The sequence below is a fragment of the Sphaerodactylus townsendi genome, linkage group LG05 (assembly GCF_021028975.2).
Source record: "Sphaerodactylus townsendi isolate TG3544 linkage group LG05, MPM_Stown_v2.3, whole genome shotgun sequence".
Taxonomy (NCBI): Eukaryota; Metazoa; Chordata; class Lepidosauria; order Squamata; family Sphaerodactylidae; genus Sphaerodactylus; species Sphaerodactylus townsendi.
In genome coordinates this window covers 96,708,937-96,830,832 of record NC_059429.1, presented here as the reverse complement: position 1 = coordinate 96,830,832, position 121,896 = coordinate 96,708,937, and the positions used below count along the sequence as shown (strand labels likewise).

The following is a 121,896-nucleotide window of genomic DNA, read 5'->3' as shown; positions in this document are numbered from 1 at the left end:
GCTGTAAAGTTGCTTCTGACTCATGGCAGCCCTATGCATCGGTATCCTCCAAAGTGTCCTATTGTTAACCGCCTTTCTCAGGTCTTACAAACTGAAGCCCATTACTTCCTTTATAGAGTTAATCCATCTCTCTTTTCCTGCTCTTCTACCTCCTTTTTTCAACCCACTTATAGACAGCAGATCCAGGGAGATCCTGAGGACAAATTAACGTGCTGTTGCAAATAGGAGCAGAATCCTAAATATGGGCCTTTCCTATACACAGTGTTGTGAAGGATTACAGCCTAAAGCTAATTCCCTAGATTTGGAGCCCATAGTGGAGGTCGTAAGCAATCAAATTATACTAAACAATTGTGCTGGGTGCAAGCTATTTCCTGCGATAGAGGAAGTAAAATAAGACCGCATCCTTCACAGCTCCCTTGTAGGATCTCATGAACATCCAATATGAGTGTCTTGACCCCTCGTCAAGGGTCTGCTGCCACACTCTAGCTGTCTCAGCTCCCGTTTCATCTGTCGCAGTTCCTTGGTATACCAAGGAGCTGGTCTGGTGTGGGTGCAGAAAGGGCGCCTTGGAGCGACGGCCTTGATAGCTTCAGAGAGCCTGGTATCCCAGCTCTCAAAACCAGCATTACACTATGCCCACTGGCCAAGATCCAAAACGATTAAGTAAAAAATGCAAAATGCAGTGCCAACATAGAAGAACAATACAGAGAGCAGAACCAAACAAGCACTTGAGGAACAATCCTCTATTGCGAAGAACAATACCTAATATTACTTAATTCCTATATAGTTGTATACTGTCCATTTGAAGTTCCAAGTATCAAGGTAGAGGATAAATAAGGTAAGCTCACAGTCCAAGTTTATAGCTTCCTCAAAACAGTCTCTTTTCTTGGCAGTCAATGCCTCTGTGATGATTTTCAATTGTCCTGTGATAAGATTTATGACTTGGGATCTCTCCGAAACTCTCATTTAATTGGCAACTGGATCAACAGGAGGTGTTCCACAACTTATATACACATTACACAGAGTCTTCATCAGCCAACAATATCTACGGTGGCTTGGCTCAATTTAGGAAGGTCTAATTATACAAACAATAAATCACAGTAAAACACAATTCAGAATATACATAGAAAGATATTTTAAAAGTTCCAAAGCTAGTCATACTTACAAATATCAAGGAGTTAACCTGTATAACATCCCTTCTGACTCACCACCTAACATTACTGAGCAAAGTATATATTATACAATCAGGAGCAATATAAGCAGTAGCATTTAATTGGAAACAGATGTGCAGCCACATTGAAAAATCTTTGTTTGTTTTTTACATTCTATTTACTTAACAATAACATTTTTACATTAAATTCAATACAACATTGCATACATTTTGTTAATTTTTGAGTATAAAAATTAAAGAATATGGAGGAAGAAATAGAGAAAACAATTTATAGCTTAAAAAGTAATAAAGCTCCAGGTCCTGATAGTCTAATGGATGTCTATTATAAAAAGATGATCAAAATGATATTACCTAGACTAGAAAAAATATTCCAAAATGTATATATGGGAGGAAGGATGCCTGAAGAAGCCAGAATTTAACGGATTCCAAAACAAAAGTCAGAAACACCAGATATAGGGAATTTTAGGCCAATTTCACTTTTAAACATTGATAATAAAATATTCACAAGCATTTTAGGAAATAGAATTAAATAATACTTTAAGAACTTTACAGGAAAGGATCAAGAAAACTTTTTACCCAGATGACAAATGAAAAATATCGTAAAAATGGTGATTGATATTCTAGAACTTTTGAGAAACAGAAAAAGAACAAAAGCAGCAATGATCTTCATAGACACAGAAAAAAACTTTGATAATGTCAACTGGTTATTCATCAAATCCATGTTAAAAAATCTTAAAGGTAAAAATGCAAATTAGTTGGTCATTAATGCTTAACATTGTTTTTCTTTTTGAGGTACAATCCAAAAGATATAGCTTCAAGTAATGAAATGATTTAGAACAAAACAGCAAAAGTACATTAAAATGTATTTTTAAGGAAACAAGGAAAATCTCCCTTTCTGCCTCTTGCACCCACCCTGATGCAGGAGATTCTCCATGGAGATGCCCCATATAGGTTTCCTCTGCTTGCAGCTCATCTGTTCACTATTCCACTGTCAAAAGCAGATGAATAAAGTTTGTTTAGCCTAGCGATCCCAAGCATGTGTCGTTTTCCTTTTTGTTTATTTGTTTGTAGGGGGTATCTGAGAAGCTACAGCAACACGACTTGAGAAGCTGCAATATGTGCTTATTTGTGTTGCTGTAGCTTTGGAGCCAGCCCCTTTAAAACAAAAAAAGGGGAAACAACATGTGCGTTGGATTGCTAGACTAAACAAACTTTATTCATTTATTTTTCATAGAGAAATAGCAAATGGATGAGCTGCAAGCAGATGAAACCTCCGTGGAAATTCTCCATGAAGAATTTTCTGCAGCATGCAACATGGCAGGTGCAACTGTGAAACTGGCAAGAACTCTGTGCAGCAGACGGGAAGAAAGATCCATTTTGGCTGACAATGCTTGTGTTCTCCTGTGCTATGAGAGCATAAAATCCCCAAACAGATCTTTTTATAACATCCTAAAGATGTTATATTTGTGCTGTGCAAAATCCACCGATGTAAGACAAGGTTTTCAAAGGCAGATATGTTGCTGCACCTGTTAATGGTGGTTTGTGGGTTTCCAGCCTTAGCAGCTCTTGGCTGTCTTGATACTTCAGTGTACCACAAAACAATTTGCAGCAATTAAATATTGGCCAGAAAGAGAGCTTTGGTTTTTTTCAAGCCTTGTTAACACCAAAGGTTCTATTCCCCCAAAGTGTGGGCATGTCTAGGTTCTGTATTTTGCAGATGGTTTGTACTTTCTAATACCTACCATCTCATGAGAAACAGTCGATCTCTCTGCACTGGTTGCTGCTCACTTTAATGAACTAGTGGGATCAGTTCATTTGGAGCTGTAAATAGAGTGCATAAACAACCAGCATACCAGCAATCTCTTCTCTTAATACTTCTTTGACAAGGTACATTCTCCTTTTCAATTGCCAGTTAAGTGCTATATTGTCTGTTACAGGGCCCAGAAGTCAGCCCTATCCACACATGGAAGTGGCCGGCTGCAGTGCCACAGACATACCACTCCAATAAGCCCCACCATTCCAAAAGGGCTTCCTGGTGGCACAGGGAGGCTGCACAAGTGTGATAGTGTCCCCACCTATAAGAAGCCCCCACTGGGCTTCTTAGACTTATGCTACCCAAAAGGGTAGCATAAATCCCAATCCTGAAACACTTAAGAAGTCAGGAAAGTGGGCTCCCTCCTGGCCACACCCCTGGCCCACCTCTGCTATGCCAGCAGTGGGGCCAGGGGCACTGGGTCACTGGAGCCTCATTTGACACCACATCCCAGCACTGTGGGTCATGGCAGCTACTTGCCGCTGGATTCTCCCCTCTGCCAGGGCAAGTGTCTGGGGAGAGCAAATCTGCTGTCACAGCTGGCACCCTGCTCCCAGAGCAGACTTGGGCACCCTTTTGGATGAGGCATTAAGTGTAACACTGTAGAGTAATTAATGCTAGCACATATCCTGTGAGTGAACACATCTGGCAGACAGGATGCCATCTTTGCTCTAATTACGGACTATATTTGCAGCAAAAATAAACAGGAATCTCATTGCATCTTAAGGACTGACTTCATTCCAGCTTAAGCTTGCATGAAATAAAATTTAGATAGCACAACATTCTTCTTCATTTCATCCTTGGGCTGGTATAAGATGCAATAAGCACCCTTGCTTTGCTGAAGATGGGTCAGGAAAACAAGGCCAAGGGCAGGAGGTGGGCAATTTAAATAAATTGCCAAATGCATGCCTCTCATGTCATGCGTCTACACACACTGCTACTGTGAAGCCACCAGCTCCCTTCTACAGGCCTGCTACATAGGTTGGAGCTGCTATTTTATTTATTTATTTATTTGTTTGTTGGGTTTATAAACCGCCCTCCCCTGAAGGGCTCAGTATTAACTCAGAACAATACAAAGTTTGTTAGTCAAATTTACATAAGGTTTATTGGCCATAGTTTCTTTTTGCATTGGCTTAGGTCTCTAAGTATCCCTCTGTAAATTCCCACCCCTTGCCCTTTCCACCCCAGAATTCATTCTAATATGCACAGCACTGTAGTTTTATGTTTGCTATTCAGGCACACATACTAACTCGGCCATGCTGATCTAGGGTCGTTTCCCCACTTACCATGACCACCCTTTGCTGCATGCTACTCTCAGCGCGCGTCATTTCTGGCCCACTCCCAGGCTTCCCCATGACCCCGCGCTCTGCGCTCTGCGCGGGGTCATCAAAAGGTGCCATTTTGAGGAGCGCCAGGAATGACGCACGCTGAGGGGGGGGCGAGAGCGGCAGCGTCGGGGCGGCTGCATTGTCGCCACCCCTGTAGTGGGGAGTGCCGGGGGACCCCATGCTACTTGGGGAGAGTAGCGTGCAGCAGATGGTAAGTGGGAAAACGAGCTAGGTTGGACTGCCCTTGAAGACAACCTGGAAGCCACATCTGGTTCAGAATGCAACAGTTTGATTATTGTCAGAGGCTACCTGACAGGAATATATTTCATCTGTCTTAAAACAGTTGCATTGTTTCCCAGTTTGTTGCAGAGTTCATTTCAAAGGGTCCCTATGTCCCCATGGGCCAACTACAGTCCTTAGGCTGCCCCCTACTGACTGTTGTACTCTCAATATAGGCTGCTGGGCATCAGCTTCCACTGTGGCTCCTACTTTGTGGAATGGGGTTTCTGAGGAGATACTGCCTCTAGAAATTTTCAGGAGGTCCTGCAAACCCATTTTGTCTGCTAGAATTAAAAACAGCTAATCTTATCCTGCACATTTCATTCAGAGACTTCATTCTTTTTATATTAAATTGAAGATTATACATCTGGAAAGTGTACAAAAACAGTCCTAAATAACAGAATTCCAAAATGAAAAAAAATGCCAAAAGGATTTAAGTTTCCTGTTTTAAATTCCAGGTGTATTTATTATTGGACTTCTATGAACTGTGGTTAAGAAACTTCTTCAAGCCATATTTAGAAGAAGTCTCCCAAGGCCAGGTCCTGGCAGACTGGAGGGTGTGGGCAGGGCCATGGAACAAGGCTGGGTTTGCAATAATGAGACAGGGCAACACCCAGTTCCTAAGCTGGAATGCTGGCATGAATGCCAAGAAAGCAATAAATTTTGTTCTCCCAGGAATATGGCCTTGCTGCAAAGCCATGGCCCCTTGGAGAGGTCTAGAAAGCACCCACATAAAGCTCATTTTGTTTCTGGAACAGGCCTAGTAGACACCATAGATAACAAACTTGGTGGGGCAGAGACACAATTGCCCTAAGAGCTGCGGTGAGGATTTATTTCCCCTCCCAAACTTAGGTCTGTATAGACAAGCATTACACATCTCAATTGTAACCTGCTTCCTCTTGCCTTGTTGAGTGTGTGCTGAATCAAGGTAAAGGAACTCACGTGGCAGCCACTGGGGAATCTTCTGATGCAACTCTGTTCCTATTTCAGAGGATTGGCATTAGGCTTAATTAGATGTTTGTGAAGTGGCCAGATGAAAAGGCAATGCATTCCCACCAAGCCGAGCAGTTTGGTCTACGAGATCAAAGATGGGAAAGAGAACAGGGAGTTGCACTTCAAGCGGGATCTGGCTCACACAGGGGCAGCATTGCACAGATAGAAGAAACAAAAGCATGCAGGTTGGGTGGAGGATTCATTAGAAAGAATGGGGCTATACTAGAGACCGATTAGTAGCTCCCTAGTTCTTGAATACAGTGAGCTTTACTTCTGAACATTTATGTTTAGACTTGAGAGCCTAAAGAGGCAAGCTCTAATCTGGAGAACTGGGTACAATTCCCTACTTCACCACTTGAAGTCTGCTGGGTGCCTGTGGGCTAATCACAGTTCCCTATGAACTTTATCAGTCCCACTTACCTCACAAAGTGTTTGTTGTGAGGAGGAGGGGAGATGGAAAGTGATTGAAAGTTGCTTTGAAACTCCTTATGGTAGAGAAAAGCAGGGTATAAAACCAGATCTTCTTCTTGATCTGCAAATATCTTGAAAATCCTCTCCATCACAACAGCAGTTACTTACTACACCCACAACACAAACTCCCTTGGCATTGTTGTCCTCGCATACTCTCCAGCGTAGCATGTGTGTGTGTTTTCTATCAAGGAACCCCAACTAGAAGAAAAATCAAGCTAACAGGGCAGGTTAACTCAAAGCCCTACAATAGATCTATTCAGTTTTTTGGTCAAAAAGCAGGATATCAATAAACTAAACAAGTAACCAGTCTTGTGTTTTTTTCTATTAGCATTTCCTAACTTTATAGTGATTGTGAGAATGCTAATCATCCTCCAAATGACCGATTCCATTCAACAGCAGCAACACAGATCAGCCTCGTCCTCTTCCAAGTATTGCCAAAAGCTTAGATTTTCTGTTTACCAGATTTTCTTTAATTAAAAATAATTAATCAATTTTCTCCCAGTACAAAACATTTACCAGGCCTGAAACCTCAGATGCTTCTGCTATTCAGTATACACTTCTACACTGCAGGCACTTTATGGACCTTAGTGATGGTGGCGATGCATAATTAATAAAATAAGTTCCTGGCAGAACTTTTCTCATTTCTCATTTCTGCACAAGGAATATATAGTTGTGTCAGTTATGAATGTATCCAGTTTCTGCTACTTCTCTTCCCACTCAAAATAACCGGGTACAAGTGAACAATAGTATCTTAAGGGATAGGAGGACAGTTCTTCAAGGACAGCACTGCTTATAAATCAAGGCATTTCCAGTTTAGCTGGTGTCAACACAGGATCATATGTTGAATTATATCAAATAATTTTAGAGTGCTGTTCCTGAAAATGACTCCATCTCCTCCACCCCACCTTGCTCATTAATGTGTGTCTTTTCAGCTGTCACGTTTGTGAAGAACTCTGGTTCTTCACTGTTCATTCACTTTTTATTTTTAATTTTTTTTCAGCTGCCATGGCTGAATTTTTCATAATTGTAACAGGTAGAAATTAACAAAACTAAACAAAAAGAAAACTAAACTAAACAAAAAGAAAACTAAACCAAAAACTAAACAAAAGAAAAAATGGAATCAAATCTTAGTTATAGTTAGTTCCAGAGACAAAGAGATGAGGCCAAATTCTACATATAACATAATTCTACATATAACATTATATATATATAATGCCATTAACTATATATATAGTTAACTATATATATAACTATATATATAATTAACTATATATATGTGTGTATATATATATGTGTATATATATGTGTATATATATGTTTCCCTTTAAACCCCTTTTCAGTCTAATATATAATATATATTATTATTCATTCATGTTGAAGCCAGGATCTGCACCTGTCACTGTGCTTTAACCAGGTTAGATATATTATTTCCTCCATGTATTCCCTTCTTAGATCTTTCCAGTGAGATAAGAGACAAGTGAAGTAACAGAATGGCATGTTTCCACCTGCAGTTTCCATGATGGGGTAACACATGGCACCTTTCCAGTCAATGAGACCAATAAAGGAACATCAGTGGAAAGGCGACAGGGCGAGGTGGGTGAAAGAGAGATTAGGTTTGGTGTGATGAGACAGCCACGGGAGGGGTTCCATCTAGTCCTTCCCTCATGGCCAAATTGGAGGCACCAGCCTGTCAACATGAAAGTGAAGCAAGTAAAAAGGAAGCAGTTTGAGGGGGATCGTAGAATGTAGGCAAAATTGTCTTGTGGAAATAGACTGATGATTAAGTTGCAAGGGTTTTGGGAAAGGTATTGCTATGGAAATGCAGTCAGAAGCCGGAGGACCCTGCAATCACAGAATGCAACTAACCACAGAATGTATTTTACAAGGAATTGTTTGCATATGATTGTTATTTACTACATGAATGCAATATTGTTTTGACACATACCAGATAATCACTTTGGAAATCTTTATAATTAGACCACACAGTGAACATTGCACATTTACATATTGTTGGTGTTTACAGAGTAGCCCTTACAGAATCACTTCTTGTTGTTTCAAATTGGAGGCAGAGCTAAAGCAGAGCCTTCATCTTCAGAGCTGAAAGTTCAGAAGGGCATGTAAAAATTCTGCCAGAGTGAAACTGCACTTCTGACATAGGGCATGAAGCAAATTTGTAATAATCAGAACCAGCTTTTTATTAATAGTTGTTTCTGGTTTAGATGGTCATTTTGGGTTGCTCTGTCATGTTACTAGTCAAGGTAAAATAGAAGAATTGTCATTAAATTAAATGAATTAACAAGCAAAAAATTTTACTAAGGATTTTTTTTCTTTTGCCTTGAGAAAAGTAGTACATTTGTCAAATAGCCACATCAGTCTCATTCATGGTAGCTGTTGCTTTAGGAGGCTGGGGCATAGTACTAAAAGCCATTTGGATTAGTCATACCACGCCCAAATCACAACTCACAGTTTCACACATGCACAGTAGATATAAGTAAATATGAGAAGGGATAAGATTCTCCTGATACACCAGAGCTAGAGTTCCATATCAGTTAGAGTGTAGACTATTCCTGGGAACACCTGGGTAAATCCCTGGTCTCAGATGGAGTTCCCTGGGTGATTTTGAGCTAGCCACTCTCTCCCTCTCATCCTAATTTACCTCATAAAGTTGTTGTGAAGATAAAATGGGAGAAGGGACCATGGGTTCTCGCTCTTGGAGAAAAGGCAGGATTTTAAAAATTCAAATAATAAATAAAATAACCAATACCACACTGCTGAAAAACCACTTCAGAGCTGTTTCATATCTTTAGTATCTAAAATGGCAGGGAATGTATCTTCATGTCTGGGCCTGTGTATACCTAAGATGTTTATGAAGACTATCAATTACAAGAATCATACAAATGCTCACTGCTTGTAATACTTACCCTTACAACTAGAGCTCCATATTAATGATGAGATGTATCTGAAGCTGACACTTTTGCAGCTGTACAGGTGGCATTCATCAGACCAGGCAGATAATAACTGTCATTGTCACATGTGCACAACCAGTTTGCTTCAAGCTCTCCATCTCAATGAGAAACTGCCTTCCTTCTTGATTGCTGAAACTGACTTGTTAAAAAATTGAACTGCACTTTACAGTACAGTGGCTCATTGCAGTCTGAAGTTGAGCAATCCATCATCTCCATGAAAGATCAGGACAGTCACATATGCACCAAGGGCATGGCATGCCTCATCGCTGTGGCCTTTACAGAAAATAAATGAATGCAGGTTGCATTGGGGGGTGGGGGTGGGTGGGTGGGTGGAAGAGAGAGGCTTTCTGTGCAGTCGTTTTTTGGGGAAGGGACACTTTTCTCTTCAACAAGTCAGCTATGTTCCAGCATCCAACCTGGGACTAGATAAGCATGACATGTTACATACATTGAAGTAAAAGGGAGCATTGTGCCATAGCTTAGGTAATGTCTTGCTGCCAGTTATGCATTACAAAGCTCAAGTGACTTTGCCTAAATATTATAATCCAACTAAGAATGCTTTTAAAAAGCCATTTTAAAAACTTATTTTGCAGAGAAGGATTGTACATTTATCTGTTTATTAAAGGGTTTATCCTGGCTTTCCTCATGGGTCATCAGCTTACAAATCACAATTTAAAATGCCACAATTTAAAAGGTGCATAATAAAACCCCAAATAATTCCACCTCCCCAAATAAGTGTCTGTATTTTATAAACTTTTTAAAGACCCGGCAAATAAAATGACTGTGAAATGCCTCCTGAAAATTTCTAAAGATGGTTCCCACCTCCTTCAAGGAGCCCATTCCACAATGCTGGAGCTACAATGGAAAAGGCATGTGGGCTCTCGTTAATGCCAGTGGGCTATCTTGAGTGGGAAAATAACCAGAGGTAGCAGCATTAAGACTATGGTTGGCACACAGGGATGTATGAGGGGAGATGATCCTTTACACACAAGCACATGAAATATGATTTAAGAGGATTAACCCATTACTATGTATGCATTAAGGACTCTAGACATGAAATGCCACAAATTATGACGCAGCAGAAGTATATGTAAATTGACCTTGAGTTAGAGTTACCAACTCTGGGTTAGGGAATTCCTGGAGATTTGGGCTGGACCCTGGAGAGGGCAGAGTTTGGGGAAGGAAGAGTAAGGTATAATGCCATAAACTCCACCAAAAGTGCAGGGTATAATGCCATACACTCCACCATTTTCAGAGGCATAGATCACTGTAGCCTGACATCAGTTGTAATTCTGGGAGATATCCATGCATGACCTGGAAGTTGGCATCCTTACCTTGGGAATTCCCACTGCTTCTGCAAACTCTCTTATTATGTTTAACCTTTGCTTTTTTTGCTAAACCTACATAATTAATAAAGAAGTAAGACTCCATGGGAACAAAAGACTCGAAAGAGAATGGAAATTCCCTTATGATTTTTTTTCTGATGCAGCAATAACACATTTCTCAAAGATTTTTTTTTCACAGCAAATTTATTGAAGTCAGTTTTGGCATTCCCAATGATGTAATACAAAAAACCATTTGGATGTTTCACCAGTAATACAAAAACTGAACATGGATGTTTCAACTCTCTCAGATTTACCAGAGAGCAGTTCTATGTCTGGATTTGTGTGTATAATGCTTTTGATGAAAGCTTTTAATTTATTTATGCACTTTACTCCTTTTTCTCATAAAAAATAAATAAATAGCAGGAAGCAACCACTTCCCTGCTTCATCAGCTTTTTACATGACAGATACAAAATCAAGACCTCAGAGGCTTCATCACCACTGCAGCGTCTGGCCTTGGCAAAGAACTGTTATCTATTGCTTTGTAGGAAAAGTCCCTCTAGTGGAAAACTTGGGGATTCACCTCAGGTAGTTATTTGCCATGCAATCTGAAACATGAGGATCTGTAACATTAACTCATCTAAATATAAGTTCTGTGGACTCCATTTTATTGTTCTGCTGGTGAACATTAGTTGCTGAAATGCCTCAACCTGGTTGCCTCATGAAAACCTGAAGAGGCATAGCGAATTGCGAAGAAGCATTGATGTGCACGCACAAAGCCTCTCTAAGTGAGACCATAGATCTGTGATATACGGTGCATATTTTGTCTGTCCCAAGTTCAGTCTTTTGTATCTCCAGTTAAAGCCTTCTTGTGCTGCTAGTCTCTTACCATGTAATATCTTGAGTTGCTGAAGCACAAAAGAAATCCTTTGGAAACAACAGTGTCTTGCAAGCCAGTGAGCAAGATTCTGAGACCTTAATGAATTCCCCCTCTTTTCTCCATGATCCAATCCTACTGTTTAGCAGCTCATTCATCTCTGAAGTTCTACAGTGGTGCCCATGGATTCTCATCATATCATACATATTTTTGGGTTACCCATCACTCATGCAGTGTGACTTCACTCGACTGTCCTATCTGAGATTAAATCCATTAAAACCACCACAACCATGCCTGGAAGACTGGCAAGAATTTAGGGGCGCAGACAGGAGGGGGGGCTATAGCTCATAGGCAGAACACATGTATCAGGCAAGGTTCCAGGTTCAGTCCCTTGCTTTCCAGATGCTGGTGTAGTTAGGACATCCTGAGACCTGCAGAACTCTTAAGTAGGGTCTGTCTCATACGTTCATCCTATTTAAAGAGATTTTAAACCAAATATTTTTTAAAAAGAACACAGCCATCTTTTTTGGCAGGCATCCATAGAAAATACATACAGCCTATAATTTGTCTTGAAGATGAACCTCATTTTAGAAGTCATTAGGATGTAGTGCCCTGTTCAGTAAGTGCAAAGATAAATGCTTAAAAATCAGAAAAGCCCACCCTTCCTTTAAAATTTCACTTCTGTTATAAAATTAGTCTCAGTTAAGAATTTGCCCCCAATGCTGCACATATAGCATAGGTAATATTCTCTCAAAGATTTGTTGTTAAATCAATATTTCATTTAAGCGAGATTAATTATTACATTTTCATCACCTTTTGTGGCATTCAAGGCATCCCTTTTGTGGCATTCAAGGTATCCCAGAAGGCCTTCCATCCAAATGTCAAGGCGCAAGCCTCCTTTACAAGGTTGCTGTGACTTTGCATCAAATCATGGGGTAAGGTATGACCCAACCAAAGCTTGAGACAACTTCTGTAAGATGGTATTCAAGATCAAAATCACTTAGTCTGCACCCCAGTACACATATAAATTGAACAGCCCAAGATAACTTATATGGGAAGGGGCAAAACTTTTCACATCCAAATTGTGCTAGGTCAGCTTCAGGTTTCTTTTCACACAGCACCTTTCTGTTTAAACATATACTGCAGTCCTGTGCATATGCATCAACCATTCTTCCATACTGCAAAATCATCTTCACCATCACGACCTCCATCTCCCCATGTGAGATGAGACCAGCATTCAGTTCTTGAATGGCCCATTGAGTAGAAATGCATGCATTGTTTTTTTTTCTTTTAAAGGCTTCCCTTTTACTAACAATTGTAAAAAAAGGTGGGGCTACTTTGATCACACTCACAGCACCAAGTAGAGTCTTAAGGATGTTTTTCCACAATGAATATGCATCTTTCAGTTACCACGTGGGTCCAGTAGGAAGCATTATCATACAGCTGGCCATGCAAATCTGGCACAGAGGAATCCATATTAAAGAGCAGATGCTTACCATAGGAGAAAGACAGAAAAAAGGCAAGATCACTGGGATGTCAAGATGACATGATTAAAAATGCAAACAGGAAAGGGATTATACATTTATTATTTAGTGCTTGTTAAGATGTAATCTACTAATTTAACAAAGATTCTCACCACTCAGTTGAATTAAAACATCTCAGGCAAATACTATGGGTTGGATCCTAAGTTCCCTTCCTGCTTGCAGGGGTCACTTCTGCGCATGGAAGTGGGAGAGGCCTGATTGTTCTGCTTTCTCTGAAACCCTCTGCTTTGAAACTACAGTGTACCTGGGGTATCTGACCCACATCATCACAAATTCAGAACTACAATCAGACAGTGAAAGTGGGAATGCTAGCATGCAGCACCTAGGACCCAATCCAGTATGCAAGGGGATCTACTACTTTATTACTTTACTGTGCTACTTTAAAGTCTATTCCATGCATTATTCTCTAGTAGAAATTCTCAAGATCTTATAGCCCCATCCAAGAGCTGTACCCCCAATGAGGTATATAAAAACTAACAAATAAAAATAAATAAATAAATTGCCAGAGGGGAGTCACTAAAGGTGGCTCTTCCCTGGCCATGCCTCCAACCCACCCCCACGATGCTGGTGGCAGCCGCAGGGATGCTGGGGCGTGGTGCTGCATCCAGTGCCATGTCCCAGTGCTGTGTGTGTGTGTGTGTGTGTGTGTGTGTGTGTGTGTGTAGCCACATGCCAGCAGAATCATCCATCCGCCAGAGTATGTGCCCTGTGATGGCTAATCTGCTGGTGCAGCCACATGCCTCTTCCACTGGTGGATTCTGCTCCTTTTTGATTTCATCCATGTACTCTATCCATGTACAGATTGCATTAGAAACTTTGTGTGGCCTGTAACATTCACTTAATGTGCTTTCTGTTGGGGGAAAAACTTTCCTTCATAGTTGTCAGTTTACATTAAAATATTTCCTTTTCTTTCTTTAAAAAAAATTGTATGATTTTTGTCTCACTCTCCCAATTATTTTCTTGACTGAAACCCCCCCAAAACCCAACTTAATCTACTTTGTCTTCTACATTACTTGGTGGCTGAACCCAGATAACTATTATTTTGTATTTTCTAAAGGCATCATGATAAGATAAAACCCTAGATCTTCACCCAAGGTCCTCTTGCCTCACAAGTGATTCCACTGTGGGATTGTTGACCTAGCAAAGAGAGATCAGCAAATGGAGCTCATACTACTGTATAGTATGGAGTAGTACCATGTCAATAGGGATCAAGTTCCAACTAGTATCAAGTGCTGACCACAACTGTAAACCATGCCAGATCTCACCTACCCATCGGTCTTTACCTTTTATAGTGACGGTGGCTCTGCTGACTGCTTGACCTAGAGCATTGCTGGCAACCACTTTGAATTCTCCTTCATCAGATGGGGTGACTCCTGGGATCACAAGGGAGCAGACCCCGAAATCATTCTTGGTGACAAAGGAAGGATCCTGGGAGAGGTTCTTGCCATCCTTGTACCAAGTTACTTGTGGTACTGGATATCCAGTCACTGCACAGCTCATGTGACAATCAAATCCTAAAGTCACAATGTGCGGTTTCAGTTGGACAAGAAATCGTGGAGGCTGGCTTTGGTTGACCCCCTTGTATCTTGGAAGCCTGACTTCAAATTTACCTGTAAGTGGCAGAAAAATAAGATGAGGTTTCAAAGGATTACGTTAATAGCTGAGTAAATTCTCTTCAGATATTTTGCGAATATACTTGGATCCCTTCTGCCTAGCAACCAAATTTCATAGGAACACAATCATGTCATGTCCTTCTAGGAGCATACCATCCATAATGAGAATGACCAGTTGCATAATATTTAATTAACAACAAAGATGGTCAGCAAACCAGCACTGGTTAGCCTTCATAATTTATTTACCCTTTGCTTTGTTAACGCTCCAAGGCTGTACTGTTTCGGAAGGGTCACTGATTCCCATGAAGTTTTTTGCCAGAACTCTGAAGTAATATTCTCGCCCTGGGATAAAATTGGAAACAGTGCACTTGTTTGTATAAATCAGATCAGATACCAGTTCCCACGATCCCTTGCTGGTATCACGTTTCATGACCATGTAATAGAGGTTGTGTCCTCTTTTCTCTGTTGGTGAATGCTCCCAAATCAGAGTCACTGTATCAGGGACCTTCTCAACAAGCTGAATAGGACCAGGGGATTCTGGGATATCTGCAAAATGAAAACAAAAAATCAGGTGCTATTGCAATAATTTTGCACCACCTGTGTACCATTTCTAGTCCTCTCAGAATCTTCTCCTATGGGAGCCCTCTGTGGTTTGTTTGATCACCACCTGGGCTCACTCTCCAGAATGGATTTCCAGAAGAACTGAGGAGGGCTCCCACTTTAGTCCAGTTCCTCTGGCAATGCAAAACTGGACTGTTCAGGCAACATACTGATGGATATTAGGCCAGGTAATGAATCATGTCTCCTGCTGTTATTTTAAGTTCTGTGAAGCAAATGGTTTTGTCATTTTGTAGCTAGCTTGGATGGCTTTACAAGCTGCCTTTAGTCACTGTTTTTGGAAAGAAAGGCAGGATGAAAATATTTGAATTGGAGAATTCAATATTTGAATTGAATTGTTTTAAAATGAGGACTATATAATAATATGTAGGCCACAAAAGATGCAAGTATACTGAAAAGTAAATTTCATGTTCATAGACTACAGCAACAATTACTAGTATGAAAAATGAGTAGTGGTGGATATAATAAACTAAAAAATGTGTCTTTGGAAGCAGAGCATAAATTAGGAAAGACACTGAAACCCCCTTGACTGAATCTTTAGCACATTAAGCCTTAAAAAAAATATCTATGGGAGGCCCCAGTTTGGACTGGGGTTGTGGTATGTTTGAAATATTCCCTACCACCACCACCCACACCTGGTGCTGTCTTTCCAGCATCAAATCTCCCTTGCAAAACCAATATTTGCCTGTGTGTTGGTAAACTGAATGTTTTCCTCACTGGTACCTGAGGATGTAAAAATGGAACAAGATGGCAAATGTCATCCTTTCTATTTGTGGTCCAAATCTGATCTTGCGAATCTGCAAGAAAAATATGCCAGAAACCAGATCATGACTCTCCAGCATCTTGTCTTGCTTGGCCCTGATTTTGAGAATTTTCTGTTATTTTCCTGACAAATTTCTAACTACCGGTAGTCACAGGAATGTACTTGGTAGCTTAATTTGTTTATTGTTTACTTTCTTAAAAACAAGGTAGCCCGCTGACTCCCAGGGTTTGTAGTTTGCTTGCATCCTATCCTATGGTGCAAGGCTGAGGCAGGGTAAATGATCAATGATTAATTTTAAAGGAGAAGACTTTAGCTCAAAGCTTGCCTATGGAAAGAAGCCAGTTTTCACCATTTTTGTCTTCCAGATAGAAATCTCTGTTGACAGTTGGTACAACTGCTTTTTGTAAAGTGTAAATTATGAGGCTGACAATCTGCAATATTTGGGGGTGGGTTTCCTATTCTAGTTCTGGCAGATGTCCATAAAGGCTTGCTGCAGCATTTGCTCCATGGTCCCTTTTTTGATAGTGCTAAATGTGTTTACTTGCTACCTCTAATTGTGTCACAAGCTTTATCCCTTTTATGAACAATGGGAAAATTTGCATAGTTCCTACTTGCCTAGCCCAAGCAAATTAATTTGGAATATGCTATTGAGCCCATTGTGTTTTGCAAATTGTACATGTCCTGCTACAAAATCTATGTTTGCTTGTTACCTATGACTTGGACTAGAAAGCTGAAAGTCTCTTTCTTCCCACTCTCAGTTTGGAGGGTGATGGTATAAAGGCCACTGTCCGAATATTCTGCTCCTGGTATTATGACTTGGGTCAGGCCTTCTCTGGTAGCAATTGTGGCTTTGTAGGGCAGAGAAAGCCCATCCCTCAGCCAAATTACTTCAGGAGTTGGAGAAGCCTATTGAAAAAAAAATAGACAATCAACCCACACTGTGTTTAACCGACACATACCATGATTCAGGACTAGAAATGTATTTTACCACACAAACCAATCCTCTCACAGACAGCAACACTGGTACCATCCAGATCCCAGTAACAGCACAAATTTATTTAGTTGAATCCTGTCTTTCTACCAAATAAATAGTATCAAAATACCTACAATGATTTTTTTAAAAAATCATTAATATTGCGCAATTTACAGCCCAATATGGGGGTGGGGGGCACGGACCTACCTTTGGAGCCAGTGCAGACTTGTGTGGGTGTGGGTGCCTATTTTGCCAACTAAAGGGGCAAATGCTCTGCCAAAGGGTCCAATATGCAAGTGGCCAGGTGCCCCTCAGCCCCACCACTGCAAAAGCTGGTAGTCCCAGTCACAAATCACAAGTTCCAGTGACTTAAAATTGGATGCCCTTCCAAATAAGTATGCTTAGGATCACATTTTTAATGTGCTTCAAAGCACTAGAGCTTGGGTGGGGATCATTTGCAAGTATAGAAGGTATTTTCAGTGACATCACTATGGGGAATATGAAGTGATATATAAAAGGTTTGCAAAATGTAACCACTGTCTTTTCAACAAAGTCAAGAAAGCAATTTGTGGGGCTGCAGTTTGAGAATACATGGAAATTCTCAGTAATGACTATACTTACCTCAAAAGGTACACGCACACGAATGGTATCCCCAGCTTTGACAATCATGAAGCTTTTCATAGTGTCATTTATTAAGAGCTTAGGGTAGACTGAAATGAAAACAACCAATAAACAAATTTCAGATTTTGAAAATATAGCGAATGCCCAGAGTTACCATCCATTGCAAATGCTTCTACAACAATACAGTATTCACAGCTACTTAGTCATAATCTGACAATTGATCACCTTAAGCTTTTGATTTATATAGGAGAGAGAAGGAATTGGGAGATCAAGAGAGCAACTGAAGAACAGGACTTTCCTCCCTTTTCCCTTCCTACTCCATCCCATCGAGCCTTACAAAGGTCTACTCTTCAGGGTTAGGAAACATTCACAAGCTATATGGAAAAGGACATAGGGGCCACAATGGGGTGGAAGTCTTCCCTTTAGAATTCAACCTCCTACACATTTTGAAATTATTCCCCAGTCAGGGGCGGAGTAAGGGGAAACTGTGCCTGGGGTACACGTGCAACCCTCCTCTCCTGCTGTGGTGGCGCCCACCCCTGCCCCACCTGGGAACACTCACTCAACACCCTGGCCACACCCCTGCCACAGCACACGCTTGGGGCATCGTGCCCCCCGCCTCATTGGCGCTAAGCCACTGCCCAGAGGTCAGTGAATCCCAAGGACCAGTGTGTGTGTGTGTGTGGGGGGGGGGGATAGTGGGATTCTGCAGAGGAAGAACAGTCACCAAAAATTCCTTCTCCCCTTCTTCAGCAGAAGAAATGCCTTCCTCAAGTGGAAAATGACAGCCTTAAAATTTGAAGTTTAAACAAAACTGCTGTTCAGAATCCACCATGATCTTTCTAAAAGTACTATGGTATCTTTTATAGACTAAGAGCTTTGGATCCAAAATAGGGTTTTTCCAGGCACAAGGATATCTGTCCACAGAGGATGATTATCCTGCTTCCCTGCTCCTGAAGCAGACCCAAATGCTCCTCCAATCCTTTTCCTGGATGTGGGTGGGGTGTGTGTGTGTGTGTAATTTGGACTGATACAGAAAATAGGAAAATCTAGGTCCATGGGCAGAATATCCTTGTGCCCATAGAAAAGCTGTTCTGGATCCAAGCCATAATTCCCAAGGGATAAAGCTGCCTGATTTAACTCACCAGAGGGAGGTACAGCTTGGATGTAAGTGTCTAGCTCAACAGGGTCACTAGAACCTCCATCATTGACAGCTTTCACACGCAGGAAATACATTTCCTTGGGTTTTAGCTTTCTCACAGTATAACTAGTCGTTGTTATTGGGAGAGCGTTGCATTGGGTCCATTTTAGAATGTCAGAGTGTCGCATTTCTATAATATACCCCTTTGCATGACTTTCTTCCTCTGATTCTGGTTTCTTCCATGACAAAGAAATGCTGGTATAATCAGTACTGACCACTTTGAGCTCCCTCACTGGACCTGGAGGTTCTGGAAAAGAGATAATTAATTGGCATTTCTACATTTCACAGTCTTCTTAAGTTCAGCCTCCCACTGTTTATTGCTCCATTGCTCTTTGTATTGTTTATGAACATAGCATACTAGACATGATACAGCATAGTATGTTAGACTGATACAGACTGCTGGTACAATGCAGAAAAAATGATTTTACATCATTAGAAAACTATGTGGCAACTACAGGGCAATATGTCTAGCAAACTGGCATGTGTTATGCAGAGGATAGTCCACATACCTTTCCCTTTATAAAATGCCTTCCTGAACCATTCTATTATAGTTCTATTGCCTCATAGAAAAACCTTCCTGAACAATTCTGTTTTCCTAGGCATGAAAGGAAAGATCTATATCCCCAGTTCTTCTTATAGCACTTGTTCCTTACTCTTTATAACATTATAAACCTTACTCTTTATAACATTATAAACATTATAAACTTTATAACATTATAAATTGTCCATGTCACTCTTCATAATTCACTGAAACCCCATACTGTCTCCCCCTCCAACAGTGTTATGATATATTGTATTACAATATCTCTTATGTACTTGAAACCCATAATGTAATAAACTGACAAGCAGAAATGTTACTGCCATATTTTCCCCTTGTGCATTTTCTCACGGCCAGTTCCGTGGTCACTGGCTAGAGAGTATTTTTATTATTTTGGCTTTCCTTCATCCAAGGAGCAGATTCAACAGTACTGAGGTGGTTGTATGTCACCTCTCGCTATGTATATGGCAGTTTACACACAAATCCATGATAGTGATCAGGTGTGTTTATGAGCATATTTAAAATGTTTCATGGGAATGAAATTTCTACCCACTATCTGTGCTGCTTCCAGAACTGAGTCCAGTAGGAGAGATTGTCCAAACCACTTACTCATGGGTTCCCGAGCAAAAACGGCTTCTGATGGTACACTGGCTTCACCTGCCCCTGCAGCATTTATAGCAGCCACTCGGAATTCATACTGCAGACCCTCCTTCAGATCAGTCACTGTGTACTTTTTGTCTATGGAAAGCAATAATCAAATGTGACATCATGAAAAATTTTTTGCAGGTTATATTACTGGTATCATCCCTTAGAAAATAAAACTCCATACAATGTATGGTTGAGTTGGCACAAGAGCATGGAAATATTATAATGATGGAACAGGGGAATTCATACTGGAAGAGTATATATTATCACACCTCAAACATGGATCTGTGGGAACACAATTTAAAAATGATGTATAGGACGTACATAATGCCAAAGAAACTGTATAAAATAAATAAAAACAACTCAGAAAGATGCTGGAAATGTTTGCGAGAAATTGGCACATTCAAACACATGTGTTGGGATTGTAGTATGGTGGAAAATTATTGGCAGGGAATACATGTGCAGGTAATACGAATTGTTGGTCAGCAATTTACTTTCCAAAGTATTTTATATTTGGTAAGTCCAACTTTGTCTGGGAATGAGCTGCCGAAAAAATATCATCATCTGTTTTTTCATCTAGCAGCAGCGGCAAGAATTGTGCTTGCAAGAGTATGGAAAACTGATAAGAGACCAACTCTGGAGGACTGGAAGGAAAAGGTCCAATATTTTTCCAGTATGGATTGGGCACCTCATAGATAGGATAAGAAAAATACAAAGAAAGATGGGAACCTTGGTTTGTCTACTTTAAGGAAACAAATGATATCAAACATCACTACATTACATACTGAACTTTATATCAAGTATAAAAACAAATACAGGAAGAAATGGGTGAATGAATGGCCCCAATTGTTCTCTTAGTGATAAATAGCTAAAAATGATTTTCTGGATGACCAGTGTTACAGGAGGAAACAAGGGGGGGGGGATATTACTCATTTAATATAATAAAGGGGACATTGAACTTGTCTTAGTCTGCTGATAGTTGTCTTGCTGGTGTATTACAGAAGGTTTACGAATCGTTACAGATAGTGAAAAGTAGTGGATATAGTAAATAGGAAATTTTTGTAAATATTTGTGCAATTAATAACAATATGTAAAGTTTTAATATTATAATATAATAATCTATATTTTTTAAAAAAGAAAATAAATCTCCATGGTTTTCTGAAAAACCTAGATTGAAAAATTTCTTTCAGAATGAAACCCCCAATTAACCAGAATAGGACACCGCTTATCTAACACCATTCTCATCTCTTCCTTGAGCAAAGGTAGTAACCTATAGTGTAATCCAATGCAAAGGTACTTCAGTCAAAGCACACAGAAATAAGATGACTCAGACTTCTAACTTCTCCTTTTAGTTTTTCTGCTCACTGGAATCTTGTCAGTGGTTACCTGGTGTTGAGCTGCTTACCTGTGATGGGCAGGTTACTGACAGGGGTCCAAGTGTTGCTGCCCTTTTTGCATTTTTCAACAATGTAGCCTGAGATTCGGGAGTTGCCTGCTTTATGTGGTGGCCCCCAGGAAAGTGTGATGGCATCCTTGTTGGCACTGACAATTTTGGGAGGAGCAGGAGGGCCTGGAAAAACTAAGGGGGGGGGGGATGACATTCAATACTTTTTCAACAATTCTGCTAGGATACAAGGATAATTCACATGTGAGCCTTCCAGGCAGTGATTGGAGGCCATGGAAACAATCTGAATTGCTTTTGCGCCTTCACACGGGGACATTTTTCTTTTTTAATTTCCTGTAACACATGCGTAGTTGCGTAGCGTAGGCATACAGAAATGAACCCATGCAACCATGCTGATAATCCCACATTATGATTGGCTGCACTTGTGTGGCTGTGCATGTGCAACACACAAATTTTTTTAAAAAAGAAAAAAAAAGACCTCCCTGCAACAGCAGGGCAATGATGAATGTGTTGCTGTAGACTGGTCATTCTTTTGCTGCCAGGGAGAGAAAACCTGCTTGGGGGACTTTGTATCCTGTGGAGCCTTCAGAGAATCTGCCCACAACCTGCTGGGCGACCTGCATAGAAAGGCAGGTGGACGGATTCTCCCTGATGGTGGACAGCACAGAACTTACATTGAATGGGTGGAAGGGAGGAAAATAAAGCATCTCCTGCCTGGCCATTCATACAGGAGAGGCTCCAACCCAGGATTTTGCAAAAGGATAGCTGGTTTAGCAATTTTTGAAAATCCCAGGTTGAGGGAAATAAAATGGGGCAAACTTGTTTTAGGGACAGGACCTGTGAGAAGTCCCCCCACCCCCAAATTGTTTGTATTGCACTTTACACATGTTACATTTTGCCCTGTGTGGAATCCACCATTCATATTGAGCAATTTTTCAAAAATTAGATTGCCAGTTAGGGTAATTAAGGCAGAGGCATAGCTAGGCCAGAGTGCGCCCAGTGCACACTCTGGCTTTTTTGCCCCCCTGCAGCCCCCCCCTGCAGCCCCAGCCCCCCTCCCCACAGTGCCCCCCGCGGAAGCTCCCCTCACAGCATTTCATTCTACTTACTTTTAGGAAAGGAGCAGGCCAAAGAAGCCTGCCTGTGTTGCCTGGCCCTGGTGGGAACTACATTTCCCAAGAGCCCCTGGGAAATGTAGTTCCCACCAGGCCCAGGCAATGCAGGCAGGCTTCTTCTCTGGGATGTTCCATTCCTAAAAGTAAGTGGGGGAGTGCGCTGTGGGGAGACGGGGGGGCGCCGCAGAAGGAAGAGCGGGGGGGCACCACGGGGGGAGCACGGGGGGGGGGTTCACATCCCCTGTCTCCTGGTGGCTTCGCCACTGAGTTAAGGTTGTTATGGTGATATAAGATGTTTAGTTATTCCTAGTAGGTAATGCTCTACGCACATTTTATTTTCTTCCAGTTAGTATGTTGTTGAGTGCTGCTGTGGTGGCTAAAAATATAGTAAGCTTCAGCTGTGCTAATCTATAAAACAAATAGCTAAGAACAGTGGTAATAGAGGGTTAAATTATAAGTTCTCTCTTAGCAACCATATAATTTCTAAACACAAACAAAATCGCGATGATGATGAAAGAATGGAAAAGAAAGTTGCAGCCAAATAATGATACTTAATTACTCTCCTCCCTTGGTTTCCTGGTCCACAATCCAGCTCTAACTCTTCCTTGACCTTCCACTTCATTCTTCTCTGTGGTGTATAGCCCCACGCTATCAGCTTTTGCCCCATCATATTTCCCACTGACTCCTCCTCTACCCAAAACCACTTTCCATCACCTATTATTGCCTCACTCTGACCTGGGTAGCCTCTGTGATCTGATAAGATCAGGCTAAGCAGGATTAGCCCTGTTAATATTTGGATGGGAGATCACCAGGTAATGCCAGGATTGCTGTGCAGAGGCAGGCAATGGCAAACCACATCTGTTAGTCTCTTGCCCTAAAACCTGCACATGATTGCAATAAGTCAGCTGTGAGTTGACGGAACTTGACACACATATACATTTTGCCTCAGAACCCTATATTTCAGCCTACTGCCTACCACATGTCACTCACTCCCTTTTGCTAGCCTCATTCTTATTCAGACTTTTTAACACCCAAACATCTTCCTGTCCATATTTTCATGTCCCCTCTCTCTTTAACATCTTCTTGGCTTGGTTTCCTATCTCCTCTTTCTTTGTGCTCAAGTCTCCTACACCAGTTCCTAAGTTTCTGCTTTCTCAATCCACTGTCTATTCTTTAGTCTTTTGTCAGCTGCATTGTCTCTGTGCTCCTATTTTCTAGTGTCTCTTTCCCATCTTTACATACCCTACAATGATACTGCTGCACATATGAACCAGATTTTAGTACAGGTGAAACTTACCCTTCCATTCCAGAAAATGGACTGCAAAACACATCCGGCTGGCCACCACTAGGGCCAGGGCCTTTTCAGTCCTGGCTCGTCTCTGGTGGAACAGGCTCCCTAGAGAAACCAGGGCCCTGTGGGACTTGTCAAGGTTCTGCAGGGCCTGCAAAACGGACCTGTTCCACCAGGCATTCAGCCAGCCGGGCTGAAAATGGTTACATCGTCCTGGCCTCCAGTGGGCTTGGGGAGGATGGGGGATGTTTTTATCGCCATCTGAATTGTTTAGTTTTCTACTTGGTTTTTGTGTATATTGTGGTTGGTTTTAGGTAATATTATTATGTAATCTACTGATGTTATGTTTTATGGTTGTAAGCCGCCCTGAGCCCTTCAGGGGAGGGCGGCCAATAAATTGAAAGAATAAATAAATAGAATAAATAAAATATTTTGAAAGTGTTCTTCAAGAAGTTGGAAACATTTGCAAACATTCCATGGCATTACATCAGATCAGCCAATCTGCACCAGGGGCTTTACTGCCAAAAGTGAAAGACAATGCAGATTTTGTACTATCCATTTCAGGACAGTTAGATCCTGTTAACAATAAAATCATACTACTTTCAGAAGTAAATTATATGCGTATGAGTGATAATTCTAATTTTTCCCAGTGGCATTGCTAGTACCGATTCAGTTTCTGAAAGCAAATGGGAAAAGTGTGATCGTCATCCAGCTTCATTTTCTTTTATTGCCATTTAGGTGGCTAAAAGTATTATTTGAAGGACAGTGCAACAAAAGGAGCAAACTATATAATAGGCAGATACAAAAGGAGACATGAAAAAATCAAGTATATAGAAATGCAATTTAATGTAGTGAACTGAAGGCTAGTACAGAATAGTAGCGAATAGTCTGATGCTTCTGATTCAGATTTCTCCATGAATTCATAAAGGGGTCTTAACCACTTTCTTTCTGTCTTACCAGAAATAATTGAATTAATAATTCAATTAATTTGCCTTACAGAGTTTTTGAAAGAGTGATTCACAAATAGTTAGTAGTATTATGAGATGGAATCAGAACTTTCAAATCCAACTGAACCTGTTCTGTGTTCAGTTATGTGACAATTCTGTGTTTGTTTGATGGGGTGTTAGACGTTTCCCAATTATCTGAAAAACACACTGAGGTCCTCTGTTACCTTTGGTAGCTGCCATCACTTCCTCTGATTCCAGCGCCTCACTGGTTCCCTCAGCATTCACTGCTTTCACTTTGAAGTAGTAGCTTTTATCATGCTCCACTTTGCTGGTGGTGAAAATAGTGCTGTTGCCATTGGTTTCGCCCAGTGTCAGCCAAGTCTTTCTACCAACCTGCTGCCTCTCAATAATATACCTCTGCACGGGCTTACCCCCATCATCTTTTGGGGGCTTCCACTGGATAGTGATGCCACTTGTGGATGTATCAACAACTTCTATTGGACCCACAGGTGGTTGTGGCTTATCTGAATGAAGGAAAAAAACAAAGGATATGGAAAAGGTTGCTACTGGAATAGGTAGTTGGCAAGATTCCCATCCAAAGATTTAGGCTGAAAACAGACATGAGAAGCATCTGTCTGTCTGTCTGTCTGTCTGTCTGTCTGTCTGTCTGTCTGTCTGTCTGTCTGTCTGTCTGTCTGTCTGAACACTGGGACAGCTTTGTCAGCTGTCTTTATATTAATGTCAGTTTCTAGCATACCAGTGAATCAAATAGCTGATATGTTCATCTTCTTCCTGCTTGCTCCCCTGTCTGGTCATTTTTCCAACCTTGGAAACACCAGCAGTTCATTGAAGGGTACCTGAACTAGATGGGAAACAGTCTTCTGCTATCTCAGGCTCCAGATGATGATGATGAAGTGTTTGGAATAATACCCTGCCATTTTTCCTGTAAGGAGACTCAAGGTGGCTTATAAACTCCTTTCCCTTCCTCTCCCAACATACATCTTGTGAAGTAGGTGGGGCTGAGAGAGTTCTAAACAAACTGTGACTAGCCCAAGGTCACCCAGCAGGAATATAGGAGTGGGGAAACAAATCTTGTTCACCAGATAAGAGTCTGCTGCTCATGTTGGAAGAGTGGAGAATCAAACCCAGTTCTCAAAATTAGAGAACTTAACCACTATACCATGCTGGCTCTGGATGAGGAGTGCTTTGTTTTGTTTTTTTCTGAAGGAAAAGATAATGTGATTTGGGTCCAGTAGCACCTCATCATCTCACTGTTATACTACATGACTACTCGCTGAAATACAACACGCCTACTCTCTGAAACTGTCTTCATGGAAAACAGTAGTAGTAACTGGGCAGGAGTAGAGGGGAAAGACCAACATATCAGTGTTCCATTTGCTGGTATGTGTCAGACATATATTAATGTAAAAGGGCATCTGACAATGCAGCCACTCCTTTTTAAATATGCATGTGTATTTAGCCATTTTGCAAAGTACTGCATAGTCTACTTTGCAACTTATAAACCAGTTTGATATGAAAAATAGTAAAGATATTCATTATTTTCCAAACTCATTTATTCTATTTTTCAACCAAAACCTAGCTCCAAAAACAAATTACAGCAATGAAAACCTTAAGAAATATAATCTATTTTTGTGAAGCCTAGGCTGAGATAAGATACAAAGCTGTGGCCTCTATTCCCACTATGGTTGCCAGACATAACCTCATAACTGGCAGGAGTTGGAGGAAGTGGATACTTATTGTGTGTCAAAAGGTTTTGATCTTTGTCAGTGCACAATAACATCACTTCCAGCATGACCCAGAAGTGCCAGAACTGCACTGGTATCATGCTGCAGCACTCAGCCCAAAACTCTATGAAATTCCTGGACAAGTGGTAGGGTGTCGCCCTGGTGTGAAGCTGATGCTTTTGGGTCACATCAGAAGTGATATCACTGCTTGGTGATGATCAACACCATCACTTCTGTTTTGCTGGCCTGCTTCCAACCACTGTTTAGATGAGTATCATTAGATAATGGCAACAATTACCAGGAGTTTGCTCACTGTTAGCGGGCTTCCTACAGAAGTCCTTCCTGATAGCTGTATGTTTCTAACCTAGAAGCCATCTACAAAGAAGTTTCTTCATTTCAAAAAAATGGTTGTATGAATACTAGAGGACATCTCACCAAGTACTACCAACTTAAGAGTAGCTTCCAGGCTTCCACTGTCATTCTTTAGCTTCACTTTGTAATCCCCACAGTCCTTACGATTGGTGCTGGATATGGAAAGGCGGGTGAAGTTATCTGAATGGTCAGTGTGGATCCTGGCATCATCCAAAAGTTCACCATCATCTTTTAGCCAAGAAGCTCTGATTGGCTTCTTGCCCTCAAATGGTATCTTGACCATGGCATTCTTTCCAGCTTTAACCACTACAGGCTCCTTCTGCAGTTTTTCCAGGACAGAAGCATCAACATTTGGGGGTTCTGACCACACAGAAGCAAAAACTACAGTGAATTAACCCAAGGAAAAGAACTGATTATGAATATTTGTAAATAACCCACAACCTCAACAGGAAATGGAAAATCTCAACATCCTGGTCAAGAACTTCACAGAATCTAGAAAAAGTATTTTGAAACTTTTGCACTGACAGCCTCCAATACAAAATTCATTATCTGATTCTCCAGTGCCCTGATATTGTTTGACTGGTATTAATGTGATATGAAATATATTAAAACAAAGAGATAACACAGCCCTAGCCCAGAGGATGTACATGCAATAAATATTAGACAAGGACAGGAATGGGGAAAAGAGCCAGAAGTTAAGAGGATGTGATAAGAGAAAGAGATAGCAGCGGAGTAGCAAGAGAAGATGCTTTTGAAAGGTTTTGCCAAGGAAATTGAGGCTCATTCCGCACATGCAGAATAATGCACTTTCAAACTGCTTTCAGTGCTTTTTGAAGCTGTGCAGAATAGCAAAATCCACTTGCAAACAGTTGTGAAAGTGGTTTGAAAACGCATTATTTTGTGTGTGCGGAAGGGGCCAAAGTTTGAGGAAGGGACTGAAACAAATTAGTTTAGCAACCTAATATAATGATTACAAACACGGAGGATAGCATGGCAGAAGGCAAAGAATTAGTAAAAAGAAAGAAGAAAAATGGGGAATCAATCTGGAGATGGAACAAGCTTGTTTTCTGTTGCTTCAGAGACTAGGACAAGGAGTAATGGGTTCAAGGCACAAGAAAGGAGATTCTACTTAAACATTAGGAAGAACTTCCTGATGGTAAGGGCTGGAAGGTTCTGTCTTGGGGGAGACACTGTGAAAATACTGCATTAGTGACATGATTCCATCTGCTGCATTTGAACACCATTACACTTAATAGACGAAACAGCTTGACCACACTTGCCTTCAACAAAAAGAGATGCCTCTGTGTGGATGCCTTCAGTTTCAAACTTATATTTTCCAGCATGGTTGTCTTGTACTTCATCTATTATCAGCTTATGGATTGCACCATTCTTTTCAACAGAGATGCCTTCTAGTCCTGTTACCTTATGAGGAAAGGAGCAGAAGACAGAGTAATAAACTTCCTCAGAAATTACATGCGTTGATAAAACAGGTGCAAGTAGCAAGCGAAGCCATGCCAGCTAACAGTCATGAATACAGACAGCCCCAAAGTCAGCCAGTTTCCCTGTACTGGTTTTCACACTGATCCTCTGCACATCCTGATCCTGTAGTTTCAAATACTGCTAAGACATCCTGCAAAGAGGAGGGGTAAAAAGACCAAGTAGCCAAAATAACTTTTCCACCTGACCACCTATTTTCATGAACTGATTCTGGTGGATTTTTGCCCGCATCTATGGCTGGCATCTTCAGAGGTGTATCACAGAGGGAAGTCTGTTACACACAATGTAATATTATTACTTGAGCTTGTCCTCCCAAGAGCTTCTGAGATTCCTCTAAATTGTAGATTATTACTTCTGTACTTCACTTCCAAGATTTCAAGCTTTTGTTCCATATTTTCTTCCCTTTCTAGGTGCAATTCAGTTTCCTTCTTTTCTTTAATTTTCTTGTATACTTCTTTTGATTTCTGATAGTCCTATTGATATCTTCTACCTTACTTTTTGCACTTTCTTTTTTATCTTCTCTTGTGTGTTTACTTCAGCTTGTCTTATTTTTTCTTGAAATACTCTACTAATTACTTAATTTTGTATTGTCGAAGGCTTTCACGGCCGGGATCACTTGGGTGCTGTGTGGTTTCCGGGCTGTATGGCCGTGTTCTAGCAGCATTCTCTCCTGACGTTTTGCCTGCATCTGTGGCTGGCATCTTCAGAGGATCTCTGAAGATGCCAGCCACAGATGCAGGCGAAACGTCAGGAGAGAATGCTGCTAGAACACGGCCACACAGCACCCAAATACTTAATTTTGGTTTTTATACCCTATTTTGGTTTTTATACCCTATTTTTCTCTAATTTTAAGGAGTCCCAAAACAGCTTACAATCACCTTGCTTTCCTCTCCTCACAACCGATACATGGGGTTCTGAGAGAGTTCTGAGAAAACTGACTAGCCAAAGGTCACCCAGCAGGTTTCATGCAGAAGAGCAGGGAAGTTAACCCAGTTCACCAGTTTAGAATCCGCCACTCAATCTGGTTCTCCAGATTAGAGTCTGGTGCATATAACCAATACACCATCCTGGCTCTCAGCATGACGTACCTCGAAGCCATCTTTCAACCAGGTTCCCTCCAGCTGGTCATTGTTGAGGCTGCATGATAAGACAGCTGATTTTCCTTTCTCAGCATGGATATCAAATAAACCTTCTGTGAAACGGCAGTGTGGTTCTAAACAAGCAATGCAGACACAAGAGTTCATTTTGTAAAGACATTTGTTTTGCATCAGATGTTACAGGTATACATTAAAATATTTTAACAAAAGATTTATGTACACACCTCTCATATCCTCTTCAAGTAGACTTCCTCCTCTTCCTTTCCTGTCTCTGGTTCTTGAGATATCAGCAGAAATAAGTCCACTGGCATCAGTGTCAGACAGCTGTCTTCTTCTGTCACCAGCTTGGACTCCAGACAGCTGATTGTAATTCTGGAAGTCTTCACCAGGTACACCTGAGAGTGACCAGTCAATGCCGCTAACTCCTGCACCAATACCACCTAGTCTACCCTCCATACCATAGGGGTCACCTATCACTCCTTCACCAAATCCAACAATACCAGCTCCAGCAGGCCTACCATCTTTGCCATGAAGACCACTAATATTACCAGCACCATCAAAGCCTGCTGAACTTTGCATACCATTCTTGGTATATAATCCTTGCATATCCCCAGCACCACTGTCTCCAAAATGATCTGTACCAGGTAACATACCATCTTTACAATGAAGTCCACCTGCAATTCCAGCATCTCCAGGTCCACCAACACCTATTCCACCTGGCATACCATCTTTGCCATACAACCCAGCTACACCTCCAGCTCTTCCAGGTCCACCAGCACCTGGTCCAATTAGCGTGCCATCTTTGCCATACAGCCCAGCTACGCCTCCAGCTCCTCCAGCTCCACCAGAACCTACTCCACCTAGTGCACCATCTTTGCCATACAGCCCAGCTACACCTCCAGCTCCTCCAGGTCCACCAGCACCTGCTCCACCTACCATACCATCTTTGCCATACAACCCAGCTCTGCCTCCAGCTCCGCCAGGTCCACCAGCACCTACTTCACCTAGCGTACCATCTTTGCCATACAGCCCAGCTACTCCTCCAGCACCTCCAGGTCCACCAGCACCTGCTCCAATTAGCATGCCATCTTTGCCATACAGCCCAGCTACACCTCCAGCTCCTCCAGGTCCACCAGCACCTGCTCCACCTAGCATACCATCTTTGCCATATAGCCCAGCCATACCTCCAGCTCCTCCAGTTCCACCAGCACCTTCTCCATCTAGCATACCATCTTTGCCAGACAGCCCAGCTCTGCCTCCAGCTCCGCCAGGTCCACCAGCACCTACTCCACCTAGTGTACCATCTTTGCCATACAGCCCAACTCCACCACCAGCTCCTCCAGGTCCACCAGCACCTGCTCCACCTAGCAGACCATCTTTGCCATATAGCCCAGCTATACCTCCAGCTCCTCCAGGTCCACCAGCACCTACTCCACCTAGTGTACCATCTTTGCCATACAGCCCAACTCCGCCACCAGCTCCTCCAGCACCTGCTCCACCTAGCATACCATCTTTGCCATATAGCCCAGCTATGCCTCCAGCTCCTCCAGGTCCACCAGCACCTGCTCCACCTAGCATACCATCTTTACCATACAGCCCAGCTTCTCCTCCAGCTCCTCCAGGTCCACCAGCACCTGCTCCATTTAGTGTGCCATCTTTGCCATACAGCCCAGCTATTCCTCCAGCTCCTCCAGGTCCACCAGCACCTGCTCCAATTAGCATGCCATCTTTGCCATACAGCCCAGCTACGCCTCCAGCTCCTCCAGGTCCACCAGCACCTGCTCCACCTAGCATACCCTCTTTGCCATACAGCCCAGCTACTCCCCCAGCTCCTCCAGGTCCACCAGCACCTACTCCACTTAGCGTACCATCTTTGCCATACAGCCCAGCTACTCCTCCAGCACCTCCAGGTCCACCAGCACCTGCTCCAATTAGCATGCCATCTTTGCCATACAGTCCAGCTACTCCTCCAGCACCTCCAGGTCCACCAGCACCTGCTCCAATTAGCATGCCATCTTTGCCATACAGCCCAGCTACACCTCCAGCTCCTCCAGCTCCACCAGCACCTGCTCCACCTAGCATACCATCTTTGCCATACAGCCCAGCTACTCCTCCTGCACCTCCAGCTCCACCAGCACCTGCTCCATTTAGCATACCATCTATGCCATACAGCCCAGCTACTCCTACAGCGCCTCCAGGTCCACCAGCACCTGCTCCAATTAGCGTGCCATCTTTGCCATACAGCCCAGAGACACCTCCAGCTCCACCAGGACCAACAGCACCGGCTCCACCTAGCATGCCATTTTGGCCATACAGCCCAGATACGCCTCCAGCTCCAACAGTACCTACTCCACTTAGCACACCATCTTTGTCATACAGCCCAGCTACTCCTCTAGCACCTCCAGGTCCACCAGCACCTGCTCCAATTAGTGTGCCATCTTTGCCATACAGCCCAGATATGCCTCCAGCTCCTCCAGGTCCACCAGCACCTGCTCCACCTAGTATACCATCTATGCCATACAGCCCAGCTATTCCTCCAGCCCCTCCAGGTTCACCAGCACCTGCTCCAATTAGCATGCCATCTTTGCCATACAGCCCAGATACGCCTCCAGCTCCACCAGGACGAACAGCACCTGCTCCACCTAGCATACCATCTTTGCCATATAGCCCAGCTATGCCTCCAGCTCCTCCAGGTCCACCAGCACCTGCTCCACCTAGCACCCCATCTTTGCCATACAGCCCAGCTACACCTCCAGGTCCACCAGCACCTGCTCCAATTAGCATCCCATCTTTGCCATACAGCCCAGCTACCCCTCCAGTACCTCCAGGTCCACCAACACCTTGTCCACCTAGCACACCATCTTTGCCATACAGCCCAGCTATGCCTCCAGCTCCACCAGGACCAACAGCCATTGCTCCACCTAGCATGCCATTTTGGCCATACAGCCCAGCTATGCCTTCAATTCCACCAGCACCTACTCCACCTAGCATACCATCTTTGCCATATAGCCCAGCTGCACATCCTGCTCCTCCAGGTCCACCAGCACCTGCTCCACCTAGCATACCATCTTTGCCATACAGCCCAGCTATGCCTCCAGGTCCACCAGGTCCACCAGCACCTGCTCCATGTAGCAAGCCAGTTTGGCCATGCAGCCCAGCTATGCCTTCAATTCCACCACCTCCTACTCCACTTAGCACACCATCTTTGCCATACAGCCCAGCTGCAACATCCTTATCATGAAGACCTCCAACATCACCAAGCATCACACCAGGCCCATGTAGTACTCCCTTATTGTAATTAAACCCTTCTAGATCTGTTCCACCTGCCGAACCACCAATACTGGCTCCATTCAGCATGGAACCTTGTCCCTGTACAGCATGCAGTCCACCTACAGTTCCAAACACAGTATCCGAAGGTATACCACCGAGCATATTATCCTTACCAGTCAATGCTCCCATGCTAACCAAACCACCAGGACCGCCACTAACACCACTTCCATGTAACATAGAGTTCTGATCAAATCCCATGACTCCACTACTGTCCCCTGCAAATCCAGAAAACTGATTCCCCTCTGCCATATTTCCTCTTATTCCAGAAAACTGTCCCATCTTCCCTTCTCTTTCCAGAGATCCATCTTTTCCCAAAAAACCATGAAATTCTCCACTGCCATCTTGGCCATCTCTATACTGGCCATCTTTGCCCATGCTGAAGTCTGAATGAGAATCTTGGTCTTCGTGTCCTTCTCCTTGACGAAGTTTTTTAGCACCATCTTCTAGCAGCTTGTTCTTCCATCCAGCTTTGTCACTGTCACTTTCAGCCTGTTTTCTCTTTCCTTTGGCAGCTGTGTTAAAATATATGTTTCTGATCAATGGAAAACATCGAGAGGGGCAAAATGGATTTTAATGCAAGACAATTACTTTGGAATAAGAATGAATAAAGTAAACCTTAAAACAGGAAGTCTGATTCAGTTCTAGAGAGTGCATAAATTGTGGTTTCCATCTGCTATGGCTAAAAGTCATGCTGGATAAAATTGAAAAAGTAATTTGGAGGAAGGAAACTGTCTTCTGATTAAAGAACACCCCCCATGGCATTACTTCACAATTTTAAAGCACAAGCTTGAGTTTTGGGGGGGGGGGGAGGAACTGACACAGGGAACTGACCATCTTTTACACTGGTACAACTCAAAGACATCCTGGCAGAGCAACCCATCAGCACTGTGTGAAGGTTGGATGCAAATGTTGCAATGCAGTGGATCCCCACAGGGCACCATGGGTACAGCCCACTGCCCCAAAGGGAAAGGAGCAGGCCATGAAGCATAGCAGTTGTTAGCTCGTTAAGGTGCTCCACCCTGGGAACAACCAGAACTATACCTGCAAAAAACTTCTGCATAGCCCATAGGTGCCCAATGAGTCCAGGAAAAGCAAAGCGTGACATACCAGGAAGCTGAGGGACAGTGTAGCTGACACCTGTTGGCCCCTAGTCAAACCCTCACCCCCTGTGCTGAGGCCAATATAAACCGCAGGCTATGAATGAGCAAGCCAAATGCTAAGTCATGTAGCATGGCGCTATGTGAGCTGGCTGTGTGACTATGGGACTTATCATCTTGCTTAACAGTGGCAGCCCAAACTCACATGGGTAATGGGTACACAACCCACTGGCTCACTGGTTCCAACCCTGTTCTTGGGCCAGGCTTCTAGGGATAGTTGAGGCCTGATGCAGGAAAGATATGTACAGTTTACATGCTCCCAGGGAACAATGTCCTGACCTGATGGCTGTGGATGGACTGTACATTCATGCTGTAGAAGCAGTGGTGGCTGCAGTAAACATACAGTTCATCCCCATAGACTAAGAGTGCTATCTGGGGGCAATCCATAGCCCCCTCAACATTTGGGAATCTGCAAAGGCAATGAATCCAGAATCAATGAGACCAGCTCAGTCTCCTCTGTGAGGAAGTGCTCATAGTCATGCAGCATGGTTGCCAGCTGGATGGATAAGGATGGAGGTAAGGTGCCCATAGGAGCAGGGCCTGGCAGTAGGCCCATGTACTGTATGACCAAGTTATACTAACAAATGTGCTGTTCTGTGTTGCTACCACCAGATGTTCTGATCATCTCCACCAGTATTAAGGAGCATCTTCACACCTTCACCACATGGAGATGAGCATTGATTGATCATCTTCTGGACCTTGAGCATGGGGATTTCCTGGGTCCGGCTGAGCTGTGCAGCAAGCTGCATGCCACATCCTTAGATGGGATGGCTAGTGTATATCTGCTGCCTCCTGGTCTGGCCTTTGATGAGGTGGCTGGTGTGGTCCCTGGGAAGACTGGGGACTCAGAAACAATGCATGGCCCACAGCTCATGAAAGGAGCGGCTGGAGATCAGGCATGAGTGGAGGGATGCTGTATTCCAGATACAGCAGTGCCTGGATGGCTTTGCAGAGGTTCAGGGGATGGCTACTGATCACCTTGACTGACTGGTGGTTGTCACTGAGGGCATGGGCAGGCAGCAGGCATGCACTGAGGGCTACTGACAGACATGCTGGCTGTGCTCCTTGGCTGCATGGAGGCTCCTGACCCTGTGGCCACCATTCCCACTCCATGAGTGAGTGGAATCCCCAGGAGCTGCCCCGGGGATGGGCTCACCAACATGGCCAATGAGCTTGTGCCTGTGGCTGGCCCTATGTTTTGGGGACATCACATGGTAGTCTGGGCCCAGACAAACCCAGGGGTGCAGGCATGCTTTTGATGATGGTGTGCTAGGTGGTGAGGGTCCCTCTTTATGTTGCTGCCTCTCTTCTGCTTGGCAGAATCTGACATATTTAAAGGGGTGGGGAAGGGATCACAGGTTTTGGCTGGCACTACATGAGTCTACCTCTATGTTCTCTCTTCATGTGTCTTTGGGGAAAACTCCCTATGGTTGGTTCCCTCTGTGATACACCTCTGAAGATGCCAGCCACAGAGGCAGGCGAAACGTTAGGAACAAGATCCACCAGACCACGGCCACACAGTCCTGAAAACCCACCAGAACCAGTTGAATCCAGCCATGAAATCCTTCCCTATAGTTCGTTTGTTCCACTGGACCCTTGGGAGATCTGCTGGGTATGATGGTGCCATTGCTGGGAACAAAGGCCTGGTTGCTGTAGGAGTATTTGCATGGTCCCTGACCTCTGAAATATCCCCTTAGGAAATGGTCCGGGAGCACTACTGTTGCCCCAGTGGATGGCTGCCTCCACCACAGCCTCAGGACCAGGCCATTACAAAGGTAAGGCTTGTGACCTGGAGAAATAGCAAGGGAGGCCAAAAACCTGTGTTGTATGCAAACATTTTGTGAGCATCCTTTTCAAGCCCTTGCACATGTCTATCTAAGTGTTCAATAGTGGCACTCATAAAACAGAAGAGGATTTGGATTAACCATAGAGGCTTTCACCGATCGTTTGCTCTTTGGAGGGCAAAGAGTTACACTAGTAGATTACATTGCATTCCATTGCATTGCAAGATTAAGACTAGATTGCCACTCACATTCAATCTCAAGCCAGGCACTTGAAGAGCGGCTTCCTACGTCAATAGTGTAAGTCCCTTTGTCAGAGAGCTCTGTGTTTTTGATGAGCAGACGGTGAGTCAGGCCATCATCTGAGACAGAGATATCATATTTGTCACTTGGCTGCAGGCGGCAATTTTTGTGTAACCACACAGCATCAAAGCAGGCATCATAGAGGGTGCATTGAAAGACTGCATTTCCTTGCTCATGGCATCTCACGTCACCAAGAGGATTGCGGAAACTCATTGGAATGGCTGGAATACAAAAATCAGAGGTAAATAGTCACATAACAGATTTTGACCTGGGAGGCTGCTCTAATCTTTTGGAGGAAATACACCTAGATGGAACATAGACATGTTCCTTTCTATGGTGTGGATACTATCTACTTTTCAAAATTACAGTAAGTATATATGACATCCCTATGTCCTTGATACATGTACTATATGCAATTGAAAGTATGTATTCATTGTCTGCACACATTACTTGTTTTAAGTAAATTAAAAAGTACAACTTTATATGGCATTTAATGATGATTTAATGAAGTACAACTTTATATGATATTTAACGATGCACAGATTACTTGTTTTAAGTAAATTAAAAAGTACAACTTTATATGACATTTAACGATGCAATTTCATCCCCCCCAAACACCCATTTTAATTTTGCTTCCACCTTGTGCAAACTGAGAACATAATTCTTTCTTTGCAAGTTATAACCCTGGTCATGAGGCCTGACACCTTACTTTCTTCTTCTAGCTCAGTTGAGAAGATATCAACATCCTCCACTTTGATCTGATACACGCCAGCATCTTCTGGCTGCACATTGTTGATGATGAAATTGTACTTCCTGCCAACCTTCCTGAGGCAATGCTTCGCATTGTCACTGTCAAATCCAAAATGGATCATCTGGCCATCCTGAAAGAGGGAAGAAGCTTACTGGAAGGTGAATAGATAATTGTACAGTCAAGCAATTTAGAACAACTCAGGACCAAAAATTATCCTTGTAAACATTTGCATCTGTGATGTTTCACCAACAATATCTTTTAGCACTGGTTCTGGAAACTTTGATTGTACTATAACCAAACTCTACCCTCAATTACTGAAAAGAGGGTTGAGTAAGATATCTACTGCATGGACCTTGAAAGTAATTCAGTACCTGCTTGTTGCTGTGAAAAGAAATAGTATCACTTGCTAAATTCAACGCAGATTTCTTTAGTCTTTCAATTATTTCTTCCCTTTTTTGTATCAAATAAAACCTCAGACTTTTACCTCTTACCAGTCAGCATATCTACATTTTTTTTTGGAAAAACTGAAACCATGGGGAAAGAAGAAAAGAGGAAAACAAGAAACAGAAAGTGGAGGAGGATACTGGAATACACAAACTTTCTTACAGAGAGAGCATTCCACAGAGGGCACCACTGCAGGCTACCACCTACTGCAGTTCCGTAGATGGAGGTACCCAGAGAAGTACTTCAGATTAAGATTTTACCTGGCAAGCAGGACTGACATATCCTGCCATATCTGGTTGTATATGAAGCATGCCTTATACTAACTTAATTTATAGGTCCATATACCTTAATATGGTCTATTCTGGCTTAAAGCAGATCTCCAGGATTAAAGCAGATAAAAGTTTTTCCCAACATGTGCTGCATTATATCCTTCAATGAGTGATGCCAGTGGCTAGACCTGGGACCTTCTGCATGCAAGTTCTCTACCACTAAGCCCTAACCATTTCCCAGTTCACTTTTTCCTTCTTTACCTTGTACAGGTAAATTCTGCTTTCTGGATTTTTCAGTTCCATCTCTAGATCAAATGAAGCATTTCCTTTTTCCTCATTGACTCTGACATGCTTCAGGTTTGTGATACTGGAGATATACTGTAAAGAACAAGGAGAAGATCCAAGACATTAAGGGCCTCTCAAAGAAAGAAGTTCTGCTACATGGACTGAGGCCATTTTGAAGCACCAACAAACCTCTACAGCAGGAGCAACAAGCAGGATCAGTAGTTTTCACAGTCTTTGGACATGTTTACCACTTTCCTTTTCACAGCTTACTTTTCTTCTGTGGCACTGATGTGGTGCCAGATGGAGATCTCTAGAGTCCCGTGCAAATGTTCACTCCATGCCTGTTCATAATTTTGACACAGACATGGAAACCGCCTTTGGATTGGTTTACCTCTGCACTGGTGCAGCAGCAATGGCCTTACCTGGGCTTGTTTGTCTTCTCTCTCCTTCTTCATCTCCTGAAGCTTCCTCAGCATCCCACGGAAATCAACAATGCCATATTTCAAGCAAATTCTCTCATAATCTTTCTTATCCGCATGAAGCAACAATTGCCAGACTTGTTCCGAGTCAAGTTCCTTCTTTGGAAGAACCGAAGGTGCTCTGTGGGGATAGCCATAAAAAGAGAAGCCCAGATTGAATAGGGGTGGCAAGAGGCCTCTTTTCCTAATCTCAGCTTCTTTGTGGAATTTGACTTAAACCCATATTTTTTTAAAATTAAACTTCATACTTATTTTAAAATATGGCATCTCATCATCGTCCAGAGCATTCTCCACAAAAACACACTGCACATCAAATTTAGTCACAGCTGCACTTGGCAAAGTTGCAATCAGTTGGTGGAAATTTTCAATTATTATACTTTTGCTTCCAGAAATAATATAACTCAGCACCAGAACTCCTCATGCAGAAAGGAAATTGGGCTTTTCTGCTGTTTGGATCATTAAATAATGACTAAACATTTATCCAAAGAAATATTTTAAATCTACCTGAGTATACAATATTCTAGACAGTATTCCAGAATATAATATTCTATTCTAGTTTAAGAAATCTAAACAATCACATTATTCTCTGCTGTGTACAAGTTGTCATTGAGTACAAGAGTTTACATTTAGAAGGGTGAGGATATAAGAACCTGCAAAGCAAAATTGCCAAGGAATCATACTGCTGAGAATATTAATAGCAAGCTCCCTCAGGCTGATCCTGGGGCTTCTGGAAGTACAAGTTTATTGTAAATGGCTGCTTACGTACAAGGTGTTGCTGCATGGTGGAGATGAATGTCTGCTGCAGCAAGATTTTTTGTATAGATGGATTTCCTCTAGCCCCACTTTCACTTTCCACTCCTTCTGAAGCAAGCAAATCCACTTATAGCATGATTTAAATTTTGCTTCACTGCCAGAGCAGGAAAGATTTGCAGTGGGCACAGCTTTGCCCCGGACCTCTTCCCTCTGCCCACAGCTAGCCTGCCTAGCCTTATCCTCCCACTCCCTCATTCTGCTTTGCACTCTTTGCACTCCTTCCTGTTACCAACTACTTCTCGTTTCTTGTCCTGCCATATCATTTCTATTGCCCATATTCTCCCCGCTTCTGCATATCTTTGGATCTTTAAACTTTTTAAAATTAAATAACCATATTGATATCCATATTGATGGACAAATCAATACTAACATTTAAACAATGTAAAAGTAATAAGACTAATTAATCAGATCAAACACCTGATTTGCCCCTTCATTTGATCAACAAACTGGGACGTCTGTGGTCTCGAAGTTTTATACACAAGCAATTAGTGATTCCAGACCACACTGGGAAAACCCTGTCAGTCTTGACACTTGGGAGTCAAGTGTCCCTTGACATAGGGAGACAAATGATTGTGAACCTGAGGAGCTTGGCAAGCGACAGTTCACATTGTTCTTCTGCAGTTTTGCAGTTTGCATGCTGCCGTTACTCCCCCCTCATTTCCCACCACAAAAGACAATCACTGTTTGGGCAAAGTGTACAGATGCTGTATTCCATACTTTTTTAATCGTTCTTTTTTTATGTTGATATATTGATCTATCAGTGAATTGATTGATTGATATATCAATCTACTGATGAGATAAAAGATAAAAATTAAAGATTATATCAAAAATTAAAATATGCACGTGCAACAGAAAACCTGTGAAGCATCATTCCCCCCCACCCTGATGCAAACAAAAAGCCAGCTGATGGGTAATGCCTGCCCCACTGCAAACAAGGCAGTGGGTAATAATGTCGAACATGCCCTGAAACAAAGACTCCCCCGCCAATTCTCTTTGAAGTCACGGGAGCCTCGCCATGTGTAATCGGCCAATGAGTAGCAGATAAATTCTCTGTATAACTTTATTCTCTACAATGAAAAGAAATGGGGAGAATCATAACTTCTGCCCTGAAATTGAGCAAGAGAGCTAAATAGAAAATTGCCCTTGAAAGTGCTGCTTTTGCTTGCTTTCTTTATTGCCAGCACAAAAGATAAATGTCTTTTCTATCAATCCATTCTTGGAACCACTCACCGTTTCTTTAGTGTTTTTCTGAAATCCTGAATCTCTTTCTTCAGGTCTGCAAGAGATTTCAAAAATTGGTATGCAGTTATAGCAGGAGTGACCACGCTTGGAGTACAAGAGCTTTAGGAAAGTCAGCATATTGCCAAGTGACTTCCCAAGTTCTGGTTTATGGGCCTCTAGGCTAAAATCACATAAGTCTATTTGGCTGTGTATTTACCTCCCTGACGTGCAGAAGATGCCTCCTTTGTTTTCTTCTTAAATCCAACTGATGGGTTGTGAGTGAAGAAAGAAAGAAGGTAGGGGTGAGAGAGAGAGCTTTAATTAGCAACAAAGCTGTAGAATTACCTTTCCTAAGAACTGACATATGCTCCAATCTAGAAGTTAAGCATACTCAAACCTCACAGAATCCAGAGGAATTAAGTGTACAGTTTGCGCATATGCAGATTTTAGCCAGAGAAGCATTCTTCCTTTTGTGCTGGATCATCTGGGATCTCATCTATGTTTTCAATCAAAAGTAAATTGAAAGCATAACATTACAATGGGGTAATACAAACTTAACTGTCTCATGGAAATTCCTTTGTTGGCCAACAAATGTGGGTCTTGGCTGGGGACATTATTTTCAGGACAAAAATGTTACAATAGTAACTTAATAGGGCATGTTTTTCCAGATGTTTACATGTTAGCAGATCATGGTCTCCATGACAAAAATTATCACAAAATCTGACCAGTGAATGAATAAGGTTGCCTATTCAGAATAAACTAAAGTAATTTGCCCTTGAGTTTACATTCAGTTAAAGAATTCAATGGGTCTCAATCAAGTCCAGCATTAAAAAAAAAAGATAAACGTATCCTGGGGCTGAGAAAAAGGTGTTGTAAGGAGCTTCACTTCACTCTCTTCCCTATTTCTTCTGGTGGTCTGTCTCCTAGACTTAACTGTCTCTGTCAATTGGGCTTTTATACCCCTGCCTTTACAATGACGGCAAAGTTCACCCCACCCCCATCCTCTGATCACAGTCCTAGAACACTCCCAAATGATGATTTTTCTGGCAAACTTCTATCAAAACATCTAGGCCCTGGAGCACATGGATAAAGGTTTTATTTATCTATATATTCATTGCCATCAAGTCATAGCTTACTTATGGCAACCCAGTAAGGTTTTCAAGGCAAAAGAGGCACTTTAACCACTACACAACACTACGGATACAGATTATTATTTACTATATTAGACTCTAAGGTAAAAAAAAGGAAAAACCTTGACATAAGAATTAGTAGCATATAGGAAAAGTTGGACTATACAGTGGACTCTATTCAGGATCAGTTAGTACAGGGGTCGGCAACCTTTACCACCCAAAGAGCCATTTGGACCTGTTTTCCACAGCCCCAAAGATCTACTGAGCCGGAGATGTGGCTCTGCACAGAACCGCCTCTGGTTTGGCCCCTCCACTCACCTTTCCTTCCAGCACTGGAAGGCGGAGGCATCGGGCAGGGAAACCCCTCAGCCGCCTCCTCCATGGGGCAGAAGGGTGGTGGTGGTTGCAGCCTGCCCGGTGCTGCTGCCTCTTGCGCTGCGGGAGGCAGCGGCGCCAGGCAGAGAAACCCCGTCTGCCTGACAGAGCAGGCAGCCGCCTGCTCCATGGGGCAGAGGGGGGGTTGGCGGCCGCGGCCTGCCCAGTGCTGCAGGGATGGCAGAGGGGGATGGCGGCTGCTCTGAAGGGACAGAGGGGGTTGGGGAGGGACACAGGGGCTGAGAGGGGATGGCGGCCGCTGCAGGGTGCAGAGGGGGGATGGCAGCTGCTCTGTAGGGACACGCCCATGCTACCCTCTGACCTCCAGGGGTTGGAGGGCAGCATGGGCATGTCCCTCCAGCCCTCCAGAGAAGCACTGGAAGGAGAGGTGAGTGGAGGGGATGCAAAAAGTGGCACCCTCATGCACGGAGCCACCTCTGAGTCAGCCCCTCAACTCACCTTTCCTTCCAGCGCTGTTCTGGAGGGCTGGAGGGACACGCCCATGCTACCCTCTGACCTCCAGGCCACACGGAGCTGCAGTATAAGGCTGAAAGAGCCACATGTGGCTCCAGAGCCGCAGGTTGCAGACCCCTGAGTTAGTACAATGAAATTTTATTGAACAGGAATAGTAGAAATGCTATTAACTGAACAGAGTATGGCAAATGTTCTAGGTTGCACTACAGTGAATCCATATTTAACAACTTTTACGAGTGAAAAGAAACTATCAATTGATGTTTGGAAAAACTTAACCCAGTTAAGCATGCCATGGAAATTCCTCAGTCATGGTTGTCCTGACAATGTTTCCTGCCTCTCTAAATGGTGTCTGTTATTTTTTTTTTAACCAGAAGCCAGCCAGGCTTCTGTGGCCCTTTCCGGAGAAGTCATTGAAAACATTTCCCGACTGCTGCCCTCTTGCCTCAGTTTGTTTTAGGGGTCGTGTCTTTGAAGCTATGGAGACACAACCACCCAACATAAAATTAAAAAACTGGAAAAAATACAGCACAAGACAGCCAGTGCAAGCTTGGAAAATGGAGCCAATGTGGAAGTCCAAGAGGCATAGCAAACATCTTAAAAACCTACACACAGCAAGTGAAAATGTTTTCAGAAAAAGAATTGCTAAGGAGTAGGTTGCAAATAAAATGTTTTGAGGTTGGAAATAAACCGTTTTGGCCTAAACCTATGCAGAATTCTCAAGAGGAAACATTTTATTTCCTGCCTCAAAATGTTTTATTTTGGTTGTGCAGAAAGGGCCAATGAGGCTCAAGTTCATCACAGCATGCTAGATTTTTAAACATACCCTGTATAATCTTGAGGCCGGCAGTGCACGTGGCTTCCCCATACTCATTCACAGCAGTGCAACGGTATAAATCAGCATCATCTGCAGTGATTTTGTTTATCTTTAAAAAGAAAATAGGGCACAGAGCAGGTCTCACTTTAGGGTCTTCCATTGCTTAACTTAAGGAGAAATGAGCACACATCTCCTACAAACTATGTAACATCATCAGCTGGCTGATTCAGCTGAAGCACTGATTTGTTTTCTATGTAGTACTTTAACGATATGCCTATGTTCTGTGTGGTTGCTTTCCATTCTGCAACAATTGACAGTACTGTACTTCTGTGAGGCCCTAACTAGATGAAACACTGAGAGATATATGACTGATCTATTCAGTGTTTTAGAAATAGAAATTGCAGCCATTCGGGTCCTTTGATTCAGGCCAATTATACATGGATGCTCTGCTCTGCACTGAAGGGAGATTCTCTTCAGGGCAGAGCTTCTGTTACAGACGCCTTTTCCTCCTCTCATATTCACTGTAGGGCACATCGCATAATTTCTGCTGTTTGTGAGAGTTAGCAAAGAGTGACCTTTCCCTTTGCTTTGCAGGGAAGATTAAACAAATGGACCTGGATTATTCTTTGCTTTGGGCTTTTTTTGCTCCATCCCCCTCCCCCACCCTACTTCTACCCTCCCCAATGATTGGAAGGACTTTTTAAAACTGTACTTATATTACCCTTCCTTTATGATCTCGCTTTGCAATAATCTGAAAGAGGCATTTTTATAGTGATAGACAAAACCACAGCGAATTTAAGTGCAATATTAATAAACTAGATGTGGAGCATTTTGTTAAAAACAAAAAACAACTGCTACAATACCTCACCTAGCCAAGTCAGAGAAAGCCTACAATATTACTTTTTAAGGCACAAGATATTTGTCCCCAATATTTTACTGTGCTAATTATTGGAAGAGCTAGGGAATACAGTGATTGTTATTTATTATTAATGCAGTATGTTTTTATCTCATCCTCCTTTCACGTAGCTCAATGTGCTGTACATGTTCTTCTCACTTCTAGTTTATGGGGTGTTTGGCTGAGAGAGAGTAGTTCAAGATCACCCTGTGAACTATTCAGTGCTTTAAAATACAGGCTCAGGTTGTTCCTTGCCTGTCTGTTGCAAGCAATACATTGTTTGACTTCCTGCCTATTTGATAGGGCACTAGCGTATAGCATGGCCTACCACAGAGCACACTGTGCTTCTTCCACACAGACTTTTACCAAGGAAGGTATGAGGGATTAGGAGTACTGCCACCATTCGATAGGCAAGGCTCTGCCTGTAGATAGTCCCAGCAGCCCAGCTTGCCTGCTGAATCCATCCATCACAAAGTTGCAGAATCCTAAATGACTTTCATGACAAGTGGATATTTGAATACGGATCTCTCAGATTGCACCAATACTCCAATTATGACCCCCCAAACTGATTGTCATGGTAGTTAATCCTCACCTGTAAGATGAACTCGTTCGATGCAGGACTGAATGTTATCTGGTATTTTTGAGGATCATCAATGCTCGTATTATTGCGCTTCCACACCACCTCTGGTTTTGGTTCCCCCTTGACCACTGCTCGGAAAATGGCATTTTTACCTTGCCAAAGAAACAAGAAGGGAAACTTAAATAATAAATGTAGAAACTCAAATAATAAAAAAATGAACTGAACAACAGACTTTCCCTTCATAAAATTTGCCCACCTCTACTATTTTATAAGAAATAAAATAAAATTAGAAAAAATACATCATATTGCAGCAGGCTATACTTCTGTGAATAGAAGTGTTTGTTGATGTAAGCACAATCCTACTGAGTAATTCTGCATCAATTCACATGTTATGTTAATACTTAAGCTTTGTTTCAGCTCCATTTTCAGATTGCTGCTTGTTTTCTGGTTTCTTTTGCTTTGAAAGCTTTATTTACTTTGCACATATAGACAACATATATAAGAAAAGTCCAAATCTGGTCTCCCCTCCCCCCATACAATAATAATTTTAAAAACAACAACACATCCCTACACATATAAAGAGAGACTTCCAGCTACCTCACAATTGATCCAAACACAAACCTAGTTTAAGGTGACCAGATTTTCACCTTTTTAAAGTGGGACATACGCGCGCGCACGCGGCCACAGGAGCGCACTGCCTTCTGGGGTGCTCCCCGGTTTCTGGAGCGCCCCAGAAGGCAGTGCGGCAGCCTTCCAAAAATCGGGACATTTAAAAAACCCCGCGGGACGTGGGACAAATTGGTTAAAAGCGGGACTGTCCCGCCAAAAGCAGGACATCTGGTCACACTAACCTAGGTCCATGCTTCTGGTTAATATCTACATTTTCCCACTTTTAGTCCTTATAAAAATACTTTAGTCCAATGCACTGCTTTCATTTAAGTCTTGTATCCTACTGTTATTTCTCTATTTGTATATGTTTTCAATAAGTTGTCTGCAAAGGATTTCCAATTCCAATTGTCCATATTCTTTTCTCTTACAAACGCTGTCAGCCTTTCCATCTCTGTGACTTTCAAAATCCAATCTTGTTTTGTTGGAATTTTATTGTCCCTCTATTTGTATGCATATAAAATCCTTGCTGCAGTTTTCATATACATAAAAAGTGTTCTGTGTTGATCAGGAATACCCTTCCCCATCTATCCCAACAAAAATGCCTCAGGTTTTTTTCAATTATTATTTTCTTTTGCATTTCTTTTAAAATCATATCCCAAAACAATTTTGCCCATTTACATGTCCACTGCATATGAAAAAAGAACCATCCTGCTGCTGACATCTCCAGCATTTGTTTGATAATCCCTTATACATTTTAGACAATGTTTTCGGTGTTAAATACCATCTATACATCAACTTATAGTAGTTTTCTTTCAAGTTATAGCCTTATTGCTTTTTTATTGGATGTCCTATGTTGTTGACTGTATTTGACTTACATTGAATATATCAGTGAGAAAGGTAGACTATAAATAATGCAAATAATGCAACTAGATGCAGGGGTAGGGAACCTGCGGCTCTCCAGATGTTCAGGAACTAGAATTCCCATCAGCCTCTGTCAGCATGGATGGGAATTGTAGTTCCTGAACATCTGGAGAGCCGCAGGTTCCCTACCCCTGGATAAATAAAAGCAGCAGCAGGGTTTTTTTCCACTAGGTCAGGGGTAGGGAACCTGCGGCTCTCCAGATGTTCAGGAACTACAATTCCCATCAGCCCCTACCAACATGGCCAATTGGCCATACTGACAGAGGCTGATGGGAATTGTAGTTCCTGAACATCTGGAGAGCCGCAGGTTCCCTACCCCTGCACTAGGTTATAAAGGTGACCCCCACCAATTTGCTGTTAGGCACACGGTATTGGCAGTAGCACAGATGGGCTCAGAATGACTGTATGCCATTGCCCCAGAGATGATGGAATGTATTATTTGCTGGGACTTTTCAAATCAAATTTGTTAAAAGATGTACTACTGTCTCAGAGCTGAAACAAATCATAGGGTCACACTGATTTCTCAGGATTCTTACCTTCCTGTAATGTTAAGGTAATTGGCTTCCGTTCAAAGTCAGGAGTGCTACACCCTTTAGGAATATCCTCCACAAACTGTGTGATTGTTACCCCAGGAACAGAAGACTTCTTCACAGATTGAACTGGAGGGGAATAAATATTGATCAAGAAAAAGAAAATTTATTCAGAAGTTAATGACAGCTCAAATCTCATTTTTGCAAAGCTGCCCATTTCTCAAGTTCTTAGGTTTTAAAAACAAAAGCAGCTGCAGAATTGTTGTGCTCTGAATTTCCACATAATTCTGTGCACTGAATTTTCTAACATGATCCTTATAAGAAAAATGTAAACAATTATCTGCATTTGGGAAACAAATATGCATTAAAATCTGTCAAGGGTGCCTTGATTTATATTCCTACATAGCAGGGAGTTGGACTTGATGGCCATTGTGATCTCTTCCAATTCTTTGATTCTATAAAAATAGAGGTTTTACTAATAATATAATAATATTATGAAATATGAAAAAAACCTGTAGGAGATTTTTTTGCCGTCCCCAGGGCGCTGTATAAGGCCCGTGCGGAAAGGGCCTATGAAACAAAGATTCCCAATCTGTGCATAAGTCTCTCAGTGATCTCAAATTTCATACTACATGTCAATATAATGCATAAAAATAAATATACCAAAAATATACCAAAAGCTCTGTTACTTTACAGTAGCAAATGAGTTCTGTTATTTTGCAATAAACAACAAATAGCTTTCCATAGTTCACATAATTGCTATGAAGTGATTCTTTACATGTAATCCAGTATTACCATGTACACAATGAATCCACAAATTTTCTATAAAATCCATGCAGGAGAGGCGCATGACTGCACCAGTGGATTTGCCCTCCCCAGGGGACTTACCCTGGTGGAAAATCAACGTCGCTGGAATGAGGCACCAGTGTCCAAGTGGGGAGAGGACAGGGGGCATGACCAGGGAAGAGTCTGTGAAGCCCTATGGGGGCTTCTCGGTGACAGGGAGGCTTTTATGCTTGCAAAGCCCTTTTGAGAGCAGCAGGACGGCATGACCATGGCTGCCTCCTGAAGCCTTGGATGGAAATGTTTCATATAAATGAGCATTGAGCCTTCTGAGGTGCAGGGTACCCCAGCAGAGCCATTCCTTATCAATCTAGCCACATCTGCAATGCCATTTACAGCATTGTTATGGGATCTTTGTCCCTGCATATTGCATTGTTTTGAATCAATGGGTGAAAGTCAAATCTACCCCTTTCTGCAGCAATATCAGTATAGTCTCTCTGATTCCTTACCTCCCCAAGCAATCTGCATCTATACTTCCCTTACCTTCCTCATACCACCCCCTCAACCAGCACACATCTCCCTCCACCTCTAAGTCTTGCTTTAAATTTTTCTTTGAGTGAAACCAGCCTTCATCTGGCCACATTGCAGCAGCTCTGATTGTTAGCACTATGCATCAGTCCTACAAACACTGGTAATGCCTATGAAAATTCCATGGCATCAAGAGATCCACTAGTAGTTAGAGGTGTAGCTTACTTTTCACCTATTTTGGGGGAGGGGGTACATATTATGCAGCATGCCTGTCAGGAACACATAGGGCAGAGGAAATGTTCTCACCCTCACTGACCCTTCTAGGAAGAATTGTTTCCAGCCATGATTCACATTACATTCTCCATCTTCTCCATGGATCTTACATGGAGAAGATTTGGTATTTGAACATGGAGAAGATTTGGTATTTGAACAGCTTATCTTGGGAGAAGCTTTATAAAGTGGCAGGTAATTGTTTGAAATATCAGAAACCAGTCATGAACTACAAGGAGTTTCCAGTAAAACCAAGACATAGTATGAGTGTCCAGTTCAATTTCTTGACTTCCTTACATTACAGTTCTACAGTGAACACTTACTGGGAGAAACTCCTTTTGAATCAATGATACATTAAATATGCATTTGACAGAGCTGTAACTCTTAGGCATAGATGGACTTGGATCCATATCTCTAGTGTGACTTCAAATTTTAAACTTCAGCAATTATAAGTATAAGATTCACCAGAAAACTGGTGGCAACAACAGATAAAATATAGCTTCTGTCATTTAAAGAACAGAAACAGAGGCTCATAAGAAAAAAACATATTAGATACTGCTCAACAAAAACCACAGAATCTGTAGCATTAACATTGGTTAGTGCCTCTCACCTCTTCTCTGACCTGCCATGATTCCTCTGTAGAAAAATTGAGCTCAGAAACACAATCTGATATATCCACCTGCAAATAAAGAACAATGGCTCATTAGTGTCTATGAAGAAATCCTAACTGTTGAAATTTGGGAGGCTTTGTTTTTAAAATACCCTATAGTACAGTGATGGCGAACCTTTTTGAGACCGAGTGCCCAAACTGCAACCCAAAACCCACTTATTTATTGTAAAGTGCCAACACGGCGATTTAACCTGAATACTGGGGTTTTAGTTTAGGGAAAATGGTTGAACTCCGGGGCGTGCGTTACTCAGGAGTAAGCTTGACGGTAGTCGGTGGCTTTGCTTTGAAGCAACTGTGCATCTCTTCCAACGGGTGAATCACGAGCCTAGGAGGGTTTACTCAGAAGCAAGCCCCATTGCCAGCAGCCGAGCTTACTCCCAGGTAAAGGATTGTGCTTTCGTTCTTTGCATGAAAATCAGTGGGGTTTACAGCATTTAACAGGGTTACCTACACTGCTTCCCCAAAACTTGGTCTTAGGGTTAATGCTGATAATCGAGCCCAGCGGCCCAGGTCAGTCTAGATGTGGGGGGGCACTCTGTTTGCGTGTGCCCACAGAGAGGGCTCTGAGTGCCACCTCTGGCACCCGTGCCATAGGTTCACCACCACTGCTATAGTATTTGAGTATGGGCATTCACCAGTAAGTGGTGAGATTATTAGCCTTTAGGACAGTGATTCTCAACCTTCCTAATGCCGCAACCTTTTAATACAGTTCCTCATGTTGTGGTGACCCCCAACCCTAACATTTATCCATTTTACAGATGGAGAACACTGATGCATATAGTCTTAGGCGACCCCTATGAAAGGGTCATTAGACCCCCAAAGGGGTCCCAACCCCCAGGTTGAGAACCACTGCTTTAGGAGATTTTTGCCCACCCTGCACAGACAGAAATTATCAAAGACCCTAAAGCTCCAGTCCAAAACTCACTTGCATGGAGAAAAGAACCACTGAAACCTGCTTCCAAATAAATGTTTTTGAGATTACAATGAAGAAAGTAAATTTATACCAAATTTTAGATTAATAGTTGATTTTAAAGCACATGATGATTAGTTGGATCCAAAGTACAAAGATGATGAAATTCACTAACTGGGACTTTCTTGGATTAGATTGATGGGCTGTTATGTCTGAATGTAGTTTATTTGTTGGTACCAAACAAGGATTTCAAACTAGGGCTTGCAGCTGGTTTGCTAATTACAGCTTGTACTAGAGATGCTCGAACATCAAAGGGTTTTGCCCTCTGTGCAATGTGTCTGGAGTCCAAGTGAGAAAGGCAGACCATAAATGAATGAATGGGTGGGTGGGTGGATGGATGGATGGATGAATGAATGAACTAACAAGCTGTTGAATGTAGCAATGTCTAATGTGCAAAGGAACTGAGAAGAAGACTTAGCAGGGGGTGGACAAATGGCCAGCTAGAGAGGGTTGTAATGTTGATGACCCCTTCATCTTTTTGTGTCATCTCTTGTCTGTCCTTAGGCTGATAATCTTATGTCTAGTATCCAGCTTCTGCTCAGAAGTTAGTTGCAGAGACCCCTCCTTGCTGGCAAGATAGCAGCATGCTATCTTTCCTTCTTTCCTATCCTAAATGTAGTTCCCTACCCTTTTACCCTTTTAATCAGTACGTTAGTCATTTCTCTGTGCAGTAAACTCCAACACAAGCAAACAAATAAGTTAGGCTTACAACCTGATTGTCAGAGATAAACAGAGCATTTGGGGATTGGGGAGTCTATCAGTTTAGTTGTTTGTAAGCAATTACAACCTGTTTGTCATGTTCTTTTTAACTAAGGTTCCTATCCTCCCTTGGCATTACCCACAAATGTGTAGATCCTACTGGTCCCCATCTTCCACCAGTGGCCAGGGGTACCTGGCAGCCCTACATATTGAACATGTTCTACCCAAATTTCTGGAATCCCTGGTACCCCCATCATGGCCAAAAAGGAGAGTGCATGCTTGTCTTTCTGGAGAATTCATTAAGAAAGAATAAGATTCAAAACTTTCCTCATTCATAACTCACCCTCATTACCTCCATACTACACCAGTTCTCCATATTCTCCATGCTAAGCTTGTTAATCCAACTTAGTTCCCATCAGAAGATCATATGCAGTTAAGTAATTTAGCAACTGGGTTAATGTTGTTGGGGCCAGTTCCAGGTTTTGAGGCCCAACCCCAAGAGGCAGTTCCTAGGGCTTCCTCCCATCCTTTGTCCACTACCAGGCCCCCTGCTTTTGGGCTCCTTCCCTCCCTCCCTCCCTCCCACCCACCCACCCACCTGAATGCTTCCTACAAGCTTTGCCTTCTTCTGTTGCCTACTCAGTAGCTCTCCCACTGCTCATGCTCACAGCTGCTTGCAGTCCTTTTCTCAGTGACGCTGGCCTTGCAGAAGAAAGCATGGGTAGAGGAGCACTAGCAGGTAAGTGTGCAGGGGACGTCAGCAACAGTGCTTCCTGCTAGAGACTCTGCCTCTGGCAGCTACCCCACCACAGTGTATGGCATATGCTGATGCTGGCCCTGATTGGTGTGCATCCTACCCATCCATGCATAGAGCACAGAGATTTTCCTCTGTTCCTTCCTTTTTCCACAGCTTCTTCCAACCCCTAGAAAGATCATTTATAGGGCCATTAAGGAATAGTTGTGCAGGGTGTGTGTGTGTGTGTGTGTGCAGAAGCCTGGTGTAAGGAAGGACAAGAGGTTGTAACTGTCTCTCTTTCCCCCCCGTAAGTGCAGTTCCATTGAAGAAAGTAATTGTTTTCATTCCCTCATCCTCCTCAATTGGGGCAGAGACTCATTGAATATTCTGCCCTTAGTTCCAGCCGTTTTTTAAGTAGAAGGCATGGCTGATGTACTTAGGGGATAAAACCACTAGATGGTACTAGACCAGCAAGTCTACATGAGATGGTTATGACTGTTTCAGTTTATTCTTGATTTCAAACCTGGTTGACATCGTGGTTTTTTTTAAAAAAATCCAGTTTTTGTTCCTTAGTTGCCTATCTTTCTTTCAAACCATTTCTTTCAAACCATTTTCATGCCTTTTATGCAGAACTGACCCAAAAATTACATTGGAAAATGGTGTTATGTTGTGCAAAGCCAGCATGGTGTATACGTTAGAGAGTCAGATGAAAGTCTCAGATCTGAACCTCTGCTCTGCCATGAAAGCTCACTGGATGATCAGTCACTCTCCCAGCCTACCTTCATTCATGGGGTTGTTGTTGTTGTGGGGATAGAGTAGAACAGAGAAGAACAATGATGCAATCTACTTCAGGTCCTCAATGGAAAGAAAAGTTGGGTATAATTTAAAAATATTTTGGGGTTTTTTTGTGAATGGATCAGTATCACATGCTCAGGGTATTTTTCCTGCATTTCTAGTCCACCTGAAATAGATGGACTGTGTGCTGCTAAACTAGCCTTGTAAATACAGGACTGCTGTCCTGGAGAATCAAGTGTTCTGTCTGTCTAGTTTAAGCTGCAAATGACTCTTCAGTTTGTTAAATATCTGGAATTTGTGTTCACATTATTGACAAGCATTAATAAGGACATTGGTGAAGTGAAAATGTGACCATGAAATGGGCACTTACCTGAGAACCCATTCTGTATTTACATGGACATGTTCTACATGCTTATGATGCTTATATTGGCACATGCTTATGCCCTTCTTTGATATGGTGCATTGTATTGGGATATGGTTTGTTAATTTTGTTATATACTAGCAATTCTTCAATTTATGCCTTCTTTATTAAATTTATAACTTTTTCATATTGTAAGTATTGGTATTATTTGCAGTCAGAGTGTGGCATTTTTATCATTACTCATACACTTCTCTAGAACAAGAACATTGTATCAAATCCCGTACACTAAAAACCAGAGCATGGCTATACAAGCAGTTGAATTACTCTAACTCCCCCCTATCAAAATCTTTCATGGATGTATTTAGATTTCTACATCTGTAGTCAAAGGACATAGTTTTTTTTTCACAATTCCTGTCAATGAAGACATTGCAGTGACTATAGCACTAAACTTTAATTTATTGTCCAGTACGTCATCTTCACTTCTAATTGCAGCTACTCAAAAACTCTCCAATAAGCACTATGAAGATTTCTGAATAGTGTATGTAGTGGCTGTTCCAGAGATTTTTGTCAAAATGGAACTGTAAAGCTTTGTTTGGACCAGAAACATGGTAAGCTGAAAAAGATGACCAAACAGTCTCCAGAGAAGCTTTCCCAAGGTATCTTCATAATTTATATCAACAGTACAAGCAGCAAGATTTTATCAGATATCAGGTACATGTGTGTGTAGAAAAATGTTGGGAAATTATCACCTTTATTAGCTAACTATTATCCCAGAAAGCACTTACACTGAAGAAGAAGAGGAAGAAGAGGAAGAGGAAGAGGAAGAGGAAGAGGAAGAGGAAGAAGAAGAAGAAGAAGAAGAAGAAGAAGAAGAAGAAGAAGAAGAGATGTTAACAACCAGTAGTGAAATCTCCAAAGGCAGTTCCTGGAAAGCAATAGCTATCCCAATTCACTAGAACTGTTTTACTTTGCCCAGTGTTACTGGCACTCGTTGTGTGGTGGCAAGATGTGTAATAGAAGACGGTCATGACTCCCTATATTCTCCTTCCTTGCTTTTTCAAGGTTTCCCTATCTAAGAGGCCACATAACATTTGCTGTGAGCAAATTAGCTTATTTCATCTTTAAAAACATGTTTAAATACAATGTTGTGTGGCTTTTTTTGATTATGTGGAGATGAGGCTATTGGCTGGTAGCATCAGTAGCATTGCTGATCTTAGAAGATTTGCCATGCAGAAAAGTCCTTACAACCATTCTTTTCACAGTGAGATGCTCGCAAAAAGGATTGTTCTACTGCCCTCCCCTCTCCCATTTCAGCCCTGAGGCAAAAATTGGAACCAGAATCTCCTACAGATGTCCTGCTAACTTTAAATCATCTGTGAGAGAGCCAAAGTCTTGGGAGAGTTTGACCTTCTTCCATTTCAGAGCTCGCCGTGCCCCTCCCACCGACTTGCCATTAACTCTTGCATGCCACCGTAAAGCAGTGAACTATCAGGACAGTGCCATGATAATTTAGCAGTGGTGGTGGATTTCAGCATATTTTTTTCATGTGACCAGGCAACCCTCTTGCCACAGCCAGTGAAAAAGGATCGGAGAGAATGCCATAGGGAGCACCATGTCTTCCTCCTTCATCAGCGGATTATATTTAATAGTTCCCTTGGAGAAGGGGTAAGATTTTTGTCTCTCTCCATTACTGCTAACTCCTAGACTGCAAGAATCAAATGTGGAACTCATCATTGTCCTATGGCACATGGGTAGCAAGAAATAAACAGGAATATTTCTACATTGAATACCAAGTGAAAGTCTTGTATGACTCTTTCCTCATGCCACTATTTCTCTAAGGGTCTTTCTCTAAGGAACATGAAACCACAGTCAAGTCCCAGCTTTCAATCAGCTAGCTTTTGACTGCATGGCCCATGACATGTGCTCTGATAGCTGTGACAAAGAGGACCATGATTCCAGGTAGATCTTTTGTGGCAAAAGAGGATTTGGGCTGCGCACAAACCATTTAGAAATTGATCTTTTAAAACATTCACAAAGAGAAGATTAACAGCACTTCACATTTTTAAACTTTATTGTAAGCTTTGCACTGCCTTCCAACAAAATCTACATATTATTTTTAACTGTGGTAATTGTGTGAGTAAAGTGCCATCAAGTTGCAGGCAACTTATGATGATCCCATGGGGTTTTCACAACAAGTGATTAAGCAGAGGTGATTTGCCATTGCCATCCTCTGCAAAGTATGCCATGGTGGTCTCCCATCCATGTACTTACCTGGCTTAGCTTCTGAGATCTGATGAGATCATGCTATCCAGTACCATTCCACATCCCAAATATAGCACACTATAATTACCATGGGTGGCAGATTCAAATGTGCAAAGATTTATGGCAACTGGCCATTGTCCTGATGCTTATATATTAATACTGAGGATACTACCACTTATAACTGGCTACCTCCCACTAGCTCACACAAATATGGCAGTCACCGGTGTTCTTAGAAAGAACCATTCATAGATCAATAAAACACTGGCTAAGCCCATTCCTACCTGTGTGCTGCAAGTCAATTCACTTAACATTCTGTATGGTCATAACCTCCACATATATTAGATGCCAGTGTTTACCCCACTACGGACTTTTCTGAGTATTAGGTTCTAAGAAAAGAATGCTTAATTTTAATGAAGCTAGTTGGTTGCAGTCCTTGACTCTTTCTGAGTTACTTATAAAAAACTGAGAAGTTCTCCCGGGAGCCGAGTTGTCTTAAAATACAAATGTGGTTTGAGAAAAGTAAGACCTTTTCCCAGATGGAAGATCCATGAAACAGGTCTTCTGAAATATATTACTTTACCTTGCTGACATACCTTGCTGACATTACCATCTCATTCCTCTTAAATGAATGTCTGAAAAACACATATGCCTCCATCCCCACACACACATATTTAAAGTAATACAGAAAGTGAAAGCCATAATTATTATCTGTTCTGTGAATCATAGTATGATTGGATTAAGAAATCATTGAGCCCTATCTAGTGACATTTTTACTCAGATGTAAACCCTAATGATTTCAATAAGATATACTCCCAAGAAAGTGTTTAAATGATTTTTGCATTACAATGAAATCTTAAAACAGTGAAATTTTATGGTGAAATAAGCCTACTTAGGTCTATTCAATGAAGCTTACTCCCAAGAAATTTTTCCTAGGATTCCACTGTCATTCAAGAAATTTTGAGTTTTAATGTGTTATAATGCTACTAAATCTGCAAATGAAGTAAAAACAATAAAATAACACAAAACATATATTTTGATTATGCATATGATCACAGCAGATACTTACAAAAGCCCTACTCTGCTGTGTAAGGTGGATGACATATAACACATTTTCAGTTTTCACGTGAGAGCTGGTCCGTATAAAAGTGGTATGAAATGGAGCAATCCCTGTGCGTTAACCTGACCATCATAGAAATAGACATGTCAGTCAACCATGACTGTTCAGAGCATAGACACAGGAAAGTCATTTGCAACTGATGCCTGGGGAGGGGGTCCTGCTCTTTGTCTAGTTTGGCAGCAATAGGTCCTTGAAGAATGGGCTTTTGAGATGCCCCCTTAGGTCCAGTTTGATTGCAAGACCAATGGATAAAACTTGCAGATGGGAGCCTGTAGGCCACAACTGACAAATGTTTATGCTTTCACTGCCTTTGTATTTATTTTCGATTCAAGAGTAACAACATACTTTTGACACTGATTCCTGAAGCAATACTACTGAAGAACAGATGGCCAAATTATAAATTATAGGCCATATACTAACTGAAGTATGGCTAAAATTCTAAAATAAGAGTTTGGATTTATACCCTCACTTTTCTCTCCCGTGAGGAGTATCAAAGTGGCTTACAAACTCTTTTTGCCTTCCACACCCCACAACAGACACCTTGTGAGATAGGTAGGGCTGAGAAGAAGAAGAAGAAGAAGAAGAAGAAGAAGAAGAAGAAGAAGAAGAAGAAGAAGAAGAAGAAGAAGAAGAAGAAGAAGAAGAAGAAGAAGAAGAAGAAGAAGAAGACTTTATTTACAGTCAATGACCAAATAATGGTGGGGCTGAGAGAATTCTGAGAGAATTGTGACTAACCCAAGGTAACTCAGCAGACTTAATGCGGAGATTCAAGGAAACAAATTCAGTTCACTAGATAAGAGTCTGTTACTCATGCGGAGAAGTGGGGAATCAAACTCGGTTCTCCAGATTAGAGTCCATCACTCCTAACCACCATACTATGCTGGCTTTCTAGCATATCTCCTGTACTCTGGGTTATTTTTCTCAGCAATGGTTCTCATTCTGACATCCTCAGCAGAAGGTTGTGTGTCTGCCTAGTGGGTGGGGATTAAAATGCAACACTGCAAGTACACAATGTAGCTTCCAGGCTATAAATTAGCTCCTTCATTCTCTGTGATGCACAGAACCTCAGCTATTGCCCCATTTAAAAATGATTTAAATGATTGACTGGTGTTTGTCAACTTAATAAATGATTTAGATAGGAGCACACTTTGCTTCTAAATCTGATACTCACACCTCTCCCCTGCACTCCCTGCCCTCAGGACTTCCACTCTCTACTTGGTCCTTCCATAGTCAGGAATCATATTCTGCAGTCCATTCTACAGAAATAATGGAGGTACAGCAGAAGGAGCGTGTGGTCCACCATCCCACCATTGAGGCAGGTACTTAGAAAGCCTACTAGAGGCGCCCACTTTTCTCCTTTTTCTAGAGAAACACATCTTAATATTCCCTGAATCGTAATAGGCACAGAAAGTATGGTCTGAGACACTCACTCCGTATAACCATATATGGTTACTGCGCCTCATCAAACAGCTTCTCCGTCTTGCTAAATTTAACAGCGATTTCAAAATATTAAGTATACCACACTGTGTGGTGCACATGGGATTAACAATACAAGAACATCTTTAAAAATGTAAATATAGCAGAACGTTTTTGATCTTGAGCACATTTTTTCTCATATTCGCTGAATCGGAGAGGGAAAATAGTCAGTCATCTAGACTGAAAATCTGCTCATCGTTTTCTGTGTTTTGAGCACCACTGATTTCATTTGGGAGTCAAATACACTGAATCACGTACACTATTACAGCCACAGAATTTTTTAAAATTCAGTTTGCCAGACAGCCAATCTCCATTTTATAGCATTCCACCCCTTTTTCGTAAGGTATCTATGCCTGGAATAACATTCTGATGCAACTCAATCTAGAGGAAAGTGCCTTATTTTACTTTGAATTTTGAGTTAAAGGTAAATTTCAGTCTCACATCCTCATCTTGGCCAATATTTGATAGCAATGAATAATCAGAGAATTGATGAATCTAGCTGCCTGACATTTGCAGTCTGCTTCTTGGCAGTCCAATCTTGCCAAAGGAAAATCTTATCTAACCAGGAGTCCAAGAAAGAAATATAGGGCCTCCTACACAAAGTCACAGGGCTATCCATAATGCTGATCAGAAAAATGTTAGAAATAACAGCAAAGACCTCCCTCATCCATTATGCCTTCGTTACCCCATTCCATATCACACCCACTCCCAACACACAAACACACACCCACTGGACTATTCAACAGGCTATTTTGGAATCCATATGTTTTTCCTCTCTAGTGCTTTCAGGAGAAGTATCACTGCTTGCTGGTGACCCAGCTGTCAAATAAAGATTACTATGACCAATCCAGTTAAAAGACACCCTTGTCATATCACAGCCATCTACAATGAGTTAATAACTTCAGACCTTTGTGACTCACCTGTTTGTTTGGGACTCCTGCCTCCGCCCGCTCACTCAACTGCTTCTCACCAGGATCTGCGTTATAGTCAATATCAGCTACTACACAGCTAACTGAGAAATAGGTCATCGAGAGCCTCCAGCTCTTCTCCTCTCAGTCCGTCTCACTTTCTCCCTCTTGCTGTCTTAATCTCTCTCTCTCTCTCTCTCCCCCTCTCCCTTTCATAGGTGAAAGTCTGCCACAGAGCTGTTAGCCTGTAATAAATCCAAATGATTTTTTAAAATTGGAAACTTGTGGCATCTGCCTCTTAGCCACTAATATTTCCAGTCCATGCCAGAGACGGTGCTGCACAAATTTGAGATTAACTTTAATTCTTTGACATTTCATAAATCATTTTGAAGTGTTAATTTTCTGCAGATCAGATTTCCTCTGTGAACTGTAGCCATCAAAGCCTTCTCCTCATAAAATCTTTAAGTATATCCTCAGTGAACAACTATATAGTTTTTACACACAAAAAACTTTCAGATGCAATAAGTTTTGGTTTCAAGGCGGTATTGAGCACACAGTTCTACTTTAAGTGCATAACCTAATGAAAAATTAAAAACGCACACATTATTGTGTTGGTAGCAAAAGCTGTGAGGTAAAATTTATATTCTGATTTTTAAACTAATTTTCCACACCATGTTTTATCTATACTGTGAAAGGGGATAGACAGTTTATGACAGTTTATAAAGGAAACTGGATAAGAAAGGGAAGCATGGGTGGAGTAAATGTTTGCCTGCTGTTTAGAGGTCACTGATTGAAAGTATAAGTCCAGAAAATATTACCACATCTACTTTCAGGCAGAAGCAAATCTTTTTCTCAGTAAAAGACAGAGAGATATTGGTGTAGACAGACTGGGACCATTTGCAAATTTTGCATTAGGACTAATTTTGTTGTAATTTCTGGAATCTTGTTTGAAAGTTTGCACTGCGGGGATATAAAATAAATAAATAAATAAATAAATTACATTATTTACTTTGCATTTGCTGCAGTTTTTGCTTTGATCTTTCTATGCCAATGTTTATAGCATATGTAAGTCCATGGATGCATGTCTTTCCCATGCATTTCAACTTCAATTCACAAAGCAGAGCTCAGATGGATTAGGTCCTCCCACTGAAACAAACAGAACAGCTTGCAGGTGCAAGAAATGTAAAATAGTATTTGCTCCAGGTATGGTTGTTTTCTACAATCATCTTGTACACAAGCCCAGGAATTGTCAAAAGTGCGGTGAACCCTGGAATGCCCTTATGAAATGCAAAGAGATAGAAAAATTTCCTGAATGCCTGAAAATAGATATTTATTTCAGCTATCTTAACATCTGTTCCAAAAGTTTAACCATTATGCCTTGTAACCACATGTAACCACACCCTGTCTGCATTCTTTCTTTATGCATTGGAGGTGAGAAGTGTAAATGAAGGCAAAATTCAGTCAAATGAAATTGCCTGCCCCAGAGCCCAGTCCTGGGGCCTTTCCTTTGGAAGGGTCATGACTCAGTCGTAGAACATAATTTTGCATTCAGAAAGCCTTAGGTTCAATATGGGGCATATCCTGTTGTAGGCATAGATGCTGGGAAACAACTTTCTCATATGAGACACTGGACAACCACTGCTAGCTGTAGTGGGCAATATTGAGTGGGGGTGTGTCTTCTGGAATTCTTGAGCTGAAAATATATATGAAAGTTGCTACTTTGGGTTTACTGTGATTTTCTGGATTGGTCACACAAATCCAGGATTCTTAGGCATTGTGAAAAACACCACTTTGAAAAATCTATGTCATTTTTCATGTTCAGGTGCTTACCATCAGGCACCTTATTTTTCTTTGATTCTCCAAATTTCCTAGGCAGTGATTAGGGGAAGGCGGCTCCTGTATGGTGTGAACCAAGCACAGGGATCAGTGGAACTGCCGTTCTAAATTACCCTTTCCCCCCTATTTTACTCTGCAAGAGAATGCCTAGGGCACCTTGTTTGGGGACTCACAGAATTGGACAATTTGGTTTTAACTGCTTTAGACTTGGGTATACTTTCATGCGATTTTTGTGTCATTTGATAGGAAAAAACAGCCTCCTCCTCCCCCAATAAGTCCCCTATAAGCAATTCCACAATTTATAAAAGAAAGCAAGTAATGGACTCCAAGAAAGGATCGCAAATACAGAGTTTTCAGTGGGAAAAATATTTTCTATTGTCAATAGAAAGCAGGAAAGAGCAGGAAAAAATAAATGCAGACATTTGTTGTTGTTCTTTAATACTGTTGGCTAGCACCCTCCCCGAAAGAAATCAGTAGAGAGAATTATGCCTGAATCAAAAGGCACCTATTGTGTGTGATAATTGCTGCCAAGTCACTTCTGACTCATGGTGACCTGATGAAGCCATGTTTTCCAAAATGTTCGATCATTAACAGCCTTGCTCAGGTCTTGTAAACTGAGGGCCATGGCTTCCTTTATTGAATCAGTCCATCTCATGTTGGGTACTCCTCTTTTCCTGTTGTCTTTAACTTCTCCTAGTATTATTATTTTTTCCAGGGAGTCTTGTCTTCTCGTAATGTGACCAGAGTATGATAGCCTCAGTTTAGTCATTTTAGCTACAAGGAAAAAGTTTAGGCTTGATTTGATCCAGAACCCACTTCTTTGTTTTCCAGGAATCCATTAGACTCCCTTCCAATACAACATTTCAAATGAATTTATTTAGGGGGTCTGTAAAGTCAACACCCTTTTGTTCAAACTAGTTAAAACTTAAGGTGACTTTAGATTAGCTACCCAAATTTGGTGCCATTACCCTAAAAAACAGCTGCCTATGACTTTTGAGTTGGTTCTCACTGAAAAAAACTGGCCCCAAAATTCCAGAACTCAAAAAAACCCACATGGATTCAAATCTCAAATTGGTAATGTCATGCCAGAAAATTAGCAATCCCAGTAACTACTTCCCCCCAAATTCCAGGTGCAAAATTATAATGAAATATTGAGCAAGATGGACTATTGGGATAAGGAAGTTTTATATCTTTACATATGCATATGTTAAAATATTCTTGGAGTAAGCACTTAGCATTAGTATTGGTGGCTGTGCTTTTCACAAATTAAAGAAGCGTTGTGTGCAGATGTAGCTGCTGAACAAAATGTACAACTAAGTGATCTACACTTTATACATCGAAGCTCAAATTGACATTATGGTGTTTTCCCAACATACACCATTTCCCCATGTGGTACTGTTTACCTCAGTGTGCCTAAACCATTTACAACGGTTGGAGAACACCAGGCAATTGCAACCAGGGCTGCTCAATCACATAATGATTCAGTTCACAGTCCATTTTGTGGCTCCCAGTTGAATTCCAGATAATCTTCAAGGTGTGGGTGCTAACCTTTAAGGCCTTATGCAGCCTGGGACCTTCGTACCTTTGGGACCGCATTACCTCATATGTCCCTATTCCGCCTCTGCATTCGGCAGAGGCCAATTTACTGGTGGTCTCTGGCCTCTCTATGATGTGGCTGGCCTCCACTCGGGCCAGGACCTTTACGGCCCTGCCCCCTGCCTGGTGGAACACTCTCCCTCCAGCTGTCTGGACCCTGCGGGATTTGGGTGAGTTCTGCAGGGCCTGTAAGACTGGGTTGTTCCACTGGGCTTTTGGAGTGTCTGGCCACTGATGTGCCCCCTCCCCCTCCCGGTTTTTCCGGGGGTCCCTTTAACATCAGTGGGACTCGCCATTACCCCTTTTTTTCCTTTGGGAGGGTTTTAATGGGGGTTTTATTGCTGGGTGCCTTTTGTATATTGCTCACTGTTTTAATGGGGTTTAGTTTTGCATTTATTGGAGCCTGTTTAATTTTATTTTATTTACTCCCTGATTATAGTTTCTGTGTTATGAAATAATGTTGTACACCACCCAGAGCCCTACGGGGGTGGAGCGGTTAATAAATCTAAATAATAAATAAAATAAATAAATAAAATTCTCAAGTTGGAAACTCCACTGCTGCTGAATGCCTGACAAACTAAATGATTCATATATATCCTATCAAGTGCATACGTGTTGTACAGATGCATTCTCACAGCAAATCTGCTGCTGCCACCACTTCCTTTTGCCATCTGCTGTTTCCCCCATTCTTTAAGTACTTATAACATTAATATTTCTCAGATAGTGATTTACAACTGTGTGGTATTCCTTCTGTTCCTTAGACGAGCTACCTGACAGTGTTTGTTAATGGAAAAGGCAGGTGAACTATGTGGTTCTGAAACAATCTGTACAGGCACATTCTTGTATTACCTCAAGGGAGCTGTTCTTATTTTGGAATGTTTGCTAGGCAATCTCCTGGCTCTCATTTTGTGCCACGGCTAAGATTTTCTGTGAGTGGATGTGCCTTGCTTTCTAAAGCCCAACCTACTAGTGGCTCTGAAGCACATGAAACACCTTATGCAGGAAAGCCTATATAAGTGTCTGCCAGAGCAACTGCCAATCTGAACGCCACAGACTGCTCATGTAAGGTTGATGACCTTGGTGTCCTAGTGGAGCTTTGAACGAAACAACCAGGAGTTTGACTTTTGTGCAGATGAGCTGTTCAGTCATGGTAAGCTGGAATGTTGATTGGTTTTCTCTTAATTTCTTACGTACTGCAACTTAAAAGACTTTGGATTAATGTAATGTGGCTGCTACACAATGTATTCCCAATCTGGTCATTTGGGGGTCTTCTGGTGATAACTTCTCTACTTCTTTAAAAAGTTGAGTTAGCAATAATCCAAAAATAAAGAAGTCACAATGCCACCCTAAGCAGAGTTACTTGCTTCTAACTCAACTGAAGTCAATGGGATTAGAAAGGAGCAACTCGCTTAGGATGGCATTGTAAATGGCATTCACTTTTTGTGTCCTTTTGCCTTGGCACAAAACAAAACTGCCTCAATTCAGAACTCACATCTTTAAGGAGGATAACAGCACATTTCCTTGTGTAGCCTTCTCTTAGCCAAAAATTTCCAGTAAAATAAAATGTTGAGTGGAAAGCAGAATCTTATCAACAATTATTATATACTGTAGTGAGCTCACTTGGTCTTCAAATGGAAGAACTTTTTCGCACCTACTTTAATTTTGTCACCTTCTCTGGTCAGCTATAAATAGGAGAGCCAAGGCCACATGAGACCACCCCCCCTTGCGCCACCATCCTCTGGGCTGCTCAGCTGCAAAGGCTCCCTCAGTACTCACATGGCCAAATGCAGGTATCACAGAAACTCTTAGGCTCAACTATACACCACATGAATCTCACCTACCCCAATGCTTTCGTTTTTGTTTGTTTGTTTGTTTGTTACATTTTTGCCCCATCAAATCTCCTAGAAGACTCAGGACAGCTTACAATAAAAAACATAAAATACAATATAATACAATAAATAATACAAAATATGTACATTAAAAGACTTTAAAAACAAGTTACAATAAATAAGAACCTGTGTGGGGACATAAAAATATAAAAACAGATGTGCACATTGCATCCAGACGGGGACATGAATGACACTAGGAAAAGGGATGCCCAGCTAGCCCGGCAGAAAAGGCCCCGAGGAAATGGGACAGACTCCACAGGGCCCGGATGTCATCAGGGAGAGTGTTCCACCAGGCTGGGGCCAGGTCATAAAAGCCCTGGCCCGTGTTGTCACCAGTCGACAGCTGCCCAGGCTAAAATATCCAAGAGTCAGGCAGGGAAGGGTGGTACATCTTAGCTCAAATGAAACCAGTAACCAGATCTTTTCTCCATTGGAGGGGGTATTTAGAGGTGGAAAACTGTCGGATGCCTGATGCCTCAGATGTGGTCTCCTATTGGCCTTGTCAGCAATAAAGAGGTTAGCCAAGGCCACATTTATCTCATTTATACTCTGCCTTTCTCACCTATGGGTATCCAAAGTGGCTTTCATGGCTCTCCTCTCCCCATTTAATCCTCACAACAACCCTGTAAGGTAGGTTAGATTTAGAGTGTGAGACTGGCCCAAAGTCACTCAATTCTAGTCCAACAATCTAACCATTGTATCACACTGGTTAACCACCTGACATTATTACTACATGCCCCACCATCCCCTGCGCTACTGACCTGCAAAGTCTATTCCCGTTGGAGGAAGTCTGCAAGCAGGGCATCAATTTCAGACAAAGGAAACAGGGTGAGGTAGGAGGGCTATGCATGACTCAAGTCATATGTAGTAACATGAGAATGGCTTCTAGGGTGTGTCCAAGTTAGTGTTTGATTTCATGCCATATGGCACAGAAAATTGTATGAATGGTCAGTATAGTCCATGCATCATCTAATCTGTTATCACTTGGCACTCCATTTGTGAGATTTCTTATGCTTCATTAAAAAAACCTTAATCTTAAAAAAAAAAGACCTAGAACAAAACCTAAACTGCAATTTCAGGAGTTAGACACACATCTCTAATGTAGTTAAAGAGGGAGAGTGTGAGAGCAACAGCAAAAATCCTACTGATGTGAAGAGATGCCTGCAGCATGTGTACTCTCAAGAGAAGCTTGCTGGGTCAGATGTTCAATTCTGGTTTCCTCATCCACAATTCACACCTTCTTTTCTGACGTCTGCAGGGTTTTTTTGCCAACATTTCCCCCCAGGTATATAAGTTTTCCTATCTTCTCTACAGTAGCATCTGTAGTAAAACAATTATAGGCTGAAAAGGATTCCTTTCCAAGGAAACAATTCCTCAAAGAGTGAGAGATGGTACACTCTCTCCTCCTTTCCCATTATAGGCCCAAGTATTACCTGTCATTCTTCTACCTAAGCAGCGTCACCTCCAGCTTGTTATTCCATCCACTGTTTCCATCTCATTTTATTTTCCTCACTCCACAAGACTTAATGACATTTTGATTTTTTAAAAATATCTTAATCGTCAACATGAATACAATCTGTTGCTTTCAACAAACTTTTAGACTTTTGCCAAGAAAAATACAAAAAAAAAATAATGGCCAAGATTTTCCATAGCCACAAAAGCTCCAGTATTTATGGCAAACATATATTAAGAGGACATAATTTTTATTTATTTATGTTATTTATAGTCCACATTTCTCTCTTGGATTGAAGGCAGATTACACAGACTGAGTCAATACAATGAAAGGATAGGACCGTCAATAAACAATACAATAAGATTAGGATTGTAGAACTAACCAGAAGTCTAAAAACAGAACTAAAGCAAAGCATAAGTACCAATGTGGCACATTAAATGATGCAAAGTTCCTAAGTAGGAGCCATAAAAATGTATAGTTACTCAGTGGTAATTCAATTCAATCTAAAGGTGTTAACAATGGAGTAATAATGGCATTTAGGTTTAGAAAGGTATGCAACATGTTGCTCTAGGGATCCTTTCCTGACACATGCTAAGTGTTTTTAGAAAGTGGGGTGGGCCAGGTGGGGATTTTGCCCAGCAGATTTTCAGAATGGTTGCTGAAGATATGATTGTCAGTGCAGATTTTTCAAAATGTTGCCTTGGGAACAGCTGTCACTACAGCACCAGGGATCTTTACTATCTAATTGAAGGTAAGCTACCACAACCATTTTGTGGCTGCGCCCACCACACTACGTCACAACTTCAAAGGTGCCTGCAGGGTCAAAAAGATTGTGGACCTTGCTTAAAGGGTCACTAATTGGTTATGGTAACCACATGAAAATCACAAAATATATTTTAATCTTTCCCTTCTTTGATGGAGTTTAACACTATAACCTCTAAGTTCCTCTCTACAAACAAAATATGAGGTAGATTACATTGAAAGAATGTGAGTGACCAAAGGTCACCCAAAGAGCTTTAAGGCTGAAAAAATGTATGAACTCTGGTACAACCTAGCACAACCTGCTAACCAGCTGGCAATACTAGGCTGGCAATGCAGCCTTAATGAAATTCTTCTCCTGCCTAATTTAAGGCTCTTGTCAAGATGTCTTCACAAATCCTTGAAGAAAAGCTTTGTGCCTTCATCTTCTTTCAGTTGCCAGCTGAAGCATGCCTTTTCAGCTGCTTTGCTGACCAGCTTACAGACCAGAACTGGTATGGCTCCATAACTCAAGGAGACTATATTTACATCAGATTGCAACTTCAAGGACACTCCTTCAGTAGTATCATGGGGAAGCACAGATGTAAGCACTGGTGTTAGATCTCACCACAGTGTTCGACATGGTAGATCACAGCCTTTTGGTCCACTGCCTTGCTGAAGTCAGGGTACGAGGAACAGCTTTGCACTGGATGAGCTCATTCTTCCAAGACAGGGGACTGCAGGGGAGGGAGAGCTCTGGGTGGCACCATATAGTTTGTGGAGTGCCACAGGCGGAGATCCTCTTCCCAATTCTTTTTAGTATCTATATGCACTCCTTGGCCAAATTAATTCAGAGTTTTGGGCTGCAGTGCCAACAATATGCCAGGTGTGCCAGATGTGCACACTGTAGCCCAATGTAGCCCAGTCTGATCAGACTATTGCAAGCCAGCTAGTGCAGTTCAGATATTAAATAATCAGAAATCATTAGAAACTGGTCTTAACTGAGAAAAACATAAAGCTGAAATAAGACTGAATTTTAAAAGGCTATCATAATGTTCCTTGTAGAGGGCAAAACAAAGGGAAATATACAACGAATTCCCATACTCACTATAAATAATTATTAACAATGGAGAAAAATAGTAGTTGTTTCTATAAAAGCAGAACAGGGTTACAACTGTATTGAGAGTCCCAAGCCTCAACAAAGTGTAGAAGAAATTGGAAAATGGGAATGGGAATTACAGGATACAGTTGCTACTAAAATAATTTATGCATGTTTAGATGATACTCAATTAATATATGTAAATGAATGTGAAACTGTAAATCAAATGTTACAGAAACTAGAAAATATATTTTCTCAGAGAATTACAAAACAAAACAGAGGGGAGTCTGTGTATCACTTCCCTCTGTGATACACCTCTGAAGATGCCAGCCACAGATGCAGGCGAAACATTAGGAACAAGATCCACCAGACCACGGCCACACATAGCCCGGAAAAGGTAATCTTATTGGATAAAACTGTGATGTGATTAATTAATTAAGACAAATTGGTGGATATATAATGTGATTAATTGATGGAGCTAAACATTTAAGGCTGTAATTTTGTTACTACTTTTTAAGAGAAAACAGAGTGGTGACACTTCTTTATTAAACTATACATTTCTGAACACATCTAATATATTTACATTTAATTGAATAACCAGTTGAAATGAGGAGGGTCCATCTACTAAAAAAACTTTAATTTGTTGACACCATATTGTAACTGATCTAGGGTAAGATGTATTCATGCCTGGATAAATTCCTCAATACTTAATTCAATGACAATTCCACACTCCTCTCTTCTAACCCCTGTAATTTCTTCCCTAGAAGGGCATCATAATGTCAAAAGAAAAGACAGACAACAGGTGCCCTTACTGAAATGTGCACTGCTGGACCTCCGATCCTTACCAATTGATCTGTCACCACATGGTTCAGCTGTGGAGAGGGAAAAAGAGTCACTGAGACTCTAAAAGCTTTCACATCTCAGTTTCTTGTATCCAATTTGGAATATTAGTTCAGTAATAGTTCTCCAATTTAAGGGAACCACAAGTAGGTTTGGGGACACAAAAGCAACAAAATTGGCCATATGTGTTTGTTTCATCTGTTTCAAAGGTTTCATGTGAAACATCTGGAGATATCAGATCACTTTAATTCGTGTGCAGTGTTAAGCTGCTGCCACTCCCAAACACACAACAGACCATATTGATATCCAACAGCAAAAATGAACTAAATCAGCTTTTTTCCCCATTGTCACTGTGACAGACCCCTTCACCTTCTTAACATATTGAGGCAGGCTAATACTCTCTGACCAGGCTTGTCAGATTTCCAGCCTTTTTCTCAGGAATTGAGCTGCTTGGTGTGGTAATGTCTGGTGAAATAAAGCACGAAAGCTTAGCCCTATAACTCCCCCAGAAGGTAAAAGGAGCCCGTTATTTTACTTTTGGCAAATCCCTTTCCAAGGCACTAAATAACACTGAGGCAGGTTCAAAGAAACAAATAAAATTTATTTAACAAAAGAGATGGGAATAGGAGAAACTTAGATGGACGGAAAATAAGGAGATATATATACAACAGCTTTGGTTCAGATATCAGTTTTTAGCTTTCAGGCACAGACACTGGCACAGGCTTATTTATTACATTTCAATTACACTATCTTATATGTTCAAAGATTTTTCGTAAGATGTTTCTGCTGGTTTTGGCTTATGGGTTATTACAGGGCCTAACAGGCTGGTACTATTCCAACTTATCTTCACATACAGCCTTGTCTCAGTTAGAAATCCAAACTAAACTCTCTCTGGAGATAGGATAAAGCAAAAACCCAATATGCCAGAGTAACTTGTCCCAGGAATTATTCTTCCTAGAAAATCTGTTCTTCTATATCACCCCCTGTTGAAAGTCTCTGTTCTTCCATTTCAGTTTTGGCCTCTCAATAAAGCGCGGCCGCGCCTTACCATGGCCGCCATTGCAGGGGTGGGGCCCGAGGAGGGAGGCTGCTGCCCGGCCACCGATGCGGCCGGTCAGTGGAAGGCTTCCGCGCATGCGCGCCGGGTCGGGCGCATGCGCGGTTGGCGACAGCAACATCGGCTGGCCGGTTGGGAGGGCCAGCCGAGTGGTCGTCTCTGAGACTGGCAGCTCTCGCGTCAGGCAAGAGCGCGTCAGTCAAGGGGGCGGGGCAGAGCCTTTAAAAGGCCCTGCCTCGTGGCCAGGCCCCATTCAGAGCCTGGCAAGAACACGGTTTTCCCTCCCACCCGATCCCTGCTTTGTTGGGTTGTAGTTTACTTGTTGTTTTGTCATAGCCATTGGCGGGTTGTGCATGGGGGATGATCTGATGGAAAGGAGAGCTGGGGGAGCTCCCCTGTTTTGGCACACCTCCTTAAGAGGTGGGGGTGGAGCAAGCTCAAGGAAGGGACGTAGCGGGAGGCTGAAACACTAGCCCTTAAGCGTGGATTGGATGGGGCCTCCAGTCATGGGCATTTCGACGGACTGGACATTGTCTCACTCCAATCTTTCGCCTGCTTTATTCCTCCAGCACCGGGCTGAGGAATCGGTTTGCCCTGGGGTCAGCACTTGTGCTGCCCAGAGGCTTGGATCACCCCCCCCCCATGCTGTGCCATCTATATTTCCTATGCTTTCTGTTAATAAAGTTCTTTGGCTATGGCCATTTACTTATCCACTTTAAAATTGTGTCGGTAGTTTCTTTGGGGGAAGCATGACTGAGCGGGAGGGCCACCAATCCACCCGCAAACAACCAGTTCTTTCTGTGTATTAACTTGTTTTCACAGCTCAGGCTGTCACAGTATAACCAGCCAGATTTTCCACATTGACTGAAATACTTCTTCAGAGTAGATATGTTTAACACAGTTGGAGCAATCAGATATTCACACCTAGGAATCAGAATCCAAAAGCTTACACAAACTTTTCTTGTCAGAGAGATATCCTCCTCCTTCTCTGAGTCAGTCAATTGCTACACCAATCAGAGTGTAAGTTAGCACATTTTCTAAGCTAGAATTGGCAACCCTTTCTCCTTCACAACCAACAGCTAACCTACCTTTATCTGCCTTTCTGCTGTAAGCTGTCCTTCACCTTCTTATACCCCAGCAGTCTCTACCTAAGAAACCGATGGTTCAGTTGAGTGGTGACAGTCAATGGACCAGACTGATCCAAAATCACCTAGGCCGTTTCTGCATGGGCATTTAATGGCGGCCTGGAGACTGCAAAAATGCTGTCTCCAGGCCGCCATTCACACAGGGGGCGCAGCTGCATCGCAGCCGCGCCGCCCTCGCACTGCCCGACCGCCGCGAAGCCGGTGTTTCCCCAGAGCGCTCGGAAGCGCTCTTGTTGGGGAAACGCCGCCTCGAAGCCGCTGCCAAGCGAATGGCAGCTGCTTCGAGACGCCTCCCCCACCTGGCACTTACCTTGTCCCTGGGCCTCCGGCGCGTCGCTGAGGCCTGGGGACACGCCCCCCCCTGCGCCGCTGGAGCAGGCTTGCGGTAGAGCCAGGGGGAGTGTCCCCAGGCCTCGGCGACGCGCCGGAGGCCTGGGGACCCCCCACCCCCCCCCCCCCCCCCCCCCCCCCCCCCCAACCCCCCCCCCCCCCCCCCCCCCCCCCCCACACCCCCCCCCCCCTCCCCCGCCCCCCCCGCCCACCCCCCCCCCCGGGCCCCCCCCCCCCCCCCCACACCCCCCCCGCCCCCCTACCCCCCCCCCCCCCCACCCTCCCCCTTTCCCCCCCACCCCCCCCCCCCCCCACCCCCCCCCTCCCCCACCCCCCCCCCCCCCCCCCCCCCCCCCCCCCCCCCCCCCCCCCCCCCCACCCCCCCCCCTCCCCCCTCACCCCCCCCCCCCCCTCCCCCCCCCCCCCCCCTCCTCCCCCCCACCCCCCCCCCCCTCCCCCACCCCCCCCTCCCCCCACCTCCCCCCCGCCCCCCCCCCCCCACCCCCCCCCCAGCGCTACTCTCCTCAAGTAGCGTGGGGCTTAAGGTAAGTGGGGAAAGGCCCATTCTCCTATCTCAGATTCCTTCCTTCTCCTCCTGCACCTCTCTCTCTCTCTCTCTCTCTCTCTCTCTCTCTCTCTCTCTCTCTCTCTCTCTCTCATTCTGCCACCCCTTCTCTAACTTTTTGTCAATCTACAGCTGCTCTATCTCTCTCTCTCCCCACCCAATCACTCTTTTCCCTGCTCTCCCACAGCCCCAGGCCATGTACAGCCCCAATATATATTATGTTATATAATATAATGAGGTAGCCTTATTGTTTTGGGGGGAATTTAATTCATTATATTGTCATATTTTTTCTGCAAACTTTGGGAATCCTTTAAGTTTAGTGCAAGTGTGGCTCCAACCTGTGGATTCACATATCTGCAGATGGGAACACACTAGGGAAACAGATATTTACTTTCTTGAATTGTGAGGAGAAGATTTGCTGGATTCAAAACTGCACAACATCCAGACCAGCATCTCTAGAGACACAACGTGATGATATTCTTTGGTTACATCAAAGAGACCCAGACACTCCAGTACTTTGTCAATGAGTTCATAAATCTAACAAATAAATCTAACAAACGAACAAATAAATAAATAAATAAAAGTATTGGGCCAATGATCAGGAAAATATGCTTATTCACTGGCTCTTATGTGACAGCACGTCAAGATGGCCTAGTGATCTCTGGTATCTTGCACAGATACTAATCCAGTTTGAGACTGGAATGGATGAGGTTTCAACTCTGCTCTTTAACGCCAGCATGAATATAACATAACTATTTATGACGTGGGGTGGGCCATGTCAGGAACAAGCATTAGATTCCCCTGAAGGCACCACATAGTTGTCTGAGGCTAGCCAGTGAGCTATTGCTACTGGCTGCAGACACCTTGGACTCTAGTCAACAGAGCGTCACTGCAGTGAAATGATGCAATAGATTCCATTGAAGCTGTCTGTCAGTGCCACCTCTGACATCCCTTCCCAGTTTAATTTGGTTTGCAACCCAAAGTATCACCTCAAAGTTCTTCAGAGAATTAGGATTTCGGGACTGCCTCAAAATATAGTATCCTTATGAATAACAGTTTATTAACATATTTATATAATGCATTTGTATCCACCCTTTCTCCCCAACTGGAACCCACATGGCTTATATCATGTTCCTTTCCTCCACGTTATCCTACCAATAACCTTTTGAGGTAAGTTAGGCTAAGAGAGTGTGAATCACACAAGGTCACCCAACAAACTTCCATGGGACAAGTGGGGATTTGAACCCAGATCTCCCAGACACTAGTCTGACACTCAAATCCACTACATCATAGTGGCTCTCCATTTGTATTCTTAGGTTACAGCTTGGAAACTGAAGCAAACGTCAGGCAACACATTTTGAAACAATGACTTTTAAAGATTCAAGAAATCAAATGGTCCATCACCTATTCCTGCCCCATTTCTTTGCTAGAATTCTGACACATCATGCCTAAGGATCCTAGCAGGAATCCAGCATGCTGCAGGATTAAAGAGATGATCTGAGGGCATTTACAAGGCTGCTGAATGAAGTTGTTTGATAATGATTGCCAAGTACCTTGATGACAGACTGCCTGGTCAAACATAGCCCTTGTCTCAAACTGGGGCTCACAGCTGACCCTGTTGATGGCCCACAGGCAACACCATGTTGCTTTGCTTGGAAATATCTGAAGGAGCTAGAAAAAAACAAGGCAGTGAAGTTACATGGAGGAGACAGCTAGCTTACTCGGGCCCACTGCTTTCATCACCTTTTCAGAGCCTGCCAAGGGTGGGCTGGTGAGACTGAGAATATCTTAAGAGGCTACTCGTAAGCTCTAAGGCAGTTCAAGCCAACAGCATACTTCAACACTCTGGCCTTACAAGAGAAACCTGAATTAATGAAAGGCATGCTCACATTAGCTGTTTATTGCAAGCCATTTGGAATATCTTTCAGATCTGCTCTGACAGAATTGTACTGTACAGCTGAACTGTGCGCCAGTTCACATGACCGTCTGGGTGCAGCATTACGTTTCTTGAACATCCCTGCACAGCCTTCACAGCCACTTGCACTGGGGGCAAAAGGTACCCTGTGGCATCTATGCAAGCCACTGACTGTAGCCCAACAGTTGGCATGGTAATATTTGTCAATAATAAGTACAATGATCATGATAATTAACTCTTAAGTCTTTTTTTCTCTGAGCACTGTTTATTCTTAACTTTCCTGACTGTACAATGAAATATAATAAAGAAGCAAAAATATGAGTACAGAGAGGAAAGGAGGAGTCAACACAGGTGCTGGGGAAGTGATTGGGCCTAAGGCCAAGAACCAGAAGGAGTTTCACCTACACATTGCATCTCCTTAGCTGAAGAACCCATGGGAAGGAGAAGATGCCTTGCTTAATTAGGCTCTGGACAGCTGCAGAGTGCCTTAACCTGGAGAGCCCCACGTTGCCCTGTTTTTAAGGTCTCAGAAACTAAGCAGAGCTGACCCTGGTTAGTATTTGGATAGGCAACCTCCAGGTAACATTAGGGTTGTGATGCAGAGAAAGGCAAGGGCAAACCACCTCCAAACATCTTTTACCTTGCTATTCATTACTCTTATATAAGTCTGCATATTCCTTCAATAAATTTATTAATTATATTATATGGTGTTCTTGGGCTTTGGGGCTTCAGTCTGATCCAGTAGCCATTGGCTACAGCTACCAGTGTAATTTATTTTGGAACAACTTGCAAGCATTCTGCCTTGCGGGGCTGACTTCCTAATCTTAGATCAGGGGCGGGGGAACTAGAGATTTATCTCCTTGGATGCTGGCTGGTTAAGGGAACTGCTAACAGTGTCAGGAGTCACTCCAGCATTTGTTTTGACCAACCTGTCACCCTTATATAAAAGAACAACTTTTGATATATACTCTATCCAGCAATCTTTTTTTAAAAAACCCAGAAAATAAACACTTGTGAGAAGTTGCCCAAGTAGCAGCAGAAGAACAAGTATAGGACCATCTATTAATATTACCCCAAAATTCTAGAGCAAACTCCAAGTAGTTTCCACTGATGGAAGACAGAATAGGACTGCTCCACCTTCATATTCCCACAGCAGATAGAAATGCTCCCCAGTTATGAGATGCCCCCCACAACTGCATGAGGAGTGAACCAGAGGACTGTATTGGGAGGGAAGACTGAAAATTGCTTTCCATCCCTTATCCATTTGTGGAATCCTCTAGTGGATGAAATCTGTATCTAAAGTTGGTCACAAGCACAGATTTCCATTACAATATTGTATAGGATGGTAGTTCAGATATAGAACTACTGAAGAATTACTTCAGAGTATGTTGAAATTCCCAGACTGGTTCTTTATAAAACTCGTTTAAGCCATGGCATTAATAGAAATTTGCTTTTTTTCCTATTAGTTGGGCATATCCCAATGAAATCTCCTTAGCAAAAAAAGGAAAAATAATAATCTATGTCTCAGGAGGGTTGCAGAAAAGACTGTAACATCTTTCCTTGCCTACCATAAGACAGAATGGCAGTTTCTAATCACTAATTCAAGGGATATCCTTATTGCTGACCTTGTTGACACCTCTCTAGAAAGCCAAGCATACCAAGACCATATACCAAGCTGAAGCAGCAACTATGTGGGCTTAGGCATCTTATATAAATAACTATATAAAGAGGTGATAAACATCAGTGAGATCATTCACACTGTTCACCCAATTCATCCAGGGCACGGAAGCAGTGGTATTTCAGATGTGGGCAATGCTACAGTTGGTCCCTGACTTCTGTTTGTGTTGATGTGCCCTTGGGGTCATGCATGCACCTACTCTCAACATGATAGGTTCCCCATAAAATCGATGCAAACACCCAAGGCTAGAAGTGAAAGAATTTTTACTAGAGCTGGCACTGTGGAAAGAGTACTGGTGTTGACGATAAACAAATACAGCTGCTGGCACTGAGAAAGGGCAGCCTCCATGGGACTTTCCTTCAGGAACGCCAAGGACTATTTGTATTTCTTTATCCAGCAGGGGTTCGGAATTTAACATGTTGCAGATAGTTTGCTTCAGTGCACCTCCTTTTTAGTGCTTTTACAATATGGCAGCTCTGTCACCTCTTTAAACCAGTAGCAGGCTACCATGTTATCCAACTTGCACATTATCGTAAAGTTACAGAGTGTTCAGGATATATTTAAATTGATGTGAGTTTTAAAATCTCCTTTTGGCATTTGTGGTTTTGGCATTCCGCATCTGTCTATTATCCTTGCCCTGCTGTTATTATTGTTGCAGGATTTCTATTCTGCTTGAGGGACTAACTTGGGTTGGGCCAGGGTGATGCTAAGGCACAGGGGTAGAACATCTGCTTTGTATGTAGAAGATTCTAAGTTCCACTCCTAGCATCTTGCAGTTGGAGATAGATTTAGGTAGAAAATAATATGGAAGGCTAAGGCCCTGGAGAGCTTCAGCCTGTTAAACAATGCTACCTGACAGATGAATGGTTTAACTCGGTACAGGCCTTCATGTGTTCATATGTCTGTCAGTCTTATGGCAGAATTAGATCTTAGAAGAATATATGGATGCAACCCAAAACAGCAGCTATGTTTAACTTTCTTCTCTCCTTCCATAGCAGTTAGCATATATAAGTTAAAATGTGTCCTACTGGAGGAAAGGGGTGTGTGTGTGTGTGTGTGTGTGTGTGTGTGTGTGTGTGAGAGAGAGAGAGAGAGAGAGAGAGAGAGAGAGAGAGAGAGAGAGAGAGAGAATTCTACTCACTAATGCTATGATTAGGGGTGCACACTAAATTTGGTATTTTTCAGATTTAGGCTTAATAGAATCCCCACACGGATACATAGATTTGCAGAGGTGGGAAGAGTTACAATAGCTGAATATTATTAAACTTGGAAGGAAGAGAAATTATGACATTACAAAATTTTGTAGAGATAGGAGGAAACGAGAACTGGTTGGTTTTGAGAGGCATTTGGGAAAGGATAAAGGTTTCACAGACAAAAGGAGAATGTATAATGTCGAAATGTCTGGAACTATATGAAAAATGTAAAGGGAAAATTCTAGGGCATATATACAAATATATGGTAGATAATAAGGAATTCATGATAAGAACATTGAATCAAAAATGGGAGAAGGAAGGATTTCTAGACATTGGTAATACCGAAAAATTAATAGATAGTTAGAAAAATATAAAGATCGAGAAATATATGGAGTTAGAAAGAAAAGTGATATTAAAATGGTACAGAACACCAAAAACAACTAGCATATATGATAAAAGGTCTTAGTTCCAAATGCTGGCACTGTGGAGACCAAGAGGCATATTATAGCCACATGTGGATAGAATGCGCAGAAGTGAAAAAAATTTGGACAAATGTATTGTTATATATCGAGAAACTGGTGAAGATTAATATTGATTTAAATAATGACTTAATGTTCATGGGTATAATGGAGGATAGAAGGATGGATAAAAAATATAGTTATATGTATAAAATAATGATTAAAGCAGCCCATACAACAATAGCCTTGGGCTGGAAAGAAAAGAAAAAATGGACATTACAGATATGGCTAGAATATATCTGGGTACAAGTGACACTTGATATTTTTGATATATTAACCAAAAATAAGACGTGGCAAGATAAACAGAATGAAATTTTGAAGATATGGATAATATGCGTGGACTGAATGAAAGAAGCTCGAGTCAATGAAGAAATATGGGAGAAGAGGCTACAGAGAATGAACTTACTGCTGTTTGTGTGACAAAACTATGAGGAAGATGAAACGGGGGAGGGAAAAATGGGGAAATGTATTGTTTGAAAATGTATAAAGAAGGAAATTATTATAAACTGTAAAATTCAAATGATACAATAAAAATTATAAAAAAATATTATTAAACTTATGGGAAATCTTTCTGGGGCTCTGGTGGTGTGCAGTTGTTTTTTAAGGTAGAACCACCAAATTGACAGCATCGCTTCTAGTGACTCTCCTAACAAACCTCCCCAGGTTTGATAAAGATTGGATTTAGGGTCCAACTTTATGGGTCCTCACATGGAGGAAAAATAGAGGCCCATAAAATTGGACACCCTCCCCCAATTTTCACCAGATGTGGGGGGGATTCATGTAAAGAGAGTCACCAGCAGCTATGCTGTAAATGTTGTGCCTCTATCTTGAAAAACAGCCGTCCCAGAACCCACCAACATAACATTGAGCCATGTCAGAAACAAGAATCATAGGCGGTTTCCGCACGGGCAGAATATGGCGGCCTGGGGACGGTAAAAACGCCGTCCCCAGGCCGCCATTCGCATAGGGGGCGAAGCATTGCAGCTGCGCCGCCCTCGCGCCGCCCGACTGGCGCGAAGCCGGCGTTTCCGGAGTGCACTGGGAAGCGCACTTTCCCGGGAACGCCGGCTTGAAGCCGCTGCCGTGCGAACGGCAGCGGCTTCAAGGTGCCTCCCCCCCACTCCCTCCCTGCACTTATCTTGTCCCTGGGCCTCCAGCGCGTCGCCGAGGCCTGGGGACACACACCCCTGCCCTGCGACGCTGGAGCATGCCCCCTGCTCTGTGGCGCCCCCCTGCTCTGCGGCGCCGTCGTCCCTGCTCTTTCTGTGACCGTCCATGCGGACGGTCCCAGCGTCATCGGGTCGGCGCAATATGCGCCGACCCAGCCGCTTCCGCCTCCGTGCAGAAACGGCCATAGAGAAAACATTTTCCCAGCATAAGAAAACTATTGGGAAATCTTTGAGAGGCTCTGCAGGGGGAGGTTTTTTTAAAGGCAGAGGCAGCAAATATGCAGCATACAAGAACCCCTAAGTTTGGTGAAAAGTGTGTCAGGGGGTACAATTTGGAAACAATGGAGAATGCATTGGGGGGACCCTCTTTGGAAGATCATAAAATTGGATCCCCTAATTCAAACTTTAACAAACTTGGGGGTCTTCTAAAGAGATTCACCTAAAGCTACAGTCAAAATTCGATGGCACTGTCTCAAAACACAGCCTCCCCAGACCCCCACAAAGTTTCCCCTAGAGAAAAATGGACCTGAAAAATCCAGAAAAAAAATATTTTTTCAAATTTACCTGTTGGGCTCCATTGAAATGGAGCCTTTTGTGAGGGGGATGGGGGGGATCCGAATGCATACCCCTAGCTATGATCACTTTGCCTTCATACAGGCAGTGATGCTGATTTTTCACATCACTAGCATCTGGGAAATAGAATTTCTGTTATGCTGAGTTCAGATGTAGCCAACAAATCAGAATTGGCTGTTTCCAAGATTAAGCATATGAACATGTTGGGATCGGGCACCCTTCCCCACTCCCTCCTCTGCTTGCATGAGGCTTGGATATTACAGATTTCCTGGGTTCCTAAAAAAACTGCAGTTGCGATTTGTGAAATGACAAACTGCAGTTTGTTGTAAATCAAATAATTGGCTTCAGCAGACCATTTCTTCAATATCCTGTTTCTCATTTTCTTAGCTTTTAACCAAGGGCAATAAGCACACTCGAGTCCTCTTCAATAACTTTATTTTTAAAAAAAAATTAATTTCATTTTTCAAATTTAATTTCTCTAAAGATGACAATCCATGGAAACTATGCAAAATTGGTTTTTAAAAAAGCTCAAGCAGCAGAGACATGACAAGTAGCAATCTGAGAAAATAATGGAAAATGAATGATAGAAAAGTGCAATTGAAGAAAGAGCAAAGTGGATCTAACTCCAGGACTTTGCCCCACTGGAAGAGCAGAGCAGGCAAAGGGTGACAGGCTTAGGAAGCAAGGCAATGTGGAGTCTAAACTTTGGCAGGGGGATTCTGTCCACTGTGGCTACTGCAGCACTGAGCCCTGGCAATCTGGAAAGCAGAAAGCAGTTGGAGAAGAGAGAGGGACTAGGTTTCAAGTATGTTGATTTCAACTAACCAACCCCTTCACTGTTTAAAGGCTTCTTCATTAAATGTATACATATGAGTGGAAGTTGTTCCCCTTAGCCAACTCTCTAGCTTATCTGCCACTAAGGATTGTAGTCCAAGATCTCTATGAAACCGCTGGATACACGATAGGTCCTCACAGGACATAAAAGTGTCATAAGTTAGGCTCCTGGTGCAAATGGTGCATTATGTACTCTAATTGTGCACTTTTTCCCCTCTCAGGATTTATCAGCAAAGGACCATTTGGGCCACAAACTGGGCATATTCCCCTCAAAACAGAAAAAGGCGCTGCTGGATGAAAAGAGAGAAGTTCAAGGCTACAGAATGTAAAATGAGATGTGCCTGAAAAAATATGCTGAATGAACCTATAAAGCACATGACTGGCCCAAGGCAATGAGGGATTATTCATTCAGTGTCATGAAAATAAACATGTCACAGACGGCCCCTTGGATCATCTAGGGATACCTGATCCACCAATAAAAGAGATTGACAGGAGCCTGCTGGCCTTCCTTAATGTCCAAGGCGGAAAACCGTTTGCCTGCCATTATCTTTGCCTTAAACGCTTTGATTTGCACCAGTTGAAACTAAACAACAAAAGGAAACGAGCATTATCCTCCTCTTTCTCAGGAGTTGATTTATGCCTCCCAGCTTATGAATCACAAATGATCTGTCTAGGAATTCACCACAAAGAAACTCTGTCTACCTACTAAAGCCAGCTATAGCACTTCCATCCTGCACTACGAATAATCTTTTTAGTACCCATGCTATCATCATTTCTACTCTTCATGACATTTATATTACTTTTAAGTCCATTTCCATATTTATTTTTCTGCCTCACTGACTTCTGTGGCATTAGGAATTGATCTTCCTGTCCGTATGTGCCTGAATCAGCCATTAAAATTGCAAATTAAGCTAAGATATAGACAGTTTTGCTCCTAATGGCTATTTACTGACAAACATCAAAAGAATTCAATAATTTAATCTTCCCATTAATCGATCTCCATACCTACAGTAAAAAATTTCATAAGTCACCTGTTGACTCATGTATCCTGTTTGGGCTAAATTAGAATAACATAATTTTTTGAAAATGGCCCTACTGAATATCATACCTTAATTCTTATATTTTGCTCTCCTGCTCTTCAACTACAAGACAGCCAACACTTTTCTTTAAGGAAACTGCAGTTGTCAACAATTGGACTTCCCATTTAGAACTGGGTGTGAGCATCCTCCCATCAAATTCAATATATGCAAGTTGGTTCTGATGTACCCGCTGCATGTCTTCTGTAACAGTCATGTGTGAGTTGCAGATTCTCAACTCCCTCCTCTGATGGAGACTTCCTCCAAAGCAAGAGGCCTCTTGTGTTGGAGGAAGGTGCTGCTACTGCTAACTGAGAACAGGTGCTAGTTGAACAAGCATGAATGCCCAGGTTGTTAATAAGAACTGCTGTAGCTGGAAAGCAGGATTTGTGACCAAGGTTGAAACTTTGCAAAGCTGCTGCCCGTGAGAGGAGAAAACAATAGGCTGGAAGAACCAATGGTCCAACTCCATAGAAGGCACCTCCACCTCATGTGTAAGATGATAGTCTCTAGAGGCTTGAAATATTTATGTGTTTCTGTGGAATATCTATGCATCATACTATAAACTTTGAAAGCCAACCCAAGTAACCTCACCCACAGGAGTCTGGGCTTTTGCAGCAGAAACATGGATTGGAAGCTTGGCAAAGTAGCTCCTTGCAATACAGCTGTCATATTGAAAGAGCATTTGGGTCCACTCCTTTCAGATCAGAACTCTGAGCGCCCCATGAAACTGATTCAGCATCCCGCCCACAAGTTTGCCTTAGCACCAGTTCATTAGTCACAAACAAGGAGACGATTTTTCAACATGTTCTTCATCAATCCACTGTTTGGCAGATTGCTCCAGCTTTTCCTTCTTAACTGTACAGGACAATGCACTTGGTGTTTCATGCAGCTGTGTTCTTGCTTGCTGTCCAGATGGCCAGGACAGTGCCTTATAAAATTCTATTCACATTGCTGTGCTGCTGCTTCATGTGAGTGGTAACTGTTTACAGACAGGTAAATTAGTCATAAATCAACACTGTGTTTTGTTTTTAAAATCTTACTATTCAGAGTTTGCTGAAACAGATATTAGCATAGTTAATAGCAGCCAATCCATTTGGATCAGCAATATTTTCAGGCAAGTGTAGTTTAGCAAAAACCTCACAAAAATAATTTTTTATAGATATAGACAGAACATAAAAATGAAAATGGAATCAAAACAGTAGTTACAATTAGTTCTAAAAACTAAGAAAGAAAAGTTGTACACATAGTATTATCTAAATATCAATAATTAATACTGGCTATTAATTACAATAAAATGATCTATTGGTAATGACCATAAATGGTGGCTATTGTAATAATATAATAAAATCCATATACAATATCTGATTAATCCACCAGTGATGCCGTACAATATAAATTCAATTAATTCAAATAGGTTTAAAAAACCCAACTAGCAGATTATACATCTCTAGACATTTTCTCACATAATAAAAATTGAATTGGCATATTATTATCTTTTGTGATAATGTGATTAACAGTCCAGTCCAGAGCCCAGATGGCCAGGGACAGTGCCACTGTGGTGCTGCGCCACTGCCTCCAGAAGGCTTTCTGGCAGCATGGGGAGAAAGAAAAAGCAAAAAACAAGCAAACAAAAACCCCTCACTGCTGGAAAGCCCGCCATTGGACTAAATGGACTTATGCAAAAGGGTGGGGTAAGTCTAGCTGCAAAGCGGGGGTGGAAGCTGACTTGTATCGGTTCCACCCCCAAAAATGCCACCTCCCCTGCTGGCTTCCAATTGGCCCAAACATTTGGGGTTTGCGACCACAGGACTGAGGGGCAGCACCAGTGGAGAGGACAGATATATCAGCGCAGCCCCATGCCACCTCTGCAAGGGCATTCAGTGCCCCCACCTGGATTGTCCTGTAAATGTTTATCCATTTTCCTTTAAGCCCTTTTTCATTACAATATATCATGAAGGTTATTGATAATTTATGTACATCATTTCAGTGATATCCTTCACAATCCTCTCTTTTTTTCAATAAAATAAATAATAAACTTCCCATTTATCTTGAAATTCTTTCATTGGTTGCTTATTCACAAATTTCGTTATATTGCATATTTCATTAGTCAGTCCGTTTTATTGTATATGGGGTTCCATATGAACTTGTTTATCTGCTTTTGCCATTCCTTCAGGGTTTTTTAAATTATATTTAAATTGGTAACGTTTGAAACAAAATTAATGTTGGTAATACATTCACTTTTATGGTGGAAAGTCTTCTTAGCCATGACGTGTTTAGGTTGGGAAATCTTTGCATATCCTCTTGAATTTTAATCCATTATCATCTTATAGTTATCTTTAAATAATGTGTTGTTTTGCCCAGTCAAATTTATTTCAAAACACTTAATTGGATTTAAAGCCACATCACAACCTGCAATCTGTCTTCTTCCTGCTTTAAGAATTTCAAAATTATTGTAGACTTTTTCCTATTAATTTTATAGCCCAAGAGGGATCCACATTTTTCAATCTGCTCTACTACATATTGCATCAGCAACTGTGGGTTTGGGAATGGCTAATAAGGCATGCTTACCCTGCCCACAGTGGGTTTTTCTTTTCCAAGACATTGCTGTAAGTCTATCTGGGTTTTTCTGCTTTCTCTTTTTAAATTCCTTCACAACTTGTGACATCACTTGAATTGTAATAGTTTGATTCCATATATCCCAATGTTCTGATGTGGACTTTCCAATATGTATTCCTTCTGCATACTCCACCATTCCATTTCTGTTGACACATTTTTTCAGAAGCCTTGCTAAGCAAGTGCCACATGTAGCCCAAACCACTTTCTGAAAACACTTATAGCACCAATAAACATGTCAGCTGGTACCATGGCATTCATGCAGGGCCAGAATGAGGGGGAACTGCACCCAGGGCTTGCGTGCTTCCTGCGCCCCTGCCATGCCCCCACCTCAGAATGCCCCTGGAACACCCTCGGTGTGTGCTCGGTGCATTGTGCAACCCCCACCCCCCACCCCCTTGGCACTATGCCACTGCACTCATGAGAATCATGTTGGAGATCCTGACTTAGGGAATAATCATCCGGATTCCGGGAGCACTGAAATCATGCCAGAAGAGACCTAAATTGCAGAGGCCACCCAATTACAAACAAAAACACTGCACTCAGTTTGGACCTCCCCATGCACTCGAAAACACACATTCATGGAAGTTTCCTTGCAAGCAACTCTTCACAAGGATTTTAGCAATGTGGCTGCTTCACACATGCATACTCAGTCCCCATACAGTTAGGTGAAAGAGAAGTCCTGGCAAACATGGAAGCATTCTCTGCATAGCAGAATGCACAAGAAATGAATAGAAACTTGTTACTTAAGTGTTAACATTTTTGTTGGAATGGTTAAAAACACTACAGAATACAAAAACTGTAACTAATCAACATTCAATGGCTGATTGTCAGTAACAGCAGAGTTTATTGTTTATCATCCAAGATGCCAATTAATTGTCAAGATGGTTGTCTTCCATCCCACTGACTGAAGGCAGCCCTATGGCATATCTGGGTTGATCATTCCCTTGAGAAGCCTTTACAAAGAAGCCTTCAGATTTTTGCAGGCAACTTATACCCTTTCTGTACAGCTAGTACACTCATGTTGCTTATTAAATTCTTAAAGTATTTAATAAGTAATAGTACAATCAATTACCAAGACAATGTGGCTATTTAAGCACAGAGCTGTTTTTTCTTTCTTCCTTTCCAAGAACCATACAGGCTCCATTATCTAGAGATTTAGCAGAGGCAATGATTTATGCCCCTCTGAAAAAAATGATCCCACCCTAACAGTGCTAGAAGAAGCTAACCCACTGGCACTTTTTCAATCTCATTCCCTAAGGCAACATTCCATTTTCACTGTGGTGTTATCCTTTCCTCTAAATCACAGGAGGAAAAAGACAGTTTGGGTCAGAGACAAGGAGTCTTCACAGTGATTTGCAAGGGCAAGGACTATTTCTCTCCCAAGAAAATTGTTACTGCTTCTGGTAATGCTAGCAGTGTGTAAAAAAGATGTGTCTGCACTCATACACTGTTGGATTTTGTGAGTGCCAGCCCCCTCAATCATGAAACACTGCTGAATATAAATTATGATTATTAATATCTGTACTAACACATACACGTTACATACCCTCCATATATTTTACTGATGCAAGGAGTACAACACAGTCTGCAACAGTTTAAAGGCAAAAAGCCCGTTTATTTTTATTTTTTTGGTCAAATGTTCATTCACTTGATCCAATGTAATTTTTCATAACAATGTAAACTCAGCCCTATCTCTTGAGATGGATATGGCACAATGTTGCACTTCAGCTATTGTGTGTGTGTGCATGTATGTGTTTCCAAGCAAGTTCAATAGAGAAAAGAGTTTACATTCCAGCTGTGTCATGAAGCTTGCTGGGTGTGTTGCCAGACTGACCTGTGGTGGACCAAGGGGCCCTGTTTTTAATAAACCTCTACCACCTCAGCCAAAGCTTGCCAGCACAATGCCTCAAAATGGGGAGCCTATTTTGGGCATTGGCTCAGTGTACCTACAAGGAAAAATAACTTTGTGTGGACGTGTCTCCCTCCAAAGCAACTTGCATAATGTCCTCTCACACCCTTCCTGACAGGATTAAGTCTACACAAAAGATCTTGTGTGGACAGAGTTCCCATCTCCAGCCCTGGACCATATGCACCGGAGAAGACAAAGGATGTATTAGTGTGCTTACCTGCCCTGTATTGTACTACCTAATGTTTCTTCCTCTGAGTAACATTTTTAATGACCACCTTACTTTACATTATCATTGTTTCATTGTTGCAATCTCTGGACAACTCTCTGTCTGTGATACTGTTCCACAGAGTTAAGCATGGGTCGCTCAGTTCTATTCATCGAACCAGAATCAGGTGACCATAACTTCTATTGCCCCTCTCTATATTCCTTATCTATTCTAAATCTATATAGGACTGTGTGTTCTGCTGTTTTATTGTGTTCTTGTGTACCCCATTTTTATCCCTTAGTAAGAAATGTTGAACTTTGATCCACTCTCCTGCGGGTTTCTATATAAAAGGTGACTCACATATAAATAGGCAGTCAGGACTCCCTGTTACCCTGCCTTTTGCAAGCCCAGAATCTGCTCCAGCTAATGTCCTCACACTAAAATGGAGAGCCTTCCCATCACTTTGGATAACAGGTGACCTGGCAGAAGTCACCCTCTCAGCTCAGCCAACCTCACAGCATTATTGTGAGGGTAAAATTCAGGTGGACAGACAAATGTATACTTCCCTGATCTTGTGGGAGGAAAGACAGAATGAAAATGTACAAAATAAAAACTCCCAGAGTGTCAGGATGGCATCCTCCTGTCATTTGGGGGTGGGGGGAGCCAAGCGCTGATTCGCATCCCAGTGTCAGCAATCTCTCCTCTGGGCCAGTCAGCCTCAGGGCCTGGTTTAGCCCCCATCCTTTTAGGTGTGAAACATTTTATTCTCTTTGTACTTTCACTTTGATCCTGTGGGAACGGGAGAGATTGGCCCCGTTTGGCCAGCTGGGTGGGAGGGGGACATTGCGGATTTAAGCTCCTGCTCGATATGTGATTTTTAGAAGCATCTACTCTTCGGTACTCCAAATAAAATCTACAGCTTGCAGCTACAGTCTCTTTATTTTGGACCAGAGTCTGACACAGAGATCTCATTAGAACAGCATTCAAAAAAGGCATTATTAAAAATCTTCACAAAAGACAAAATAGTGATTTACCTAGGATTTCTTAGAGGCACTGATTTATGTCCCTCCTGATTACTCTGGGAAATAGGGCCAAATGTGGATGTGATGACATTGCATTTATCTATAGGTCATTTTTGCTTTTTGTCTTTCGCATTGGCCAAATGGTATATGGGAATTTATTTGTGGCTTTTTTCTTTTTGGTCCACCTTTCTCTTCATCAGGACTCACCAAGAACTGGCCCAATCAGGGATGAGAGACTGAAAGTCACTTTTAAGTGTCTTACATGATAGTACAAAACTCAGAGTCAATATAAGGCAGCTTCATGTGTTCATGTATCTCACTTTTTTGGAGGTTCTTAAGGAAGTAATGAAAACCTACGAAGAACAGCAGGCAGAGCTATGGAGGATGTTGTTGCCTCAGAGTCACATAAACTAGCCTGACGTGCCAGAAGAAGAGGAGGGAGCTCTGAAGTTGCTGCCTGAGGAGGAGCCAGAAAAAATGCACCTGTTGCTAGAGAGCAGCCAAAGCTTATGTCAGAGTGCCACAAATATTCTCCCTTCACGAGGGCTGCGACCTTTTCAAGCGTGTTTTATGGCACCCTGCACCCATTAGGACTACTTGATCCTCTGCTAATGCAGCAATTACAAAAGGGACCACGGGGGCTTGTCTGACTGCCTGTCAATGAGATAAACACTTTTGCTAGGGGAGGAGGCTGCAAAAAAGGGGCATGTTTTCTATTCTGTCCTCCAACTTATGTGGTCCTTCCAGTTTTACCCTTACTGTAAATTTGCAGTGATCCAGTTCCCCACTTGAGGAAACCTAGAAGCTAGAGACAGACAAACTACAGTTCACAACTTTTTCGAAGCACTCCTGCAACAAGAGAGTTAGTTCACACTGCACTGCAACAAGAGAGTGGTTAGTTCACACTGCTTTAAAATGCCTGTAAATTTTCCTAGATGCATGGGGCACAGCTGGAGCAAAAGCTGTCCTTGAGACTTCTAAAGTATTATGTTTTCTTATTATTTAGATATTTGTTCTTCTCCCCAGCTGGGCCCCAAAAGTGCTTAGTCTGAAAGAAAGAGTGACTGGCCAAGGCAATCCAATGAGCTTCTGAGGCAAGAATGGCAATTTGAACCTCAGTCCCATAGATCCTAGTCTAGCACTCTAGCCTCTACCCCATCCTCAGTATTCCTACAAGCCAGTGTTTATAGCACTTCATCTTAAGCATATGATACTACTGACACATCAGACAGGACAGTAATTTTTACATCTCCCTTGTAATGTAGGTCAGTATTACTGTCCTCATATTGCAGATGTGGGCTGAAGCAGAAATAAAGCAGCTTGCTCAAACGCACCTAATGAGCTAGTGAGATGACCAGGGAGAGAAAGAATAGAGCAGGGGTAGGGAACCTGCGGCTCTCCAGATGTTCAGGAACTACAATTCCCATCAGCCCCTACCAGCATGGCCAATTGGCCATGCTGACAGAGGCTGATGGGAATTGTAGTTCCTGAACATCTGGAGAGCCGCAGGTTCCCTACCCCTGGAATAGAGGAACCTCTTTACCAGCTGCACTATCTTGAAGAAGATTTCCTGCCCCCTTTCACTTTGGATCATAGCTATCCCAAGAGTCTTTGGTGTTCTAAATGGTCCAAGACTTTGTCCCACATGTGAACTTGGGTTCACATGTAGCAGCCATGGGACACTCACTACCCAACATAAGAGCATGCAGTCATGCAGGCAAATAGTCACCCCGCTAGTTGGGTATGATGCCAAACCTCTCCCCTGCTCCCTCCCTCCCTCCCTCCCTGGGTGAGGGAAGACAAGCTGAGTGAGTATGCCCTGGCCACTAGGGTCACCACTGGACATCTAGGTGGCTTCACCGGAGCCAGCAGTTCTTAGAATGTGGCAAACAACCTCTGAATGTTAAATGATCAAGCTAAATGATCATCAGTATCATTGTTTTGGTTGACTGAAAATGCCATTTTTAACTTGCAGTAAAATTAACAGTAGTCACAGTAATATTTATTATCACAGTCAATGACCAACATAATTAAATCACAAAGAATTCATGGAAAGTCCAATATTCAATCATTTCCTTCTTCTCAGACTCAAAGTGGTTAAGAAAGCAATAGTTACTAGGACAGAAAAACAACACAAGTATTCAGCAACAAAAAATACAGAGTTAAAAAAGTAGAAAATAAATGACATATCAGCAGATATTAAAACCTAATAGAACAATTCAGCAAAGCAATCAACTATATTAATAAAATACCAAAAGTGAGTGTCCAAATAACTTTATATATGGTAATTAACAAAGATCATGTGCTAATGAATAGATTTTTACCCATTTCCTAAAAAGTAAAAGTCTAGATACCAGGAAAAACATTTGTGAGGAGGAGAATCAAAAGCTAAGGAGCCATCACAGACAAGACCCTGTTTCTGTTCCCACCCACCTTTCCACAGAAGGTGGTGGCTCACAGAGCACAGCCTTCATGCTATGCTGATCTTCAGTGATGATATTTTGTTGACAGTTTAGCAAAATGTGGTTTGGATCCTACCAGTGTCATGGCGAGCCCTCCATCCCCTCCTCCTGACACCTAGTTTCACAGTGAGGGGACTTTCTGCAGGTTTGAGAGTGAGAGCAGCCTTCTGCACCCTGCCCTCAACCTCTCCATCAGTAGTGAAGGGACATTCCTAGGCTTTGAAAGTGACAGCTACTGCAGCTCGGATGAGAAAGAGTTGACTGTCAGCAAAGTGACATCAGGTCATCTGGATCTGCCTATAGAAGATCGGCCAGCTGCTCAGGTGCACTAGCCTGACCCAGAAGCATCACCCAGAACTGACAGCCCAGAACCAGGACCACCTTCTTGGCCCTCCAGTGGTCCTGTCCTCACTCAGAGTGCACCATCAGTGCCCAGGACAAGCTCTCCCTTCAGCTCATCTTCCCCCTTGGAGCAATGCTGCCAGAGACTGTGCTCTGAGCTGGCTGAGCGCTGAAGGGCAGCCAGATCATCAGCTTGCTGACTGTAAGTAGCTCTCAGAACAAGACCAAGGGACAAGGCTTGCTGATGCAATCCCCTCTCCCCAGCTAATAAAGGAAGGAAATGCATCACCTAGCCTGGTGCTCTTCTGCCCTGGACCTGCATGCTCTGGACCTGCATATCATTCCTGTAAACCTGCTACTCAGCTCGAGGAACAGCAGTGGCGTAGTGGTTAAGACCAGGTGTACACTAATCTGGAGGGACTGGGTTTGATTCCCCACTCTACTGCTTGAGCTGTGGAGGCTTATCTGGGGAATTCAGATCAGCCTGTGCACTCCAACACATGCCAACTGGGTGACCTTGAGCTACTCACAGTTCTATGGAGCTCTCTCAGCCCCACCCACCTCACAGGGTGTTTGTTGTAAGGGGGGAAGGGAAAGAAGATTGAAATCCCCCTTGAGTCTCCTTACAGGAGAGAAAGGGGGATATAAATCCAAACTCTTCTTCTTCTCCTCCTCGGCTTTGACTCTCAGGCCGTTCCTGGACTTGCTTTCTGGACTTTTGCTGCTTGGTTGACTGGTGAGCCTTTTGACTTGGACTGTGCCCAGTGTTTTGCCTGGTGTTTTGGAACTGCATTTGTTTGCTGAATAAAAACTGTGAACTGTTGCTAACCTCCACTTGTCTCTTTGGCTCTCCCAGCTCTCCCGGCAGCCAACCCATGACAGTTAGATTGATTCATAACTGATTGACACCAAAAAAGTGCTTGTGAATGGTTCCTCGTCCTCTTGGAGAGGAGTGATAAGTGGAGTTTCGCAGGGATCCGTTGTTCAACATCTTTATAACTGACTTGAAAGAAGAAATAGAAGGGATGCTCATTAAATTTGCAGAGGATACTAAATTGGAAGAGGTAGCAAATATAGTAGATAACAGAGTCAAGGTGCAGCATGAGCTTGACAAGTAAGAAAACTGGACTAAAAGTGGAAAAAGGAATTTCAGCAGAGATAAATATAAAGTTTTGCATGTAGGTATGAAAAATCAAATGTATATGATGGCGGAGACTTACTTGGTAGTAGTATGTGTGAAAGGACCTAGAAATCATAGTAGACCGTATACTGAACATGAGTCACCAGTGTGATATGATAGCTAAAAAGCAAATAAGATTTTGGGCTCATCAACAGAAGTACAGTGTCTAGATCACATGAAGTGATGGTATCACTTTACTCTGGTAGATCTCAGTTGGAATATTGTGCTAAGTTTAGGGCACCATAGTTTGAGAAGGATGTTGACAAGCTGGAATGTGTTTCAGAGGAAAGCAATGAAGATGGTGAGGAGTCTAGAGACCAAGTCCTATGAGGAAAGTTTGAAGGAGCTGGATATGTTTAGCCTAGTAAGGAGATGGCTAAGAGGATGATGAAAAGATGGAGTCAACAAAGACGATGAAGAAGAGTTTGGATTCATACCCTTCCTTTCTGTTCTGTAAGGAATCTCAAAGTGATGTGCAAACTTTTCCCCTCCTCTCCCCACAGCAGACAACTTGTAAGGTAGGTAGGGCTGAGGGAGTTCTGAGAGAACTGTGACTAGCTCAAGGTCACCCAGCAAGCTTCATGTGTAGAAGCAGGGAAATAATCCCAGTTCACCAGACAAGAATCCGCAGCTCATGTGGAGGAGTGGAGAATCAAACCCGGTTTGCTGGATTAGAGTCCACTGCTCTTAACCACTACATCAGTGGTGGCGAACCTATGGCACGGGTGCCAGAGGTGGCACTCAGAGCCCTCGCTGTGGGCACGCGCAAACAGAGTGCCCCCCCCCACATCTAGGCTGGCCTGGGCTGCTGGGCTCGATTATCAGCATTAAACCTAAGACCAAGTTTTGGGGAAGCAGTGTAGGTAACCCTGTTAAGCGCTGTAAACCCCACTGATTTTCATGCAAAGAACAAAAGCGCAATCTTTTACCTGGGAGTAAGCTTGGTTGCTGGCAATGGGGCTTGCTTCTGAGTAAACCCTCCTAGGGTCGTGATTCACCCGTTGGAAGAGATGCACGGTTGCTTCAAAGCAAAGCCATTGACTACCGCCAAGCTTACTCCTGAGTAACGCACGCCTCGGAGCCAACCGTTTTTCCTAAATTAAAACCCCAGTATTCAGGTTAAATTGCCGTGTTGGCACTTTGCAATAAATAAGTGGTTTTGGGTTGCAGTTTGGGCACTCGGTCTCCAAAAGGTTCGCCATCACTGCACTACATCACACTGATAATATGATAACCATCTTCAAGTATTTTAAAGGATGTCATATAGAGGCTGGTGCAGAGTTGTTTTCTGTTGCTCCAGAAGGTCGGACTAGAATCAACAGGTTGAAATTAAACCAAAAGAGTTATCAGCTAATCATTAGGAAAAACTTCCTGAGAGAGCAGTTGCTCAATAGAACAGGGTTTCTTGGGATGTGGTGGGCTCTTCTCCTTCAGAGGTTTTTAAGCAGAGCCATCTGACAGCAGTGCGGATTCTGAAAAATTAGGCAAATCACGAGAGGGAGGGCAGGAAGGGATGATTCAGTGCTCAGCTCTCATGGCTCTTTCTTATATGCCCAAGGTGATGCCAATCATCTCTTTGGAGCCAGGAAAGAATTTTCCTCCAGGCCAGATTGGCAAGGGATGCTTGAGGGTTTTTAACCCTCTTTTGAGCACAGAGCCAGGGTTACTGGGGATGTGGGGCATAGTTGTGAATTTCCTGCATTGTGTAGAGGTCCCTTCCAGCTCTCGGTTTCTGTGCTCATACACACAGGAAATAGCATTCTTCCAATTACCTTGGTCATATGAGAGAGAGAGAGAGAGAGAGAGAGAGAGAGAGAGAGAGAGAGAGAGAGAGATTGTCGTCAAGTTACAGATGACTTATGCCTGGTGACCTCATAGGGCAGGGGTCCCCAAACTACGGCCCGGGGGCCAAATGTGGCCCCCTGAAGGCATTTATCCGGGCCGCCAGGCATGGCGGCGATGGCTCCGTTCATGTGCAGTGGGGGCTCGAGGGAGCGGAGGAACCGGCCCCAATGGCTGTTGATTGCAGTTACATGATGGCACCCCCAAATCTCCATGAATTTTCTGACCCAGAGTTGGAAACCTTACATGTGGCAATGCCTGCTCCGCCCTTCCCTCTCAGCTACTCCATGTGTTGCTCTCAGGCTTTCTGTTCCGCCTCACTCCCACTGGCATCAGCCAGGCTGGCGAATCACTCGCTGGCTGCTAGGGAGGAAAGAACCCAGGAAGATACCTGATCCTGGGTTAGATGGAATGCTTCATTGGGAAAGTTCTGCTTTTTTTACAGGGGAAGGTATTCCACAGCCTCCCCAACAATATTTGGAGCCCACCCTGTACTTGACATACTTTGGTCACTGTTCTAAAAATAGACCATGACAGAAAGGCTGAAAGGTGAAATCAAACATTTTACAATCATTTGTGCATAGGAATTTGTTCATAGTTTTTTTAGTCCGGCCCTCCAACAGTCTGAGGGACAGTGAACTGGCCCCCTGTTTAAAAAGTTTGGGGACCCCTGTCATAGGGTTTTCAAGGCAAGAGAAATTTCAGAGGTGGTTTGCCATTGCCTGCCTCACAACCCTGGATGTCCTTGGTGGCCTCCCATCCAAATACTAACCAGGGCCAATGCTGCTTAGCTTCTGAGATCTGATGAGATCTGCTAGCCTGAGCTATCCCAGGTTCATAATATTGAAACCTACTAAATGTAAGAATGATAAAGACTGGCTGAAAATGAATGGGTGGCTAGTACAATTCACCTAAGTTTGGTAGGATATGCCCATGCAACTCAGCAATCATGATGCCACAATTTGTGTCATTTGAACTTGGAAAATACTTCAGTGGCAGCCCTATGAACAGTTTATAACATAAGATAACCTGACAGTAAAAATGGTGTGGTGATTAAGAGCTGCAGATTCTAATCTGGAGAACTGGGTTTGATCTCCCATTCCTCCACATGAGTGGTGGACTCTAATCTGGTGAACCAGGTTTGTTTTTCGCACTCTCTCACAAGAAGCCTGCTAGGTGACCTAAGGCTAATCACCGTTCTCTCAGCCCCACCTACCTCACAAGATGTCTGTTGTGGGAGGAGAGTCACTTTGAGACTTCTTAAAGGTGGAGAAAAGTGGGGTATTAAAAAAAAACTAATTCTTCTGGATGTGATTGAGTATGGATAACAATGACCAGAACTTGCTTCACATGTATGAATTTGGCGCATCAGTGTACCCTAGTGAAGTTCTGGGTTGATAACATCTCATTCCAGATTTCCAAATGACCTTTCTCAGTGGTTTTATGTGGATATTAAACACTGTAGCAAACAGGATAGAATATGGCAGGACTTCATAGTACAAAATGGTTTAGCTATCCCCCAGCACCACCTTCTGGAATGAGTTAGACAGATAGGAACAGAACTACCTGTGTATGAAGTGTCTGATACCTATCTCAGCTAACCAGAAAGATATCAGGGATAACAGCATCAAAATAAGTTTAGGAGAAACAACATGGTTGCACATGGTTACACTTCCCTGTTTCTCTCAGCAAAGGTTTCTCTATGAAGGTACCCTAGGCAGTTTAATTTCTCAAACCAAGCCAAAAACTAGACTGAAAAGAATCTAAGGGGGCAAACCTAAGGAGAGTGACACCCTTCAAAATCTACGACAATGGGCTTAGAATGGTGGAACCCAGCTTATGAGTGAACTGCTGATAACACATCTCCTCTACGAATGCCTGAAGTTCTACAACTATTATCTATTCGAGCTCTTTTCCTAAAAAGTTGATATCTGCTACCAATCAGTAGTTATTGATCATTTGAGATTAGGGATGGATGGCTTCTTCAGAAGGGGTTTCATGACAGAGACTATATTCTATTTTAATGAAGCATTCACTACTCCTTGCACCCAAGCAGGTAACTCTATGCAAGTCTAAAAACCAAGGTGGGCAGGGATCAAACAGCCATACACTTACTAGCAAACTGTCCGTATCTCTGTTCCACATTAAATGAAATTCATCCAACCAACTGGGATTAGGCTGGACTTTGATAATGTTCTCATCTCGAGCTGACAGGACAAAGTTCAGGCTGTCAAATCAGACATTCAATTTGTGTGCCTTTGTAGAACATTACTTGAATTGCTCCAAGGACAGAGGCATAGCAAGTGCTCAATAGCATGTCCCCTTGTCATGCCCAGTGAGAATTTAGCATGAAAGAGAGCAGGTATAAAAAGTATGAACTAGGAATGAGCAACTTTGTTGCACCAAAGAGCACATAGGTCCTTGGGAAAGGATACCAAACAAAAGGTGAATGCCAACGCACAAGGGAGAAAGGAATGTTAAGTAGCAATGAGAGAAGGGTCGGGGAGAGAAGAAGGGGAGACTTCACTCCCGTGGTATAGGGGGATCATTTTTAAAAAGGAATGGATGTTTGTTACAAACTATTTTTAATGTAACATAGATATGGGATGAGATCGTCACATGCACCAAAAGGACTGACAGGCAGGGCGGCTGTTGCTGTTCTTCTGAAAGGTTAGCAAGTGAAAAGCACAAAGAGATGAAACCAAGAGGGTGGGATATTTGTAGCTGAATCCTTGGGCTAACACAACCATATATAGGCACATACAATTGCAGCACTGCAACCCAGCCATTGCGGGGCTTCCACCACATTTATAACATGCATTCTATATTGATCTCTCAAAGTACATTCCATCTAGCAGTTTCTAAGTACTATTATCAGTACCCCCATGACCATTTTATCAGTACCCCCATGACCATTTACACTGCAGAGTATAAGAATCAGGGGAATCAGAAGACTTTCCATTATGTCACTTGATAAGGCAGTAGGAAATCTGGCTTGGGATAAGTTCATACCAAGCTGCACCATGGGTCCCAGGGATCAGTTAAACATGCCAGTTGGCTGAGCATTATTTGATTGTAACCAAACATTATATAAGGGACTGTCAGCAGCATCCTATAGGTATCTGTAAACAACAGCAGGAGTGGGTGTCCTTTGATCATTAGTTCTGTGGGACCCCACAAAACCCACACTAATTTAAGAACCAGTACCCCTCCTAGACCCAGCAATTTCCCCCAGAGAGCATCTGCCCTTTCAGCATGAATAAGCACCTCCTACTAATTAAACATAACTGCTCAAATCAGCACCGAACTTTGGGGATTTTTTGTCCTGCAACTGAAGCTAAATTTAGTCTTCCTACAAGCTTCAATCTACCTCTTTGAGCTCCCCTATATCAGCCAATGTAATTGAATAACACAAGGCTTTGGGAGAAAAATCAAAGCACGTGGAATAATACCAGCAACCAGATATTCAAGAAAACAAAGCAAAAAAGACAAGCATGAGATAGTGACAGAGAGACTGATGTGTTTCAAGACTCTCTCTGATCCTCTCTCTTTCATCCCCAGCAGGAATGGAAACGCAAGCACTTAATTCTCAGTGGGAGATCATACTGAAGTGTTCATAAGTACAGCTCTGTGGGGTTACAAGCCAACAGACAGTCACAGAAGGATTTGCTAAATAATAGGTTCATATTTCTTATGGATCAGCAAGACGGCTGGGAATCAGTATCTGCATCAACATGACAACAGTTTCTTTAGCCAATATTCCCCACCAATAAGTGTGACCCCAAAATACACTAGCAGTTGTCACAGAGACTGCATGACACACAACAACTGTGCAGTATGCCAATGCTAGTGACACAACGGAATAAAATGACATTTAAAAATGGGATAAGAAGACAAGTATCAAAGAGGGAGCTAACCTGTAAAGCTAGGAGGTACACCACAAGCACATTCCTTGAGACAGAACTCAAGATGCTTCACTTGGAAATCATACTTGGTAATCCCTGCCCTCCCAATTTGAGTTGTCCATGTTTTTAAAAACAGGCATAAGAACAAGGAGATCCTTCAAGCTTGTTGGAAGTACTGCTACAAAGGTCATCTAGTCCTGAAGAATCAAGAGCCTGAAGACACCAACACTGGGAAGAATTGGGAATTCTGGGAAAGTTGACTGCAGAAAATCCTGATGGGGACATCAACATTTTGGATATTCAATGCCAACAGTTTATACTGGCCCTTTCCCCACTTACCTTTGACCACCCTTTCCTGCGTGCTGCTCTCAGCGCACGTCATCTCTGGCGCGCGCCCTGGCTTCCCCACAACCCCGCGCTCTGCACGGGGTCATCAAAAGGTGCCAGGGATGCCGCGCACTGAGGGGGCGCGAGAGCGGCATCATCGGGGCGGCTACGCTGTAGCCGCCCCTGTAGTGGGGAGTGCCCCGGGACCCCGTGCTACTTGAGGAGAGTAGCGCAGGGCTTAAGGTAAGTGGGGAAAGGGCCGTAGTTCCACTACCAGCAGATCAAGGGATCTTAAGAATGCAGAACAAGCAGCAGCTCTGGTAGAAAGTTTCCTGCTGAACCAGGCGAAGCCTAAGAAGAAGGAAGATCAGATGCAGAGATTCTGAGTAGAATGACCACTAACACAGAGGGGCTACACCAGAGGTAGATCGTCAGAGAGGGGCCACAGAGAAGGAAGTCCAACAAGCCATCTTACTAGGCAGAGAAAGTGCAGATGAGCAATTTGTTCTGGTCTTCATATTGCCAAATGACTACTATGCAGGTCCAATGACCCTCAAGGATATGACTATTTTTAAGTGAGGCCATTTTTGTACATGTCACCTAAAACATTTGCAATATGTTTCTGATTCCCCCCCTTTATTGCCCACACTCACCCCCACAAAACAATTCATGGTCTTTATAAGGTGTGCCCCCCCTTTTTTGTTATTTGTAGAATCGATGCTTCATTGCTTCAATGCTTCCAATTCTCCATAGCTATGCGCATTTGATGGTTCGAAGATTTAACCCCATCACAAAGAAAAAAACACAGAAATGACAAAAGTAAAGAGACGAGAGGGAATGGAGTGAGCCCCAGGATGCGATGAAATGGTGCCGAGGAGAAGGTTTGGGGATGGCACAGATCAGGCTCAAACCTGTTAAGCTTTAGCAAAGCTGCTTTCTTATATGCCTGTGTCCTTCAGACCATATATTGGGGGGGGGGGGCAGGCAAGAGTGACAGCGCTACAGGCAAGAAATACTGGGTGGCAGAGGAGGGGAGATATGAAATCAAAATGAAACAGAAAAATAAAGTAATAATGGAAGTTAAAGTGTTGCATTTAAAAGACATTATAAAATAAGTTATATTTGATAACTTAGGTTAATAGAAAGGAAGGTCACTGTTTCTCATTACCACAGATCTGTGTTGGAAAAGCTAGGCTGATTCCACACAGTACAAATATAATGGGTTGACAAAGGGAAATATCCCGGTTTGGGGAAGATCTTTGGGTGGGTCTCTGTCCCAAAGCGGGATCAACCTACGATATTTCCTTCAACCTGGGTTTTTCAAAAATCGCCAAAATCTCAATCTTTTAAAAAAATCCCTGGTTGAACCTGCAACCAGTTTCACTTCTGCTGAGCTGCCAACCGGTGTGGTAGCCTGCCATTTCAGAAACGTCCCCAGGCATGTTTTCTCCCAGAGGCAGCGACTGCGTGCACCATTTGCCCCAAATGTGTACAACAACAGATTCACAATGAACAGGACCATTGTGAACAACAGTCCTGTGTCCTTTCCTTTTTATTTTTTGGGGTGCTCAGAGCACGTAGCTAGGCAGATGCACACCTTTGGATGTGGATGGGACATATTGCTTTGCTCCCTTTTGGGACAGATTTTATTATTCTGTATATCACAGCGTTAAAGGGGGGGGGGTTGCATGCTTCATGTTTACATGTGTCATGGTTTTAAAGCCCTAAACTTTTTTTCCATGCTGTAGAAGTGGGAGGGGGAGGTCCTGCTTGGGCCCCTGGGGTTGCTGTAGATTATCCACCAATGGGAAGTGTCCCCTTAGCAGAGTGTGGGAGCGGGCAGAAGGGGGATTGTGGTGATGCAACAGCCAATCAGAACAATGGGATGTTTGCACCTGCGCTTTGCAGTAAAAAAAAATCAAGTTCGTGCAAAGGGGCAGAAAGAAAACTGATTGTTTCCTTCACAGAAAACGGGCACCCATGAGAAGGACAAAAACGGATTAAAATAGACCCAGATTTTAAAAAATAACAGATGTAACCTGTTATTATTCTGCTGTGTGGAATCGTCACTGTTCTGTGTAATTCTGAAATATGCAGGAACAGCATCACAGCCTGAATCTTGCAGAGTGCCACATAACACAGGCTTTTCAAGGCCAATTCATAAATGCTCTTTTATCAATTAAAATTCTCAGCTGTTACCTGTGAACTGTCCCTCCCCCTCATTTTTTTCATCAATATGGGTGTGAAACACATGTCCAAGTCATTGTGTTCTTATGTTCATTTTATGGTTTGGTCTTCTCCAACCACCCTTCCTTACTGATGCTGATTTTTATGCCTTCAGCAGAAGCTTCCTATTCCACATTCTCGATTCCTATATACAGAATCTCACTCTGCCCATCTGTCTTTACAGCTGGAAGTGCTTTTTTTAATGGCATTATAATTTACTGAGAAACAGCCTGGCCTTATCTCCAGTTCTGGAATCAAACAATCACCTAGGAAGCCTTGCACAACTGTTTAACCAATATGCTGCTACTTACCTGCTTTTGCACTACAATTTCCACATATTACTGCAAGTAGGAACATAGGTCAAAACATTCCCAACTGATTTGGAACTCCAGGGGAGGGGCACCCTTATTTCACATCACTTATGGGAGAGTTCAAAAACTAATGGTCCAAAATAAAGAGAGTGTTGCTCACTACTAACAACAGCACACACAAGGTTTCGGGATTTTAAAAAAATCATTTATCAGGGAGATGCATATACACTATCAGGCAAACATCTGAAAGTGTGATTCTATGAGCTCATTCGGCACAGGACGTTACTCATCTGTCCCTTATGTGCAATCCTCTCCCTTCCAAAAGATACAGAACAGGCAAGCTCCGCAGCTGAAATCCATCAGAGCTAATACTGACTTCCCACATTAGATTTATTCAGTCATGGCTGTTAACTTAATGGCTGTTCACAGCCTGATTCTGCTCTGAGGGGAGCTGTCTCCTGTCACAAGGGCCTTCATATCGCCCCTCTGTCTGACTGTAACCAAAGGCTGGTCACTGATACTGTATATGCCCCTCCACTCTGCATACTGGGAAATCCAGTTTTCCCTCCCACTTTGGGAGCACCTGTTCCTGACCTTGATTAATGGCAATTATGCATTAAGAGATTCTGGGCAGCCTCAGTTGGAATAATGAGCTTTACATATCTCCAGGGCCTTGTAGAGCAGGAACACAAAATGTCTTGAGAAGCAGTTATTAAATATATCTCCTGGTGGTCCTGAAAAGTGTGCCCAAGGCATCAAATGTTTCAACTGGCTTGGCTGTATGACCTTCCCATTGCTGTTTTGCATTTCTGGCTCCCAAACTTTGCAACAAATGAACTGTTACTATTACTGAGAGCTCAGCTTCTGCCTCTCACCCCATACTCCAGAAGAAGCCATACAAAAATGTTCTAGAGTCATTCTGCCTCCAAAATCCAGTGCCACAGTAAGGGTGGAGGCTCTGTGAACTCTAACAGGCCTAAATGCACCATCTGAAAAGTATTATTGTAAGGACCAGGCTGAAAAGATCCTGTAATAACTAAAACAGAAAAAAAATATGAATTCCACAAAATTCATATGAAAACCATTTAAAGGATAATTTCAAAAACACAGTAATGCCCCTCATATTCAAGCCAGTTTATGGAAAACAGTGGTGCAAAGACTGGTATGTCCAGATTATATCAACCCTTCCTCATAAGGTTAATGTCTGTTACCTTTGGGATCATTTGCTCAAAGATAAGTGAGACATTCCTGGACCATGGAATTTGAATTATCCTGCCTACTGGCAGTTTTAAATTACAGATTTTAAACAAGGGGTTTTAATGTATTCTATGTATTTTATTGTGTTTTGCTGTTGCTTACACTGTATGCTGCCTTGAGGTAGAGAGACAGCAAATAAATATTGTAAAGAAATGAGATTCAGGTATAAGCTTTCAAGAGTCAACGCTTCGGCTGTCAGGAAACCTCCTTGGTTTCCTGGCACTTTTTGGCACTATTGGACTCAAATCTATCTATTAGCCTAACGTGCTACTTCAAACCACCACGGCAACCCTCAGAAACTATCTTAAATAAATAAATAACTGTCAATATGTCTTTTGCCAGTGCAGCAACACCTCACAACAGATCTCACTAGGTATCAAGTTACTGGCCCCCTGAGCTAAACAGAACCTTTCCAGCCAATAGAGCCAAGAGCTGAACAGATGTGCTCAATTATATTGGCAACTCAGTACCTGTTACTGACCCTTCACTACAGGATTATGCTGGACCATAAGCAAATCAGAGGAACAGCTGGGGAAAAGGAATTTGGACAAGGTGCAGAGAATTCTATGGATGCTCGACTACTAGAGGTGTGGTGGGTGGGAGATCTATCCTTGTTCAGACCCATAATCATCAGATTTTCTCAGATAACACAGCAATTGTAATTCAGTAGCTTAACAACAAAAAGTATAAAACCGGACACTGGCAGTCATGGCCTAATCCTCTGCCATCACAGTTTTCTGAATACCTCAAATAACTTCACCCAGCCACTGGTTCCCTTCTCCTTTAGCCCAAGGCTGTACTTGACCATGACGGCAGCAAGGCAAAAATCACTCTGCCACAAAACTTTGCAGTGCAGTTTGCACTTATCCATTCAAATGGGGCCTGCTACCAATGGTAAGCTTGTTTCGTTAGCAGGCCTGCATAATTCTCACCAAGGTTAGCAGTATTTGGCATTCTTGTAATACATGTCTAATTTCTTTGCATATAGGTAGCAACCAAGCTTAAATAGGGCCCAGCACGAGTACAAAGTCCTGCAAAAGAGAACTTTTTGCCTTGCCAGAATCATGTTTAAATCAGGCACTGTAAGTATTTCCACTCGAATCAGCAAGTACCTTCGAGCCGGCAATGAGGAGACTTCCCTTCCTGATTCTATAAAAGATGGTGAAGTACATTTACTATTTAGGATGAGAGGTTTGTCACTGGCTAAGGTGCAACTGATGATCATAACTGACAGGCAGTCTAATTTGTGCCAGCTGTACATCATACCCCGCAGTCACTTGAGTACCAGCCTGAGATAGCAGCCCTGTTTGGCTCTTCAAACTTTTGAAAAGTTTGCTGGGCAGGTGGTAATTGAAAGATCTTCACACCTGTTTCTGAAACATGTTCAGAGTATGGGGCTAAGCCCCTGTGCATCAAAGCACATTGCTGTCAAGCAGCACATGTCACAGATCCTCTAGCTGGCTCCAATACGTGCCACAGATGCTTCAATGCCTATGTAGAGTCACCCTCTGCGTACTAACCTCTAACGTAACCCAATCACTGCAGACAATACCCCACTAGTCCCATACCAACCGCATGCCACTCATTGCAGTCCTTAGAGTGCAGCTTGGCTCTTTCCAGAGCTAATCCACACTTCTCAGCAGCAATTGAGAAATGGCAGTCTGAGGAAGGCAAGCTGGAGGAGGGTATAAAAATAAGCTTAAGACGGGAGACAGAGGAAAACTACTCCCTGGGAAAGAGATAATTTGGCCTGTTCCTTGCCTAGCTTGCAAATCCTGTGTCTTCCTGAGTTATAAGACAACATCCAGCAACATCCGCTGTTGGTGCCTGTCAAGAAATCTAATAGCTGCCGCTATAAAAGTAGCATAACAACACTAAATTCATCAAAATTTTGCTGCTCTGGTACAGGACCCAAAAGTCTGCTGCCTGAGGTTGGTTATCTCCAGTGGTGGGATTCAGCAGGTTCGCACGACTTCAACAGAACCAGTTGTTAAAATGGTGCTTGTAAATAACCGGTTGCTAAATTATTTGAATCCCACCACTGGTTATCTCTGTGCCAGACCTGCCAGCCATCAATAGAGAAAGTGGGTCCAAATGAACACCAGTTTGGTAGTGCAGTGGTTAGAGCATCCAACAAGTATCTGGGAGACCTGAGTACATATGCTTACTGTGCCATGAAAGCTTTCTAGATAACTCTTGGTCAGTCATACAGTCTCAGACTAATTTACCTCACAGCATTGTTGTGAGGCTAAAATCCCATAGGAGAGAAAGGTAGGAAATAACTGCACTAAATATATAAATATTCTTTCACCTCTGGTTCTTCACACACTAAGTGTGTGATTCTACCTTCTAGTAACTGGGAAGAATGACTTAAAAGCAAAAAAGCAAAAACTGTAAAATATTCCTTGGGGTGCCCCCCCCCTTTGCCTTTAGTACTGAGTTTCCCAAGGATTTGAAACTTAACTTGCTGATATTTGGATGTGCTCTTCCTATTTCCTAGATCCTGTGCTTCTTTGCTAAAGCAGCCATCTTGCATAAGCAAGTTCCATTCTATAAACCTCAGCATGAAATGTCAGCCTAGCTGGTTCATTGTCTGCACTGTGAACTGTTGGTGATAAGCAGAAGACTGATGCAGGAGGTATCTATAAGAGCTGTGGTCTGTGAGAGTGGGGTAGGCACTGAATGTTCATCCATTCCCTTCATCCCTTCCCCCTGGATTATTACAAAAACTTAAAGTACAATTTGTATTTTCACAAAATATGACCGGCACTCAGTACCTGTTACAATAAATTGTACAAGTGGTATTCTTCAAAATAGGGCCTAATTGCTTGAGAATTTTGCAAAATGAAAGACTGTTTTGTATTTGTGTGTATTTGTCTTGCACCTGAATTTGTCCATTCTACTGGATATTGCACAACCACGATGCTACAGCAGTCTACACTAGAAAGGCCCACTGCAAATGACCACCATAAGCACAAGGATAATACAACATCCAATGATTACTTTTTAACCACATTTTACCTCCAAATATTTTACAGGGCTGTCTTAATCTCAGGAAAACACTGTGAGATGGATTAGGCTGTAAAGGTGAAAGCACCAGGTCATTACCGATCCATGGCATGACATCACATTATGACATTTACTAGGCAGACTATTTTTATGGGTTGGTTTGCCATTGCCTTCCCGTCATCTGCACCTTACTCAGTGGTGGGATTCAAATAATTTAACAACTGGTTGGTTCTGGTGGGTTTTAAGAACATAAGAACATAAGAACAAGCCAGCTGGATCAGACCAGAGTCCATCTAGTCCAGCTCTCTGCTACTCACAGTGGCCCACCAGGTGCCTTTGGGAGCTCACCTGCAGGATGTGAAAGCAATGGCCTTCTGCGGCTGTTGCTCCCGAGCACCTGGACTGTTAAGGCATTTGCAATCTCAGATCAAAGAGGATCAAGATTGGTAGCCATAAATCGACTTCTCCTCCATAAATCTGTCCAAGCCCCTTTTAAAGCTATCCAGGTTAGTGGCCATCACCACCTCCTGTGGCAGCATATTCCAAACACCAATCACACGTTGCGTGAAGAAGTGTTTCCTTTTATTAGTCCTAATTCTTCCCCCCAGCATTTTCAATGAATGTCCCCTGGTTCTAGTATTGTGAGAAAGAGAGAAAAAATTCTCCCTGCCAACATTTTCTACCCCATGCATAATTTTATAGACTTCAATCATATCCCCCCTCAGACGTCTCCCCTCCAAGCTAAAGAGTCCCAAACGCTGCAGCCTCTCCTCATAAGGAAGGCGCTCTAGTCCCTCAATCATCCTCGTTGCCCTTCTCTGCACTTTTTCTATCTCTTCGATATCCTTTTTGAGATGTGGCAACCAGAACTGAACACAGTACTTCAAGTGCGGTCGCACCACGGCTTTATATAAGGACATGACAGTCTTTGCAGTTTTATTCTCAATTCCTTTCCTAATTATCCCCAGCATAGAGTTTGCCTTTTTCACAGCTGCCATGCATTGAGTTGACATTCCCATGGAATTATCAACTAAGACGCCCAAATCCCTTTCCTGGTCTGTGACTGATAGCACTGACCCCTGTAGCGTGTATGTGAAGTTTGGATTTTTTGCCCCTATGTGCATCACTTTACATTTTGCTACATTGAACTGCATTTGCCATTTCCTAGCCCACTCACCTAATTTATCAAGGTCCGCTTGGAGCTCTTCGCAATCCTTTGTGGTTCTCACCACCCTGCATAATTTGGTATCATCTGCAAACTTGGCCACCACGCTACCCACCCCTACTTCCAGGTCATTTATGAATAGGTTAAAGAGCACTGGTCCCAAAACGGATCCTTGGGGGACACCACTCCCGACATCTCTCCATTGTGAGAACTTCCCATTTACACCCACTCTTTGTTTCCTGTTTCTCAACCAGTTTTTAATCCATAGGAGGACTTCCCCTCTTATTCCTTGATTGCTGAGTTTTCTCAATAGTCTCTGGTGAGGTGTGTGGCCATGGTCTGGTGGATCTTGTTCCTAATGTTTTGCCTGCATCTGTGGCTGGCAAAACAGAAGTGTATTTCTCTGTGAATCCCACCACTGACTTTACCCCCAGAAAGCTGGGTGCTCATTTTACCAAACTCAGAAGGATGAAAGGCTGAATCAATTTTTTGTAATCAGGATAAGCACTGCTGCCACCTGCTGGAGATACAATGCTATACATTCTACCAGGTAGACATGACAGAAAACATCAGGCTTTACAATTCTTAAGCCTTGTCCTTCCAAACCTTCCCAAATCGTGGAGGGTAGAGGCAGAGACTTTTAGTCATTCTCCCAAGGACAACACAAATTAAGGAGAGCCTGTTCTCTGAGAATATATTCCTGCATCCCAGGCCAGAGGACCAAGAAATATGGGGGGGGGGGGGCGTTGAAAAAGATAGTGGAGGTTGTACAGCAATTGGGCTGAAAAATAAAACAGGGTGTGTTCTACAGCCAAGTTGTAATGATTTTAATCAACACAACTTAAACCAGCAGCTTAAATCACCTAGGAAACAGTTGATTTTCAATTTTTAAAAATGTTGTTTCTTATTCAAATACTTCTACTACAAGCATATGAACACATGGACTGATTACTGAGGCTTCATAGAATCTCATAGACTACATGGTACGTTTCTTAAATATTTAACTTAGTATTAACAGCTATTTTACAACATTATGCGCTAGCGGGGACCAGCAAGAAACTTATGGATAGGACTCATCCCTCCCCCTTTGCTCTTTCCTCTCCCCCTTCTGAAACAATTTTCATCCTCTCTTCCCCCTCCCAGCCTCCCTTAACCTACTCCCATCTCTTTTGCCCCATCCCTTCTCAGTCAACCTGCCCCCCTTTCTTCATCAATCTCCCCCCTTGTTTCTCTCCCCAGTTACCTGCCATCCTTGACACTCCACTCACCCCCATCTGTGTTTCTCTCCCTACCTACCTTCCAACTTTCCTGGCTCAACAAGGTGGGGGGAGGCTGCGACACTTGCAGGAGAGTCACATCCCCCCCCCCCCAATATTTTCTCACCAGGCCTGCCACAGCTCCCAGGCCGCACCACCTCCAAACCCAGCATGACTCCCAGGCTGCACTTCCTGAGGCAGGTGTACTCTTTTATTGGGGGTGGGGGTGGGGTTAAACCCTGAATAATTGAAAAAGTACACCCCGCTTAGCAAGCCTCAATATACCAAAGTGCTAACATTTAATGATGGCTCATCAAGTACATTTGGCAATAATTATTTCATTCAAAGAAATTCCATACAAGTTAGAACACAACCAGTGAAGAAATGACTCTTAAACTTCATTGCTTGCTCCAGTTATTGTCTACCCACCTGAGAACATTATAACTGACCGGCGACTATTGATCACTGTTTTGGATCTATAATACAACCAACCTCTTCATTGAGAATACTTGGACAATAATTGAAGATTTCTGGCAACTTTGGAAAGATCTCCTGGAGATTCCAGGAGAACTGGACAAAGCATCTCGTGTTATTTATATGTTATATTTATTGCTAAAAGAGATGTATTAATTGTATGAAAGCTTGTGGGTATGACTGCTGTACAATTGATGATCATGCTTTCCAGGAGGATCTTTTCTTCAAAACAAAAAAAAGCAGCGTTTCATCCAAAGGCAGACACTTCAGTTTTTCCAGAGATGACCTTTTTTCCCCTTTATATTCAGATTATTATGAAGCTTCAGCTACAGCTGAAACTTTAAAAACAACAACATTCAAATGAGATTTAGAAAGAGATTTGTATCTGTCCTGCCCAGCCCATGCTTTCTCAAACAGCTTTAGATGGTTCTTTAACACCTTGCATTAAAAGGTCCAAATTAATACCCAAGCAGGCCACAGCCTAAACTGTGTAAACTGCGCCAATGGCCCTGCCAGAATCATTTGTCGCAGTCCAATCATTCTGGGATTAGACCTTTTTTCTTTCTTTCAGTGTTCTTCTGGCCATTACCTTACACCACAAAACAAAAACAAGACTACCAGCAGATTCTCCTTCAAGAGGGCAGGAAGACACCAGACATCACCAAGTATTGTGTATTGGATACAGGAATTGCTTGGCAATGGGAAGAAACCTGAGAGGTCGAAAACTTATCACATGCTAAATGTCACTTGAAATGATTGACGTGCCTGGGACTTCATCCTCTTAGTGATAAACACCACAGCAAGCACAGCAGGATCTTCCATTAGGCAGCTGGGGTGAGCCAATGGATTTTGGGGTTCCTTTTAAGGGCTGCAAGCTGTTGATTTGTTTATTTTTATAGCACTGCCAGGGTAAAGAGGCGCCATTTGGATTTTCTGCTTCAGGCACCTAAGTGCCTTGGGCTGACAATAGTAATTCTGCTTTCTGAGCAACCAACAAGTTGGCAAAGCACTCCTCTGCCCATCTACAAAGAGAAATTGCCATAAACTTGAGATCTATGTATCCTACAGACTCCAACTAAAGCTGGAAGTTAAGTTATTTCCTTTAACTACGACAAGACCTTTTCAGAGCCAACTGTATTTATTTTTGTTAAATCCATTATAAATCAGCTCCACATTTGTAGCTGATGAAAGGGAGGAGATACAAATATACCAAGCTGGACTAGATGTTTTCATGTCTATCAGAAACACACTTCAGTGCTGGATGAGTAGAGAACAGATGAAGTGCACAGGCAATGTCAAAAGAAAGTCAACTGAACGTGCTAGAGCACCCCATTCTAGATATCTGGGGTCACACACACAAGGAGATAGAGTGGTACTTCTTAGACTAGGCTTGGTGGTTTGTGATCTCAATAGGAGAGGAAGTCTAGCCATGTTTATCAGCCTGTGGAACCTACCTTTTAAGAGGTTACAGATGGATAGATGACAACCCACCATGAGAGGTGGGCTTTTTAGATACTAAAAAAATGAGAATGAACACCCAGGAAGAAAAGTAATTGGACTGAAAAATCATCTCCAAAAATTTGGAAGAGCTCAAAGCGGTCAAGACATGTTTGTGATTTATTTTAAAAGTATTAATCAAATTAGTCATTGAAATTGAATTCTAAGAATTTTTCTATGAGACAGTAGGATGTTGTAGGTTTCCGGGTTGTGTGGTTGTGTTCCAGCGGCATTTTGTTCTGATGTTTCGCCTGCATCTGTGGCTGGTATCTTCTGAGGGTCTATGAGACACTTGGAATCCATTTTGAGGAGCACCAAAATGCCCACATAAATTAATATTTTGGAAATCCTTTACTAACTGTTTATTATTATTTGCAAGTTGCCAGAATTACACCAGTTAAGGATTGAAACTTCTATAAAAGCCTACTTTTGTGCATGCAGCAAGTCCAAGTGATGTATTGTACAGATAGGAATTTGTATGTTTTAAAGCTACTCCAAGAAAGAAAATGCTCTAGCATACAGAGAGGGAAAAACATGGCTCAACTCCTGTCCCCAGCCTACTAAATTTCTACATGCAAGGATTTTATCTTGGAAGGGGGCCATTCAAAGATGCCAAACTGACCCTGCAAGCAAGCGGTACAGCCCAGGAAAAGATATATCACAATGCTGTAGTGCATGAATAAGCTGGGACAACAAAACTTGCTTATTCTTGCAGTTTATGGTGCTGCCTTTTATTTTCCAAACCATTAAATAGAGGCTTGCTAGTCTAGTTCACACAGGGGTTTTAACTTTTCTTCTTTTCAGTGTCCATAAACAGGTTATGGAGCAGGAGACACAAAACGCTGGCATTTTTACATTGCAGGGGGCGGGGGGAGTTTTCTGATCTATTGGGGGAGGGTGGAGGGGTGCTGCTGTAACACAGGCTGATTTGAGAGATCACCAGTTCCAATCTCTGCCAGCCTCAAGGGCATTTAGGCAAGCCCTTCTTCGGGCCTTTCCCCACTCCGAACGGCGCCTTTTGGCGACCCCGCACAGAGCGCGGGGTCGTGGGGACGCCTGGGCGCGCGCCTGGGATGCCGCGCGCTGAGAGCAGCGCGCGGTGTGAAGCACTCTTTTTCATCTTCTTTAGCAACTGCATTCAGTTTACACATCCCAGCACAGCAAAAGGTGAATACGCAGATTCATCCTGTGTATATTCTATGCCCAATAAATAGACAGAGTTGCAGCTCTAATTTCATCACATCACACAACGGCACACTTCAAAAGCTGAAAGACGCATCAGACTGAAGACATACACATACATCTGCTTGTGAGAAAGGACACTTTCAAACATGGTATGTACCTCACTACCCACGATAGGGCTGACATGCACAATCATAATTTCTCCCATGGATTTCAGTGAGAGGATTTTGACGCATGAGTAACTTCAGAGCTCATCATTACCCAAAACAGCGCCAAAGACATACGCGGACTTTATTACATAGAGTATGCCCCTTCTGTCCCACCATGGTGGAAACATTGGACCACATTTTATGTTATTGCCCAAAATATAACCCACAGAGGGAAGCTTTAGTACTACCGATAATGGGGAAATGTGCCCCCCAAAATATCAATCCCAAAATTGTTAAACAGTAATAATCCTTTTATACTTGGGAGAATAGCCAATTATTTGCTGCAAGTCATGTCCTTAAGAGGTATGTAAAATAGGCAAGTACAAAATTATATTTAAATGTGAAATGCTCCATACCTCTGATACTCCTGGGCTATTTTAGAAGGTGCTTATAAGGAGCTCACTGTTATTTATTGCATTTTATGGAAATTTAATTAATTTATAGTATTAATTAGTATATACAATTTATAGATCTTGGGGAAGGTTATACCTTTTTAGTAAATAGGCTATGAATAACGAATGGCTAGAAATATCTTAATCCTGTCTTTTAAGTTTAGTTGTACTATACCTGTTCACAATCCCGTGTACAATGGAATGGACAACATTTTTTAATCTATGTTATTTTTTATAAATGAAGTGTGATTTTAGAATTTAAACTACTCATAGACGGCATGTACAACTTTTAAATTTAGTGATGGTCTATACTCACGCTTTTGTATCTTATGCCAATAAAGGTCTATTGTATTGTATTGTATTGACATACGCGAACTTTCTTCACAAAGTGGCACCTGCACATATGAGAAGCACTGCAGCCAGTGTGTGCTTTTATGTAGTGGGCACCCAGTACATATAGCTGCAATATTTCACAAAAGCTTAACAGTCAAAGCATGACTGCCTTGAAAACTGAACCAGGAAGGAACCAATATTGGAATGAAATTATTCACATATTGGCCGTAAAGCAGATCTAAGGCTTTGCAGCTCCACATAAGCAGTGGGTGGAAAAACTGCATTGAATTGATCTTGTAGTCCTGAGCGGCAAGCGTCCTACCCTGCCCGGTGCACAATTATGCACCGCCTCTCTCCAACCCCATAGACCCAGACAAGCGCGGCCGCTTCCTGCAAAATGCCAGTTTCCAACCTCTCCAACTGGCCTTTCTGCGCCAATGCGCTGCCTCCCAGCTTAATGATTCAGTCCACAGCTGTCATCGCACCGGTGCAGCAGCCCAGCGCTGGTTTCAACCTTCAATCACCTCCCTCTAGGTGATGTCACTTCCTAACCTAATTAACTCTTTGCATATCGAAGCCAATGGAGGGGTTTAATACGTGGCGTTGCAAGGCATCTCTAGGCAGGTTTCACGGGTGTGCGTTCATTGAGCCTTATGGCAAAAAGAATGGCCTTTCACTAGTTGCAATTTGAAGAATAGTACAGGTTGAGGGAGAAGCGGCATTTCAGAGAAATTGTCCCTTGTGTGAAATTTCTGCGGCTCGAGGATCCCTCGACTTTTAAGGAAATTGCATCGATGGATGAATGCATTAAACATTTTTAAACCGATCTGCACGTGGTGCGTTTATATCCCGTTTTGTAGCAAGCGTTCCTGATATTTTGCAGCACATCCAAATTGGTTCCCGTCGCTCTGTGCAAGCTCAAACGAGATACTGTCGTCCAAAACGTCCTAGCATTAACAGCCATGCTCAGGCTCTGCAAACTGAAGAGAGTCAATCCATCTCATGTAGGGTCTTCCTCTTTTCCTAAACTTAATACAAACCATGCGCGATTGGAAACGTGCACCTACATGGGAGTGAACTTCGCTGAATAGTATGGGACTTCTGAGTAGGCATGCCAGGGGTTGCACTGGGGTTTTCCTTTGGTCCTCTCTTTTCTCCCTATATCCCCATATTTATCTCTCGCACAGTCGAACTTCAGATTGTCCTCCTTTTTGCTAATGCTATTTTTCCAAAGTGCTACATTAATGTGCTCCTTGGTATCCTAGCGCCAAAACAATCCGTAGCTTTTTTGAGGCGGGTCCTGATGTCCTCGGTAAGTGAAGAAGAAGCCCAACTGAACTGATGAAGCACAAGGAGACCCTATTCATCTTCCCGGTGCCAAGAAAAGCAGAAGCACAGGGAAGGCAGTGTAAACGATCCCTAGTCTTAAAATGAGTGCCTCTTTTTCCTCTCAAACCAAGGATACGAATTTATGAACGGTCCCTTAGTGCAACCTCTTGCGAAGGCTGTGGCTGGCTGCAAGAGGTGTCTGTTAAGATGATGTCAGCGGAAGACACGAGTGGTGATCAGCTGGGAATGCACAGTTTCTAGGAGCTGTGCAGGCGAGTATTTTGTTTCTTGGGGCTAATGCTTTGAAGTGAATTGTGTAGTTCAGTTTGTATCTTGCAATGCATGCTGATGTAGCTGTCAGGGGCTGGATTTCTGCGTACTGACCAGTTTTATCTTCTGTGATGAATGAGAGTGTGACGATGATTTCAGAACAGGGGTTACATTTTTTTTCCAACAACATTTTATCTTAATCGCTGCGGTTTTCATTGTGGTTCTTCAGGAGACATGCAGAAATGCACCAGTGCTTCTTGCTATATGATAACCAGTGGTATACTGCTTCTGGATATGGGGGCTCTGTTTAGTTGTCATAGGGCCTTTCCCCACTCCCTTCCATCCCCCCTATGCCGCGCGCTGCTCTCAGCGCGCAGCATCCCAGGCGCATGCCTAGGCGTCCCCACAACCCCGCGCTCTGTGCGGGGTCGCCAAAAGGCGCCATTCGGAAGAGCGCCTGGGATGCCGTGTGCTAAGGGGGCGCGGCAGCGCGGCTGCGCTGTGGCCGCCCCTGCCATGGGGAGGGAGGAGGAACCCCGCGCTACTCTCCTCAAGTAGCGCGGGGCTTACGGGGAAGTGGGAAAAGGCCCATAGATAATTATTGTTGCCAGCTATATCACCTATGCACATGCATTTGCCTAGTTCTCTTTCAAAGCTGCGTAACAGTACAGTTCTATGAAGAGTTAGCCCACTGATTTCAATGGGCTTAGACTGGAGTAATTCTGCATCACATTGCACTGTAAACCAGCGTTTCTTGTCATCTCTTGTAGCAGCAGGATGTTTTATTAAAAAAATAGTTCTTTCTTGCTCTTCAGAAAGCTTCAGGAGTTCATTCAGTACAAAAAAGAGGAGGGAGGAGAGAGAAAAGGATGTGCCAGGATGTGATGCACCCAGTTGTGATACAAAAAGACATAATGGAAGTCTGGGGTTTGCATGGAGTGTTATGGATTCTCTTGAGTGGATGGTGAGAGATGGAAAACAATTTAACGTTGCTGCAAGGGCTACAGGGCCAAAGAAGCTCGAAAAAATGTCTTCTCCCTTTTAAAATACAATTGGAAAAAGCAAGCCTCATTCTGTGATCTGAAACAGGACACCAAGGTCTCCTGTAAGGCACAGCAGAAGTAAATCTTGGGCTTGTAGTGATGGATTCCTTGTATGAATTATGCTTTGTTTGAAGAAGTGCTTCATTTTGTCTCTTCTAAACCTGCTTCTAATCCTCTTCATTAGGTGATACTCAATCATTATGACAGAGAGAGAGATGGCTCCTTCCTCGCCATTCCTAATTTTAAAGTACTCAATTTTTGTTACAGAAAACCCATTCCTTTAAGCTGCTCTAATCTTCTATTGTTTTAAACTATCTTTTCCAGCTGTCTCAGGTCTTCATGTTAGAACTGTCCACAGTATTCTAAACGTGGTTGCACCAGAGATGCATATAAAGAATGTTGATAATTTTATTTTCAACCCCATCACTTTAAATTGGTGATACCAGGGATTGAACACAGCGTCTTTGGTATGCAAGGTATGTGCTCCGCCACTGACCTAGGGCCTGAAAACAATTTCTAGGTTCCATAGACAGCCAGGCAAGAAACCAGCTGGGTCTCTGAAGTGTTACACCAGTTTCAGTTGGTCCTCCTATCTATGGTTGTTCCATTAGACTGAGATGGAATGTAGAGGCATTTGTGACTCTGCAGACTGTAGGAGTTGATGTTCTGTGGCTAATAGTGCCACACTTTGCTTAGAATAAGCCCTATTGAATAGACTTTAGGGTTCTCAGGAGATCAATTTAGGGGAAATGTGGAATGTGTGCAGTGTCTGTGGAAATACTGAACTATTTTGCACTGCTTGTCTCCTGCAGTATTCTGTCTGCAATTTGTGCAGAATTTCTCTCTGTTGATTGAACAGACAAAGGTCCAGAGAATTAATGACTGCAAGAGTTACATCCTTTTTCCAAGGTAGGATGCCCCTCTTAAAGTATATTCCTCCTTCCTTGTGGGACAGCTTTTGATCTACAATGTTTTAGGGGGTTGCAGTGTCAAGAAAAGGCTACCCCACTCTAAGTGGGCCATATTCATTAGCTTTAATATTTAGAAGAAGTCCCAAGTTATTGCTTTAAAACTTGATTGACCATTTATTTTTGGCTTGGGGTTGCTGGAGATAACAGGAAGATGAATGTACTTGAGTTAACCAGAAAAGCATGTTTAGCTGTGGGTGGGTGACAACAATAGAGATGGGCAGCCTTTATGGCCTTAGTACACCTACCCCATCTGTGAAGATTTTGGGGTCAGCTGGCAAAAAGGGAGTGGAAAGATAACGGTTGTCTGTGGCCAGGCACATTAGGAGCAAGCTGAGCGGCTGCAACACTGCCAGCCCCCTAGTGACTTGCTTTTGTCTGTTGCTCCATGGTGTGGCACACCATCTTACAGCATGTGTGCTAGGGCTGCCCTTGAGTCACTGAAAATGATCTGTGGTGCTCCTTAAAGGAGAATTTGCTGATCTCCTTCCCCTTTCTCTGTTTCAGGCTCCTGTGGTGCTCATGCGGCACATCTGAGAAACCATGAGATTCTTATCCCTTGCTGCTGTTATTTGGTGTATCCTAGTACCGCCATCTGAAGCTGCTAAGGTGTGGAAGCAAGAGGGTTGGAGGAGGGATTTAAAGGGCACTAAATGTAAGAGAGGTGATGAGCATTGCATGGAGGTCTCATTGTGTCAAGTGCAAATATAAGTATAAAACCAACGCAAAATATTTTTAAAAGGGTATAATAACCACCCCATGTGAATCATGTGAGAGCTCTAATAGCATTACACTTGCTTAAAAGTTCTCCTAATGTTAACAGCTCTTGCATGATTCACATGGCCTAGGTTATTATGCTCTTTTAAAAAATATTTTATGCTGGTTTTATACTTACTTTTTTTTCCCCAATGGACCTCAGAACAGTGTGTACCTATCAGACATTTCTCTGTCCTTTGGAAACTTGCAATCCCTTGGACCTATGTCAGATAATCCAGTCAAAGATATTGTCTTGTCCTTTTAGACTTTGATTGGAGAGATAACTTAGTAGTTGCTGAAAGATGCACTGCTCCCTGCAATCCCATGCATGTTTCCTTGAATGTAAGCCATACTGAACACAGTGATAACGTCTTCTGAGCGATTATGTATTGTAAATCTGTAAGCCTTGGGTTTCTTGATGGATACTATCCAGTTGAGTTACAGCTAAGAACAAATTGGAAATCATCTTTTGGAAATAGGAAGAATTAATTTTTATTCTTGCAATCAATCTTAGACCTCAAGACCCTAAATCTGTGCGGAGTTTAGCTTTTAAGATGATCTTAAGAACACAGTTATAGCGCAGGAGAGAAATACTGCTAGTGAATACACATAATAGCCCGCTTTAATCTGCTACTCTGATGGGGCAGAACATTCTGACAGGTATTCCTTACAGTATTGATATTTTGTTCTGCATCTTTAGAGTTTTGAGGACATCCGTTGCAAGTGCATCTGCCCCCCATACAGGAACATCAGTGGACACATTTATAAGAAGAATGTGTCTCAGAAAGACTGGTAAGTCAGCCTCCAGAAATAGCATCGGTGTAGCCACACCACCCAGACACGCTGGCGCATCTCCGGCACAGAGGCCCATGTTATTGCCAAAGGGGGCATTCCTGGAGGGCTGTCATTTGTCAGTTCCCTGAGCCCTTTTGCCTATGTTTACCAATGCAGAGTCATTCTGGCAAAAATGTGGGCGCAAGTCTGCATTCCTGCTATACAAGGGTTGGGGTGACATTCCTGCCATGCTGTTGGCCACTTAGCAGGTGACTTGGCTTCACCGATGCTGTGCTGTCCCCGGCTGGGCGTGGTTCTGCCCCCCTCAGGATTAGGCTTCCTATCAATAATTGTTGCCAGTGACTGAGCTGTGTAAGTCCTCTTGGGCTACCAGCCCCACAAAGGCCACTTAATTTTATATTTTACAGTCAATGACCAACACAAGATTAAAGAAATAACTACGGTGTATAAACAACAATAGACATCCAAACATAAGTAACCTGACTAATTAATCATTCAATTGAGGACAATATTAATCATATGGAGTTAACCAGAGTCCTCCTACTCTTGCATACTGCCATGTCAAATTTCGCCATCTTCAGCATTAGGAAAAGCTGGAAAGAGGCTGTTCAGAATCTCATTTACTAAGGGAGGAATCCTGACTCCTTGTTAAGGTGTAGTCTTGACCGTGTTAATGTGCTACTTTCAGACTTGAGCCAGTGCTATTCCCCAATTGGCTTCTTTCATTCAGGTATCTCCTCCTTGTGAGCCAGCACTTTCTTCTGTCCTCCATGGCAGGTCATTCATCACTCATGCTTCTTTCTCGCCTCTGTAGTAACTGCTTGCATGTGGTGGAACCGATGCCTGTGCCAGGAAATGATGTTGAAGCATACTGCCTGCTATGTGAGTGCAAGTATGAAGAACGGAGCACCACCACCATCAAGGTACAGACAAGCCTGTGGCTTGTTCAAAGCAGTTATGCCCCTTTGGTCCCTCCTGACTCTATTCAACAAAGCATTGCAACTGTTGGCAGTTTCCAGAAAGCACAGGTGGGGATTCACCTATGAAGGAGGTGAGGAACTATGTGCAACGCCTGTGGAATCCATATTGATAGAGAAGAGCTCTGGATGGAGAGAATGGAGCAGCTCCGTAACTTTTGTCCTTCTGAAAGACACAATTGGTATTGCTTACATGCATCTTGTATTATTTCTGTAGTTGTTAACAAGGGTATGTTAACAGGCTTCAGATGTGACTACAACAGAGTAATATTCCCTACTAGTAAATGCAGCAGTCCAGTTCCTCAGAGGCCACACCAGAAATCCATGGTGCTCACATGCCGCAACTGTGACTACATTTTAAAAGTCATGGCTTAAACTAATGACATTGGCTGTTGGGAAGCAGCTGCACTCATTATTTAGTTGTGTGGGTTTTGGAAAGTTAAGGTGTTTGCCATCTTGGTTCAGACATACTGTGTCTTCTACCCATTCTGGAGCTACATACATTGGCTTCCTCCCAAAGTAGATGATTTCTTTCTACTGCAGTATAAGCTTTGCTGCATGTGATTATTTTTTTTAAAAATGATTGCTTAAGAATTCAGAGTCATTGATCATTTATTGCTGTGGCTTATCTCCTACAGTTCATAATCATTATTTACCTCTCGGTGATTGGAGCCCTACTTCTTTACATGGCCTTTCTGATGCTGGTTGACCCCTTGATCCGTAAACCCGACGCCTACACTCACCCATTGCACAACGAAGAAGAGAGCGAGGTATGTGTAAGAGAGACCGGGGACTGAAATTGTTGTTTTTAGTATTTAACTATTTTATTTATTCATTTTATTAAATTTTTATCCCACCTCTTCTTGATTGTTGTAAGCCATCCTGAGCCTGTTACCATAATGGGAAATAGCAGCCTATAAGCCTATTAAATGAAATAAATAATTTGAGATTGGTGCAATTTCTTCCTGGATACTTGCATAAAAGTTTTCAATTTCTTCCTCATCAGCACCTGGGTGTAACTTAAATGATGATTATACTGATAGGCTTTCCATGAAGCCTGACTGATATTTTTTGGTAAACTTTGTATTATAGCCCCTGATTTCCTGTGCTACATCTCACTCCACTATTAGGTCAACTCATTTTCTTCTGTGTTTGTCATTCCCTGAGTAAAACCATTTTTAATTTTGTGACTGAAAATGTCCTAATCCAGTCTATTTTAGTTCACTTGCTCCCAGGATTGCAGTGTTTAAACATTCCATTTCTCCTTTTATGATTTCAAGCTTACCTTCATTCATACTTTTCACATTCCATGTTCCAGTTATAGATGTCAAACAGCTTTAGACTTCTTCTTTTTTGCATCCATTCATGTCAACAACTGAATGTCCTTTAGGCTTGAGTCCAGTTGTATCATTAAGAAAAGGGCTACTCATACTTGTCCTCCACACTTCCCCAGGAGGTGCACCATATTCCAACACTGTATATTTTCTCATTTTGAATTGTATCATCATAAGGTTTTCGAGATAAGGGTCTAAACTCCTTACAGTTTTGCTTTCAGTTTCTCTGACATAGTAGACCATGTAAAATACAAGATAAACAAATCTTTCTATCTCTCAGTTTAACTCACATAGTCTTAGTTTGACATCACAACCACTCTCTGTTCTAGGAGAAGGCCTTAGGTTTGTTTGTTTATTTTTCCCATTTATACCCTGGCCTACAATGAAGTCCCAGGTTGTGCCAGAAAGCTACAGGGTATGCGATATACTCCTGCAGAAGTGCGGGGGTCTCTCTTATCCTTTGCTGAGCGTAGCATTTGCTGTATTTTCCTGGTGGGTTTGAAGATGGTCTGTAGGCAATGCTTTTTCATCAGTTTCCCTACTTGATCTGTGATTCCCTTGATGTATGGTAGAAATATTTTTCCCGGTGGTGGGCTGTTTCTGCTCAGTCCTCTGGGTTTTTCTTGGCCTTAAAGCTCTTCTGATTTCTATAGTGGAGTAGCCATTAGCCAACAGAGCCCAGTTTAAATAGCCCAGTCTGACCAGCCCTGTAGCTGTGGAAAGGTCTGCATAGGAACCATAAAACGCAGCATTCAGACCTGTATTAAGGAACATGAAAGACACTGTCGGCTTAACCATCCTGAAAAATCTGCAGTTGCAGAACATGTGTTAAACAAAACTGGACATAATATTCTATTTGAGAACACTGAAATTTTGGACAATTCAGAAGCTTACTATGTCAGACTGCACAGGGAAGCCACTGAAATTCACAAACACCAGGACAACTTCAATAAGAAAGAGACGTTAAAAATTAGCAAAGCCTGGCTCCCAGTACTTAAAAAATGGACTGATAACCCCACCTGCAATACAATGCACTCAACCACACCTTTGCATAGCAAGTTCCACCCAAACACTTAATGATTGGTTCCCCACCCTGGGACATGGACAATATACCACACTAAACTTTCCCTTCTCACTTAGACACAGTGTGAAACAGACTTTTCTCTGTGATACACCTCTGAAGATGCCAGCCACAGATGCATGCGAAACGTTAGGAACAAAATCCACCAGACCACGGCCACACAGCCTGGAAAACCCACCAGAACCTGTTTCTTAATTGTTCTTCAGTCTCATGTCATTAAAAAATAGTTTGTAACAATATGGTTGAGGAGGATTTATTACCTCTGCATGATGACTTTGAATTTCTAAAGGAACAGGAAACTGTTCTTTCCCTCTGAAGACTGTTGGGAAAATGTCATTCCATGATGGTGTCCTTGTGATTAATATTTACATACTTTACAATGTGTATCTATGTGTTTCAGATCCCCTTTCATGTGACAACCTAGTGCTTGATTGCCATTTTTTTCTGCATTCTGGTCAGCTTTGATTCTTTTTTCCTTGCATTTCAGGATGCCCATTCATTGGCAGCGGTGCGTCCTGCTACCAGCACTAGAGCAAATACAGTGCTGGAGAGAGTGGAAGGAGCTCAGCAACGGTGGAAGCGTCAGGTGCAGGAGCAGAGGAAGACTGTCTTTGATCGGCACAAGATGCTCAGTTAGAGCTCACAGAGAGTTCCCACTCCAGGAGTGAACAGCATCTGTGGATTAGCTAGGCAGATGAAAATGTCCTATTAGTCAGGGCAAAAGAAGCTTGTAGCTTGAATTTGTTGCACCTTCCCTTCCTGATTTGTTTGTTGTTGTTTTTTTTTCAAAAAGTGAGGTTGAAGCAAGAGCCATGGGCTGCACATCCCAAAATTATTTATTTAGCATGTCACTCACTGGGGTGGATCTCTGGAAAACTGTACCTCACTTAACACCCCCCCCCCCCACACACACACACACACACACAAGATTACCTCCATTCTTTCTCCCTTTTTTAAATAGCCTACAGGTCTTAATTGGGATTATAACAGACTTTGGGGTGAGATAAGACTAAAACACACACACACACGCACACATAACCCAGTGCTCAAAGTAAAAGCTTCCTTTTGTAGAACACATAATATGTATAACTGAAACATATGAACTTGAAAGAAATGCCAAGGATTTAATCCTGGGAGGCTTGCAACTTGTTGAACAATGCTGGTTTCAAAGAATCAGCTTTTGTTCTGCTAAAGTTCTCCTATTCTGCTACACTGTTTCTTCCTGATCAAGCTAAGGAGATTTAGTTAAAAATCCTTAACCCCTGCACTTGAAACTGTGGATTTCTCACCCTCTTCCCAGACCTTAGAATTCTAAGGGCCCTTTCCTGGGGTAAGCCCCACTAAATACTATGGAACTTACTTCCAAGCAAGCCTTCTTAGGATTGATCCCCAAGTCCCTTAGAACTCTGATCCTGTTGGCTGTGAGCAAATTAGGATAAGGCTGCTACCACAAGTCCATATGGTAAAAACATTCCATTCATAGACCAAGTAGTGAGTGCTGCTACCTGGCTTTTTTGTGATCAGTGGAAGTGGGGAAGTACTTCTCCTACTTGCACTGAATCTGCCTGAGTTTTGAAACTGTAATTAGTAGCAGTATATACTGGATCCTCCAGTCTGCAGGACACCCATGAGAAATGTGAAATTGGGGGTCTTCCCCCAACCCTGTCAGAGAAGTAGATTCATTACTAATGTAATTGGGATGGGCTCATTCTTTTTCACTCAGTTATCTTTGATCTAATACATGATTATGTAGTGTCTTAATGTAGAGAAGACTGATCTGGGACTCTGCCTCTAATAATTTTTATTCAGTTTCACCAAGGGGACAACTGCAAGCCTAGGCTAATGTTGTACCTTCAGGGGGCTAATGTTGTACCACACCAGCATCTTTCTCAAGGAAATAAATTAGAACATTAGAACATCTTTCTCAAGGAAATAAATAACAACAATTCCCCTGAAATCAGGAACACCATCATATATTATAGAGAACAAATTAAAAGTTTGCAGCACATTAGAGAAGAAAGCAAGTAGACTGAAAGCATAAAAGTGTTCGGGTTTCATCCCACTACTGCTCTTAACCATTCATGAGTTCAGTTTGTTTATAGGGCTGGCATTTGTGAGACACAGGCCATCTGTAGAAAAGCTGAAGCTCAGAAAATGTACTTAAGCATTTTGAAAGTGTTTTTCCCTCCAATAAACCTAGGCAAAGAGTTTGGATTTATACTTCACCTTTCGCTCCTGTAAGATGTTTCAAAGCAGCTTAGAAACTCTTTCCCCTTCCTGTCCCCACAACAGACATCTTGTGAGGTAGGTGGGGATAAGAGAGTTCTCAGAGAACTGACTAGTCCAAAGTCACCCAGATGGCTTCAGGTCTAGCAGTGGGGAAACAAATCCAGTTAATCAGATAACAGTCTGCCTCTCATGTGGAGGAGTGGGGTTTTTCAGATGAGAGTCCACCATTTTTAACCACTACACCATGCATTCTTTGATGATGGTATATTAGAGATCTAGGAGACAAGGCAAGTATAGATTAGTATCCACACCACAATTAATTTGCCATTGAAGGCTTATAAAAAGGGGCTGGACAGACTATCAAGTTTGTACATACATCTTTATGTGCAAATTCAAACAGCTATTCACATACAAGGCAGATTGGTATGTTCTTGCTCTGGAGGTAGTAGTACTAAATTTTTTAGGTGCAAGATCATGACTACTTTGGGTTGCATGTCGGATGTGTTCAGCAGTTGAATTTACTGCATTTGAATGTGATGATTAAAATGTGAGCTGATTCATTGGTCATCTGATTTGCAGTGAACAGCTGTAATGCCTACTAAACAGGTTTGCATTTTCCTCAAAACTATACATGTACAAAGGGCTGCGAACCCAAGCAGATTTAAAATACTTATAGCTTGATTTAAAATAGTTATATCCACAATAATATATTCCTAAAGTGGCTTATCATTCCCATAATAAATTTGTCCAGTCATTGGGTTGAATCTAGTAATCTGCTTATGCATGGTTCACAGATTCCCCAGCAGCCATTTCCAGATCCAAAGAAATTAATTCCTGGGGACACGGGACCCACGTGAAGTAGCAACCACACAAGTAGGTGAGCTGTAAAATGGAGGGAAAAGAAGCAAAATGGTTCATTCCTGCCTCTCCACTGGCAGAAGAGACAGGGTAAAACCACTCAGTTTTCCCAGGGTTGGAAATGGCTGCTGAAAGGAGGGGAAGTTCTGCACCAGTGACCAGTTGCTAGATCCAGTCCAGTGCTGGGCCACTGGTGAAAGGGAAGTGGAAAGAGCCCTTTTGCACTTCTGTAATATAGTGATGGTTTCTGTAATGAAAGTGTCAGCAGCATAAGGGATCTGCATGAGAAAGTGCGTATGTTCTAAGTTATCTGTTTGTTTATTTCCCTAAGGACTCTCTGGCAGAATGAACCACTCTTGTAACTATGCAGTATCTCTTCATTAAACAAAGAAAATAGTGTTGAAGAATGATGTATTTAATGACTTGGGTAGGCAGGAGTGATGAAAAAAAATCACTCCAAGCTGGGTAGAAACTGAAAGGGGCAAGGAACACATCCAGAAATATCCAGGGGCCAGTCAGTTGGGTAATGAAACGCTGATTTCTAAGGAAATGTTTTAAAACTTTTAAGTGGAACCACTGAGGCTGAGGAGCCATTTCGGTTTCCAGCATGGTATGGAGGTAGATTTGGGTTTCAGGTGGCATCTTGGACTGTGTTTTGCCAATTATGTCATCAACAAAACTCGCTATTATAGAAGGTCAGGACCTTTAAGGTCAATCTGCCTCATATCCAATCACACTATTTCCCTCTCAAGCTCAGATTGTTCACAGGGGTTGGTAGCCGCTTTCCACATCTCAAATAGAGAAATGTCTGGCAAACAGAAGGTCTGCTTTTGAGCTGCAACCCAAATCCCTACCTTTAAAGGTGCCCGCCCTCACGGTATTTGAAAGCATGTGTTCGTCTTGGGTGTAGATTTTCTGCAAGACCATAAAGTTTTTAAAAATGACATGGGGAAGGCCTTTCTATTCCCCACCAGTTTGCTGTGCTGCATTCCTAGAAGATATCTCGCACTTTTAAAATATCCTGGTTTCTGACTTCAGCCCTTCCAGCAGATATTACAGTCAGAAAAGAAAGAACCATTCTCTATGTGCCCTCCTTTTCCATAAAAATTGTGTGTGTGTGTGGGTATGAATTCTTCATTCCTCTGAGTGAAAAAAAGGAGCTTGTGAGGATTCCACATATAATTAACCTTAGTTTTTGACCTCTAGTCCATTGAAATAAAAATCAGTATGAAATTATAATTTTATAATTGAACATCTGCTGTGACCTTCAGAAGTTACTTTTTAAAAAATCATTCTGTGTTATGCCTGTTTTTCTCCTGCATGAGAGAGCAGAGTCCAAGTGAATTGGGAGGGGGGGGGGGGTCAATGCCAGTAAAGGATGGAAAGAATGCTTGAGTCTATGCACTTCCCTCCAGCCTTGTCTGCAAGGGAATCAAGTGGCAGGATCCCTGCCTCTGCACTGTCACATCTGGAATTAGATAATACTCTTAGCACCATTCTGTAACAGAACAATACAGATTTGACTCAATAACCCCCTCATGTGGATTCTGTTTAGATTAGCAGGCCCTGGAATTCCCCTTGGTCTGGATTTCACCCACCCACCCAATATATCTGACAATTCCAATAATTTGTGAGCTTGCTTTTCAAAATGCAGCAGCTTTTCTGCTTTTCCATTGGAGAATGTGA

The 121,896-nt window shown here is 42.6% G+C and overlaps 2 protein-coding genes across 25 annotated transcripts; one reads left to right on the top strand and one right to left on the bottom strand.

The window, feature by feature from the left end:
* Positions 1-10,531: 10,531 nt before the first annotated feature.
* Positions 10,532-58,098, bottom strand: IGFN1 (immunoglobulin like and fibronectin type III domain containing 1). Of its 22 annotated transcripts, none has more exons than XM_048498090.1 (26): positions 57,955-58,098; positions 48,559-48,627; positions 46,374-46,496; positions 44,320-44,459; positions 42,842-42,941; positions 40,257-40,304; positions 40,049-40,094; positions 37,949-38,126; positions 37,503-37,619; positions 36,487-36,658; positions 35,726-35,998; positions 30,319-33,048; positions 30,211-30,255; positions 29,431-30,138; positions 29,198-29,322; positions 27,893-28,034; positions 26,676-26,972; positions 24,720-25,019; positions 21,143-21,316; positions 19,702-19,830; positions 18,499-18,801; positions 17,354-17,442; positions 16,470-16,665; positions 14,625-14,924; positions 14,049-14,375; positions 10,532-12,712 (listed from the first exon to the last, which is right to left on the bottom strand). In XM_048498090.1, the coding sequence occupies exons 2-26, from the start codon at positions 48,575-48,577 to the stop codon at positions 12,699-12,701; spliced, it is 7,095 nt and encodes a 2,364-aa protein (XP_048354047.1). In that variant the 5' UTR covers positions 48,578-48,627; positions 57,955-58,098; the 3' UTR covers positions 10,532-12,698. The 22 variants fall into 22 exon arrangements, with proteins under 22 accessions (XP_048354047.1, XP_048354054.1, XP_048354043.1 ...); XM_048498097.1 differs by having other exon boundaries at positions 29,431-30,462; positions 30,535-30,633; positions 30,913-33,048; XM_048498086.1 differs by having other exon boundaries at positions 30,211-33,048.
* Positions 58,099-110,113: 52,015 nt separating this feature from the next.
* On the top strand, positions 110,114-119,348 carry TMEM9 (transmembrane protein 9). Of its 3 annotated transcripts, none has more exons than XM_048497632.1 (7): positions 110,778-111,133; positions 112,025-112,121; positions 112,688-112,789; positions 113,637-113,728; positions 114,546-114,654; positions 115,347-115,478; positions 117,611-119,348. In XM_048497632.1, the coding sequence occupies exons 3-7, from the start codon at positions 112,724-112,726 to the stop codon at positions 117,758-117,760; spliced, it is 549 nt and encodes a 182-aa protein (XP_048353589.1). In that variant the 5' UTR covers positions 110,778-111,133; positions 112,025-112,121; positions 112,688-112,723; the 3' UTR covers positions 117,761-119,348. The 3 variants fall into 3 exon arrangements, with proteins under 3 accessions (XP_048353591.1, XP_048353589.1, XP_048353590.1); XM_048497633.1 differs by lacking the exon at positions 110,778-111,133 and adding an exon at positions 111,665-111,688; XM_048497634.1 differs by lacking the exons at positions 110,778-111,133; positions 112,025-112,121 and adding an exon at positions 110,114-110,171.
* The last annotated feature ends 2,548 nt before the right edge of the window (positions 119,349-121,896 follow it).

Coding starts and splice junctions, on each gene's coding strand:
- IGFN1 (XM_048498081.1), bottom strand. Junction 42,942..44,319: donor CGAACGAGTTCATCTTACAG/GTGAGGATTAAC, acceptor TTCTTTTTAAAG/ATAAACAAAATCACTGCAGA. Junction 33,049..35,725: donor TGCCTGGCTTGAGATTGAAT/GTGAGTGGCAAT, acceptor ATTTTAACACAG/CTGCCAAAGGAAAGAGAAAA.
- TMEM9 (XM_048497634.1), top strand. CDS start 112,724: ATGAGATTCTTATCCCTTGCTGCTGTTATTTGGTGTATCCTAGTACCG. Junction 113,729..114,545: donor AATGTGTCTCAGAAAGACTG/GTAAGTCAGCCT, acceptor TCGCCTCTGTAG/TAACTGCTTGCATGTGGTGG. Junction 114,655..115,346: donor GGAGCACCACCACCATCAAG/GTACAGACAAGC, acceptor TATCTCCTACAG/TTCATAATCATTATTTACCT.